The sequence below is a fragment of the Lagopus muta genome, chromosome 1 (genome assembly GCF_023343835.1).
Source record: "Lagopus muta isolate bLagMut1 chromosome 1, bLagMut1 primary, whole genome shotgun sequence".
Classification (NCBI taxonomy): Eukaryota; Metazoa; Chordata; class Aves; order Galliformes; family Phasianidae; genus Lagopus; species Lagopus muta.
Window position 1 is genome coordinate 132,761,819 of NC_064433.1, and position 128,851 is coordinate 132,890,669.

The following is a 128,851-nucleotide window of genomic DNA, read 5'->3' on the forward strand; positions in this document are numbered from 1 at the left end:
GTACAAATGCAGTGTCGGTCAACCAGTCCACTAAAGAGAAATAAAAGATGGATTTCACAAAAAAGATAACAGTCCCATCATGTTCCTTGCCAGAGGATGATGCAGCAGTAGAAAGTTTATATGAGTTCCTTGGGGGGCCAGAAGAGAAATCCAACAGAAGGTAAATAAAGAGAATAAAATTATTTGGCTCAGGAAATCTCTGGTGCAGAGAGCATCTGTGGGCTAGGAGAGTCCTGTGGAGGAGTTATGGTATATGCTGCCCCTTATCTTACTCTTCATTTTTCCTAATAGTCATCACTGCAGACAAATACTGAGCTGGATGGTATGAACCAGTGTAGCTGTTCTCGTACTTCTATGAATGAAGGTACATGACAGTGATGAAACTTGCTTGGACATTCCATCAGAATTTGTGGACACTACTGTTGATGAGCATTCTTTCATGTCTTTTGTAAAATGTTATTCATTAATTATTTAATTCCATGAATGATAGTTCTTGGAAAGAAGTGTTTTGTATGAATATTAGACTCTCCAAAATTTGTCCATTTCTTTCCATTCTGTCAACAAAGTTTGTTGTGATTGTCTATTACACTGCATCAACAGACTCCACAATTGCTTTAAATCCTCATAAGAATTTGTCCTTTTGCCTTTTTTTTTTTTTTGTCTCAAGTGATCAAAATAGAAAAATAAGAGACAATAACATTTGAATTCAAATGAGCACACTGACCTACAATGAGTTCAGTTATCTCTGATTTACATATGAAGAAAGGGGAGAAAAAAAAGAATGATTTGGGACCTTAGACTTTTCTGTTGGCATGTTGCAGGGAGATGCATGGGCTAGATATAAATGAAATTACAATATTGTATTTGGAATTAAACTTCTCTGAACAGTTATGACAAATTTAACCTTTTAACTTTAAATTCCACCTTTTTAGCTATGAAAGTAGGTGAAATTGACTGTAACAAAATACGCAGGTGTCATTTCATGGTAGGATTTCCATTCTAGGCTTTCTCTTCTCCAACTCAAGAAGTCCCCTTCCTTCTCCTTCTCACCCTCCCACCTCCACTGCAAAAAAAAAAACGAAAAAAAAAAAACCCGAAAAAGATAATGAGAATTAGTTGTTTCTATTTGCAGGCAAATGGAATTTCCAATGAGAAATTAAAGATGAAGTTAATGGAAAATAAGAGGAGAGGCAGAGATGGGCTGTGATTAACTGACTGATTGAAAGGAAACAGAACTGAAAGATATGGCCACCCTGAAGTACGCAGTCTCAAGTTCTTTTATGCATACTTTCATTCCTCTTCATGCTTGCTATGAAAGGATAAGAACATCTATTAAACAATAGTGCATTTCAGAAGCTTCTTCTGAAATCTGAAGATCAAAGATATTGCTCTGCTTTCCTTATGACTGTTTCTTGAAAGTGTACTTCAGGTCAAAGTTTAGGTATGATTAGTGAACGGAATATCTTCTATGCTGATTTGGTGTATTAACCTTCTGTTGTCACGATCTTCTTGTGTACTGTTTCTATTGCTAAGTGTATGTAGTTTCCATCTAGATTTAAAATATTTATAAAACAGGTTAATTTTCTTCTGATTTAGATTTTCACATCAGACTTATGTATAATGTGATTCTCATCGTCCTGTAATTTAGTATTTTCTGAAGCTTCATAAATACCTTCTCCAGAAAGACACTGCAAATGGGACAGAATATGTTTAATGAGAGTAACAGCTCAAGTACTTCAGTACCTCTGAGCTATTCTTTCAAAGAATATACAATATCATAATTGATTTTCAGATAGTTTTCCTTTGTAGAATAACAGAATTGAAGGTTTGGGTTGGAAGGAATCTCAAAACCCGCCCAGTCCCACCCCCTGCCGTGGGCAGGGCTGCCCCCCACCAGCTCAGGCTGCCCAGGGCCCCTGAGCCTTCCTTGAGCGTTTCCAGGTATGGGGCACCACAGCTTTTCTGGGCAGCTGTGCCAGGGCCTCACTGCCCTCTGATTAAATAATTTCTTGCTAATGTCTAATCTAAACCTACCCCTTTTAGTTTTAAATAATTCCCTCTTGTCCTGTTATAACAGTTTCTGATAAAGAATTGTCCCATCTTTCCTGTAGGTACATGTGCAGGACCTTGCTCTTTGCCACGCTGAATTCTATGATGTTTGCATGGCCTTCACTGATATATCATGCTCAGAATAGTTCTATTTATGACTATTTTAAAACTGTGTCTTTCCATCCTTTAGCATATGAATTAATAGGAAAAAAAACTACTTTGCTGGTGGAGAAGATAGATTAAACAAATCTTCTGGTTACAACTTGAATGATAAAATGCCATTTCTGCTGAACTATTAAAAGTTCATATTCTGTGGCTATCCAGAAGTAAGATCTGACACTGAGGTTTTGCTGGGGTACAAAACTAACCTGATAGAAACTTTATGCTGACTTTAGTGTGTAGATAAACTTTGTGATGGTAGTAGGAAGGAAGGCTGTGGAGAAAGCTCATCACAGAAGACAGTGGATTTTCTGAATTAATTAAGATAAATTAATTTGTGTGAATGGAGAACTACTTCTGTGATATGAGTTAGAAATGTGAATGCCTATGGCCAACATCTTTGCTGGAATTTATAGGCACAGACACCAAAGGGAATGGGATGGTTTAATATATGTATCTGGTCGGTAGCAGATGAAGACCCCTAAGACCTTCAGAGGGAACTCTCCTTCCTAAAAGGGGCACTGTTGGCTGAATAGGGAAATGTGTAGGATGCTCTGAAAGTAATACCTCCTATTTTTTTTTCCCATGGAAATTACAGCAGTTACAAAGAACACATAGCCACTGTTTAACAGAACAAATTCTCAGCTAAAAAACACTGTTTTTCAACAAAGTCGCTACTATTAGCTATGCATTTTCGCCAGTGTTGAACTAGAGACTGCATGCTGTGCCTGTAAAAATCTGCACTAGTGGAGGTGAACCACTGTCACTACTGCTGAAATGCACCACACACCGCCTCACTGTGCTCACATCCACTGTTTGGTTTCCATAAACATTCAACAAGTGTTGATGAATGTCAATGGGTGCCATATTTTCTGCATAGAGGAATTCAACACCTTTGGCTGATCTGCACTTCCATGTCAGATGTCATTGTCTTAGACTGCCCCTCTGCTGCCATCTGTGCACCTGCTTCCACCTCAGGTCATTTTGTCAGTTGACTATATATTTTCTGAGAACAGATGTTGACACTGCAGCCTTACTCAATTCCTCATTCTCATTCTAGAGCTGTGATTAGATTACTCAGATTACTCAGTAGATAAAAAAAAAAAAAAAAAAAAGACAAAAACTCTGTTGTCTTGAAGGAGAATGGGCTCTCTCAAAAGCTCTTGGGATGCTTTTTACTTCTCCTAAAGTAGCTGGACTATCCTCTACCTCGTAGTGTAGTTTTTCTTGTTGAAAGCAAATTGGGGGAGTTAGAAACTCTACAGAAGTTGAAAGCTTTGATCTAGTTTCTAGATAAGTATTTTGAATGAAAGTCTTGTCTGTGCGTTGATGATTGTTCTCAGTCTCAGAGCTGTAAATGATTTTATGTCGGAGAGAAATTGTTGTCCAATCCACAAGATGGGATTCTGAGAGTGTAGGGTGCCTCTCATAAGCACAAAAGAGATATTGAATGAGCTTAGGTGATGCTGAACATTAGATGTACATGATTTTTTCCCGAGGTGTAGGTCAGTCTTATTTTCCAAATGTGGGTTCAGGCACTAGAACATAGTATTTCACGTAGAAATATGTGACAGCTGGAATCTGAATAATAGACATGTTGTGACCGTGTCTATATTGTCAAGACTTGAAATCTGGGGTCGGCAGATTGACTCAATCCTTTACAATGCACCAGAAAGGTTCAATATTTGGAAACATTTCTTCTCACAAAGAGTGGTGAAGTGGTGGCACAGGCTGCTCAGGGAGGTGGTGCAGTCACCATCCCTGGAGGTGTTCCAGAACTGTGTGAATGTGGCACTGAGGGACGTGGGCAGTGGGCATGGTGGGGATGGGCTGCTGGTTAGACTAGACGATTTTAGTGGTCTCTTCCAACCTTAATTATTCTATGATTCTATAAAAAAATATTATTAATAATAATTAAAAAGTCCTTTTCATGGCTAATGGAAATGAATATCAGGAAAGAAATTTCTCCTTCTTGTTTGCAACTTATTTAAAATAAGGAAAAAATAAATCTTAATAATTAATAATCTTAATAAAAACCAGATAAATAATATCTGGTTGTGTGGTGTCTGACCCAGCTATCTCCATACATACTACCTGTCCTATATATCCATAGTGGTGCTGACACATCTGCACCAAGGCTTCTGAGGCCACGAGTCAGCTAGCGAGCACCCTCAGCTCAGTATCCTAATCTCTGATCAGTGTATTATGTACTGCCCGTGTATGTAATGTCACCTGAGGATATCAGACAAGTTGTCAGAACCACTCACAAGAGCCTTAGGATCACTGCTGAGCTAACCATTAATGCAGGGACAAGCTGTAGCCATCACCCATGAAGAAACCATGCAGGGTGGCTGATGGTTGTTAGGGAGGCCAGTATGTGTTATGCACTGACTCAGTGGAAGGGTACATGAGGGCTTTAAACACCGTGTTTTGTCATTCTTTGCAGGACAGATTTTTGCTGAGCAACCTATGAAAATTTTAAATCTTTTTAAAGATCATTTTTGTTCCCTATGACTCTGCATTAGGGATGTTCATATACCCCAACAAATGACACTGTGTATTCAATAGGAAATTTAAAAAGCATACTTGAATTTTCCCTATTTTAGGCCAACTTGTTTCAATTGCCCATCTGTATATTGTTTATGTTGTACACCAAGGGGTCATTTTCTCAAAGACAGAAAGGTCCAGAAGTACCCAAAGCAGCTGATTATGAATGAATCTTTTTTTCTGAAGTGCCCCACTTTAAAGCAAATGGAGTCTGCAGCTGACAAGCTGCATAATTTGTCTACTGTCCAGGTGTTTCCTCTGCAAAACAGCATTTTTTTCCACGTTTCAACAGCAGTTTGAACACAAGGCAGGTTTGATTTCCTATTACATACAATGCTGAGGGATCAGTTAAAAAAAAAAGAAAAATGGAATTATGGTCATGATGGTCAACAAGGCAATGCCTGTAATGGGCGAGCATGGCTCCAGAAGAGTAGTTGACCTGCTACTGAGTAGGACACCCACATGCCTGAGTACCTGTGGGTTGATGGTTGATGGGTTTGGCAGTTGCACTAGATGATCTTAGTAGTCCTTTCCAATCTTATTGATTCTATGGTTCTATACCCAGCACATGTGAGGCTTCAACATAAGTCAGTGCTGTGTTACTTACTGGGATAGCAGGAAACTCCAAAGAAGACTGTGCTGGAAATTCTGTTTCCTGAAAAGCCTTTGATGCTTCAGGGAAGCAGATTTGGAACAGAAAACCATCTATTGGCTTAAAAAAATAGGTTCTTTTCCTTAGAAAGACAAAAACTTGCTGCCTTGCATTTATTATCAATACTCAAAATAGATCTTTACTCAGGCAGGTTTTCTGTTTCAAGGCAAAAACAAAGAGGAAATAAATGAGCTTTTTCAAAAAGCACAGCTTGAGCTCTTACGAGAAAAGATCTCAAGGCTCTGTAGGACCTCCGGATCTCAGGGAAGGGAAATTGCTGGGGATTTAAATTGCCTCCATTTTGCTTTTCTTCTGTTTCCCTATTAATATAAAGAAATAAGAACTGTCATATGAGATCACACTGACAAAACATACCTAGGTCTCTTTCTTGCTGCTCTTCAAAACCACAGTCTGTCAAAAACAAGCTAAGAAGAGGATGGTATATCCTGGTGGTCCTTACCAGTGTCAGTCAGGTGGGATGGACATCCTCAGTTTAAAGTAATTTCTTCAACAGCGTCTTAAGTACTGATCAATGCATCTTTCTTTCCTAAGTACATGTCATACCCTCTGAATCCATTCCATCATCTTTTTAGATAATCTGGCAACTACCTTCATTTTCTATTTGTGTGAAAGAGTATTCACTGTTTTAATGATGTGCCTGATCTTTTCCCCATTTCCTTTATCATGTGATGTACTGGAAAATCATTCCCCGTGTAATTTTGCCTCATATTAAGTCTTCCCTTTTCATACCTAGAGAGTGCCAGTCAATTTGTTTTAGTTTTGCAGCAGAAGTGCTCTGTACCTATGATATCCTTACTGCTCTTTTAGGGAACTTATTTATTGTTATATCCTTTCAGTCACTGGTGACTAAAATTGCATTCACTGCATGAGATAAGGACATGTTGCATCAGTATAATAACATTTCCTGTTTTGTTCTCTATTCTTTTTCTAATAACTCATCACAATGTTTGCTCTCTTGGCAGCTGCTGAACATTACACTGTTCTCAGAATAAATACAAAACTACACCGTGATATCCTTCCCAGTTACTGAAAACTGATGAATTTCTGCATGTTTTTCCAAGAATAGTGCTTTATCTACATCAGTGGCCAACAACACCAAGCACTATAAAGCTAGGAACACCTATTTTAATAGTGAAAGAAATTTCCCAAATATCTTGCAAACCACATACACCACTTCTATGATAACGAGCCAAATCACTGATGTATTCTAAGCTAATTTCCATGTAAGTAGCTGTTGGGGGCCAGAGAATATTTTACCACATGGAACCCTTACTATGTTGACAGGTGGTCTAAGGAGTAGTGATGAATTTCTGAACTATAGCTGATGATGTTCACCCAACTGCTTCATTTAAAAAATAATAATAATAGTAATTGAATAATAATTGAAAAAAAGATTCTGGTTTTCTTTTTTAAATTCCAGAAGAAAAGGAGTTCTGTGACATTTCTTTTTCACAAGGAATATTCAGATTTTTTTTTTTAATTGATTTCTTTACAAAAATACTTAGAAATTTTAGAGACTGCAAACTCCAGGTTGCTGCCAGATCTGATGGTAAACTCAGTGAGCTAATTCTTATGAAAAATGTTCTTCTGAAAAAACATTTTGTTAAATAGGGATACTATAAATAACATAAATACTCATTAAGACTAAACCTCTGCTCCTACATGCTGTCAATATGTCATGACCCTCTTTTATCAGTGAGACATTCGCTTCCAGTAATTCATATACACTGAGGAACCAACAAGGCTGTTTAGTACAAAGTCACTATAAACTATATCCTCTGTCAGCAAATTATCTTGAATGGCTCTTCAGAGAATCTCATTTTGTCTTAGTCCAGTAAATTAGCAAGAATTGTGTCTTTCCCAACCAACATGATTTCAAGAATGTTAGGTATTTATAGAAGTTTATTCCTAAGAAATAGTAGAAAAACTTCTTGTTTTCAGTGAAGTAGTCAGACATAAACAACAATATATTAATAATGTTTGATTTCAGTAATGTGAAATAGAATGAGTGCTGCACAGGAGGTTAGCATTGCTGTTGTACCAAGCAACGACCTCTTGCATATAAAGATCGTTAACTTAAAATTGGAAACTGTGACTTGGGCATGTGTAGTCTTTGCTTTGGACATATTTTCTGTAATTATTTGGACACAGAATGGAGGATTTATTCCACTTTTCTTTTGTAGATAAGCTTTAGATAGGTTTCTTGCCCAAATGTTTGTCTGCTCAGTCTCACTTTTATCTCTGTCCTGTCTGGCATCCAAGGCAGCTTGACAAGATCGCCAGTGGGAATGGAAGATCCCAGGGGCTCAGTGAAGTGTTTTTATTTCCATACAAGCAACAGATGTACTGGAGCAGCACTCTGTCCAGTTTGTGGTCACACTACGGCAATCCTGCTGGTGGCCTGGTCGCATTCAGAACATCTGCTGCTACTTTCATTCTGACTTTGCTGTATTCAGCCTCCTTAGAATGGCAGCTCAGTGGCTTTCCTTTTAGGGCAAAGCGTGCAGCAGAGGAATTGAGTAATTTGCTGGAAAGGGAATCTGTTTTTAAGGTGCTGAGATTTTGGTGTTGGTGTTAAGATTTTTGTTTGAATAATGTCACCGTGGCCTGACAAATGTATCTTGACTACCATAGTCAAGATAGTCTAGAAACAATAGGTGATGAACGGACTTTCCAAGTAACTTATCATCGTGCAACCCAACAGCAAATGCATGTCAGCATTACAGAGGGTACATTTAACTATTGGACAATTGCCTCCTTCAAGATACTCTCACCTGCATTTTGTATCCTTTGAATTTTGATACACAAGCTAGGCCCCAGGAGAGAAGATCCCACAGTGGGGCAGAGGGGCTGAGGGAGCTGCTGCCCACACAGGCCCATGTGGAGCAGTGCTAGGGTTGGTCCCTCTGTATGGAGCCGTGGTGGGGCAGTTCTGGGAGAACTGTAGCCTGTGGGAAGTCCACAGAATTCAGTTCAGGAAAGACAGCATTGTGGGAGGGACCCACATGGAGCAAGGGCAGAGAGTGTCGATGGAGGAGCAGCAGAATGAAGCATCACAGTCTCATCGCAGATCCCATTCTCCTGTGCTGCTCAGGGGAAGGACAAAGGGCAGGATGGATGAGCAGAAGGTATTTTTACTTTGCTTTTAGTTTTTGTCTGCCCTAGTCTGTTAATAATAGGCAATAAATTACATTAATATCCCTATACTGAGTCTCTTTAGCCTGTGACACTAATTGATGAGCAATCTTCCTGTCCTTAACTCAACCCATGGTCCTTTTTCCATTTTATTTTCCCCCATCCTGTTCTTTTGCTAAGAGGGAGTGCGAAAGCAGTGTGGCAGAGTCCAACTGCCCAGCAGGGTGGAACAACCACATGCACATGCTAGCCCCAACACACACGCACAGGAAGGATGCTGCACCCTCTGTAAGGTGTATTCCCACCAGCTAAGTGACATTAGACACACTGTGGGCATGGTCAAACCTGTTTCCCTTGCTGTTTAGTCATTTATTGACTCCACTAGAGCTTCCTGGGTTGGCCCCAAGAACTGCGTGCAGTGTAACTTTCTCTGCCAGGGTCACCTCTATCCAGACTCTACAGTGTTCACTGACAGTCTGCTAGCAAGATGTAAAAAAAGACAAGCAGCAACAAGTGAACAGCTATTATTTCCTGGAGAATTAGGACAGGTATAAGACTAAGCTGCTTGTCTAAGCACTCCTTCTTGGCTCAAGGCAAATGTTGATGTTGCTGAGTTGCTGTTTACCCATCTCTGCTTTTTATCTCAGTATTTTATCTTTCTCATGTCAGCGTTTTTTTCCTTTTGACCTCTTGAGTGTATAACTGTTTCTACTCATCTCAAAAACGTAACTTCAACTGTATTTTCACTTTTCTTATCTAGAGTGGCATTTGCTTGCAAACTTTACACAGCTCAGGAGTAATTTTGATGCACAACTGAGTTAAACTGAGCACAAAACCAACCATTGGATCATGGACATCTGAGTATGTGGGCCATTGACTACTGGAGCTGGTAGAGACTTGTGGGCCATACACAACCAGACCCATGTTACAGTCCCAGATTTTTCTTTATGGAAGGTCTTCCCCTGGTGGCGTCTCCACTGGGTTCCCAGCAAGATACTCCAGAGCGTTGCTACTTTTCATGTTATTTTTTTTCCCCTGCTGTCTTGCCTAACTATATCCTGCTTCATATTAAGACCATTACTTCTTGATTTGTTTTCTTGGAACACTGATTACTCTCTTATTCATTGGACTGCTATGCATACAGGCTACTAAGGGAGTGCAATGCAGCTAACTCATCAAGAAAATTTCTTGCCATTATTCTGTAAGTGCACTTTTTTTTATATGCTTATCAAATTGGAATTTTTCAGAGGTTGTGTGTTGTAGTTTGACCTGGCAGGCATCTCAGCACCATGCAGCTTCTTGCTCACATCCCACTCACATCAGCAGGATGGGGGAGAGAATTGAAAAAAATAAAAAAATGTCAAAAATCGTGGTTTGAGACCATGGAATCATAGACTCATGAGGATTGAGTCCAACTCCTGGCTCCACACAGGACTACCCAAAATAGAATCATAGAACACTTTGAGTTGGAAAGAACCCATGTGGACCATTGAGATAGTTTAATAAGAAGGAAAGCAAAACAAAACAAGTGGTGCATAACACAGTTGCTTACCACAAACTGACTGATGTCCAGCCAGTCCTTGATCAGTAACTGCCAACTCCCGTGTGTCCAGCTGCTCTCTTTGCCCAGTTTGGCTGTAAGATCTGGAGCACAAGCCTTATGAGGATTGGTGGAAGGAACTGGGATTTCCAGTCTGGAGAAGCAGAGGCTCAGGAGAGACCTCATTCCTCTCTACAGTGACCTGAAAGGAGGTTGTGGTGAGGTTGGGGTCTGCTTCTTCTCTCAGGTAAAGCAACAGGACAGGAGGTAATGGCCTCATGTTATGCTAGGGAGGTTCAGGTTGGACATTCATGGTCAAGCTGGATGTGGTTCTGTGGAGTCTGGTTTAGTGGTTGGTGACCCTGCAAATAGCAGGGGGGTTGAAACTCGATGATCGTTGTGGTCCTTTTCAACCAGGCCACTTTATGATTCTAAGAGATTAGGAAACATATTTTCCAGGAAGAGCTGTGAGGCAATGGCACAGGCTGCCCAGGGAGGTGGTGGAATCACTGTCCCTGGAGGTGTTCAAGAACTGTGTGGATGTGGACTGAGGGACGTGGTCAGAGGGCATGGTGAGGATGGGCTGACTGTTGAGCTAGATGATCTTAGATGTCTTAATGGTTCTATGGTTCTGTGCTCCTTACTGGCAGGACAGCATGAAGAGCTGAAAAGTCCGTGAATCTTCAACTGAATGTAGATGGTGTACCCCACATTTCTTGCTTGTCTCTAGAGAATAGCTTCAGGAAATGAGGAAGGCCTTCATTCTGATGAAACTTCTTGAACCTTAGCAGGGAGTTGTCACCAGCTTTTCAAGCTGCCATTTGAGCTGAGTGGTTGACCAAAGCAATGTGATGTTTTATTGTGGCAGGGTGTTCATGTGACACTCTTCATTTTCTGTTTTATAGGGAAAGTACAACCCCCGAGACCACTTCAAAGGACGGGATGTACCGAGAGCTGGGGAGAATGTGGATATGACAGAGGCGAGATTTTTTCCTGGTGGCATGTAATTACCACATCTTCACATACTGCTGAGCGTTTGCTGTGTGCTGACTGCTGTGACTGCAGCTCATACCAAGTTCTCAGAAACACTGAAAGTAGCGAAGAGTGTCAGCAACTCTGTCAAGGAAGAATGAAGCACTGATTCTCAGAGTGTTTTTAGGAATAGTTCTATGATGTACGAAGCTGATTTGTCCTCAGGAGTTTTGCTTTTTCACAGAGCATTGGGGCACTGTCATCCCTGCAGAGACTTCTCCCACTCCTGCATCCTTTTCCAGAGCTTCTCCTGGATTTCAAGTCTCTGCTCTTTGAGCCTTCTTTTCCTCAGAGACCTAATCTATCAGTTGGTGCAGGCATCTGCTTTATCAGGCCCCTTCTTTTATCAGTTTAGCTTCAGTGAGACAGTGTCCATCACTAAAAACCATTCCCAGAGCCTCAACGATTTGTACAGCTGTACTGCAGGAGTGCTGCCCCAGCAAAGCTGCCACTTGTTTTCAGGCAAAACCGGTTCCAAAGCACCCTCTGCCGGCTGACGGCTACTTCTTTGTTCTCCCCAGGCATGTGAGATAGCCAGGAATTAGTCAGCAGGTTTATTGCAGTACAATCAAGATAAAGTGGCATAGTCTGTGATTAACAGAAAGCCGATGCCCTTGACAAAAGACATCTGATTGATAGGAACTAGGAGATCCCCTCTCTGATATGCACTGAAAACTATTACAGCCATTTGCAAGTTCTGTTCTGTTCAGTGGGAGGTGTCTCAAATGCTGCTATAAATTCTGCTCCTCCAGATATGCATTGCAGAAGCCAGTTAAAAAGCATTCCCAGTAATCTGGTACAAGCAAAGGACTCAGGCCAGAGCAAAGCTGTGTGAATTTCCAGAAGGTAGGTCAAATATTTTATCATTCAGCGAATAATAACTGGTGGTGCTGGAAACTCTGTCTAGACTTTTGTAAGAAACTTTATTTCAGTTCACTTATGCCCCTTTATCTCAAGAAAAAAATATTAGATTCAAATATAGGATATGCTGATGAGATAGACAAATAATTTTGGAAGAAACATTAACAACATATGGACTTATCCATAATGAAGTGTATTTAGAAATGTGTTTGTCTTCAGTTTTCTGGCAGACAATTTTGTTAGTTATTCAAAACCAGAAAATAGTTGCTATGCAATTTAGTGTATTTATGTACTTTCTTCCTTCAAAATATTTTCTAAAAATAAGTTATATATGAATTCAACCATTGCTGTATTTTAATACTGAATTTCCTAAGTTTTATGATTATAGCTTTAATTATTGTAGGTGTCAACTGTTGTGACTGTTCTGCAATCACATCAGAGTTACTGTTACTATTTTAGTGGCTCATTTTCAGTCAGAATGTGTTCTCTGATTTGATGAGAGATGAAATATCTTTCAAAGTATGAATGAGGGAAGTCTCTGTGAATGTATCATCCCACACAGTCATTATTTCATGGTATTTTTATGTTGTAAAGCATGTCAAACTTTCTAAATTAGGAATTGCAAAAGCATTTTCAATTTTTGTTGGTATGCAAGACATGGTACTTTTGTTATGTCCATAGACTTATATGATCAGCATTACAGTTTGTTGGCAAATCCACTTTTGGAAAAAATATCATGAAATGTTTCTAGAGCAGTTCCCTCTGGAGGAGCAAGGAACTAAGCCTGATAGACTGCTACCTCTAACACAACAAGGTGATTCTTCATTCTTCTTTAAAACTGGGCTATTTGGTTATACTTGAGATCAACAGAACTATTGGCAAAAATTTATTTGCTTAATAAATCCTGATCCTGGCTTATAACAATCAGGATACATGAAAATCAGCTTCCTGTTCCCATTTGCCAGTCTAGTTTGCTCCTTGGTAGAGAAATAAGTTCTCAAAACTTCTGCTCTAAATGCTTTACTGTGCTCTTGCTGTGGGCTTTCCTGTGTACTAATTTTCTCTGTATCCTGGGTCACACAAAGGCCCAGCTCACACTGAACCCTCTCCTGGGCCAACTCGTTAATTCCTTCCAGGACAAAGCTGCTGATGTTTGTTATGCTGAAAAGTAATTCTAAATATCTATGAAGCTGGTCTAAGATTTTCTTAAGATTAAATAAGTCAGTAGCCTGCACATTTTTGGATGCAGTGCTTTACTCCAGCTCCAATGGAAATGAGCAGATATTCACACAGATTGTTTCTTGGAGATCCGGGGTGGTCGTTCATTTCCCACATCAACAGCCTTACTGGGATGCTGGATTTTTCAGGTCTAAACTTCACATTTTCCATGAACCTTGCAAATACCTACACTGAAACACTCATGCTTTTTTCTTCCAACACTGAGTTTTATTAGAGGATGTTTATTAAACCTTCTAAAAGAAGAAGCTTTCCAGATCAGTACAAAGTGAATGATGTTTCAGAAAGCACAAATTTGAGTTTGTTCTGAATTTCAGACTTGGCACAGATGTAGACCTCTCAATGCTTGTTTAGTCTGGAAATCTTTGGCACCGAAATAAAATTCCTTGCAGTAAGTGTGACGGCAGTATTTATCCTGCCTGCACATTTTTTGCCTATTTTTCACAACTCCTCCTGTGCTTGCTATCTGCAGTACAGATAAGATAACAATTCACTTCTAATTTGCTTTTTCTTGACAACTTGTTTGCTGTCTGCAGCACTGTGGGATCACTCCTTCCTCCTCTGATAGCAACAGAGGAGCAAAGACAGCATTTAGGAGAAGGCTCTATTGATGGTAATGTGTTTAGGACTCCTTAATATATGTTTATTGCTTATCTACTGTCTCTTGACGTATTCACAGAGTACATCCAGACCAATGTCCATACAGTGGCTGTATGTATCTAGCACTCCCAGGTGCTAGATACAGCAGTGCATGTCAATTAGACACAAATGAAAACATCAGTGGGTCCTAGAATCTGTCCTACTACTGCTGTACAAGGGCAATGTACATTCCTTTACCTACCCTTCAGTCCATTTCTTCACTTTCCCCTTTGGGTTTGCACTGTTGATGATGCTCATCTGCTTCCATTCTTGCCACTAAGCACTTACCTGTGAGGAGCTGTCATTGAAGGTACCTCCATTTCCACTTTCCAAAAGAAAGAAGGTAGTATACACCCACACACTAGATTGGGTAAAAGCTTAATTCACAACCAAGGTATGTATTTTCAAATCAAAAATATGTCCTTTTCTAGATTAAGGTACAATTTTTCATTCTTGACAGTGAAGAGAATGTCACAATACCTTCCTGAAAAACAAAACAAACAGAAACAACCAAGAAAGAAGAGGCCTCTATCTGAGGCCCACCATGGAAGAGAAATTTCCCCGCCCTTAAATTGAATGAAGGCATAGCACTAGTTTTAATGTTGCATCAGTTATTGCATTGACTGTGGAACTAAGAGCATCATCTCAAAGCTGCAGAAGGGCTGCCACTCACCCACACATACATTCTGCACAGAGCAGCCCACGTGACTCAGCTTATCTCTGCATGATGATGTTGTCTGCTCATAGATGTACAACAGTAGTATATTCTGATAGTCTTTTTTTTGTTTGTTTGTTTGTTTTTTTCCACTTAGAAATATGATGGTGTTTGTACATTTGATCTTCCTATCTATCTTCCTCCCGGCTTCCGTGATATCAGAATCATGTAAGTCAGATTTAAAATATTCTTTCTGATAAATTTTATTCAGCAAACAAATCCTGATTTTTTTTTTTTTTTTTTTTTAACTGAAATTGGCTAGTTTATCTCAAGCCATATATCACAGCATGGAAGTTGGCTCTTCAGTGTTGCTGTTTCTCCTTGTATTAAAATGCACTGAGTGCCGTCCATTTTTTAGACATTAAATTCAGGCTCTATTTCTGCTCTAGGCATCTCTGCAGGCAGAAGAAAAAGCCTCTTTGAGATAATTTGGGAGTAGCTTCTATTCCTGGCTCCACCTGGGCAAAATCCCCAAGACCAAGCGTACTTAAATTGCATTGTGCGGGGTGGTTCACAAGTGCACTCTGTTGCAGCAGCTCTGCTGACCCTGCAATCATTTCCTACCAGTGACACGGCATTGTACAGCACTCATGTAGTACTAGTTTCCAGATGAGCTGCGTTGTCTGAGAAATGTAGAAAGATGTTATCTCCAAATATTTCCTTGTACTCCCAGTTTTACAGAATGAATGCTAATTTGATTTACTGAGAGGCTTAATTCTGCTGAAGAATTCACCAAGATAATTTTCACTGACATTGCTATGTTTAGATTAGGCCTCTCATCTTCTCTGTGTTCCTCCTCCTCTTCTATTTTTTCCTGAGGAGTACTGTATTTCCATTGCGTTGCTCCTTTGGGGCAATGCAGGACTCATGGGTGGGAATTCGGATAGAATGATGAGTTCATGCATACTTATACCTGATGTGAGCAATTTATATGGGTCTGTAAGGCTATATGTAATGTCAGTGGAGAAGGATCTCTTCACAAAGAACCAGGAGACAAGTGTTAACCATGCAGAGATACTCATCACCTGATCTGCATACCACATGCCTGAAGCCAGGTGGTGGCAATATGCCTCCAAAATGTCATTTTTGATGTTTCCATTGGCTATTTGGTTACCTGGTCTCATTTTCTTATTCCCTTACCTTTTGTAACTCCTGTGCTGTCCTATCCAGTTTTCATCCTCATCAGTTTTCTCTTTTTTAATCTTCTCCAAAATGGAATTTGACTTTCCGACTGAAGTTTTTATTTTCAGCAGCCAGTTTACTGCTCAGGTACCACAACACTTAAATCTCTGTCAAAATTGCCTGTTTCAAGTTTCTCCAGATCATTTCAGTATTACATTCACTTATATTTAAAAAAAAAAAAAAAAAAAAAGTTTTAATTCCTCTCTCTCAATTCCATCCCTTCTTTTCATTTTGCGTGTGTGATTTGATTTTCTAAGTCCCTGATTCCTCTCATTCCTTTCTGATGGCTTTTCAACTTTCCATCAGATCCTTTCTTTCAGTTTTTTATTTCGTTTTGCATTGAACACTGCAGACAAGATCTTCTGGATTTCCTTTATAACAATCTTATCTACACCCTTCCTCCTGCCAGTAGTTCTTTTCTTCCATTAAAAGTAAATAAAAATTCTCTATATCCCATTTCTCTGCATTGAAAACAGAGCAAAATCTCCCTGAAACAAACAAACAAACAAACAAAACAGAAAAACAACAAAACAAACTGAATATACCAGGATATACTTTATATACTTATATACTGAATATACCAGGATTTGCTTTACATTTTCTCTGAAAGGTTGAGGATGGAAGGCAGAGGCACATGACTGGCCTACTGATCTAGAAATGCCAAATTCTTGTCTTTCTTCAGTGAGTCTAAGGCTTAATTCACCTGAGATTTTTATCTTTTGGTCATTTGCAGATGATGCAATTGAAGGTGAGGCTTTAGTTGTAAGATGTCCTGAAAATGATTTATCTGCAAAAGTCACCTGGTATCACACAGACACAAGGAAAAGAATTCCTGAAGAGGAAGAGGGATCACGAGTATTTTCAAAAGAACTGCTTCTTTGGTTTCTGCCAACTTCTTTAGAGGATTCTGGAAACTACACTTGTCTTATAAATTAGTAAGTGCAATATAGGAAAGAGAAAAAAATTAGAGTTGGAAAAAAAATCATACGTGTTTTAAAAATGCATTTTAATTGTTATCTGTGGAAATGATGTCATTTGGTGTACACCAATTTATTTAACTTCCATTCTGCAACTTTTGTATGCAAAAGTTTTTTTTTATTTTTGTAGCAGAACTTTATAACAACATGTAACTGAAATACAGCAACCATCCAGTTGTTTTTAAAACAAGACTCACATTTGCTACAAGTATTCATTTTAGTCCCTATAATAATGCTGTCATTGAATGATCTTTATCCAATTTCTGAAGTCCAGATGGGAGCAAAAAAGGGCGCAAAATGAATGTTCAGGTGCATCCATACAAACAAGGAACGTGTTTCCCAAGCCGGATACTTTATGCAAATGAAACTAGAAAAGGAAAAATTTCTTGTCCTACATTTAAGAATTATGAGAACGCTACTATCATCCAGTGGTATAAGGTAAATAAAGCAATGACGGTGTCAGCTGTAGATCAGATCACTGTGGGAGCTATTTGCAATGAGCCAAAGAGAGCTTTATTTTCCAGGACTGCAGACCTCTACAGGGAGAAAGATATTTCATGCATGATCCTTATATTTTTATTGAAAACCTGAATAAGGAGGACGATGGTTATTATACTTGTCAGTTTATTTATACTCACAGAGGAAAGATGTTCAATGTATCAGCAACAAGGATCTTTATAAGTGAAGGTAAGTCTTGCTAAAATGACAAAGATTTATGTCCCCTTAAAGAAAAGGAAACTTTTGCGCATTGAAAAGAAAAATATTTTCTGTTAACTTACTGTATTTTGATGAAACTTTAGATCAACATTTTTTTAGGTGAATTTTGTGGGTGGGGATCCAAATAGAGCAAGATGGAACTACATTCAGACCCAACCACATTCAGGCTTTCAGTAATAGTCTCCAATGACCCTGGTTGCATATTGTGGTTGGTAGGGCTGACTGATAGCATGCATTGTTGATGTGAAGGGGCTGTTTCAAAGCGTGCTACAAAAATTCATTTTCTATTGCTTTGATGAGGGAAGGGCCTGTAGGATCTTCTGTTAATCACTGGATTGCTGATGTGCAGATGGCATACAACTCAACACCTGCTGGTCCATCTTGGTTAAAAAAGCTTTTGGATTTCTGTTGACTGAGACAAAATGAATGATTAACACAGATGATAAATGAATGGAGCCCACTAATCACTGTAATCTTTGTTCATGTGAAAGTGACCAGCATGGCTGAGATGTCTAGATTTTGGGCTGCTTCTGGGATTCAGCGTCCTTAGGGAGGCCTTGTCTTTTGGTGTTAGTCAGAGCAAGAGCATGCCTGTAATCATCAGTTCTGGATTGTATCAACTGACCAGACTTCAAGATGTTCTTCAGTTGTGCAATCAGGTCAACAGAAAAACAGATTTTTTATTTGCTTGTTTGCTTTCTTTGAAAAATAGATGTAGTTCATTCATGGTCTGACATCAGAACATTTTGCTGTGGGAAACTGTGCTGAGCTCTGTGGAACTTCAATTACAGTTTTTGTCCTGATCCTCACTAGAAAAGTACGTTCTTGCTATTCTGAGCTGGTTCAGAATTGAGATCTGAAGGGAGAACTAGTATATTAGCTTAGGAGATATCGTGCCTTTCCTCCCCCAATTCTGTCTGATAAATACCCTGTTGGTCAACATGACAATCTCTTCTTCACGTTGCATTTTTCTTTGAATATGCTTTCATCAAAACTTTTCTAACTAGTCCAAAATTTTTTCTCTCTGGTTTATAATGGAAATAACTCTTATTTACTTGGCACACAGCTATCCAAAATTACAGAATTCTTTCTTGCATCCAGGCAGATTACCTCATTTCAAAGCTAATTTGATTATTTTTCAATCGTTCCACAGAAAGAAAGGATTGCAACATAGCATGGAAATCTCAACTGGGTGAATTGAGTCAGCACCACTTTTTAGCACTCAGAATACCTAACAATAACTTCTTTGAGATTTCATTAGCCCTTAAAATAAATTTGCTGGATGAATAAACTGTTACACGTTGTCAATATTTTCTTATGTGTGCCCCTGCTGGTCTGCAAATCCACACCAATTTAGTGGACATTCTGCATCTGCATGCTGGCAGCTAAAATCATAGCAGTGTCAGATAGTTAGAAAATTACTGTCTTTCTCTGGCTTTTTTTTTTTCTTCAAGATCCAGCTTGAATGAAAATTAGACACAGGATAGATAAAAAGAGTGGATTTTATAGCAGCCTGGGAAACGGGAGTTAAATAAGTTCCTCAATATTTCATAGGGAAATGTGGTTACGAGATTCACAGAAGTGCCTTGATGGGAAGAATAGCAAGCAATGTTCTTCGACTGGGAAATGGGAGTTTGTCTGAATAGCAAGGAAAGATGCAACAAAATTTGACTGAAATCTTTCAGTCAAACCAAATGTTTCAGTGTAGCTTAGACCTGTCTGTATCAATAATTACCAGAGACGAAATACAGATATATTGAAGGAGATGTTCCTTCTGAACACTAACAACAAGGGATGTTCACTGTCATAGCAAACTGATATAATTCCATTACTTCATAAAATGCATTTTCACAATTTTCTAACACATCCTTCCCTTCTCTCCTTAATCTCTAAAGCAAAGCACTCATCTCTACCTGTTCAAATTTTATTTCCAAAAGATGAAGATGTAATAGAAGTGGAGCTTGGTAAGTAAAGATTCTCCATTGTTTTTAAACCAGCATTTTGTGGTGACCTAACGATCATCGGCAGCTTCAGGGAGAAGATTAATTACGTTTTTGCACTACAAATTTTACCAGATTTAATTCATTCCAGGCATAACAATATGAAGTTATATCTAAATGATAGGCTATTTAGAAATTAAGCAGCAATTTAAAAGTTTAAATAACCTATTCTACTTTGACAGGGATAAACTAGGATTACTCATATGGTCAGTTACCACATATCAACTGAAAGCGTGACAGCTTCCATTCACTTCAAAGAGGGCTGTAACTAAATCCTTTGAAACTTCCTGATAATACACTTAAGAGGGAAGAATGAACTATTCTTGCAACTAGAAATACTTCTTGCTCGTGATTTTGGTCCAGACCCAACAGCTGCATCTCTGTTGATGAATGAAGGAAAGCAAGGGACTGCTTGCTGCTTGCTGGTCCTGCCTGTGCTGGCAGGCACTGAGTGGACTGCTCTGGTTGGAAGATACTTGTTGGAATGAAAGGATAGGGAATGAAGCAACAGATAGAGGGCTGAACAGCCCTTGCTGTTCTGGAACATGCACCAGGGCTTCCTTTCGTTTAAGACTATGGATGTTCTCAGAGGTTCAGATTCATTCTCATAACTTGTACCACTAGACTCCGGGCCCAAACACTTCCACATAGGAACACATTCCTGTTCTTTTTTTATTTTCCTGCAGTTTCTCTATCACTCAGAATTAGTGTGCCAGGCACCTCTCTCCTTAATGAGATAGCTAGTCTTTAATGCCCTGCCTTTCTGGGAAAGTAATTAATCTCAGAATGCATGGTACAAATGTACTTTAAGTTTAGAAAACAGTGTATCACTTCTGTTGTCTTCTGTTTGCAGAATTGAAGGGATTTCTCCACACTCCCTAATACCAATTCAGGATGTAAATCATGAGATTTTTTAACCTTACCTGAGCCCTGTTTTGATGCGTATTAATGTGGAAACCTTTAAATTGTTTTAATTATATTTATTTCACTGCAACAGTGACTCTTATTTCTGGAATAAATATTTCCTGATAACAAATGCATAAGAAGAATTTCCTGTTTTAATTTTATCCTGTTTTTCTCTAGTTTTTCCAGCTTGAATAAAATCCAAGATAAGAATCTGCAAATAAAATTTATGATAAATACTGTATATAGAAAATTATATTACACTATTTCCATGTATACGTATATGCAAGACAGCATTTATTTCCTATATTCCTCAATAGCTGATTACATGGGTTAAGCATCACAAGTAATGTCTGTTTTCCCTTCAGAGCTTTATATATAAATAATTTACTTTGTAGTCTCTGTTAATGTATTAGATATTTTGTTCAAATATCCTTTTAGTATTTCTTTTCAAGACACTCCCGTGAATCATGATCTGCGCTTTAACTCAGGAAATGCCTAAATTGCTAAGGCAAAACTCAAAAGTGGTATGAAGATTTGCAGAAAAAGGCATTATGAGAGAAATAAATTTATTCTTATTATTCATCAATCTTGATTAGGTGCTGCTTTTTCTCTGAAATGTCAGGCCCGGTTGGGGATTAAGAAACAGCCTATAGCTGTTGTCACATGGGATGTGAATAAGATGCCAGCAGAATATGCAGATGAAGGAAAAATTCATCAAGAAATTATTTAGTAAGTGCATATAATATGTAATGACCTTTTCTTTCTATGCAAATTATTCTTAACAGCAACCAGTACCACCTCTTTTTCTCTCACTGTTAGTTTTGAAGGACAGCACCAAGAGTACTATGGAGAGGCAACTTTGACCATCAGTAATATAGAACATACAGATTTGCAGTCAAGTTTCTCATGTGTAGCGATGAATGAAATGGGAAACACAAGGAGCACAGTGACGTTACGACTCAAAGAAAAATGTAAGGATAAATTTTGTTTCATAATGTCTCTCGCATACTTCACTGTTAGAAAGTTGTTGGTGACTTTATTTTTTCCCGCTTATGTCATCCCATTTTTCTTTTATTTCTTTCATTTTATTTATTATTTTCCTGTAGTATGAAAGTTTCTTCCAGAAAGAAGGAAAAAACAATCTGCTTTCTCCCTACATATTGAAGTCAGAGGCAAAACTCTTGTGGCTTCATTCCCATGTGAAAGGCCTTGGGGTAAATGCAGCCTTGGGGATGGTATCTTGCTGGGGGAGGGCAACATTTCAACAAGAGAGTAAGTATGAATAGTAGGATGGTGCACTGTGACAAGCATGCCCTGATTCTAGGATATTCCTGTTCATTCCCCATGAACATCATTGTGCCTACTGTGTGCCACACAGTGTGTGAGTAATGCTTTGAAGGCTTCCTCTCAGCTTCATTTTTAAATTCATTGTTCCAGTCATTTCTGACAGAGAAAGAACATTTAAGTTCAGTAAATGGTGGGGTCTGAGATGGTCTTTATCTGTTATAGGACTCCTTAATGGGGATGGTCAGATCCCCAAAATGCACCACAGCATTTGAATCTTCTGGCAGAAATGGTGGTCAGTGGTTTCCTCTGTTATCCCTTTAAATGTGCTGAGCCACCAAAGGTCTTGAGAGTAAACCGCAAAGCCCTTAAAGAGGGATTCATTTTCTATGAGAGAATGGTGGTAAGAGTAAAATACAGTTTATTCCGATCACATCCAAAATCACAGGATTTGCATAGCTACATGTCTTGCAGTATTTTTCACTGTTCATAACTGCCTTCAAATAGAGACACATATCCTTGCAGCTGATATTAGAAAGGTTGTAGGTGGATTATAGCAGAGGAGGGGGCATCACTGAGGAGGACATCCCAGAAATCCCCCCAGGAGTGTGACAGGGAATGTTTTAGTTGTATGTTGCCAGGTGAGTGAGAGTTTAGCATCTCTCCGGAAGCTGAGAGCACATCAGCACTGTGATGAAGTATCTATGGGAATGTTTGTGGGAATATTCTTGCAAAGAAGGGGAAGGAAACTAAGTAACACTTCCTGTTAGCTGTAGGGCAAGCAATGGAAAACACTTACTGGCCCTGTATTGCAAACTAGATGAGGGAAAGGAATGAGTATTTTGAGTTCATGAAGTGATTCATTAAACCTAATTTCTGCTTCACACAAACCTTATTTTGTTTTCATCCATAGGTCCTCAGTAAATGTTCAGGAAAGCTCTTTGTTGCTGCCTGTGTTGTGTGGATGTCTATCCCCTTCTCCCTGTTGCTGCTACTGTCAAGATGCCTGCTTCTGCTGCTCGTCACTGTTGGTGTCAGCAAGGCTAAATCCAGAAATGGCAGTGCTCTGCTTTAGTTGTCTTCATTTGTTCCTCTCACAGCATTTTTGTGCTAAAACAATGATAGCTTGCCTCTGAGTAAAATAAAAATGCCTCAGGGATTCCTTGTGCCTCACATCTTGTAAACGTGAAATAAAAATGTGTACTCTTCTTTTTTGCTTCTTTTTGTTTTTAATGAAAAAAAAAAAAAAACCAACAGATTTTTATTTTTTAAAATATGTCTATGGTTGTTCCTTTGTTTTTCCTGCAGTGTAACTCACGTCTCCTAACTACTGTCCATCAGTGTGCTTTTCACACATTCCTGCTTTATGTTCTGATAATTTTTCCCCAGAGCATTTAGTTTGGATTGCACTGTTATTCTCTGTAGCACAAACCTGTGATAGGAAGTAAGAGATCTGTATATGTTGTTCCATTTACTACTAAAATTAATCACTTTTGGAGGCATTTTATGAACTAGCTAAATAGCAGCAGAGATGACAGGTTAAGGGAAAAAGCAAAGATGCTGTAGGCGACTGCACCAGAGTTACTCTATTTGAATTGCTTCAGTCTTACAGTCATCAAAAAAACGTGCTGAATGAATGGTTTGGCTCACAAGGCATTTTCTGAGGAAGCCAGGGATTAAATCTAACACTCTGAGTCATAATCAAGTACTGTGAGTGCTAGCTCATTGTTAGCAGTATCTTTATGGCTGGTTTTGTTAGACTGCTTTGATAACAATTGCCATCCACATAAGAATGAAGGATTGCCAGAGAGGAGTGAAAAGCTTCTATCACAGCCAAGGGCGGTGAGAGCTGTTTGCTTTTGTCTCTATGACAAACAAAAAACATTCCTTCACATTGCCAGGAAAGAATGTCACTGACAAAGCACAGGGAAAAATGTGTATGTTCTATTCAGGATGTGTGCTGTGCACTTATTTATATTTTCGTATATGTGTGTGAAGAGAAGTGCAGTACAACGAAGAAAGAGTATGTCCCAAGGTTGTTTTTGTTTTTATTGTTGTTGTTGTTTTTACTTGTGTTTTTAAATAGGAGATAAGTGCTGCTAAGAGAAGCTCTTGATGATCTTGGTGATTTTTTTCCAACCTCAATGCTTCTATGTTCATATGATTCTTTGGAAACGAGCAGCACGACCCAAGTACCTCAGTTTTCAGGAGTAACGCAGTGCTTGGTGTGATTTGGTGGTATTCAAACTACACACTGTTACACTGAGAGGCTGCTACTTCTCCTGCTGAGGAAAAGCTTTCTCTGTTTTTTCTCATCCTGCATAGACTTTGACCATCTCTGGTCAATATGAAACCCTTCCTTCAATATTATTTCCCATCCTTTCTCTCTTCTCTTTGCCCAAGACTGCTTGGTATCTTTTGTCTTCTTCACCAACACTTTAAAAAACAAAACAAAACAAAAAAACACCACACATTTTTTTATGTTTCATAATACTTCTGGAAGCAAACTTAAGGAATTAGCCTATGAAACACGCCGTTTTACTTCCTCCAGCTCATCTAGTTCTATGCTCCCATATTTAATTCCAGAGATGATGATCATCCCATATTTTACATTCCATCTTTGCCACAAGACACATCATCTCATGATCTCAGAGATCATCTGCGTAACTTCTTACATGGTGTCAGTCTCTGGTCAGCATAAGGAATTTGTGATGTCTTTCCATTATATTTTCTTCCTCTTTTCCTGGTGAGGATATAGCAAGTCTTTCTGAACACCAGGCAACAAAGACTCTGGTAGTGAGTCCATGGCAAGTGGAAAAACACTGGAAATGTCAACTCCTTCTACCAGCAGAAAGGAAAAGGAACCTGCCTTCAGCATTACCTTTATCTGCCCTCTCAGAGATACAGGGGCTGTCAGAATATCTCCCAAGTGCCACTTTTTTATTAATATCTAAACCACCACCAGCTTCCTCATCTTCACTCAGGGCTAGCTGATGATTGTGTTTCATAGGTCTGACTTACAAGCGTTGTCTTATTTCAGTTCTCATCTGCAAGAAAGTGAAAAGTGCCTGGAGGACCACAAACTCTTCCAGAGTGAACACTCTGTTCTTAGAATGACCCAAATTCCTCTCATTCTAACCCAGTTCAGCCCAGCACACCAGACCTCTTTTTCCTCAAAGTTATTTCTTGCTGACATTATAGATCATCTTCAGTAGACAGGTGTGGGCAGGAATTCCACACCCAGATCTATACTTTTACTGTCTGAAAGTGTGTTCCCTTTAGAAGCCAAAGAACTTACAAAAAGGTGCAGTTCTCCCTGCATCTGTCAGGAGAAGCTTTCAAATGTTCTTTTCTGGGTTGTTTTCCCTAGTGTCTCAAATATTGTTTCCTGAGAGCTGATGGTTCTGTGTTCTCACTGCACTTGAATTTAAATAAACAGTATTAAATGACAGTCAGCTTGTGAACTCTCTGCCACTAAACATTGCAGTGAAGTTAAATGGAACAGCAGGATCTGATCACCCTTGTTCAAGGCCTCCAAAAGTTGCTTCTGGCCATTGCCCCATATCTGATTTATTCCAGAGAAATGAGAGGCTGAGTCAGTCATACTGGGAACTGAACCTGCTCTTCCAGGAAGACTTCAGTGGAGGTTTTGATCTGAAGCAATACAAGTTTTACAAGCTCAGGAAGTTTATCACTTTTTTTTCAGAATTGGTCTAATCAGTGTAAAGCCAAAAATAAACAGCTCCTTTTAGGTTCAGTACTGCCGAAGTTGTTGTTGGAACCTGTTTCCTTTTATGTTTGCTTTCTAAATGCTTGACATATTAGAACAGTATCTGTAAGGTTGTGGCAAGCCCAGGGTCAACAACTGAAACAATAAAAAAAATGACCATCTCTGTCCCTTGGATAATCCTCAGTAGGTCATGGAAGAGGTTTTCCAAGTTTGTGGATCAAGCCAAACATTTAAACACGGACAAAGTTCCTTTGTAGGCATCATGTGATGCAATCACAAAACTACAAAATAGCCAACTTTGCTATGAAGGAAACTGGTTGGCTTTCTTGTCTACTTTGATCTTACTGGAATGTCTTTTTTTCCTGATCTCTTAATTCTGATGAGAGTATTCTTCATCAGATAGATGCCTCATGGTTGGATGTTTCTTTCTCCCATTAAATGGGAAAGAAAGAAATAGAAAGAGTCTAAAAACACTGTTGGAGTTGCCTCATTTCCTGCTAAGTGAAGTAGTAAATACACCTGGAAGCATTTTGTTTATCTAACTTTTCAGTATCATTTCCCAGAGTCTATTTCTTTAAGGTTATCTCCTCCACAGTGCACTTTCTTATTCATCATTGTCCCTGGAGATGATCAAGAAATGAGTAGACGTGGTACTTAGGGACATGCTTTAGTGGACAATATTTGTTGAAGGTGTTTGTAGAAAATGACCTTAGAGATCTTTTCCAACCTTGATGATTTTATGATCTCTTGCAAAACTCAGGAGTCTGTTAATTTTAATACAAGAGGCTTTTCACTGTCAAGCATTTTATCTTATTTCATTCAATCAGGGCGAGTCCAAGAGAAGCTCTAGAATTGCTTTTTGGTTGTAAAGGTCAGTGCCTTCCACTGGAACTTGCTGGCTGCACACAATCTGCCAGTAGTTCCAGTCCATCTTGCTGCCTTTTTTGTAGAGGAAACGGACTTGGCTCTTGGAGATGCTCTAACATGCAGCTCCTCAGCTGCCAGCGAATGGCCTGCTGCTGCTGCAGCCATGTGTACTTTGTGTGTCTTTCACAGACAGAGGGAGGCAAAGACCTGGAAATCTGATTCCAGATCTGAAGACATAAGGCTTGTCTGGGTTGAGCTGCTACCAGTACATGTAAGCATCCTCCATTAGCTGAGATGTTGTGAAGCGTGCCGAAAACTCCATAGTAATGCTGAAGGGATACATGGTTCTACTAATACTCAGAAGCAGGGTACCGCATCAGGCAATTGCTGTGTTTGCTACACTGAACTAAAACAAATACATAGGTGGCTCCTTTATGCAAATATGATGCAAACCTGTTCTTTCTCACATGCATTTCTATGGGATTAAACTCCATCACCCACTCTGACTCTTCTGAGGCCACATATTTTTTTAATCCAAGCTAATTCAGTGATCTGAATAATAGAAAAGTCTTGGAAAAGTCTCCAAATCATTTGTTACTGGAATTATAGGACGACGAATTATGACAATGGACTGGAATAAGTAGATAAATAAGGTGGGGCTACAAATGGAACTCTCTTAACTGGTTTATCAGTCAGAGAAAAACTGTACATGGAACTGCTCTGAATTTACATGTTAAAATCACAAGGAATCAAATTAGGTCTCTCTCATTTGCTTTGGGGTAGACTTCTTTTGTAAAGCAATTAACTTTAATCTTCCACCCAAAGGAATAATGCATCCTGTGTGTGTAACTGCTATTGCATTCTTTGATATATCAATTTCAAACTTGGTTATCTGGAATTCACAGTGTTTTCAGTACTGAGTCTGGGTGACTTCAATACATCCAGAACACAGGTAAAAAATTTCTTCAGCTCTGTGGCTGTAATAATCTGTGGATCATTACAGCTTTATGTTTTCTAGGCTGGAGAGGGTACAGAATGACCTTGCTTCTGCCTCCCATCATCTCTGACTGCAGCAGAACTAGATGACATCTAGAAGCTATGCGTATCTAGATTGACTTCTGCTATATATACCACAGAACAAGAAGACAAATGTGCAAATATAGGAACATAGCTCTATGGACTGCTACAGAAATGTAGCTTCCTCAAAGAGTGATAATCACAATCTTATCCTAAACTGTAAGCATATGATTGATCAGAGCTGATGATGGCTATCCCTGATAGTCTTCACCTCTGAGTCTGAAGTGATTAGATTCAAGAGCTCTTCCATAAGAGAAGCTGGAATCACAATGGGTTACTCCTTTCTTCCCAGTTTTCTTTATTTGTCATTGATACTTTATACTCCTTGTTCTGAAAGGAGCCTCCTCTGCTTCTGGTGTAATTTATCTTATTTTTATAGCCAGATTCACTCTGTCTTCCTGAGGTTTTTTTTTGCATACTCTGATCTTATCTTGCAGATTTTATTATTTGCACAAGTTTCTTTGCACCCTCTTTGTGCAACTACGCTCAAGCCTCTGCTTGCCCCTGTGTGGATGTTTCCTATTGTCAGGCTTGGGCTCAGCTGCCTTGCAAAATGCTTTAACATCATAGCTGGTCGTGTTACAAAATACAGACATCATTGCCAGCTGTGGTATTCAGTGCACTTAGGATCAACACACATGGATATTCAGTATGTGTTGTCTAGTATGCTTCTACATCAGAGGTGCAACAGGCCTCTGTGCTGGACATATCAGCTGGGGAAGGGAAAAGTTTTATCAGGGTAAACTCCTTAAAGCCACAGCAGAAGATAAGAGAAGCTAAGGCTGCAGCTAACACTTCATTTCTCTTTTTTTTGTGTGTGTGTTTGTTTTTTTGTTTTTGTTTTTGTTTTTGCAGCAGGTCCTAATGTCCTCATGATTGCTGGATTTCTAGTTCTGTTAATGTCAGTAGCAGTCTCTGTTGTACTGTATCAGTCCTTCCGAGTCGATATCACCCTGTTGTATCGGGACTTGTTTCAGGCCTATTCAGTCAAGGATGGTGAGTAAGCATTGCACAAGGAAGTTAAAATAAAAGGAAAAACAAATCATGGAAATGGATAAATCTGATAGCTATTTACTAACTTACATGCCAGCTGAGCCCAATCCTTCCTTTTTCATGACTTCTGCAATCATTATATAAGAAGGAACCAACAGCTCTGGTAGTGCTTTGTATTCACCTTTTGCCTTGGTTCTACAGTGAGGTGTTACATACACAATGAATTCAATATTGTTTTCACTTTTAAAACCAAATACACACAAAATTGTTTGCAAAGAAACACTGAATGACATTGAAAATCTGATTTAAGAGCCTTGTTATACTGCTGAAATAACAGTTGATGCTATTCATCTCCACTTCACCGAATCCTTACTCTATGTGATTGGAGATACATCTTTCACACTGTGATGGTCAGATTCTCCAAAGTGGTGAGTGCATAGGACATAAGAGTTGACCATGGAAATATGTGTACACTCTAATTTCCAAAAACACATTCAGTGATGTATCTCATTATGATTAGCAGCAAGATCTACTTAGATCTATTTCAATCTTCTTAGATCTATTTTGCAATAGACAGCTCTAATTCATGTTAACTTAATATACTTTCCTCTTGTTCTGCCTTGCAGATGGGAAGATATATGATGCCTATGTTATTTACCCCCAGAGCCACACCAGTGAAGCTACTTTTGTAGAATATTTTGTTTACCAAATTATGCCAGATATTCTGGAAAATAAATGTGGCTATAAATTATGTATTTATGGCAGAGATACATATCCTGGAGAAGGTAAGTTTCAAATTAGATAATCCACTGCATAATTTATTGCGTTGGAGCAAGCTGTGTTTCTAGACCCTTGAAGTGGTGGAGGAGGGAAGGAGGTCCCTTTGCTTTCCTGAGCGGGTTGCTCATCTCAGCAGCTGCTGTGTCTGATGTGTCAGGCAGGGTGACACAACAGCACTCTGTGCTCGTTGAAGTTCTAAGAAAAGCAAGCCATAGGGTGCAGCACGAATTGTTTATCACCTTCTTGGGTGATGCAGGAAATGTGACCCAGAGAGTGATTCTTTCAGATGTATACCTGCTCTTTGGACAGTGCAAGTGCGCATTGCCTCTATCTGGACAAAGCGTGCATGAGTTGGTCTACAAGACACTGAAGAGAAGAAGAACCACAAATCAAGCTGAGTAATTAACCTTGCTGTTATCACTCATGGTTTTTCAACCTGTGGCAATGGTGCTAAAATCACAGGAAGTTCAGCTTCTGTATAACAAGGTGACCTACTTTCACTTCATACAATTCCCAGCGCTAATTCAAGAGACATTCTGCGTTCTTTACATCCAGTTCCTTGTTTTCTGAAGTGGAATCTTGTTAATTAATCAGTGTTAATTTTCATGTGGACATCTCTATGCTATCTCTCTTATCAGCTGTAATCTAGGTGCTATCTACTTTCCACCAGAGCTGATCTGTGTGTCTTGTGCTCTGGTGCTCTATGGACCAGATGTTCTTTTTTTATCAGAAAAGAGGCATGAAGCCAAAGATATCTCATTTTGAGTTAAACATACCCAAAATCATCTGCATTGGGCCAGGTATGATTCATCTGCTCAGAGCTGAGCCAAGATCACTGATGTTCTTCTTTTCTGGAGAGTAAGAAAAGTTCTGCCTGGCCTTGAGGAAAGCCACTGCAATGAGAATGAGGACAGCTGCAAGAGTTGTTGAGGCAGACTATACCTCCCCACCTGATCCAGACCAATGAAACTCACAAATATGGCAATGGCAAAACAATACGCCATTGTTTGCTCAGGGCAGTATTCTCTTATGGGACACTATTCTCAAACCTTCCTGGAGAAAACAGAGCATAGCACGCAAATGAAGTACAAACTGTGTGACTAACAGGGGCTCTAGTATATTGGCTGAAAACCAAGACATTTTCAGTCTGCAAATACATTAGTAGATGCTTGTAACCCAAGCACAATGAAGACTCACTAAGCCTGTCTAAGACAATAAGTTTATATATATATATTTTTTTCCCATTTGATTTTATCAGATTTTTTTATAATTTTGAAATTAAAAATTTCTGAACAATTACAGAATTACAACTATCATAAAGTTGGTGTCAACTATATCAACAAAACTAATTTTGACAACAATGAAAAGGTTGAATTATTTATTTATTTTTTACAGTATTAAGCACAAATGCATAGATATCCCAGCATGAGCCCGAGGGACATTGCTGTCTGGCACCACAGAGATCTCCCTTCCCTCTCTTCAGTCCTAGGTACTAGCAGATAGGGGACCTGGTTCCTCCTCCAACACGTGAACTCTGGGCCAAGGCACCTCTTGCCCTTCTTAACTTGATAAGGGAGGGTATTGCTGGTGTCAACTGCCAGACCAAGTTCACTCACAGCCATCAAAGCATCAGACATCCCTCCCTTTCTGGCACTGACCATTGTCCTTTTCCTTTCCATGCTTGCATTCCCTGCCTTCTGCAGTTGCCTTTCTTGTCCACTTTCATGCCTCAAAATGTTTCCAGTTCTGTGGAAAAGCTGTTCAGAATCAGTCTGTCGTGGAGAGTGCTTAAAAATTGTCTGATTTCAGACATATTTACTTTACTAAACTTCCCACTCTTGATTACCTTCTGATCTTGAGCCATTTGTTACCAGATTTCCAAATCCCAAACCTTATAATTAAAATATGCCAACCACAGAGTAAATCACGAGTATTTACAGCAAATGCCACTTGGAGGTATTGTGATCCTTCCTGAAAATGTAAATTACCATTTGGTGAATCATATTTTTCCCAGTAAAACTATGTGTATTTCCAAAAAAAAAAAAAAAAAAATGCAGTGAGGATGTAAAATGGAATTATTGTTTCAAGAACTGTTTATGACTCTTGGTTTCAGAGAGCTTTAATTTTGTGCTGTTCTAATAATGAAAACCAATACAAGGAATTCAAGTGATAAACAGTGCTGTATAGCTGTTGGACTCCCACTGGTTTTCCTTAAGTTACATTTTTTTGTTTTCTAGCTTTACAGAGTTAGGGAATTTTTTACAACTTAACAGATGCCCAGGAAAGTACAAAAACAAGTTTGCAAACAAACAAACAAACAAAACAAAACAAAACAAAAAAAAACAAAACCGAGATGTTTCACCAACTTTACCTTCTGTTCCACTCTTTTCACAGTCTCATTGTCTTGTCAGCCACTTTCCTTGACACAGAATCTGACTAAGTGATGCCAGAGCTGCTGTATCAGTAATAGACAGAAACATGAGAAAATAGCATAACAATGATCATACTTCACTGGATGAATGTTTTATGCAACCAAGTGTCTTACCATCAGCAGTGACCATTGGCAAATGACTGGAAAAGAGCTTAAGAACAGGGCAGGTTTATATGATACTTCACCTAGTGCACTTTCCCAGTAATCTGTGGACTTCAGATGCTGGAATTCTCTTTGTAACAGCTGATGTTTTTCTTCCTTTTTTTTTTTTATTTTTTTTTTAGTTTTAATTCCAAACTGCTTTCTGCCACTTTCTAAAATCATATAACTTCTGATATCCACAAAATACGTTATAATGATTTCTACTGTTGAAGTATTTGCAGTCCTATCACAGAATCACAGAATCACAGAATCACAGAATCACCTGGGTTGGAAGGGACCTCAAGGATCATGTAGTTCCAACCCCCCTGCCTAGCAGGGCCACCAAACATACACATTCAGATCAGGTTGCCTAGGACCCCGTCCAACCTGGCCTTAAACACGTCCAAGGACGGGGCATCCACAACCTCCCTGGGCAGCCCGTTCCAGGGCCTAACCACTCTCCTAGTAAAGAACTTCCCCCTAACATCCAACCTAAATCTTCCCTCCTTCAACTTAAAACCATTTCCCCTAGTCCTGCTGTTGTCAGCCCTTTTGAAGAGTTTACTCCCCTCCTGGGTGTAGGTTCCCTTCAGGTATTGATAGGCTGCAATGAGGTCACCCCACAGCCTTCTCTTCTCCAGGCTGAGAAGATCCTCAACACTGCCATAAGTGTGGCATCAGAAATCCAAATGCAGAACTACATACCTCCCCAAGTTGCACCATCTTTCAGTCTTGAGCTCAGTGGACTGCACTTCAAACCCGTTAAATACATATTTTTAAACCCTTACAGTTATGGAAACTAAATATACACAAATAGCTGCTGATCTTAGTTTTTCTCATCTTCCAAATGAGCTATTCTAATACCGTGGAAATCTAATGAAAAAAAGAAGAAAATGACAGGAATTAGAAACAGTGAACCTCAAAGAAAGGTGAACTGTCAGCAGAGAATGCTCTCATCATCAATAAATAGGTCAGAGGAATCATTCATGGGGTTATCTTCCTTACCCTTCCTTATCTAGAACTTTCTCCCACAGTGTGCCAGTTCTTGAGGTTTCTAAGTACAACACCCAACACCACAGATCTAATTGTGACTGATCAGCTGCCTCTAACATTGGAGAGGGAAAGCAAAACACCTTTAGTCATGCTAATGTATGAATGTTGAGCGGATGCCAGCCCACTGCACAGGCTTGCATATAAATCAGCATTCTATAGCTCAGGGATATTAGTACACCCTCTAAGGAAAACAAGCTTCTTAGAAGTAAGCCACTGAAATCACAGAATCATAGAATCACAGAATGGCCTGGGTTGAAAAGGACCACAATGATCATCTGGTTTCAACCCCCCTGCTATGTGCAGGGTCGCCAGCCACCAGACCAGGCTGCCCAGAGCCACATCCAGCCTGGCCTTGAATGCCTCCAGGCATGGGGCATCCACAACCTCCTTGGGCAACCTGTTCCAGTGCGTCACCACCCTCTGTGTGAAAAACTTCCTCCTAATATCTAACCTAAACCTCCCCTGTCTCAGTTTAAAACCATTCCCCCTTATCCTATCACTATCTACCCTTGTAAACAGCCATTCCCCCTCCTGTTTATATGCTTCCTTAAATTACTGGAAGGTCACAATGAGGTCTCCAAAAGACTAATTTTCATGTGTAAGTACTCCAGGATCAATCCATAAAGCCCAAAACTTAAGAATATACTTTCTTAGACGGAAATTACTGTTCAAGCACAAATACGGTGCAAGAGCTACTGAACTTGACCAGTTGAATTAGAAGTTCCTCACAGCTCTTAAGAGCAGTGCAAACATTAAGATTTCATCTAAAGAAAACACCTGAAAGAAAACTTTGATTACTGTGAGATTTTTAAGCCTTTTTTTTTCCCTAACGTATAAACTGTACCTGACAGAAGTGATACAAAGGTTATTTCTAATTACAGAATAAAGAAATGAAGCATCTACACATATATGGTGACTATGAAGGAAATTTCATAGTCTTACTGTTTTTTTGTGTGCATTACTAGATAAAGCGAATGCAATTGAGAAGAGGATACAGAAGAGCAGACGGTTGATCATCCTTCTCACACAGCAGCTGATTAACTGTCAAGAACTTAACTATGATCAACATATTGCTTTATATAATGCCCTCATTCAAAATGATACAAAGGTGATCCTACTGGAAATGGAGAAGATGGGGAGTTACGAGAATCTTCAGGAATCTCTTAGGTACATCATCAAGCGTCAAGGTACTGTCAAATGGAAAGAGCAGCACACTGTGCACCCACAGTCATCCAATTCAAAGTTCTGGAAACACGTGAGGTACCACATGCCAGTGACATTCAGATCCTCAGACCCAGCTAATGCTGGGTGAGCAGTCTACCCAAGAAAATGGTACTTCATCAAGTTGAACCATCAGTGTATGATTTTCTTTTTGCTATCAGTAGGTACATTATTTTGCAGCCTGGACATATGTCTGCATTTTTCCCCCACATCTTTCAGCCACCCAGTTGAGTAACGATAAGGGAAATGAATGGAGCAGGTCTAGGAGCTGAGGGAATTTTGTTGAGGTTTGAGAACTCTGTAAGTGAATCATTCCAGGCAGACAACAGAATTTTGCACGTCACAGGAAACAGAATCTACCCATGCCCTTCCTATATATACTTGTATATATTGCTGAATTTTTGGTTCTGAAAATTCTGTAGATTTACTTTATCTTTCTAATACAGGCGATCAAACATAAACGCCTTCTGTCCTATTTGATTGGAAATTATCATGTTGTGTTCTTCACTTTATCCACCATGTGTTCCTTTTTGATTCAGTAGTATTACTCATACCATGAAATTTAATCTTTCCTTAGCAGGGATGTTTCAAGAGAGGCTCTTTAGAGACTAATGTGAATACAGCATTTATTAGAAATGCAGTCTAAAGGAAAATGTACACATACTGATCGACCAATATATATTAAATATATTCACACATAAAAGTGAAACTCACAAAAGGAGAAATTATTTTATAGAGACATCAAAAGTGATTTTGTTTTGAAAGCTGCTACATACTTAAATTCTTATAAGTAGCAGTATTTTAGACCTATCAAGTATGATAGTCCATGCTACTATTTTGTACGTTGATAGCATTCATTTAAGCTACTGATAGAGACTCACTGCAATTTTACAATTGCCAGTATTCCTCTTCTTCCCCCTTCTTTGATCTTATTCCTGGTTATACTTTGTTCTGACAGAGAATATCCTGAGATGCAAAGATCAGAATGAAATCTCTTCTGAGTGCAGGAATGTATGAACAAAGCATGTTTTAGTGCATATATCCTTGGGAAATTTAATCTTTTTAGCTTCTTAAATACAGATTATTATTTTTAGTCAGAGAAGACCTGGTTTTGACCTTCAGTTAACTATAGAGATGGACTCAAAAAGTGAAAATTAGAATGTCTTACGCTACCACATCCTTTTATTGTACAGTGTAGATTTTTATTGAGTATGGAATTTCAGATTTATGGATGGCTGTTGGAGTAGGAAGACTTTATGTGAAATATATGTGTTGATATTTTTTCAACATGACATTAAAAAGACAATGGAAGCAAACCAGTTTTTCTCTGATTTATTGTATTTTCAAGTGCTCATGTATTGATTATTCACTTCACCACAACTGTAAAGCATTTAATGCTGCATTTTATCACTCCCTCATTAGATCATATTCAGTACTAGGACTCGTTCCTAAAGATCTCTCTAGATACACATCACCATCTCTTGGGAAGCTCCACAGAATGGATTTGTGCCCACCAAAGAGATTTAGTTTATTACAGACTTAGTCAGGGTTTAAATGTTTGCCACAGTACAATTTCTTCCCATGGAAAGAATACTAGTACTAAGGCATGTATACAGGCAGGGTGCCCAGCTGCTTTTCACTATGAAAATCTTTTACAGCAACTTCCAATGAGGACAAAATATTCTCTTTCAAGACAAAGACAAAATCAGTTTTTAACAGAATGTGTGTTCTGAGCACTTACAAGGAAGGAAGAAAGGATGGTAAGTGGGAAGGAAGGAATGATTATAACTGAATTTTGGAGCTGAGAAGGAGAAGTGGAAGAGAAGGTACAATGGGGAAATGCAGGGTGACAACAAAGAACTGGGCTGTCTAAAATCAGGGGATATCTTACTGACTTCTGTACACCAGCTGTGTGAGCGGAATGGTGAAAAATAAATCCAGTAATCAGCTCTTGTGGTGGCAATTCTTTTGCATCAAACTTCATGGCTAACAAAAAGAAAGTACAAGGAAATAATACCAGAAGTGCTCAAGAACTCTAAATGTTGTTTACCTGCCCTTAAAGAAAGAAAAGGGGTAAACTCTGAGAGTAGCAAAAACCTTTTACTGAGCCTAGAGATGAGTATGTGACTGCAGTAATGGCAGAGAAATCCAGTTGCTGTCACTTCTTTTTATATTCCTTGGTGGTTAGTGGAAAAATCAGATACTCAGTATCTTTCTACAAATATTATCACAGCTGTAGAATTGTGGTACTCTTTTATAACACACACAAGTTAGTGAGTACCTAAATTGGCTTTTTTGTATTTCATATTTTCTTGGATACATAGAAACTACACCATGCAATCTGGAATAATGAAAAGGAAGTGTGTGCTGTGTAAAAATCTCTTATGTCTCTATAAAAAGCTCACAAATCTTCAGATGCTCAAAACTTAAACTAAACAGCGAAAAACAAATTTGCTGTAGAATTAGAACTTTCACCTAGAGATTTAATGCCCTTTAACTTCTGCCCTATGCTTCCCTATTCTTGATACCACTGAAAAAGTGAATCAGGAAACCAATTTGCTTTCATTAATTGAGAAGAGTCAGTATGACATCTAGTGGATGAACAGCTACCAAAAGATTGTGGACAACTAGAAATCAAATAAAGAATACTGTTAGAAATAGACACAGAAATTTTTAGGGTGTGCATACACAATCTCCTGGTACCCATACCTCAGCTCAGAATCTGACACTGAGAATTCACCTTCTCATGTTTTAAAGGAACAGAAGAATCTTCTTGGCATGTGACATGTAAGAGACAGGAATGAGCTTTGACTTTGTTCACTTCTTGATGTCAATAGTGAAGATGTTGGTACCTTCCATGGTATGATACCTAGCTCCTGTCAATATAAACTATGATAACTGTGTGGTGACTGAGCACCGATATGGGGTGCCCTGAGAGGCTGTTGAAATTCCCTTTTTGGAGATAATTCAGTTTGGACATGGTCAATTTATGCTGGATCAAGAGATTGTGATCAGCACACAAACTTTGGCTCACATTAAATTACTAGTGACATCCTTTGGGACCTAATTTTGGTACCAATACTCCTGATTATTCTTATAAATGACCTTGGAAATGTGACAGATCATCATAGAAGCAGATTTTCAGACACAAAATGAATCCAAGAAGAGATTATTGACCCATTGGAGTAGCAGGGCTGCTATTTTGCATTACAACAGAACAGTGATATCAACAAGGTTCAACCCAAGACACACACAAAATGCTGTGTCTATGTTGGAAAATTCTCACTCAACAATACAGCCTAGGGATCAACACAGTACAAAGCAGCTTTGCTGTAAAGACAGTAGGTCCCGGTGGACACTGAGGTGAGTTTGAGTCAGTAGTGTGCTTTGTGGCAAAGAAGGACAACAGCTGACATACTGGAGCGAGTGCTGGAAAACACCTCCAAGAGCACAGGATGTTGAGGGAGAGAACAAGATCTCCTATTTCTGTTTACAGGAATCTGTATGAAAGGTAAAGAACCTTTCATACAGATCTTAGCCAGATCTTATCAAAGGACCATAGGACTGGGATAAAAAAAAAGCAAGTGATAACTTAGAACGTGGGAAATTTCTATTAGAAATTAGGAGAAAGTTTTCACTGACAGATGGTCAAATGCTGTCCATAGAAGCTGTGGAAGTTTGAAAAACATGCAGCCTGCATATTCTAAAACTTTTGAAAAACTTCTGAGGCTCCTGCAGACATATTATCAGTTGGGAACCTGCTTTTTGACATCAGGGATAGGTAATGATAAAAAAAAATTGGAATATAACTTAATGCTCAGCTAAGAATTAGTGTAGCTCATGTGCAGAGATGGCAGAAGTAAACTTAAAAGTACAACCAGTTAGAAGAAAGAACAATCTTAGTCTGTGGTTACAAGAGCTGGATGTGTTGCTCTTTATCAAAGGATCGGTTTCACAGTTTCAGTTATCACCTCCGTAATGTGTGGTGGATGGAAAAGGGTAATCAGCTAGGGCTGACTCGTTGGTGGAGCTTCACAGAAACATCTATTTTCAATATCAGCGTGAACTTCCATTTTCATCATGGCATTTTCACCATGCCACACTGAGCTGTAGTTATTTTCACAGCTGAGTTACTTTGCTATTACAAACCTATTACTTCTCCATTAAAAATTGTATTGAAAAACTGTAGACTTGATTCTGCATACATTCACAAGGCACAAAAAGCTAGCTACGACATTATCTGAAATGCACAGCTTTCCACAATGCAGCTGAAAGTTCAGAAACTTCAGAGTATTTCAAAAGCAAGTGAATATGAGAACAACTAATGGAAAATATTGTTGTAAAAAGTGAATAAAACAGAAGTATCTGAACTGTCACTATCAAGTCTTATCCTGTCAAAGTAAATAGCTGATGACATTTAACTTTACCAGTTCCTTGTCTGCTAAACTGCTTTCAGACTCGTGTAAAATCATTGTCAGTATATGGTGTAAAATGTAAAATTGTTACAGTATATGTATGCTTTCTTTTAAGTTTTAAAATCAGGTACTCAGCCTTAAGAACAATAAACACTGTGAAATATTCTAAGTAATTACAATAATTAATGTAATGTAAATAAATGTAATTAAAAGTAGTTACAGTGAGTCAGATTCTCAGCTGACTTACCTAAAGTTCTGATTTACATTGTCTAACAGTCTGATTGTGTTTGTATATAGATTGTCTTAATCTCTGATGAGAAAAACTAATGAGGTGAGACAGAAGAACTCTCCAGAGTTTCTCAGCTTCACCTCAGCAGCAAAATCTGCAAAATGCCAGCTCTGTGGAATCCCTCCCTGTTTAGAGTAACTTGTCCTTTCCACTTTCACAGACATCTCCTGTCATTACTGGGAAATTCTGCAAAAAGTAATAAAAACAGAAGTAGGGTGACTATTACCAGACAGTTTTCTGAAGACGAGCAGTGTAATACGAAAAACAAAGGAAATCCCGATGGGATTAATTTGTTTCTGCTGTTATCAAAATGAATTCATTTAGAAGCAGATCTCAAGTCATCACTCAGTACCTATCACACAAACTATTGATGTGAAATAAACAGTGGCAGACACTCGTGCAGGAACAGCACTTAAACATGAAACACAACTCTCAGAAATCCTCGATGAAACCATAGTTTCAGCAGATGAGCATTTGGCCTAGAACCAGTCAGCTGTCGGCATGAGGCTTACTTAGGGGTGAATGGTCCTTTCAGAAGAATGGAATTATGATGTTTTGTGTCTCAAAACCTTGTGTCAATCCACCCCCAAAAGGGACATCGGGACAGAAAGAACAGCTCTGAAATCAGGAGAATCTTGTTTGGGAGCACATTTTGTTTTTTTCCTGCAGATTGTAATTTGTCAGGCTTTGTGGTTTTTTTTATATCTTTTTGCAGCATATCTGCTTTATTGTTTATCTCTTAGCACACTCTCATCCTCAAAGGGCACTGAGGAGGGACGGAAGTTGTAGCTGAGATAGAAGCTGCTGTTTTTAGCCTGATATGCACACTCCTGAAGCTCCATCCTACTTTCATCACACTTCTCAGAACACAGTCCCGCCACAAGCCTTCAGCAGAAGAGCAGAGGAAGAGGTGTTTCCATCCAAAAGTACCGAAGCCATCACCGTGCACCCTCTCATCCTGTAAAGGTCTCTCTTCTGACACAGCCCATCTTGCCCCAATTGCAGGCACGGCACACCGCCACGTTTCACCCTGCAGCAGCTGGTAGCCGGGAGCACTCTCCAAGCCAGGTAATTCCAAGCCACGTAATCCCAACCCACAACCCACATTCCCTGCCCGGGCTGCTGCCTTCCAATCCAACCGGGAGGCACCCGCCCCCTGCCGGGCTCCGCTGCCCCACGCAGGAAGGGGCGGTGCGGCGCGGGCTCCTGGCGTGTAGGGTGCCTCTCTCAAATGCTTCCTTTAGAAGAGTTCACGTTCAGAAATTGCTGTTACTTTTCCGAGCCATACAAGTAAAAGTGAAAATCTCACTTCTGCCTTTTCCATTCTCCTCCCTGTGCTCAACAGTTAAAAAAAAAAAAAAAAAGTGATAATTCCACTCTTGCTTTTTCGGAAGGTTTCTCAGTCTGGGCTGTTTTCGTATTGACTCACTTCGAGATCGCTGTGTTTCAGTGCTGAATTCAGAAGGTTTGTGAGTGCAGCCTGTAACTGCCTGCCGTTTGGAAGGTTACCTCTCTGCATCCACTATCAACCTGCGTCGTGAGTAAACACTTCCTTGTTTGGAAATTTAGGTGGATTTTTATTTTAACCAATATCTTGTTTTCCTGACAGGATGGTGTTTAGACGTACGAAGGTTCTGATAACTGCCTTCTAGATCCTTTCTCTTCATTAATCCTATGTGAATTGTGGTGCTATATAGTCATGCGTGAAAGAGACTGACATTCCCCAAAAAGCCTTCCTGAAAGAGGTGAGGTTAGTGGCTTCCTCACTGACCCTCCAGACATTTGTTCAAACAGTCCGAGTTTCAGAAGGATCTATTGTTGTTTGTTTTGCTTTGTTGTAAAGAATGCCACAATCCTTTGGGATACAAATTCCAGTTTCCAGAAGTGTTTATCAAAATGAGTTACACGACCAAAACATCTCGGTGTATCAGCCTATGCACTTCATAACATAGAGTTAATGCAGTTTGCACGATGTGGAATGCTCAAGTTTGCTTTAAGATTTTAATGCGTTAGAGATGACACAATGATTCTAAGAACTGTTTTCATAATTGGAAGTCCAGCTGTAACTTTAAGCATGTGGGAAATTTGAAAAACATGCTTGAAGCTGCTGCTCCTTTAGACACCTTACAGACAACTTTGTGTCATTTTTGTTTTTAACTTTTGTCTTTGAATCTCTCATCCTCTGCTATTTTGCCCTGTGAATATTTTTGTACTTCTTCTGAGAATCATTGTCCTTATATTATCACCCCATTCCTTTCGGAAAGTTAAAGACCTTATTCTGTTCCTTGAAGAATACTGATTGCAGTTGAATTTTACCTAAATTATATATATATATATATTTTGTCCTCCCTGGTGTTCCACTGAAGAGTACTGCCAACTATATGGCTCAAATAAAAATACTTCTAGCCTGGACAAACTCATCAGGTCCAATAGCAGCATAAGATGAAGACTAAGGTGGTGTATTTTACTTGGTATTTGTAGTCAGGTATCGCAAACCTGGTTATTACTAAGTAGTTTGGATCAGATTTTGTTCTTTAATTCCTATTCCAAGAACCAAGGGCTATACTGTGCTTTCATCGAAACATCAATTTTGTGCTGATGTGATGTGCCAATAAAAAATGGGATTTAGAATTAAAATCTGACGATATATAATTTTACGTTAATATAGTGGATCATGGTTTCATTGTCTGTGACAATTGTATTTGTTGTAGATGTGAAAGGATGAAAATGAAAAGAAAATTCAAGACAGAGAGACCTTTATTTTTTTTCCCCATAAAATATAATAGTTTGATTCTCCATGTACAGAAGAGAACCAAAACCAGGTCTGAGTGCATGGCCACTTGGAGTTGCTTGTTGCAGTATTCAGCACCCAACTTTCTGCTGCTTTCTAAATTGGGATCTGTCTACCAGTCAGTCTGAAAAAAAGGGATGTGAAATAGTTCTTTCATTTTCTTACAGTTATTTATGGGAAGATGGCACACTTGTAATGAGTTGAGGGGAGAGCAGCTACATATCTTGATGTCATTCTGGAGTATTACTTGAAATGCAATAGTCTACTTCATCCTGCTTGTTTATATCACAGCAAGTTTTTGGCTGTAAATTTCAGACAGGTGTCTTACAAAAGTAAGTATGTATCTTCTCAAATTGCAAAAGTTTTAGGTTGAAAAGACAAATGGGATGCTCAAAGAGATAGCTGTGTGTGAAAAATCTCTCTTGAGTACGTCATATTGTACATGCATGTTCAGGTTGATGATTAGGTTGATGACTAAGGGCATTTGTATTGGCTGAAATCAGCATCTATGCTTTCTGCCGTGTTAGCAGAACTGAAGCGTGGTCATAGGATTGGCTCTGCCCTTGTTTGCCCCCAGATGAAAACATGAGCATTCCCAGCTGGTACGTATTTGCTCAACAGATTAAAATGTAAGACAAAATTATAGACTTTGCTGTTTTCCAGCGGTTTAAAAAGACACCTGAATGTCTGATCTACCAATGTTGCGCTATTCTTCCGGAAAATAAGGGAATTTATTAGCTGTGTTTCTGTAAGGTCTTGTCTTGCAAATACCATACTCTTTGTAGGAAAAAAAAACAAACCCACAGAACACTGTATTGGATTGGAATCCAAGTGTAGATGTTCCTCAAAGACTGTCAGTTTAATCAGGAATACAAAGGACATTAAGCAATCTTGAAAATGAAGGAAGGAAACCCGTCATTGTTTTCTGAATTTGAAATAAAACCTGCCAAGGAAAACCTAGGTACATGACTTGATACATCAAAATACCTATTATGGTAAAAATGAGTAACTTTCCATTTGAAAGGCCCCCTTCAATAATGGGCATTAATTGTGCTTCTCACAGCGCTCAAAGAGGTCTGTATCATTGCACTTGTGATGAACTGTGAGTATATTTTCTTTAGGCTTTCAGTGTGACCAAGAAGAACTCAGTTTCATTTTTTCTGGAGAAAAAGTGAGAAGTAACTCAAGGAAATGAATCTCATGTTTTTTTTGTTAATTTTTATAACTGAAACAGCCACAGGTAAGTATAAATCCTCTTTTCAACAGTAGAACCTTCAAAATATTTGCCAAAATAAGGACATCTTGATAGTTTTTCAGACTGAGATTTTTGTACTTTGCATTTAAGAACAACATCTTAATTTTCTTCAGTTTCAGCCTAGCTCCAGACTTTGGAAATGTCATTTATAGTAACAAAATTATGAATTAAATACACTAGAGATGAAGACGGATAGAGACCCCCAATTCTATTGAACAGGTGCATGGCTGTATGGAGAGCTGCAGCAAAGAGGAGAATGATCCTGACTCCGTGGCATTCAGAAGTGTAGTCTCGATAACAGCTAGAGAAAGACAATCTCTAGGACAAATAGGATTGAAAGCTTATTTATTCTTGACTATTTGTGCTAGACCGGGGTTCCTTTTCTGTATTTCATATGACTTTCACATGGGAAAGTACATTTGGAAAATTTGATTAGAAAAGCAGACTTTGAGACTAGATTTTTCACACAGAACCTTGTTTGGAGATAAATTTTCTAAAGATACGACGCTTTAAAGAAATCTTAGCTTGTAATTATTGGGCATTAATTAAGAAGGAAATGTACACCTCAACTCATAGACTCTGCTTTTATGGCAGTTGACCAGTTACGAGGATTAGCCATCTTTGTCGAGTCCAACCACATGAAGAAATTTTCTGTTTGTGGCAGCTGCTTTATTATAAAGTGAGGCCAAATTCTGCCATCTATGCCCATTTTGGACCCACATGAAAGAATTTTAGGGAAATGACCATTTTTTTATCCTTGTATGTCTTCTAGTTTTGGTTCAGTAAAATAGACTGAAATAGATTTTGTTGGAACAAATAAATTATGTCAGTCTACTCTGCTAAAAAAAAAAAAGTTGTTTTATAAAAGACTTGCTACGCAGCAGATCACTTTAAAGTCAAGCTGATATTATTTTCTGAAAGAGTATTAAGCCTTTTTCCCTCTTTCTCTGAAGAGAAGCTGTGTCCTCTTCGTGCCTCCATTGATGTACTAGAAGGGGAGTATTTTTACCTTTGTTTTCCTGAGTCAAAACTACAACATTCTTGGAAAGAAGAATACACAATAAACTGGTACAAAGAAATTGCTGGAAGGCAGAAGCGAATAAATGAAACACACAGAATTGTATCCCAAATGAATTTTTTGGAGTTTTGGCCAGCTGAACTTGGTGACTCTGGGAATTACTTTGTCACTCAAAGGTGGGTACACAGCCAGTGGATGAGCATCCTCCTTTGCCCTCATCTATGAATGTGGTAATTTCTTTGTCTTGCTTTGTATTGTTTGTGGTATCCACACAAAGGAAGTGTGGAGAACTACATTAATTGTGGTGTCACAGTTTCTCAGTCACCACCCAAAGGGATTTGCAATACATGCAAATAGCTGTAGGCAGATACTGCCTTTCAAAGATTGGATACAACAAGTAGCATTTTTTGATGTTTTATGGCTAATTCTCTAAGCATAAGGAGAGACAGACACTCCTGTCAACTGCCAAGTAAAAGGAAACATTTTAGGAAATAATTCTCCATTATGAGGGTAGTGAGGCAATGGAACAGATTGCTCAGAGAAGTGGTGGTTGTCCTATCTTTGAAAGTGGTATAAGCCAGGTCAGATGGGGCTTTGAGCAACCTGATCTAGTGAATGGCAACCCTGCCCACAGCAGGGTGATTGGAAATCTATCATCTTTATGGTCACTTCCAACCCAGACCATTCTTTAATTCTATAATTTGCTTGTCCTCTACACCAAACCTGTTCTTACTGGTGTTACACTCCTGTGTTGAGTGGAGCTCGTGCTGTGATGTCTACTGATTAAATGTGGAATGAAGTAACAGCAGCATAGATGAACTCTGGTTTCTGTGCTAAGCCTTGCATACCTGGAGCTGTTCATGGAGCAAATAAAATAATTGGATTTAATTTCTTACCACCATAGAACATCACAAGTCAAAAGGGGAAGTAAAGTTGGGCCTCAAGTGATTGTGGTATTCCTTATCAGACCATGAGGAGGTGATGGGAAAAGATCCTTAATAAAATTATTAGGATAGAGTTTGTTAACATGATTATTTGTTCAATAACACAGAAGTGATCCTCTGTGAAATACTGTGATTATCTGATGTACCTAAGAAGGAAACTCAGAAGAAAGTTTTTGATTTTATCGAAGTATTCATTTGCAATTGAGTTTTGATTTTGTTACGGAATCCTTTTTTCATTTTCTAACATGCTGTATTATGATACTACCTTTGAAAAATGTGTTATAGAAGAAAGCATTTTTATTTATGAGAAAAAAGTTTCTGAATTAAAAGAAAATATTTTGGCACCCTGAAACAATTTTTAATTAATTTATTTAGAATTTCTCCATGTTAGACCCATACAGATATTAGGTGTTTTTTGTTTGTTTGTTTTTAAGGTTAGAATGAAGGGTATTGGAACAGTAATTTTAAGTTTGTTTTGTTTTTTTTTTTTTATATGGGATTTTCATTGTATCTTGAGATTAGTTTTTCTGATGGCTCTCAGTACAGGAAAGCATACTAAGAGCACTTGAAGACTATTTGCAGAATCAGTGTTCTGTGGTGAAGGAGGACTTTCAGGAGTTTACGGTGGAAGGAAGGGATGCCATTCAGAGGGACCTCGACAGGCTGGAGGGCTGGGCTCGGGTGAACCTGATGAGGTTCAACACGGCAAAGTGCAAGGTTTTGCATTTGGGCCGGAAGAACCCCAGGCACCTGTACAGGCTGGGAGGAGTGGTCCTTGAGAGCAGCTCGGCAGAGAAGGACCTGGGGGTCCTGATGGACGAGAGACTGAATATGAGCCAGCAGTGCGCTCTGGCAGCTTGAAAGGCAAATGGGATCCTGGGCTCCATCAGGAGAGGGGTGGCCAGCAGGGACAGGGAGGTGATTGTCCCTCTCTACTCGGCTCTTGTGAGGCCCCACCTGGAGTACTGTGTCCAGGTGTGGAGCCCTCAGTACAAGAAAGACATTGAGATTTTGGAAAGGGTCCAGAGGAGGGCGACTAAGATGATCAGGGGGCTGGAGCACCTCCCCTATGAGGACAGGCTGAGGGAGTTGGGCTTGTTCATCCTGGAGAAGAGAAGGCTGCGGGGTGACCTCATTGCAGCCTATCAATACCTGAAGGGAACCTACACCCAGGAGGGGAGTAAACTCTTCAAAAGGGCTGACAACAGCAGGACTAGGGGAAATGGTTTTAAGTTGAAGGAGGGAAGATTTAGGTTGGATGTTAGGGGGAAGTTCTTTACTAGGAGAGTGGTTAGGCCCTGGAACGGGCTGCCCAGGGAGGTTGTGGATGCCCCGTCCTTGGACGTGTTTAAGGCCAGGTTGGACGGGGTCCTGGGCAACCTGATCTGAATATGTATGTTGGTGGCCCTGCTAGGCAGGGGGGTTGGAACTACATGATCCTTGGGGTCCCTTCCAACCCGGGTGATTCTGTGATTCTGTGATTCTGTGAGTTAATTGACATTGAAGAACTGTGGATTATTGTGGGCTACTGAATTGATTTAAGATTTAATAAGATTGACAGAATGAAGTTTGTTTCATAACATTTATATTAGGCTAAAATTTTGGTTTAAAAGTAAACAAGCTATGCGTATTTTCACTTATCTGTTTGATAATTAATAATTAGTAACAAATAATTAATTTAGATATGAGAATTTGTAAGGTATATGGGAAATGATTTTTTAGCTGCATAGGTAAACAGTTTTAATTGACCAAAGTGTCAATCAAATTCACTGCAGGATTTCAGGAACTATATGACAACACAGGATACATATTTTGCAAGCTAATTAATTATTTCCTGCTCTGTTGCAACTGACAATGTGCAAGGAGAGAGAGGTGAAAATGTTGTAACAGTGTATGTATATTGTGTTATCCACTTATTTTTTACTTAAAGAGTAATCAGAAGTTTTCTAGTTCAACAGAATTGTTCTGCTGAGACATAGCATATATAGCCAAAGATGTATATGTTGATGTGTTTGCACATTTATTAATGCAGTAGACTGAGGACATAATTTTAGGAATTAGTGGACATCACCTGAAAGTCTGAGCGTGTCCACCTTCAGCAACATCTCTTGAACATAAAGGATTTCAAAGGCACTGGATGTGGGAGAGGTAAACAGAAATCTGTGTCACACATTTTTGGCAGGATCTCGAATTTGTGTGGTTTTTGTACCTATTTCCTGTGGTTGGCAGAGAAAAAAATAACAACAACAAAGAAACCAACAAGAAAGCAGGTCATCTTGTGGCTCTGTACTAATGACCTTGAAATAAAGAGTTCCTGAAAAAAATCAGTGTGTGGAGATTCATGACAGACACCTGATATATAATAAGTTCTTAACACTGCTTATTTTTTAAGGTGCTTAGAGCTGTTGAAAGCAGTGGGAATGCACACACGTAGAGATAATACTGTATAGAAGGCTGAGTGTCAGTTTTGTTTTGTAGATTGAAATATTGATGTAACACTGGATTGTTGCACTGAAACAGCTTAGAACTGTGTATGTATGCAGTCTTTATGGTAAACTTGGATTATATGCCCTAAGGGCTTTCACTTCCCTGTATGCTTTCCTGAATCAAGCTGGTTTTTGTTCCTTTTTTGTGGGTTTGGTGGGTGAGGTGGAAAGTTTGCTAAGCCAGAAGTTGTTGTGTATGCCCAAAAACTATCACAAAAGAATCACAAGTGATAGAAATATAACAGCTCAGAAAGGAATATTACAGCTATAACCTTTAGAGAAAAAATGCAAGTAGAATATAGTAGATATCTGGATGATCATGGTCAGCTTCTAGAGATCTAGAAGAGGCATTTTTACAGCATATTTGCATTTCCTTTTGTAGATATGAGACGTAATGAAATTGCTTTAGAAGAGAGAGTTGCTGGCTCTTCTATCCACCTGTGGTGGCCAGCAAACTGTAGAGCTCTGTTCAGTGGAGACTAAAACGAGATTAATTCTTTCAAAAATGCTTTCTTTTGAAGACATGCTTAAATTCGTAAGTGATTCAGTAATTCATGAGACTTGCAGAGTTTAGAAATATTTCCAAAATTTTGGTGATTATCTCCACAGTATTAAACAATGAAAAAACAGGACTTTGTGAACAAAACCAGAATCGCCTATTTTATTTTTAATATTTTTATAATAAATAGATTTCTCAGTTACTACTTTATACCTTATCAAAGCATGGGAAATTAAACCTGCAAGATCAGTAGCTGATTCAAGCTACTTAAACTCTTTTATTTCCATGTTTAACTGTGTATGATGCCAGATATTTGATTTCTTGTTCTGGTAGATATATCTTGTACTACATCTACCAGAACAAGAACAGTGTTGTCACATTTCAAAGACATAATTTTATTGTCAAATGCGTTATGATAGGTAATTGAGTTTACATTACCTCTTTTACTGTGGGAAATAACACATTTGAGATGGAAGAGTAATAAAGGGAATGTAAATAATCAGTTCACAGTACATGTATTTTTTACCTATTAGAGCTTGAAGATCTTACTTTTATTTTGTTATGTAGCTTGCTAAGCTGAATTCCTTTAAAAAGCTCTTAAAACTGGTTTTCAAAATCTTTTTTCACAGCAGTGGAAAACAAAATTTCACAATTCAAAAGTGGACCTTGAATGTACTTGAAAGAAATAGAAGCAGCTGTTTCAATCAAAATCATTTAACAACTGAAATTCAAAATGCTGGAACTGGTCATTCATTGAAATGCAATGATCTGTCTGTCAATGAAAATGACAGCATAACATGGTATAAGGTAATCAAAAAATCAAAGCATTGTCTATTGATAGAACGTCTATTGATAGAACATCTAATTGCAGGAAAAGTGAATTACAGAGATTTTTAGAACCATCAAAAACCCAATAATGCTTTAGTTTTCCAAATTGTTGTGGAAATAAGTCTTCAGAGAGATACGCAGAATAAAGTTTCTCTCTGTTATCAAGTTTGTTAGAAATAATACCTGTAATCAGAAATTACTGGTAGTTTAGAATGGAAGAAGATCTGATGTGCATGTCTGTTAGCCTGTTTATCTGTTTTGCCAATATAGGTGTCATCCTGACACTAAATGAATTGCCAAGGTATTTGTTTAACTGTAGACATGTGCTTGTAAAGTTATTGAGAAGCTTTGAAATTTTACTGTTTCTGAACATGTTTTACAGAATGTGTATCAGACCTAGTTCAGGTCACTTTAGGCAAATCTGATCTTTGGATCAGTTTTGCTGATGCACAGACAACAGATGAAGCACCTGTAACTGTGGAGTGTTGGTGTATCAGCCGTTAGATTTAGGAAGGCCCCTGCTCGCCACTTTGAGCATTCATAATGTAAGGTAATTCAGGCAGTGCTCTCAACTTTTAGTGGGTTGGATGTTCAAGTGTTGCCTTTAAATGACAGTAATTGGAAATTGGGGTCTCACCTCCTTTGGGTCAGGTAAATGCTGTTGAGATAGTAAAAGAGTGATTCTTCATTCTGAAGATTGTTTTTGTCTTTTTTAAGGTGTTGAATATATATTTCATATAGTATAATATTTTCTTGCTTTATTGATGCAGGACTGTAAGAACTATGAAAATGAAAGGGGACGGGAACTGGATTTTAAAACCTTATCAGTTCAGCACTCTGGTATATATACCTGCAAAATTTCCATCAGTCATGAAGGAAAGCTATACCACAGCACCAATACAATTAGGCTGGTAGTAGAAGAAGGTAAGAAAACTTGAAAGTGAAGCATGTTTTCTGTTTTCTTCACTGTGGAAAATGTTCCCTACTAAATCTGTTTGTGATTGGATGTCATTCATCATCTCTTACTTACAGTTCTTACCTGATAAGTATTTTGATGTAATTAGATCTGGCAATCTGATATATATCTTGCAGTAATTCAAAAATAAAAAGCAGAAATTCATGTACTACCAAGTTTGGAAAATTTAGTACGTTTTCCCTGCAGTTTTAGGTGGCTTTTTTTTTTTTTTTTTTTTTTTTAATGCTGTAAGTCATACAAACTTAGAAATTCTGGGTAAAGAGCCCTTCCAACCATTGTAAACTATCTATCTGCTCTGTACATATTGAAATGCAGAAAATTCATCAGGAAATACTGCTTTTTAACTGCTCGGTAAGTATGGGTCGAAATATTTCTCTTTGAAATAGGAATCTATGTGATTAGTTCCAGAAATGTGTCATTTTTACTGTTGTAGAATGTAAGAAAGCTTCAATAGCAAAACTTCCTTATTTATATATTTTTTTAGATGCACCAGAGACTGTAACTTTGGAGATAGTTGGACGCAATGAAGAAATTCAAACAGAAATAGGTATCAAATTGATATGAGTATTTTTATACATGTTCATATACATGCTTTAGTCCTGAGCTCTTTATGGCTGATGGTCTGCTAAGTTTAACTAAAATAGTTGTCTGTATACCTTGCTGGATCTAATACGTCTTCACAAATGGTTATTTTTTTACTAGTGGGTTCCATGATCTATCTACAAGTACACTAAATTCACCCTTGCAGAGGCAGAAGAGGAGGTTGTTGCTATGACCATCAAGAAAAAGTGGCGGTAATGATAAACCAGCCCTCCATGGCTTTATTTTTAGACAGCAAGCAACACAGAACAATGTGTGAAATGCGTCTGGTTGTTTTTTTCAGTGAGCAACAATAATAAGTAATCCCTTTCATATCTGTTACAGTCAAAGATGTTGCTCTGCAGTGCAGTGTGAAATTTGAGGGATGACAATCCTGTCAGTAAAAGCATTCAGATCTCTTACTGCTGCAAAGAATCCTTGTCTGTGCTCCTAGCTGGGGGTTAGATAACATGGTCTGTAGGATTCACACAGTATTGGAAACCATCTGAAATTTTCCTTTTGAGACTATATGATTCCCAAGAACATAAATTTGTCTGTCTGTTTCCTGTCCTGTGTCTGAGGGCTTCTCCCATTCCATTATCCAGTGTCCCCTTGCATCATTTTGCAAATTCTTATTCAGCACCTCTGTTGCTCATATGTGAATCTCATTTGCTCAGCCAAGGCACCAGATGTTGGTTTACCTTCAGCATGATGGCGTGGTGGAGAATGAAAGGAATTTTGGATGAACTTGGTCTGTGGACTTTCAAAACTTGTGTTGTTTAGACAGTGTTCTATAAAATTTTCCTGAAAATAGCAGTTGTGCACAGTAAGGCTCGAGTTGCAAAGTAGTTGATAATAAATGTTTAGGTCTATGTTTCAAACTGTGCAACTGTGATTTGGATTTAGATGATCTAAATTTAAAGCTGGCATACTTTCAGATAGACTTGCTTTAGAGATTCTTGAACTGTTCCACTGGAAGAGAAGACAGCTTTTTCTGTCAGAGGTCATCACAGGCCATAGCAGGTTTGGTTATTTCTTTGTGCTGTTGTATACAGTTTAGTTAGCCCCATCAGTTGGTTTAATTGCCCTTACCTGGCCCTGAGGCACTGATGAGTTGTCCTTTTATCTTCCAGCAGCATCCAGTTAGTCCATTAAAGTCTTTCACCTATTTAAACTTTTCTGCCTGTTACAGAGTTAATTTGACAGAAGATCCTTACTCTGCAATGGAGTGCAACAGTGCAGATGGAACATGTATAAAACTTTGTGTTAGGGCTACTAAGTCCAGAAAGGAGGATAGCATCTTGGATATCTGACCTGTAAAGCTCATATTTTGCTGCACTGTAAATGTGAATGCTGCTTTTGATTAGATCTTCTTATGTTATGCTTTGTTTAGGTAAAGAAGAGACACTCAACTGCACAGGTTTCTTGGGTTATTATATACAAGAAGATGCCAACCTCTACTGGTGGTTTAATGATACATTTCCCAAAAAATGTTCAGGTATTCCCGAGGCTGATCCACCAATATGTGAAGAAGATTTAAAAAAATCACAGTAGGTTTCCAGAAAATACTGATCTTCTGTCATATGCTGTGGACTGCAAATTAATTAAAATACCTGAAGCTCTTCTACAACCTTTCCCTCAAAATCTGCTTCTCAACTTATTGTAGATTTCTATGCAGGTAGTGTTGCTAATTTCATTCCTTATTGCAGTTTGGGAAACAAGTTTTATATCACAAGGCTTCTACGGATTAAAAAAGTAAGAGAGGAGGACTTGAATCACAATTTCACCTGCACACTGCAAGCCGATGAAATAATGCACATAAAAGTAGTGAAACTGAAAAAAGGTACGGTATAATCTATGAATCATGCTTCTCATTTTTAATTATTATTTGTGCCAGCCCCCTTCGCAAGGGTGGCACAGCACTGATTTGAGAATATCAGTCCAGACACACATGCTTGTGAAGGCTTTGGCCCCTCTGATGCTGGGCTTAACATATCTCCAGATGATTCCTTCTGCACCGAGCTGGGGCAGTGGGAATTGTAGCAGCTGTCTGAAGCTCCTTGGGTAAACCACTGCTGCCATGGGTACATCTTGGGAAGGCATAGCTGAGCTCTGGCTGACAAATCCCTCTGTAGTAGTTTGTTAGAAAGGGCAGTCTTTGATATTCCCACTAATGCCTCAGGCATTCTGGTCGAAGATTTCTCTCTTGTCAGAGAAATTCTATCTCTCTAGCACTGGAAAACTGACCTCTACCTTACAGTAATACTATGTATTTATTGTTTAGACAGCTTGGAGATTCCTGAAAAGTGGACATTCCCTTCTTTTTTTTCTGTCTCAGACCTTTCCGATCTTTATTTGGAGGAAATATGTAATGTTAAGTGTGCAGATAGACTAGTTGATGTTAAAATGTGCAGCAGATAATAGAGCAAATGAAGTACAGACTACAGTGAGCATGACATGACAGTGCTCTCACAAAGGACTTCACAAATATTTAATCCATATTTGGAATTTAAATACATATTTGGAATTTAAAATAAGAGGATAACAATAAATAAACAAAAAAAGCTTGAGAGAGTAAAGACAGAACAACAACAAAAAAGATTAAAAAGGACATTAAGTGGTGTTATTGATGAGCTGAGAAAGGAGCAGCAAATAAGAGGAAACAATAAAGATTCTGAGGAGAACTCAGGTCAACACAGAATTCTGTGTGATTCTGTGTGTGATAAAAGCAGTTGACCTAGTATAGCTCTCCAGTTTGGGATGTTGTACATTTTTGAGGGGTTTTATCTCAGTATTGATCCCATATGAAAGTCATTTATGTGTATCTAGGGTGTGTGTGCACAAAAGATTAATTTTGTTGTTTTTAGAGTAATCTGTTCTTCAGTTCTTTTCCATCTCAGGATTAATGGTGTACGTGTGTGCCTGAAATATTAGCAGGAAAAGATTCACATCAACATTTCAGTTTGGGTGATTTTAAGATGTCATGAGTATTTACTATCATACTCTCTGTTAAGGCTATAATTGCCTGGGTTTCTCTTTTACAGGAAATACCCGAGATCTGCCTATGCACATATTTACAACTGGAATGATCCTTGCTGTACTGTTTCCATGTGTTGTGCTTGCTGTGGTAGTTGTCTGTGTGATTTTCAGAGTAGACTTAGTTCTATTCTACAGGAACATAAGCCAAAGAGATGACACTGCTGGAGGTATGACTTGGCTAATGCTGACATTGAAATAGAGCATTGATTAAAAGAATAGCTTCTGATAAGTTCTATAAAATGGCCATCTTTGAGGAAGTGGCAAAATAAATGCAGGAGTTCTATCAGTAGAAAGAGCAAAGAGTACATAAAAGATATCAATAGGTGCTAAAATGATGTTATCCTCTTGGAGTAGTAAAGCAGATAAGCACAGAGAAGCTGCCTCTGGAGCAGGCAGTAGGAGGGATGTAATTGGATGCTGTTCAAATATGCTTTATTTTGTAGTAATCTGCATCACAAAAGTTGGAGAGTTGTTGGCATAGGTGGAGAAATGTACAAGTATCTATCCACAATGAGCATTCTGCAGTTGTCAGAGTGATAGATCGACAGAAATTTGTTTTCACCTCAGTGGTGCCCTTCTGCTTGCTATTAAAATGCTTCTTTGTCTGTAGCAGTCTGGACTCTAAATCAGCTTGACTATAGTTTGAATAAACCGCAGTAGTTGGAGATTTCTCAGTAATGGGTGAATGTTGTTGTTTTCTTGTTTCCAAAGAGTTATTTATCTCTTTGTTAACGCTAAGGAAGAAGTATAGTTGATGCAAAGCTATGTGTTTTGTATCAATCCAGATAGCTCTTTGTGGCAAGGTTCAATTAGGGATTGATCAGTGTGGTAAATCTAGTTTTGGAATTGGTCTTATTTGGGTTCTATGCTTATAGATTGTTTCCTGGTACATGACCAAATGTGGTATATTCTTGTAATTCTTAACTCGTTAAAATAATAAACTGGCTTATTTTATTGTTCTACAGACCTACATGATAGCACTAGACAAAGAGTAAAATAAGTGTGACTTATTTAATATTCTTATCAAGTCATAAACATGTTTTTTCTATTAGTTTCTAGTAAGGTCCTTCTTTTTTCTGATCATCGTAACTATCATATTGACTGGTTAAATTAATCTGATTTAAAAATATAATGGAGAGAGGATGTATTATTTTCAAATACTTGAAAAAATGCAAACAAAATCAAATACAAATTTTTGAAGTATCTATTGTCAAGAAAAAAAGAGCAGAAGCTTCTAGATGCTTTGCAACTGAAACAGTAATTTTGTAAACCAGAATGGTGGATCAGATAGTTTATTTCTAATCATTGCCAACAAGACAAAAATGGGTGATTTCTTTCCAGATGGAAAAGAATATGATGCTTTTGTATCTTACCTGAAAGACTGTGTTTCTACTAGTAAAGAAGAGAGAGAATTTGCTTTGAGGATATTACCAATGATATTAGAAGAAAACTTTGGGTACAAGTTATGTATATTTGAGAGAGATGTATCTCCTGGAGGAGGTAAGCATATTGAATATTCTTGTCAATAAATGAACACATCCTTTTCATGCAAAGTTAAATAAAGAATTCTATCAAAAGTTCTTTACATTGAAGTGGTACCTTTTCATTTTATATAGGCTATGTTTGCTCACAGAGGCAGCACAAAGACATTTTATTGATTTTTATGTAATTTTATGAATTCTTAGACACATGCATATATATCTTTAATTATGCAGTCAAGACAAATAGGTGGAAAAGCTGCCATGGAGAAAGGGTGAGAACACAGATTATAAGGTGCTTCATGATGGTAGAGCTCTTTCTCTGCTTTTGCTGAGGGCAGGTGTCTGTGAATGAACTTACATTTATTGCACAGAGAAATTGATGGTTCTGGTATTAAGCATTTTCAGGTAGCTCATATGTTTCTATCCTTGTTTTGGCAGTTGATAGCTTTTTTTTTTTTTTTTTTTATATCCAATAGAAGACAAATGGTAGGAAAATATACATGAGAACATGACATTTTGTTTCTTTAAATGACCTATGAGCAGAAAGCCTTTTTACAGATGATCGCAAAAAATATAATTTCATTAATTTGAGGGTCTGTTTGGTTCATAAAATTCATGTTAAACTCTCGAAGCAGTAAGCTCTCTCACCCTCCTTTTCAAGGCGGGATCTTCTGCCCATGCATCCTTTCCTGACATATTTTTCAAACCTGTGAGAAATACCACAAATTTCCCAATAAGTTCTGAGTATTATAAAAAAGGCTTTCCTATGTGCTCAACTTGATTCTTCCCTTCAATTGTTGCAGTTTATTTCATTTTCTCTGGTATTATCTATTGTGGATATAGAAAACAGATTGTTTCCATCTATTTACAGGAGCTTTCTATTTGCAGTACCCTTGCCAGTCTCCTTCTCCTTTCAGTTTTCTCTTCTTTTGGTTACTTCTGCAGTTTGCTTTCTCTTTCCCTGTGAGGCATATTTTCTAGATTTGTAGTTTCTGTAGACCTTGTTGTCTCATGGTTGTGGAGATAATGCTGGAACTCATTCTATCATCTCATGCTAGCCTTCTCAGCCTTGAATTATCAGCAGTAGATTTGGGATTTCAGTGGAAGAAAAGGAATGAGCTGGTGTTTATTGAACAATCAGGGAGAGGTGACTGTTGGTGACTTTGTGTGGAATCACTCTAATGGCATCAGTGGATGAAAAATAAATTTAACTGTCACCTTCTGTACGTATGATTACAGATAGATAGCTGGAGATTGTATGTAGATTTTTATCTGCTGCAGAGATTAAGTTTTGACCATGGGAGAGCTTATTTTCACAAATCCATTATCCGTAATGAATATTAATCTATTCTTAAGGACAGAATGATTCTTCACAAGAAGAATATTTTTGGTACATGTGGAGTTGTTAAAGGAGAAGTCAGTTCAGTGCCTGCCCTTTCAATTTAGTTTAATAACACATTTATTTTTTAATTTGCAGCTGTTGTTGATGATATCCATTCATTCATTGACAAAAGCCGAAGATTAATCATTATACTGAGCCAGAACTACATTTCTGACAGAGTCATATATGAACTTGAGAGTGGACTGCACAAAGCTCTAGTAGAAAGGAAAACGAAGATTATATTAATTGAATATATGCCTATAAGTGACTACAATTTCTTGCCAGAATCACTGTCTCTTTTGCCATCAAAGAGGATAGTGAAATGGAAAAAAGATAAATCTCTCCCTGTGAATTCCAGATTTTGGAAGAACCTTCGGTACTTAATGCCAGCAAAACCTACCAAGTCAAACACCAAAGGACACTGTCTGAATCTAGATCGAGGTTCAGAAGGGACTCAACCATGGGGTGGAGGCTGTGACTTTAATACAGTCATATAGGAATTCTGGAGATGGAATTTGCTGCAGAAAGCTACCAGCTTTAATAAATTCAAATAGTAAACACACACTGCAATTACTTTTGAGAGACAGTATTCATAGCAGTCTGAGATTTGAGAAGAATGTAAGAATCATCACATTGGCTAGAATCATGTTAACTCCAATACTAAATTATATCCCAAAGGATGTTTCCTCAGCAGTCTGCATAAGGAGCTTAACTCTTATTCCACAACAACTGCATTGTGTAAACTTCTGGTATTATGTTTTCCTACTTGTAGAATGACGTTGGTTAAACTTGCATATTTCTGATATTTAGGTGCTTTTGGTTTTGGTATTTTCTAAGGGTCCTGCTTGGAAGTAAAAACAAATGGCTCCTACTCTGGAAAGTCTGGCAGATAGGCCTTGGGCAGCGCTGAGCAGAGAAGTGAATCAGGCTGTCTGTATTCACTGCTGAGCAATGTGCCATGGTAAAAGGAGACAAAGGAAAATAGGACTATGCATACATAAACTAACATCAGTTCTTATTGCTCTTAGGTCCCAAATTGCTGATTTTAATCAAGGGTTAGAAATGCCTAATTTCTGTTTGCCACGCTAGAGAAATGAGGCTACTAGTAAAGCTTTTATAGACTGTGGTTCTTTTGGTCTTCCTGATGATGTTTGTGTCAATATATATATGAATTGACATGATTGTTGTTTTGAGATCATTTCAGTGATTCCTTTAACATTTTTGTACCATTTTTTGCACTTAATAAAAATTTATTTCCCCCTCTGTACAACAGTGGCCTTTGTTTTTGCTGCAGTTACTCAACAGTAAGTGGCAAAAATCAAACTTTGAGTAAGGAAAAAAATATGCAAGAATAAGCAGGAGTGTTGTTAGATCTACTCTACACAAGCAATAAGTGTCTCCTTTGTACTGTAAAATAGGTAAATAGACTAAGCTGAATCAGAACAAGCTTCTGGAATAAATAATTTTCCAGAGGAGAATGCAGATGGGATCAGTTAGAAGACAGCTGTTGTAAGATAGCAGTCTTCAAGATTCTTGTCTCATCAGTACTGACTGTGAAACCATAGTCTGCGTATTTTACCATTCCTTCCTATACCTGACTACTGCCATTCACAATTTAGGGAAGAAAAAAAAAAGGGTGCCAAAGAAGTCTTCTTGTCTAATGAACATAATTGTTGGGAAGAGTTGGTACTGTCCTATATCGTATCACTATTACAGTATGTAAGGGCTTGGAAATGTAGAAGGTTGAGTGTTTGTTGTCCATGAATTCTACCCTGTATGGTTATCATCAGTGTCTGCACCAAATCTGCAGAAATTTGAGTCTGCAGAGAAAAGAAATCCTTCTAAATGAACGCCACATTTAATACCGTATCCATAAATATATTTTCCTGTAAACATTTCTGTTCTTCCATTGCCTTCTACATTCTTTACAGAGACAGATGGAGAGGTAGAACTTGCAAAGCAGGGATGAATGAGGAGATATGTGAGCCTGTATCCAAGCTTCAGGACAAATACTGTCTCTTCCACTAGTCTCAGATCAAAGAACTGGAGGACAGAAGGAAGATTTGCAGGTTATGTTGCAGATAAACTGAAGATGTGTGCAGACGCAAGCTGTCAGTAGCACGTTTACAAAACAAGAAGTTAAATTGAAATTTTGAAGTCAGCCCAAAATTGAGATCTCCAACGCTTGGGCACATGCTTATTGTGTGTGCAGAACAAGGTTACTTTATACTGGTCTTGTCAAACCTAGAAGCAGTTTGCAGCTTGTTTGAGCATTATGGTCCAGTATTCTAAGTCACATCCAGAAAACAGTAGATTCATGCCTCTTGTCGTTAAAGACCATGAATACTGGAAGAAAGTAAAGACTGACAGGTATGAAGATAAATCATAGAATCATTCAGGTTGGAGAAGACCTCTAAGAACAGCTAGTCCAACCATCAACCCATCACCACCATGCCCGCTAATCCATGTCCCTCAAGTAATGTGTGAGAAGGTTACTCTAGATCCAATAGATGTTTAAATTACTGTTTTCTATCATGTTCTCTCAGAGAATTTGAAAAAAGAAGACTTCTTAAAATGAGTTTGTTCCACCTTGCATGGAAGGGGCAAACTTTACCTCATTAAATCTTTTGTATGTTTAATAAAATGTTTCAAGTGTTGCCCTCCTAGTGAGATGCTTGTGGTATACCTGAAGAGCATTCAGTGTTTTGAAAGAGAAAATGTGATTGGGAATTTTTTTGAAATGGTTTTCTGATTTAGTAGCTATATTTAGATAAAATGCCTGTGTGAAACAGTATTTACCAAGCTTTCTGCAGCAGCCACAAGCTACATTGGGTACAATATTGAAAGACACTCCACAAGAATCTGTTCCAGCTTTGACCAACTCGTGACAATTTTCTGTGGTTTAATACACCAAATTTTCTGAACTTCAGAGAAAACAGGTGCAGACAGAGCTCATCAGTCTCATTTTTGAGTTTTGCTAGATATACAATCAACTCATCAGGGGGATTTGTCTCTTATATTGCATTGTTTCATCTTCCTTTTGGCCTCTCTTACTGGGTTATAGTATGTACAAGTGAGATACACTGCAGTTCAATGTAATATATTTATTGTGTATTATTCATCAAATTCAGAAGTGAAAGTACAGTACTTTGGCCTTATTTATGATACAGATTTACATTTCATAGCTCTGATTATTTTGACAACTACCATAGTTAAGTCAGTTCCAGTCATGTGCAGGAGACATTTAAGATGTGTCTACAAAATGTTGATATACAGTGCAGGAAAAAATGTAGATATTTGAAGTTTTCTGACTGTGGTAAAGGAATGCTATTCTACAAAGTATCTAAAACCATTTGTGAAGCTGTAAAAATCTGACTTAAAAAAAAAAAAGGCAAATTTACAAGTGACTGGTGCTGTTCACGAAGAGCTATCATTATACACTAGGAGCAGTCTGAATCTCCTTTGCAAAGATAGCTCTTGTAGGATATTGTATTCTGGGGTACTCCTCATTTCTGTAGCCAGGTATAGCCTAAATATCCAGCTCAACTGTGAAAGCAATGTCTCTGTGTGTTGTGACTTATAATGTAGTATATCAAGAATAATTGCATTTATAGTACTTAAGGAAGATACTGCTCTTGGGAATAACAACAAAAATCAGCTACAAGGAAGAAAGTCATACTTTGGAAATGAAAACTTGGGAGAAGAACTTCAACGCATTTGCTGATTGTTGCCAGCTGCCAGTATGATGAAAGGAAGTCAAATGGTACAGTGCAAATCCTGATGAAATGCTGTCACCAAAGTGAGACTTTGAGAGATGCAAGGCAGAGAATCACTGGGTGAAGCATGTGAAAGGGCTGAAGAAGGATTTAAATTGTTCAAGCTGATTGCATGAATGGGAAAAGGAATAGGAACATTGTAAAGAAAACTATCCAGGAAGAGAAAAAAAAAACCAAAACACTAAAAAAAAAAATTGGTGTTGAATGTTAAAGCAATCATAATAGTAAAATCTCCTGTAGGAGTAATGGAGAAATTATGCTGACCTATTTCAGTGCTAGAGCATGAAAACTCTTAATGTAGTCATGGACATTTGTACTTCTGCGCTTCCAAAGAGTGGGATACACTATCAAGAAAGGTTTGCTGTCAAATTTGAGGTTACTAGTCAATCCTTTCTGATTAACAATGTGAAAGGTTGTGAGAAAAAAGATTTTAAAGGCCTGGTTCATAAATATATGCTTTGCATTTTTATTTGCCTGCAGGTGATCTGTTCAGTTATTATTTCATCAGTGTGACACTAGTCTTACTGCACTCTAATGACTAAGGAAAACTGCTGTAGTGCAACAGATTTAGGTAGATAACAAGACTTTCCCTTATTTCACAGGGGAGTAATAGGTGAGTTACGCCACTGCTCCGTAACCCACTTGACTTATGCCATTCCACTGGCCATATAATCCAGTACAAGGTGAACAGAAGTTCATGTTCAGATATTGTTCAGACATCTGTGACAGCAGAACCAACACCACTGACACAGTGTAGAAAATAGACAGAGTGGAAAATATCTTAGTCAGTCAGTGTTAACCATAGCTCAGAAGGCGTGGATGTGGTGCGTGAATGTGTCAAGCCAGAATAGTACAAGAATGATAAAGAGACTTAATTCTTCCTACTAGTGTAAGATTACATGCTGAGATGGTGAGATGATGAGAGAAGTACATTTTCCCCTCTGCTTCTTGGCTGACAGAAGGCTTGAGCAGATGTGAGATGAACAAGGTAGGATATGGACTCTTGCCTTGACTTTCCAGGGGGATGGAAAGGTACTACTGAGTGTGGAGCCTGCAGTTTCTTATGGCCATAGCCTAAAATATGCTGAGTGAGGGAGTGGAGAGGAGGCAGTGAGGGAATTCTGGATCCGTTCCTTTGTAAACACGCTCTAGCAGCAAGGGGCAAGGAGGAGCCTGATAAGTACAGTGTGTGAGACTGATTTTTAGAATATATATTGCTTTTACAGAAGAGGATGGGTGAGTCTTGGCAGAAGCTGAGCCACATGATTGGTACAATTTGACAAGATTTTCATCCATCTGTCCTCATTCAAAACTCTGGGTGACTGGTGTTTTATTAAGTGATTGGACTACTTCATTTTTTATTATTATTTATTTTAATGAACCTGTTAGTACTTGAAAAGGTTGACATATATTTTATGTTTGGAAGATTTGTATTTGGAAAACAGCCCTCTTCCTGGTTGTCTGAGCAATGGCTCTAGGTTAGTGAGCATGGTGGTGATGGGTCTACGGTTGGACTAGAAGACCTTAGATATCTTTTGCAATGTTAATGATTCTATGATTTTGTGATTCTATGAAGGTAGCATGGGCTTTGCTTTGTCTGTGTTGCACTCCATTATTCATTAAAGGGAAAAGTGAACTGCTTTTTTTTCTCCCCCCAGTCAAAAAGGGCACCTACAAAAGTCTCATCTCTTTATATTGAAACCTATAAAGAATCACTGCAGCCTCTTGTAATTTAGAAATCAAACATATATTTTGTGCTGGGGCAAAACACTGAAAATATTGGAGGAAACAACCACTAAGCTTAATCACCAGCTGTGGAATCTGAGAATACCCATCTTATATTTCCACATGCTCAGGACCCAACATAAACAAACATTAGTACTGGCTATTGCCTAAAAGAATGTGTCTATTTTTAGGCTGGATGGGGCTCTGAGCAACCTGATTGAGCTGCGTATGTTTATTGCAGGGGAGTTGGACTTGATGACCTTTAACGTTTCCTTCCAACTGAAATGATTCTATGATTCTCTGAGCAGAGGCAGTATTACATTTATTTGCTGTACAGCAAAAAGCCTTTCTTACCTTCTTCTCATGGAACCTGAATGAAATAGAATAATTGCCCCAAGCTGCAGTAAAGAGAGTAAGTCTCACACAGGGGAAGGGTTTAAAAGTTCTACTGCTCTTAAAATGTCTGGCATAAGCAGAGAGACCTGTATATCCGAACGACATCTATTGAAATGCTCTTATGCTTTTATGTAGTCAGAGTCAATATGCAGCCTGTCTTGTAAGGATTTCACATCTTTAGAGGAACCTTGGAAGAGGAGCTGGACCATGTGGGATTGGATATTGGATATGCTGAAGTGCTCTGCCTGCCTAGCAGGTCCAGTGGGGATGTCACAGACAGCTCGTATTCATCAGGCCTACGTTTTTCACTATCTGCAAAGCCCCACTAGGGTTGCCAACAAGATTGAAGTGTGAGGGCACAGAAAGATAGTAATAGTGTGTCACAGCCCTCATACAGTGCCTCTTCGCATCATGCAGAAAGTGACTAAGGACTTGATGATCTTGAAGGTCTTTTCCAACCAGAGCAATTCTGTGATTCTATGATTCTAAGGATAGTAAGAACTTGCCGGGTATAGTGAATATTATTCTGTACTGAGAAGATGTATGGCTGGCTTACAGATTTTGGAAATGATGTACTCTTTTCACCCATCCAGTAGCAGCACTTAGGAAAAAAAAAAAAAAAAAAAGAGAAAAGAATATTCTACCATTCCTCCTCTTAAATGAAGCAAACTAAAAAGTCCAATGCATTTCTGAATGCAGTGCAAGTAAAGGATTTAAAGCTCAGAAAGCTTTGATTTTTTAGTAGAGGCAACCCTTTTTCCCCCTATCTTTTTACAAGAAAATTACCCGGAAACTTTGAACCTAAAGCAATTAAACAGAAAAAGGAAGGGATGATGACACTCAAGTAGAGGAAATTCCTGTAAAGGAAACAGAGTCTCAACAGTGTTCAGCTAAACCTTACCACAATTCGTACCACGTAGTGTAAAATGTGCAGGTAAGATTTTCAGATAATCTCTCCTTTTTTAATTCTAGATTTTAGTCTCTTCACCAGTTATACCACTTACACCACTTACAGGTGAGTTAGTTTTACTGTCTTTTAATATGTGTTTTAAAGTAAAGTGTTCTTAATTACTTGAGCAAAAGAAAAAAAAAAGCCTTAGTAAGTAGCTTCACTAGACTGTATTTCACTTCATAGACTTGGTGAAGTTTTTTCTTCTCTTGTGTGACTATTTGTAATCTTACATTTAGAATCAGATTATCAGATTAATCAGCCTTTGTGATGTAAATCTGTGACAACTGATAGAAATTGATAACTCTGAGGCTAAAGTGACTTTCATCAATTTTACTTTTTTCTGAGTGTCTTACAGGAGTTAAAACATAGGCAAAAGGGAACAGCTCTTATTCTTCTCTTTTGCATTGTTTTACCATAGGAAATTACTTTAAAACCACATTAGCCTCCTTTGCATATATGTTGATTTCCAGTGAAACAGCATCCTAAATTGCTGAACTAAGGATATGACAGTAGGGATGCACATATGGTTGGAGAAGACAGAGAGGTAGATAATGTTACCTAGGGAAAGATTGTCTTGATTTTCCTGGCAAATACTGGCAAGTCACTGAATATTTTAAGTCACTGAATCACCTTGAGTCCACCCACAGTGTAAACAAATATAGATGGTCATTTAAGATTATCCTTTTTCAAGAACCCCCTTCTTTTGGTAACTGTTGTTTGCTTTAGCTGTGAATTTCCCTCTCCCTATCTAGCACATTTACAAGATCACACTTCTTAACCTCACATGCTGTCATGATGGCACTTCTGTAATAAGTGTTAACTCGTGTTTGGTAGTGATGTACCTTATCACAGCTAGCAGAATACAACAGAGAGTTATGCAAATTGCTGACCAAAGCTATTAACTTCATTAGTTAACCCTCCTTTTCCCACTTCTTCCCATTCACAGTGACCCTTTGAATGCAACCTGAGGGGTTGTTAGCATGGAATTAAACTGGAGAGCATAGACATTATGTGTCATTTGTATTACTAACTGCCTTGTGTTGCTTCATATGGTTTTGCTACATATAGTCTGCTTGTCCCTGTTTACAGACAAAGGAATAGCTGGAAAATCAGCAGTCCCAGAGCTTAACTTCTAATGGCTTAGCAAATTGAACTGAGGCATGAAAGAGAACTGCAGCTGTCACCATAAAGGGGCTGGACCATTTGTTTAGGGTGAAGAGAGATGAGTGTGGTAGGACAGAGTGACAGATGAGACCACCTCTCTTTGGCAACAATGACCCATTGCATCAACTTTCCTGCTCAGGGGGGTTCAGCACTGAATCACAAACAAGGCTCTTGGGTTCTGCTAGCAACTGACACCAGTATGCTTTTGCAACATGGACTGTTGGGTGACATAACTCAAAACATGATCTTTGCTTTATACAGAGTTGCAACACTAATGGATGCTTTGAGAGAGATTTTCATGACTGCCTTAAAACTGCCAAGAGAGTCAGGATCCATTCATCCTTATGCAGTGGATAAAAGTCTTTCTAAAGTTTAGGAGGGCTTTCACCCAGTGAAACTCTGTCTCTTTATTCAGATTGACTTACTGGCTTGGAATTTCAGTATGTTTTTAAGATGTATACGGGATAATGACATTTTGACGGTTGATTTGATGGTCTATAAGAAAGCACCAGGATGGGTTAAGGCAAACAAATGAGCCTACCCTTTATGACCTCTGAGTGTAAAAATAGATTGTTCCACTCACTTGTAGGGAATAGAGACATCTTGAACAGAACAGTGACTAAAGTGCTCCTCTCTATGTGGGTTAGGTTCCTGAAAAAATGTAGTGTGAGTTCTCCATATCTAGGCAGCCAACTCATGGTGCCCTGGATGATCTCTTGATGCCTGCCTGTTTGAGTTGTGTCTAATTTGCGTGAGATGCTCACAGACTAGGGACTAGCCCTTGCCTGACCTTTTTTTCCCTCAGGCTGACTCAGTGTTTTTCTAGCCACTGCGTAAATGCAGAGTCACTTAACAGCCCAAAGAGTGAAGAAAAATTCTTGAGGTCTGAATTGCACAATGTGAGCACCAGCAAAGGGTGTGTCTTTACTCGCTGAGATCTTGAATGAGAAACATCAGTGTTGGAGATGTTCTAACTAAATATCCAAATTCATCTGGGGCTGTTGAAGACAAATGCTGGACAACTTGCCTTCTCTTTAGCCCCACATCTGGAAAAGCTGTGGGACACAGCTCAAGCCTCTGTGTAGTAGAGGCAGAATAATTCATGCAACAGGGTTCAGGGTTTCACTTTGGTGAGGAGGCTGCAATGTAAGACTCTTGAGTGCTTTGTGGACCTGCTCCCAGACCTTCTGGATGTTAGAAGCTCCCCACTTTATGCTCACAAATGTCACAGCACAGAGCTGACACCTAACGATGGTGTGGACATTGCCCTGTTCTGCAATTCTCTAAGGTCATTCAGGCAGCACAGCACTGTGATACAGAAGATATGTGTATATGTAATGCTTACCTGTACTGCATATAAGATGTATGATAAATATATCACTGCAAGATATTTTAAAGAGATTTTCTGTATTCTTGTATACTGTTTATCTTGCATTTGTGTGAAATGATATGAGCAGGAAGAGCACTGCGAACCTCATTTTTAAAACACACTATCTACAAAATACTGTCTGCTATTGTTCATAGAGCTACACAATGAGTTACATATTTAACCACCTGTCTTAGCATTTTATTATTTGCAAAAAAAAGTCTGTTTTTCTCTTTTACAGAAAGCAGGATGGTTCTTAAAGAAAATATCTCAGAATACCAACCAAAATTAATAAAGAAGATGATGCTTACTTTTTCCTGGATTCTAGCATTGTATGGAACAGAAGTTAGAGGGATTAATTTGCCAGGTAAGAAATCCGCTTTGGTGGGTTTTGGTGGTCGTAATACTTGCTGAAAACTTAGAGAAGCAGATCTACTTCTAGCCACGACTTCATGAGATGTAAAGGAGAATTTCTGGTAACCTAATGGAAAATATTAGTGGTTTTTATGACTCTTTGAAGTCTCCAGCAGCTGGTCCAACCATGGGGGAGGTGGAAAACAAGGCTGGGTGAGATCAATATATCAGAGCTTTCCATTCATCTGTCTATCTGAAAGAACTTAGTTAATTCCAGTTGCAGAGAAACCAAAACTGCAAAGGACATCCCCACTGGGGCATGTGAGAAACCAAACAGTTCATGTGTTCCCTTCTACTGATATAAAATCCTGCCACCCTTCTTTCAGGGGTTACTACATCCATTCTACCAGGAGGTTGGTCAGCCTTTTGAGAATTTGGGGTTGAGATGTGTGACCACAGCAATCAGAATCTGAAAATTCATTTCATTTAGACATAGCAACTGAAATGTACGAGGGCAAAGATTTGAAAGCAATGAGATGATAATGAAATGTTTGTCAGTCTTACTTTAATTAGGGAGTGAGGCAGGCAGGCTCTACTTCTTCAGGTTTATCTCACTCCCTTCTCCATTAATATGAGGGAAGCTAGAAGAGCTACACTTTTTTTTCTACAGAGCGGAGGAGGTTTAACAGATTAGCATCCACATGAAAATCTTTGGTTCACTAAAAATCTTCAACTATTTTCATAGTAAGCATTTTGAAAAAAATGTTTTGAAAAAAACATTTGGCAACAATTTTTGAACAAGTCTTCGAGAACTTTGATCAATTCCATGTTTAAGAAAATTATTTGGTCAAATTTGTCATTAGTCCGAAAGTCACACGAAAAAAAAATTATTAGCATGAAGAAAGGGAAAACTGTATTTTTTTCAGTATTCTTTTTTTTTTTTTTTTTTTAGACATGACTGCTGTGTGTGCTTTTCAGGTGGTACTGATATTATATTTTCCTACTTTTCAGGATGTTCCTATGTAAAACCTCAAGTACGGTATCGTGCAATTAGTGATGAAGACTTTGTTTTACAATGTGCTTTGCCACATAAAGATACTACCAACATTTATAACAACTCAGCTCTAAAGCAACATGAGGTGAAATGGTTCTGGTGTCAGAAAGACAAAGGACATCTTAAAGCTGTTGAGGAAAGCTCTGACGTTACTCTGCAAGGGGATGCACTTTGGTTTAAACCAGTAAGGGAGAATGCTTCTGGAATCTACATCTGTATGATACAGTATGTAATGGGGAAAAGGGCTTATATTTCTAGGTAAGAATTGATGTATTTATTTTGCTTTTATATTAAAAGTTTAACTTTTTTTTCTGTATCACTCAGTGAAAAAATCCCGTGTCTCAAAATTGTTCTGGAGGTTCAGACAAAGGCAGAGGCAAAATGTGCAGGCTATGGTACAAACACACTGCATCTTCTTGCTGGCAATGGGAATTCAATAGCTTGTCCTGGGACAAAATGCTACAGCCATATAGATAAAGTGGATGTAAGATGGTACAAGGTAAGAGTCAGCCCTTTAAGTATTCAGAAGTGCAGTGGAAGTACGGAATTCCGCATAGTTTCTTTTCAAATAATTGTAGTAACTGAGAATAAAAATTGGTTATTTACAAAATTGACACTGCTTTAATTTAATAAAATTTAATAATAATAATAATAATAATAATAATAATAATAAATATAATAAATAATAAAATAATTTAATAAAATTTAAAATTTTAAAGTTCTGTTTTGATTTTAAATTCTGAAAATATCAAATGTATGAAAGAAAAAATTGGCTATGTTAGAAACAAATTTATTTTAATATTAATATTTCAAATTATTCTTTCCAAGAATCTGTTTCTAATGAGGCACCATCCCACAGAGAAATTACTGATTTAGTCTTTTTCAAATGACTGCTAAATTACCTTCAAGTTAAAATTTATCCCTACTTTGTCTGTAATAATTGTAATATGCTATAGAATCATAGGGTCACATTATCACCAAGGTTGGAAAAGACCTACAAGATCATCCAGTCCAACTATCCACCTATCACCAATAGTTCTCATTAAGGTGAAATAATACTACAGTCACTAGTAGTTACTATACTTACTAATAGTTCCATCTAAGCTTATACTATATAAGCAAACAAAAATAACTGAAAATTCAACTGTTCATTTTACTACCTGGTACTATTTACAGTATTTATTCATCAAGCAAAATGATCATCCAGTCAAAGTTACTCTTCATTTACTTCCAAGCTTTATATGAGGTATGTCTTTACCTCATTTTGCATTTGTCTTAAGGAAAATTCCTGGTATCCCTAGAGATTTTACCTAAATAAAACTGAAAACTAGGGGCACTTTTCAAAAAGCAGCATTCTTCCTTTTGAAAATAGTGACAATGCTATCAATCTATACAACCCAAAACCTATTTTTTCCTATAAAATGTTGTGGAACTGGTTTTAAATATCATTTACTTATGAAAATAAAAATACCTGGTCCATAAACGTACAAAGCAGTGATCCTTTTCTTTGACCTTTAGTAATGTGAATTAAATTTATACTTCATTTCATTATTTTACATATCTCTCAGCAGCCACAAAGGTTAAATTGTTGGTGTTGTTTTTTAACATGTACTGATATTCACATATTATAGCCCACAATTTTTATAAATCTAAATAGCAAAAAGTTTTTGTTTTCAGTGAAAAGATTTTGGCTTAATCCTACGGTTACTGTCATGGCAATTCCATCCAAATATCTTATAATATAGTTTAACAGTAGCAGTAAGAACTACAATAAAGATACATTTAATTTATTTGATACTATTTTATTGTTGTTAGGATGGCCGTCAGATAGAATACAGGAAAACCAGGAAAAGCCTAAAGTTTGTGGATAATGAAATCTACTTGAAAACAACTTATGTTCAAGACGCTGGAATATACATATGTGATTACACCATGTTTGACAACACTACTCAGTGGACAATGAGAACAGCAGTTACAGTAGAAGTCGTTGGTGAATAATATTTTAACTGTTATAAAATACTTCAAAAATATGTTTTCCCTGTTCTTTAGTACTCTATTAATATATTTTGTTCAGGATTTTGTTCTGAAAAATTATTAACTAGACTAGCTACACTTTCATTAAAATTCACTTCCAAGTATTCTGAGGACATCTCTGGGCAGTGTCTAGGACCTTCGGTGTTTAGTAATAAATTTAGTAATACCGTAGATGTCAAGATCTTATTCTGCCTTGATTCCTAACAACGGGAATCAAATCTACACAAAGTTTTAAATCACTTAATCTGAGAGTAGAATTCATGAAACCACTGCTGGTGCCAATGTTCTCCATGCACTGCATGTGCAGTGTTAGAAAGATATTTGAATACCAAGAGGGAAGAATGCTAATCTTGCTTGGCAGATGTGGAGTATAATGCTGTATCTCATTCCTACACGTGTCCTGAAGTGGTGGCTTGAGTTAAAGTATGAGTTAAAGAATTCCCTTCTACAGTTGGATGACATGGTATTTTCTTCTGTAATGCATGAGATCTTCATTTTTTCACTTAAAAATGGTGATGTGACGTTTTGTATCAGAGGAAATACGGGACCTGAGCGCAATCTAACAACAAAGACAACAAAGCTCTTTGTTTTTGCATGCTATCTGGGGACAGCATCACTGCCTGTATGACCTGTTCTTTCAGGCCTTGTCTTCTAGGCTGGAACACCAGCAATGTGACACAGCTGCATCTATTTTGTATTCAGAAGTAGAGGGGTTGCAGCTTTTTCTGCTTCACCATAGTTCAAACTTAAAAAAAAAGTAAAATAGTGTTTGTGCAGCAACATTGCAACATTTCCTGTAGTATGGGATTTCCCAAGAATATCAGAGCCGTGCATTTTAGGCCCTTCATGCCACGTTCTCACAGCCTGGGTACCTGTTTATCACACTGCACAAACTAGGTGTCATTATCCTTGCTATTTGTCAACTCCTGCTTAGAAAAAATTCTAACAATGTGGTATTTTAACGCACATACTTGTGTTGTGTATTTAAAGTGTGAATAAGGAGTTAGTGCATGCTTAGTGGATGTGGAATGGAGCTTGGCAGGGAACTTGTATGGGGATTGGATACCACAGGGGATTTTGCAAAGGGGATCCTTGTTTCTGAATCCTAAATTACCTCAGGTGCAGTGCTGATGCTGAGCTCCCCAGTTCAACTACTGACATAGCAGTTTAAGTAGCTATGTAAGTTTTGTAGAGAAAGCTTTCATACTGTGAATTCTCAGACAGCTTAACAACCATAAATCATCCTCTTGGACTGTAATGTCAAAATTCCACCTAACATCAAGAGAAATATATACCTTTGAAATATTTTCTCTGGTCTTTGGCATTGACAATAGCACTTATTAATAGCAGTCCTGTTAATTGCAGCAAAAAACACTATCCATCCACCAAACATTTTGCATCCCAGTGGTGTGGCAATTCTTGAAGCAGAACTTGGTAAGTTTATTCTTTCTCTGATAGTGAAAGAAAATGTTCAAATGAGCTAATTGTAGATGATGATAAACCTTGATAAAATAAAACAGCTTTGCTCTCTTGGAGCTTTGCTCTCCAGAGAATTTTCTATAATTTTTTTTCTTAATTAATGTATTAGTGAATATTAAAATAAACATTATATATTACATGTATCGCAGTCTACTAAAGGGAAAAACAGTCCAGTGACCTTCATTCATGCTCTTCCTGTATTAATTTGTTTTAGGAAAACCCCTTGAACTGGAATGCCGTGTACAGTTTGGGTTTGAAAGAGGTACTCAGAAAAGAGTAATATGGAAAAGAGACAATGAAAATATAAATGAGAAATTGAACCAGGAAACAAGGTAAGAAAGCAATACAATAGTAGTGTTACTATGCTATTGGCAACTGTAAAAATCCTTCCACAAGAACTTTACTTAATATGTAATTTTACTGAAGGGAGCTCAGAACCATCTGTCCTTCAACATGTTATTGTGTCTGTCCATGAGTACATTTACATACAGAAGCACATGTTCAAAATATGATATGGCCATAAATTCAAGAATTCAGTATTTTCTGTGTAGTCTTAACTCTTTTTTCCCAAAGCTTTATCACACAGGGAGTTTCAGCATGGATGGTGCTTGGCCCCTTGTGCCTGCGTCAGCTGTGTGCCTGTGTGCTCTGTTGTGCCTTGCTGACAATTCACTCCATCTCTATGAAAATTGTCTCTAAGTGGGGAATAAACTGGATCCAGTGAAACAGTACTGTATACCAGTTCTCTGTGACATAGAATTGTGTGCCTCAAAAATTGGGCTTTTTTTATTGAGTTATGTGCATTAGGTCAGACTGGGGGCACGCAGAATTGAATTTCAGGACCCTGCAAGTCTTCCCTGGCAAGAATTAACTGGACTCCACAGAGAAGTGACATACAGAGGAAAGGTTTCCTGTGACCTTGAAGAATGGAATAGAATAGAACAGAACAGAATAGTTAATTAGAAGGGACTTTCAAAGACCAATGAATCCAACTGCCTGACCGCATCAGGATTATCAAAAAATGAAAATATGTTATTGAGGGCATTATCCAAATGCCTCTTGAACACTAGCAGGCATGAGGCATGAGCCACCTCTCTAAGAAGCGTGTTCCAGTGTTTGAACTCTCACAGTAAAGAAATTGTTCCTAATGCCCAGCCTGATACCCCCCTGGTGCAGCTCTGTGCCGTTTCCCTTCTGCCGTCAGTTGTCAGGAGAAGAGCCCCATGCCTCCCTCTGCTTCCCCTCCTCACGGTGCTGCAGGGAGCAATGAGGTCAACTCTTGGCCTTCTCCTCTCCAAAATACACAGCCCAGTGCCCTCAGCCTCTCCTCACAGGACATGCCCTCATTTAAAGCTAAGCAAGAGATTAATTATTTTGCTGAGTTGATGAAATAAGAATAAACTTTTCAGTCTGCAAACCTTTGCTGTCATTATCTTCTTATGATGCAAATAAAACACAAATGGAGGCTCCAAACTAGAGTTATGCATCTCTGTTAAAACTTCAATTTAAATGTTCAGAATTTGCTAAGATCTTCTTTCTCTGTATTTGAGATGTTTGGGGATTGTATGAATGAGCTGCAAAAGTGTCACGCAAATATATACTTTTTCTTTTTGGTGTTTGTCCAAGATGTTTAAAGGGACATGTGCTTCGTCATGTTGCTAAACTGAAAGAAGTTACTGAGAAGGACCTAAGAAGCAACTTCATCTGCTTTGCTCAAAATTCTGTGGGGAATGCTACTGCTGTGATCCAACTGAAAAAAAAACAGAGAGGTAAGAACAGAAGGAGGACTGCTTGCCCTTAAAGATTTGCATGGGATGTTTCTGTTTTCCCAATCCTTAGCATGTATGTTTATGCTGTACCTGATATGAATATGGCAGCCTTTCAAGCAAAGGCCAAAAAGAGAATCAGTGTGGAAATTAAACAATTCTCTCATTTGAACCATAGCTCACAGTGGACATTCATCACTAGGATGGCACAGGAAGTCTCTAGGAGGGTTCTGTGTGCAGCTATGTATATATTTTCCATTTTAAGCAGTTTTTGTTTTCAGTCCCACTGAGTGTACGATAGACCATTTTCTCTATACCTTTCATCTCAAATTGGCTTTTCGTACTAAGAGGGAGATACAGTTCAAGCACTATCCCTCATAGTAGACTGAAACACTGTGCCGAAATTTGCAGATAAATGAATTCCTGTCTTCTCTAAACTTTGCTAGAAGGGAAGGAATGAAGATTGTGAGCTTCTTTTGTGAATGGAGCTTTTTATCTAAGTTGGAAAGTCTGACTTACGATAAACCCTTTTCTTTCTACAGTGTTTTTCTTGTACATACTGTGCAGTGCCATTTCTATTCTCTTTGCATTTCTTTTGTGCACTGCCTTTATTTATCAGCACTGGATTGAAATAGTGCTGATGTACCGAAACTATGTGGCCCACAGTGAAACTACAGAAGGTAAGAAATATGGTATAAAATTACTGTTCTTCACTTTTATCCTATTGTCTTTTGTTCTCTGAGTTAATATGGTGTGGGCTAACCCATTAATTCAATTCTCTTAATAACCCTGTTCTGCAGCTCCGAAAAGGACCTGAGGGTCCTGATGGACACCAGGTTGAACATGAGTCAACTATGTGCCCTAGCTGCTAAGAATGCTTAGTATTCTTGGCTGCATTCAGCAAAGTATTGCCAGCTGATCTTTCTGCTGGCAAGAGGTGATCTTTCTGCTTCAGACAGCTTTGGTGAAGCCTCACTTGGAGCACTGTGTGCAGTTCTGGCCTTCCCAGTATGAGGGACATGGATGTACTGGAGAGAGTCCAACGGAGGGTCACAAAGATGATCAAGAGAGTAGGTTTTCCTCTGAGGAGGGACTGAGAGATCTGGACCTGTTCAGCCTGGAGAAGAGGCAATTCAGGGCAATCTAGTCAATGTGTACAAATACTTGAGAGTAAGGTGTACAAAAGTTGAAGCTAGGCTCTTTTCAGTGGAGTCCAGTGCCAGGACAAGAGGCCATGGGCACAAACTGAAGCACAGGGGGTTCTCTCTGAACACAGGGCAACACTTCTGTACTGTGCAGGTAACAGAGCACTGGCACAGGCTGCCCAGAGTCTGTGGGGTCTCCTCCTTGGAGATGGAGCCAACAGCTGCCTGGCCACAAACCTGGGCACCCTGTTCTGGGTGGCCCTGCTGAGCAGGGCCAGAGGGACACAGAGGGCCCTGCCAGCATCAGCCATCCTGTGGTTATGTGAAATAAGATAATGAGGAACACAAGCTTAGTGCACTTTGAGGCAGTTTTTGCTTTCTGGAAGTTACGTTGACTGTCACGATTTTACATCAGTGATCAACTTTTTCAAATTTCAAGTCTCTGTAGCAGCATTGCCACATCATCTCAGCTAAAATGGGCCTCCGACATATTAGGTAGCAAAAAATGTATCAGAAATCACAGTGCCTACTTCAGTGAATTTAGCATTTAATTTTCTCTAGTGGATTTAAATAAATCTGATAGAAATTACCCAAGGAAATTTTTATAAAAATCCTCGAGTCTTGATGCATCTTGAGACATATAATATATGAGTTTACTTTCGTGTTTCCATAGGTGTATTTCAATTATGTGTGAATACAAAATACATTTATCTATGTATCTATTAATACATAAATGGTGAAACAATTGACTGCCTTTTTGGAAAGTATTGTTGTAAACTCTAGGACATCTGTCAAAAGTTATTTGGGAAATCACTTAAAATTTCCCCTCTGCTTGGTAGCAGATTGCTTTAAGAACCTCTGGAAAGTCCCCTTCGACCTTACAATATTTGTCAGCAGGACAGAGACAGGCCTGGCAAGATTTGTACATTGAAGTTTAAGACCCTTTTGTATCTCTTGTGTCTTCTGTCCTACTCCTTGACTCCAGTGTACTGCATGTGCACAACCCGATTTATGGCATGGGGGGCATGAAGTGTGCAGACTAGATATGCCTATTCAGCAGGTTTTATGCCTGAAGATGACTCACCACAAAGATGTTCTCACCTCATATGGATGTGTATCAATTTACTTGAGATTTGAAATGGCTTGCTCATAAAGCAAAAAAGCAAAAATTTGATGTCATTTTGCCATTTCTTCCTTTCCATCATTCCTTCTCTCCCACTCCTATTAGCACAGCATTAGAAAATTGAAGAACCACAGAAGCTGGTAGGGACCGTGGAAGTCGTTTAATTCAAGTTACTGCTGAAAGCAGAGCCAGCCTAGATTAGATGGCTTTGGACCTTGTTCATCCAAGTTTTGCATGCCTCAAGAGATAGACAATTCACAACATCTCAGAACAACCTGTTCCAGTGCTTGACCATTTTTGCAGTGATAAGTTTTTTTACTAACTTCTAATGGGGATTTTAATTATTGCTGCTTGTATTTGTAGCCTTCTCTGCTATCACTCTGGGCCTCAGAGAAATCTCTCTCCATCATCTCTGTACCCGTTCAATAGTTAGCTAAAAACAGCAGTAAGCTCATTCTTTATCTCACACTTTTCTAACCCTTGATCTTCCTCCATAGCTAATTAAGATATACTTCTTAAAAATCTTGCCTCTCCCACAGGGAGAAAGAAACAGTGAAGAAGCTGAGGAATTAACATTTATAGACAAATTTTACAGTAACTTTGCTTAACTAACATCATTTCCAACATTTTGAGCATCTGAAACATATGTCCTGAAAGTTTCTCAGGCTGTACTGAGAAACTCTCCTGTACTGTTCTGGAAAAAATATCCTAATTGTGCTAACTATGTATGCATTTTTTAAGTTGTTTTTGCAGTAGTGATGCTAAAAAGAAAAGCAACAACAACAACAACAAAAACCATTATGTATTTATCAATGGTGGTTGTCTAATAAGATTGCAGTGACCTCTATGGGTGAAATGAGGAAAATATCTGGCTTGTTTTGCGAAGAACTTATTGTCATTTAAAAGTGGCGTTCAAAGAATCTTTAGATCAGGGTGTAGCTGGACATTTCAGCTAAACCAATCTAGTGATCCACTGCCCCACCTCCAAGCCATGTGTGTTTGCTGTTGCTGATTCACTCTTTTGGGCCTACATTGGCTCAAGTTAGCAGTAAAATAGCCCAGCAGAAAGTAATAGATAACTAGAGAGCTAGTTCTGTGGTACGAACTGTTACCACAAGAATTTCAACACTCTTACAAGGAAATGGCAGAAGTGTATGGCCAGGAGCACTGGGGATAGTCTCAGCCTCTAAGCTGAATTTTCCAATTTTCACGCCCATGTTTTCTTTTGATAATATACTTTCTGTTATCTGCTAGTTATGAATGTAGTTGTTCAACCCCAACTCATGTGGGTCATTAATTTTCCACATGCATTTCCTTTGCTCCCAGGGTTCCATATGATTTCTTCTGATCCTTATGATCCTAATCTAACATCTAGGGTTAGAAATCACAATGTTAGCATGGAGAGATAAGATTCAATGCTATTACCTATGTGACTGTGCAGGGATTAGATGTCTCAGTTCCCGTTCTGTGAAATGAGATCAACATGGTGAAATCTAGAGAGCTTTTCAGCTCATTCTGCAGAAACAGCCCATGCTGAACAGCTGAATTACTTTATGGTTCCTCTTGACTATACTGACATGGAATATGAATCAGCTGATGAAATAAAGATATCTGCTGTCATTTGACTTGCCTGAGAATATCCTACTATTCCAAAATATTTGGGTCTCCAATAGCGCCTATGTAAAATTTGGCAATCTCGTCAACCAGCCTCAGGGCATCTCAAATGGCATTAGGAGCATTCATATTCATATTGTACTGAGATCAATGTGCCTTTTGCATCATGAGCAATTTCTTATGTTCTCTTTCATCTTCCCTCAAGTGCAGCTCAAATTTCATTTAGCAAATAGGTTTCTTTTGTTTTGTTGATAGGAATGGGTAAAATCTGGGGCATTAGTACCAGAATGTTTCAGAGCTGAGAGTTCTTTATGTATTCAGCAGTAGCACTTTGCAAACATTCTTTAAATGCGACTGGAGCAAAGTTCAGGAGCTGGATAGTACTCTGTTTCTGAGCTCATATTTGAATCAGATTTAATCTTTGCCACTTCCGCCCTTCTCTCTGATTAGAAATAGCAGTGTATGAAAAGAGCATATCTTTCACAACAGCTAACATCCAGGGACGTTGTTCCTCCCAGCTTTTTAAAGTAAAATTCACTGTATTTATAAAGCAGATTGTGCATTTGTGACTATCTTTGGACTCAGCATTCAGGTGAATGACAGAAAAGGTTGGGAATCATTTCCTAGAGCATAGAATTTTCCTGGGAGGTGCCAGATCTCCCACTGGTTAAAATTGGCACATAGATGTAAAAATACAAAAAAAAAAAAAAAAAGTGCCTAATTTAAACTTTCTTGCATTGGTCATCTGCAATGTCCTCATTTACTTTGGTAGCATATGTCTACAGAGAAGAAAATGGAGAGACAAGCTTGGCTTTGTGTAACTGAACTGCTGTTCTTCATGACTGCTTTATAAGTTTCAGTTTGTGTTGGGTCTGCTTAAATAGGTAGCAAATGTATAGAACATAAATGGAAATATTGCATTAAGTAAGAAGCTGAATACTTCAGACACCTGTTAATGTATGCTGTGTTACTTATATATATATATTTATTTCTTTTAGATGGCAAAGAATTTGATGCCTTTGTATCCTATGCAAAAACAGACTCTTCTGAAAGTAACTCTGCTTTTATTAGCGAGGAAAAATTTGCCCTGGAGATCCTTCCAGACATGCTTGAAAACAAATACGGATACAAGTTATGCATTCTTGAAAGAGATATTCTTCCAGGAGGAGGTAAGGTTCCTGTGGTTGCTAGAAAGTCTTCAGTTCCTTGTAACATTATTTTCTTTCTTAAAAACCTTATGCACTAGTTCAACAAATGGTATGTTTTGGCACAGGAGTTTCTGCTCATATCTTGCCATGTTTGGTCTTTTTACCTGGTCTCTGCAACCAAGGAATCTGTATATTTGAGTGTGGTTGTTGAGGAGGCTCTGTGCAGCCTGATCTAGTAGTTGGCAACCCTGCACATAGCAGGGGATTTGAAACTAGATAGTCATTATGATCCTTTTCAACCCATTCCATTCCTTTCCTTTCCATTCTATAAGGAACTTGGCTGAGACAAAGCTTCTCATCCAAGAATTTATTCACAGGCAGACTCCATTCTGAAAAATGAATACCCTGAATTTTTCATTAGTTACTTTCTGACTCACCTTGGTCAGTGCCACTAGCAATAACTGGAAGTCCTGAGTACCTCTCCCTGGGAGAGACAGACAAATCCAAGTGTCCTTTGATAACTTGCTTGAATGTGCTGTGGTTGTTATCTCAGCTGTGCCCTCCACCTTTTGAGCATCCAGTTATGTTCTCAAAGTTGCATAAAAATGGCAGAGGTACCCTCTGATCATGAACAGTTTTAAGGTTAATGTGGTTGCTCAGCACTTCTATTTCTGTATTTCTGGTGATTATCCATTCTTAAATGAACTGATTTGGATAAAAAGTCCAATACACTTTGCAGTAACAATTGTAATTTCTTCTCCAGCATACACGGATGAAGTTGTTACAGCTATTAAACAAAGTAGAAGAACAATCATTATTCTGAGCCCAGCCTATGTCAGCGGACCAAACATCTTTGAACTGCAGGCAGCAGTGAACTGTGCACTGGAAGACAAAAAGATCAAATTGGTTTTAATAAAGTTCCAAGCTTTCCAGGAGCCAGAGACCTTGCCTCCAGTAGTTAAGAAGGCTCTTCGAATTTTACCAGTCATTACCTGGAAGCCTTCTATTTCTACTGCTCCAAACAAAAAGTTCTGGAAATACATGCACTACCACATGCCCATGAATACCACTAAGGTGTTGCGAAATTGCAGCCTAAAGGGCTTTTTCCAAAGGTTATTCAGCCTGGTACATCGATAGCATAAATTTCACAGAGGAATGACTGCTATCTCAGGAGTTAATGGATTTAAACTTTTTTTTTTTTTTTACATCAGCAGACTACTCTGGACTGTCACTTGAGCCAGCAATATCTCACTCTAGAACTCTGAGAAGGGCTGCAGTGCAAACATGCACACAGCAAAACTATGTGGCACTTCTCATACATGTATATGTAAGCTATCTTTAGTAAGTTATTATTAGGATATTTATTATGTTGTTTTGCAATGATGTTGAGACATGCAAATGTTCTTCTCTTTCCATTGTTTTTCTGTTGAAGCATTTTTATACTTTTTTTTTTTTTCCTAGAAAAAAGATTAAAAAAAGAACTCCTGAGAAATCTTGTAGTTTAATTTTCTGCGCAGTTCTGTAGGACAAATCCAAGCTCTATATGTGAGTTACCTCTTCCTTGGAGAATACCAAGGATGAAAGCTCTAGGATGCTCCCACATCTAGGTATGCTGAAGGGTTTGAGACAAGGAAGAATGCTGTGTCAGGGCTGATCCCAGGAACTACTATCCTTCATGAAGTGAGATAAGGCATTTCTACCAGCTCTGAAACATTTTGCACTCAGAAACAATTTGCATTCTGCTGATCCTATGCGGCAAGGGTCACTCATGCGTCCTACCAAAACTGCTGAACATCATGGCACTAAATCCCATGATTTTCACAGCTAGTGGGCTTCCAAGGGCTCTGAAACATCTGTTTTTTTCTTGAAGACCTCTGCCAAGGTTCATACCACTTACCCTCAAAGCAACTTGCAATCTGTGTGTATGGCTATACCTAAGCAAAATGCAGTAGTTCCTGTTCAGAAGAAAATCTTCTTCTGTTGTCTTCTTTTGGACTCCAAGTGGTCAAATCAGATCAGCTGAGATAACCATCCTTTTTTTTTTTTAAAATAACATTTGTTATTGTGTGCCAAGTGAAATACATGCCTTTAAAAGAGGTAACAAGTTTCTAAAGGAGAATGTAATTTGCGTGGCCCTCCACCAGATGTCCCAACTGCAAACCCTGCCGATCACGTTTATTTGCACACCGAGTGGTTTTGTTACAAGGTGAGACAGAAGCAGGGAGCAGTGCCAAGAGTGGTACCTGCAGTGCAGCTGCTCTAGGGAGGCAGACAGGGACTGAAGGAAGCAGAAGAAGGCATGGAGCCTGTCCTGCCCATCTGATACTGTTTTCCTATGCTACCCTTACTGCCTGAATAGTGCACATCAGTGATTTTTGTAGTTATTAGTGGGAAAAATATCAGAGAGGCTGGAAAAATTATGTGTCCAGAATGCTTGTTACTTTTCAGCAGAGTGATGCTGTGTCTGGGGTTTATCTGGGTCTGAGGAACCTGCAGAACTGGTATCTTCATATAAACTTCAGGTTCATCTGTAATACGAGGAGCAGTGCAGGTACGTTAGGGCTTTTAAAAGGGCCTCTAATAAGAAACTGAAGGAGTAGTGAGGAGGAAATGACTGTGGCTATGAGCAGTGGGAATTAACAGGTGTGAGTGTTGTATACTTTCTTGCACCCCACTATATGCTCTATAACAGATAGCCACAGCCCTCAACATGGGCTCTCCTGCCTTTGAACGTATGAAGATGCTGAGTTACTTGCTGTCACTGTTGACTCTGGCATGCCCTTCTGCTGCTGCTTATTTGGATGAGCCTAGCCTGGGTAGTAGTTTGTTGCCTCACTATGAACATGATCGTGCTGATGCTGTTGACTCTTCACAAAATAAGAGGTTGCAGGTTTTCACAGTGGACTACAACAATGTGCAGATTCCATATGAAGTCACTCTTTGGATACTTCTTGCCTCTCTTGCAAAAATAGGTAAGTGGAAATGGTATCTTGGATCCTCCTTTATTGGTAAGAATTTAAAAACATACCGTGTAACCAAGTTTCTTGCATATGCTTTTGTGCTAGGGACTGTTTTTCTGTCCTATCCTGGAAAGAATAGGTCATTATTATGACAATGACAAACTTTCACCTCTTAATGCTTTCAAATTATTGAAATAAGTATATGATTTCTAACTCTCATTTCTCTCGGGCTGTCTATGCTAATGTGTAGCAATGGATGTCCTCCTCACAGTGCTGTCCAATCCTTTGTTCTAACATTTAAATATCTTGCGATGAATATTAAATATCACAAGACTATACAATCTGACACAGCTGTAGAAATCAGGAAAACAGCTGACTGAAACCTCAGCTGTGCTTACTTTGGGAAGGAGGAAAGTAAGAACCCTTCTGTCATGTGAATAATAGGAAGCAATTTCCTATAAACTTTTGTTTTAAATGTTTGTTGTTTAATGTTGCTCAGAAAGCAACATCAGAGGAGGGTGGTGAAGCCTGAATGGATACTGGTCATAGGAAAAGCAGCATAAATGCCTATAGAATATACTTCAATACATCTAGCTTCTCCTGGGGCTCAGTGTACATATCTGAAAGAAGAGAGACAACTCTTGGAGAAATAGGGACTGTAATTAATAAAGAAAAAAATGCTCACCCTGTGTCTTATGCATCTATATGACTGGACTTAAGTTGATTTTGGCTTTTTGGAACTAAAGCAGCAATATGAAATAAATGAAGATGATTGCAGTAATGAAGAGCTACACATAAGTGATTTCCCTGCCCTTTTGAAGTTCAGTGGGATTTTCAGGCACTCCTATAGAATGGGCAGAAGAATGGGAAGAAGAATCCCTTTATTTGATAAAACTGATAGAAGTCTTGAACACGATTTAAAAATGAAATTAAAATTAATTAAATTTATTTTTAATCAAAATAATTAAAATGCGATAGTAGTGTTATGATCATAACATACTTTACAGTAAAAATAAGTATATTTCCCAAATAAATAATACTAAATTTCAGAAAAACGTGTTTTTGTTTCTTTTACTTTTGAAGATGAATAATTCACGCATCACAAAAATGCAAACTTGTCATTGGCTGCTAAAGTTATGAGATGAAATTTTGTCTTGCTTTAAGTATGAAAACAGGCCCATTGGATTGCACACAAAAGCACAGAATGCCTGAAGTTGGAGGGTACCTCAGGAGGCCATCTGGTCCAACCACCATTCAACAGAGACACCTAGAGCTAGATGACCATTTATGACTGTCTTTGTCTCATTCTCATTCATGTAAACTCTGAACAATTCCTTACGTTTTGAGATAAGGCATCTCTTATTCACAATATGACTAATTATACAATCCCTAATACAGCAACTGGATGAGGCATTATTAGATGCTATCTCAGTGTTGGTACCAATACTCATGTCAAATGTGCAGAATTACATAAACCCACAGTAGCAGGGCATCAAGGTAGGTTGGAAGAGATCCATACCCATAACATTTATAAGTTAAATGTAGCTCTTTCTCTCTAAAATGTCCTGGCTGCATCTATATTTTAAAGGGAAGGCACACTGTGGCAGCAAGCTGTGTCCAACTATCCATGCTGCGTCAGTGCAGACAAGCTCTTTCTGAACTTCTGCCCATGTCCGACAGCCTTCTCCCAGGAAGTGTCCAGGCAACCTATGGGTCAGGGTCTGTTCTTGCAGGCAGATCAGATATGTCTGTTTGTTTTCTGGGGCAGAGAAGAAAGAGCATCTGGCTGTCTGGATGTAAGCTGAACCTTCCTGACGGGAAATCTCTTTGGACTGCTTCATTTGGTAGTGTAGACTGAACCTTTATTTTTAGCAAGGAGAAAACCTTCCCAGGATCCATTGTTTTCTATTATTCGATGTCAATAACTCTTTCAACTCAGCTGAAACCACTGTTGTTGTTTTGGTTTTTTTTTTCTTTTTTTTTTTTTTTTCCACGAAACTAGCTCATAAAGTTCTTTACAGAGCACTGTTTACCTTATGTAGAAACTAGAACTCCCAGAAAAGCAAGGTTAGTCAGCTTGTACAAAGCATTATGTGGCCATGCCTTGATTCCTGGTGATAACGAAGCTGCTTTGTATTTTGTGGTGTTCATGAGTACTCACTTGCTCAGCCTGTGGGTCATCTGGTGTCTGGGAAATTATTCGAGGTGTTTCTGGAAGTGGAAGGAGATGGGCAGACCTTAGCATCTGTGCTGCTTGCTCCCTGCTCCCTTGGGCTTATCCAGGTTCCTGGTCAGCCCAAACCAGGATTGTTTCATTTTGAAGGGAATGGTGCTACTTGTGCATTTACTTTTGTAATATTAAAACTAGAACCTGACAATATGAAGACTAAGTGTTTGAAGGCAGGCAAAACACATCTGACTTCAGGCTAACTTAAATGTTTTATTAAAGGTTTCCGTCTCTATCACCGATTACCAAGACTCATGCCTGAAAGCTGCATCCTGATTGCCATTGGAGCACTAGTTGGAGCGATCATCTTTGGTACTGACCACAAATCCCCACCGGTGATGAACACAAGTATTTACTTCTTGTATCTCCTTCCACCCATTGTGCTGGAAGAGGGTTATTTCATGCCAACTCGTCCATTCTTTGAAAACCTTGGGTCCATCTTGTGGTGGTCCGTGCTAGGATCTCTGCTGAACTCATTTGGGATTGGCCTCTCCCTCTATGGCATTTGCCAGATTGAAGTCTTTGGTCTGACTGACCTGAACCTGCTGCAGAACCTGCTCTTTGGCAGCATGATCTCAGCTGTGGATCCTGTGGCAGCTCTGGAAGTTTTTGAAGAAGCTTCTGTTAATGAGCAGCTTCACATGATGATTTTTGGAGAATCATTGCTGAATGATGGCATAACTGTGGTGAGTTTCTTTCCAGTCTTCATCTGCTTCTCTTAGGACTCTTTTTGCTTGTAGGGTTATTGGATGCAGGGCATGGGCAACTTTGTGAAGATCTTTGATGCAGTATAATATGCATATTCTACTGGCAACTCACAATTAATTTTGATGTATGTAAAAACTACATCTTATATTAATTCTTTCATAGACATTTCATTTTCAAGCCACTGAAAGAGATATTGTTTCTAGTTAGACATTAAGACAGCACACCCTAATCTTGCATTCACTAAATTTAAAGGATAAGTGAAAGCAGATTTTGCTGATAGGAACACACTCGGTGTTGTACAAGCAAATAAATAGAAAACTGTACTCCTTTAGGACTGAGAGCAGCAGGGATAGCAATGCAAGAGATCCTCCTTTGTCTTATGCCTTAGAGAGCACTCAGCAAAAAAATGGACAGCCTCTGGTAGCCTTGATCCCTTCCAGGAAATTCTCCAGAGACCTTAGACAGGAATTTCAGAAACCATGAATGATTTTGCTAAACTGTTTCTATTGATAAAATAATTGTCATCAAATAAGTATTTGCCTTTCTTGAAAACCTTGTTCCAAGTACTCAAAACAATGCTTTGCTTTTCATTTTTTAAAAAGAGGGTTTTTTGTGATTTGTTTGTTTTTGACAGAGCTCCTTTTCTACTACTTTCCCCATTTTCCCTATGCTTTTACTGAAGTATGGAGCAACTTGAAATTCTAGCTGTGGATTAGTAGAACCCACATGTTTTTCAAACAAGCAGGAAATTCATTAGGCGGGGATCAACAGGAGTGTTTATGTGCTGAAAGTTAAGTACAGGTTAAGGAGTTTTGCTCGATATGATCTTTACAGAATTTAAATCACAGGAATCTAAAACACATAAAAAGTATCAAGATACTGTTATACATTGGGTACAGCAGAACCTGGACTTGTAAAAGCTGTACGGAGTTCACTGCTCAAAGACTTCATGGGAGAAATACAGCTCATGAGTAATGTTTAGTGGAAAAAGAATGAAATAATTTATTGCAGCCATAGCCCAGTGATCATAAATCCTTCACCTTGGTGAATCAGAGATATAAGGCAAAAGTAGAATTAAGGGACAAATGTTACTTAACCTTGCATACATACTGCTTATGTGTTATAGCTGTAACTAACAAAGCACAGTGCATCTATCACTGCCACCTGTCTTTTGGTTCCTTCCAGTGTAGACTTCAGAAAGTAGTATCTGTTCTTCATTCTGGAATAACTTGTTCGGTCTGTTGTCTGCCTGGCTTTCTACCCTGTCTTTCCTTTGTCCCCATCTGTGTTTATGATGTGGGTCCTGAGAACCCATGATGTGAGAATTTATGTGAGCTTTCAGTCAGGATCCTGTTACAGTGTAAATCTATAGTGTCAGAAAGTCTTAAAAAACAGAGGTGTTTAGGTATTCTTATACAGCACAAGGTGTGTTAGCAAAGGAAACAAAAGGGAGGTCTCTCTACATGACTGTGAGGTCCCTTTGCCCCATGCACCTCCTCCTTAAATCTCTTAAAGCAGCTACATGGCAATCCATTTGTTGAACTTCTCTGTTACATTTCTGTATCAGTCACCTCTCAAGACATTTTCTGGGCATTCAGATTTGCAAAATCTCTATCAAGCCAAATGCAGAGAAGTCTAGACTATTTATCATGCGGATGGAGCCCAAATAGATTGCTTTTTCCTCTTTCACACTTCACTTACTATTTTGAAATCTTTTAAACTGTTCTTACATTACCATTTCCTCCTTGTTTCTTTCTTACCAGCTTTATTTGACTTAACGTGTCTAAAAGGCAGTACCACCTAGATACAATAAATATTTTTTTCTATTATTTAAATACAAATATCCCTTGGTTCTGTCTAGCCTCTTATCAGCTATTCTCTCAGTGGCAGGATAAGCAGGTATGATTTTTGCTGTACTATTATACCCAAGGCAACAATAGCTCTCCCTGTCTCATACTGAGTTTAATACCTTAGTGCACAAAATTCCTAAACTGCGGAGTTAGAACAGTGACTGAAGACTGGAACTAAATAATAATTGTATCCTTAGATGCATATAACTGTGATAATTGTACCCTTTGAACCCATTTGTATCCTTTCCCATTCTCTTCACTAAAGTTGTATGTCAATGGAACAAGAAGACACTAGGTCCTGCTAGTTTCTTTTCCCAGTATTTTCTCAGCAGACTTTTAGCAACAGAATAGTGTAAGCAGCAACAGGATTGGTCCCACTGCGAGAGTTTCAAAGCCCTGAATGAAACAGTGATGTTGGTAAATACAGCTCAAATGTCATTCAAGCTTGAACAAGTGAAGGACCCTAATTTTGTTGCAAAGGGTTTCAAGTTTCTGCCACTCAACTCCTGCATGTGCCCAGTCCATTTCATCTTGACAGGAGCTGAGCACATGTGCATCAGAAAACTTGATATTTCACCTGTCCACTTCATTTCTGATCTCAGAAACCCTGAGAACACCTGTGTACCATGTCATACTTGAAAATGAAGCTGCAGAGACCATTTTCTCTAATGGTGTCCTCTCTTTGTGTGCAGTCACAGAGCTGTTAAAAAAATCTCAAGCATGATGGAGATCCAGTAAAAATAATTTCTGTTTGAATGAATTTGAGTTTACCTCTCTGATGTCTCTAGGAAAGCTTTGACCATTAGATTTGTTAGGGAGGAGAATGGAGATACTCCACCTGTCATTGAAGTTGACACATTGTGTTTAAAATAAATTAAAATTCATGTGATCTAAAAGAGGAAATAAAGCGTTTTCAAGGCTGCCTATGTTAGTAGTTAAGGCAGTCATCTGAAAATCTTTGCTTCCAGAGCTCCTGATATGAGCACTGTGTGCAATGTTCGAGTCATGTCAACTGCTGAAGCAGCAGCTGGAGCAGAGAGCCCAGCACCAGGAGACATGCATGAAAATGTAATGTTTGCTCTTCTTCACCCTGGCTCTATCAGTCATTTAGTGGTACACTGCTACATGGTAGTGTCTCCTCCAAAAAACTCGAAGCATGACATTCACAAAGTTAAGTGAGGGCAACTATCAGTCCATGCCTTCTTTGTGAGCAATCCAAGGCATCCTGAGCTGTTCCAAGCTTTTCTGCCATATAAAGAAATATGGTATTTCTTCTGCTAGTAGAAACACCCCAAGTTAACTTTGTCGAACAACTTTTATATGGAGGCTTACTTCTGTGATGCCCAAAGTAAATTGTTGTAAAGAACAGTTTATTCTCACAAAACACACTGCCAGGAGGAAGAAAAAAAAAATTAAAAAAAAAAAAAAAAAGAAGGAAATAATGTCACATTTCAATGATTTTCACTTTTATGCTGATTCACTTATACAGATCCATTAGGAGGCAGAAAAGGAGGGACAAACTTACAAAGTCATTTGCTGATGATAATTCATATTATTTAAAAGACTACACAGGTCAGTACCTTGATATCACTTATAAAGAATTTCAAGTCTTAAGAAGAGGTTGAAATCAACAGGAAAGGGGGAACAGAAAGAGAATAGACTTTGTAATCAGACACTGCACAATAAGTACATGATATTTTGTTTGCTGTGGGACACAGCTTCTTTTTTTTACATATCACTTTCATGCATAGTCATAAGGAAAAGTGAGGCTCAGTACTTTGTTTGGGATGCTCTCATGAAATATTTTTTGTGTTTTTGTCTGTCCCCCAGAAATATTATCAATGAGACTCCTGGAGAACAGCCAGTTTGACAGCTCAAGGTCATACACTCCCAGCAGCAATTTAAGATGGGATAGTAGCTGGGGAATAATTATTATCCTAATGAGCTTGATTCTTCTATCTGAAAATATCTACTTTAATCTTCTTAATAGTCTCCTGAAATTAACTGTATGAAGAAGAAAGAACAAAGAAGAACAGATAAGATCAATGACTTCCCTCTGTTTTGATGGAACTAATGCTTTGGTACAACAGCTACAGTGGACCGGAGTATTTAGTTGTTCCCAAAATTCTCTTGAAAACTGAAAGATGACTCCCATATACTAGACATTCCCTGTAAATAGATCTGACAGGACTTAATGGTAGCCAACTGTCAGCAGCTTCTAAGAACTTTTTACTACTATCCTATTCTTTCAATTAGTTTTTAAAAGATGGATGAAATTACAACAGAATTGAGATTTTTCAACGTGAACTTCTGCAGAAGAGAACTATTAATAATATGAGCATTTTAAATTTATCTGATCTAGACTACATAAATGGAATCATCTTTTATTTCCTACTTAAGGTTGTGAAGAAGGTTAAGTGGCATTAAATATAAAACATGTGAGAGTACAGAGACTGTGAACTTCCCCTCCCAAACTTCCCCCTACAAAACATGTAGGGATCAGTGTGGGTAGGGCAACTGAGTGTAGCTCTGAAAGAGAGTATTAAAAGTAAAGAGGTTTAGAGTCAGACTGATGCTTACTTCAGTCAGGCTGGGAAAGTGTCTTTTGGGTATTTCTTTGTGTAAATGCAGTTGTGACAGCCATTTACTCTGGATTATTCAGTGTCAATCAGCATAGACCATAATTATTGTATTAACAAGACAATTCATTAAAACTTTGATTAACTAAGTATTCTACTTTAACACAAATGACAGAACTGTAATAACTGTACTTATCTAGCTAGAAGAAATCTGAATCTGAGGTTGCCATTTATTTCCCTTCCCTTCCCTTCCCTTCCCTTCCCTTCCCTTCCCTTCCCTTCCCTTCCCTTCCCTTCCCTTCCCTTCCCTTCCCTTCCCTTCCCTTCCCTTCCCTTCCCTTCCCTTCCCTTCCCTTCCCTTCCCTTCCCTTCCCTTCCCTTCCCTTCCCTTCCCTTCCCTTCCCTTCCCTTCCCTTCCCTTCCCTTCCCTTCCCTTCCCTTCCCTTCCCTTCCCTTCCCTTCCCTTCCCTTCCCTTCCCTTCCCTTCCCTTCCCTTCCTTTCCCTTCCTCCTGCTTCCTTTCCCATTGGAGATGTGATGTTAAGCAATTTTTATGCATCAAGCACTACTGAAGGACATTTGATATTTCAGAGTCCACCCAATGAAGTGTGTTCAATTTACAGATCATACAGACAAGGTAAACAGGATTTATGTAAGAAGTACATTTTGCAGTTTCTGCCCTGCCCCATCATGAGTCAGAAAGAGAATGTGAGAGTGCATGTGGGCATGGTAAGGTACTCAGCTGAGCTTTGAACATCTGATACAAAAACCAAAAAAGCAAGAGTATTTTTCAGGTACATTAATTACATTTGATCCCTGAGAGTTTTACTCTTTTTACATAACCATCAACCTACTCTCCATTTTTTTGCCATTTTCAGACTACTTGGAAAGCACCTAGTTTGGGATGTGTTATGAGCCATCTGAGATTTCAATACTGCTTTGCTGATTTGCCTAAAGCAATATCTGGCACACATGCGTGCATAGATATATGTATCAAATGAGTAAGTCTGCAAGCTTCTGAAAGATGCCTGGCAGCTATCATCTCCTCATTTTGCACACAGGTGTTGTACAACATCTTCATCGCCTTCACCCAGATGCACAAGTACGAAGAGATTGAATCCATTGATATCCTTGCTGGCTTTGCTCGCTTCTTCGTTGTGGGTCTGGGTGGCATGCTGTTTGGTGTTGTCTTCGGGTTTGTTTCAGCCCTCATGACTCGATTCACCCACAACGTCTCCGCTATCGAACCCCTGCTGGTCTTCATGTTCAGCTACCTGTCATACTTGTGTGCTGAAATCCTTTACGTCTCAGGTATCTTGGCGTGAGTATTCCTTGTGCCTTTTCAGATGCTCTCTTGGGGAAAGGGGCAATGTTTCATGGAGATGGTTTACTTGAGATTGATGTTGTACTAATATCAACATTTTCAGCCTCAGGCCTACAGTAAACAGCTACTAAGTAGTCTGTAAGTGCAGTGATAATTAGGAGAAGCAAGCCTACACTCAGTGTAGGCAGAGATGTACTACTGAGGAATAGATATCTGTGCTGACAATTTTTTTTTTATTTTTGCCCCCTGGAAAAAAAAGTCTTACGAACTGTGAGTATGATGTCTGCTGTTGCCACCAATTGACAGTTTTCTGTTCCACAGAGCATGAGGGAACAGTCTACCTCTGGTAGAACCAGTTCAGTGAGAGAATGGATTCATAATAAACTTGTGTATGTGCCTTTATGCTAAGCATTCAACACTGGATAAGAATAGAGATGAAAAGTAATGAATGGAAATTTAAAAACTTAGGAATGTTAGGGTTATTGCTCTTGTGTATAGTTTTGAAAATCATTTATGACATGATTTATTGGAATTACACTAGGTTTGAGTAGCATTACTGGAAGAAGAGAAAGGAATGGGGGGTAAAAGTGAGAGACATTAGGGTAAGACTGCTTGTAAGGAGATTCGAAGGATTCTGCACCTAACAACTCTTCAGAAGAAGGAAATGTAAAGAACAGGCCACTTGGCAAGGTAGCTAAAGCTGTAGCTAATGCTGTGAGATGCTATGGGGATCAGTGATCGGCTAGTGGGTGACTTTGAGCTCATGTGCCAGTGGAGTCTTTGTGGATTTTGGTCTCTTGGAGGACAGGAATCTCCAGAAAGATGCTTCCTGTTGGGGGCAATTCAGTTGACAAAGGTAATAAATAAAAGTATGTAACTGTTGAGGTATTTACATCTGCTCATTTCTACCTGTCAAACTCAGGTTTGGTTAGCTTCATAGAATGACTGGCTTTGTACTAACTCTGGAAAGCCAGATTAGAATATTATCCATATTAAACAACTATTTGATAAGAAATGAGTTTCTCTGAGCTATGAGACAAAGGAATTGAGTCTTGGGCTTTGTTTTTTGTCTCCAACATCTTTGCTCTTAGGTATCTGAGATACTTAACCCTAACCCTAAAGTTAGGGGGATGAGCAGGATGAGACCTACTACATAGTGAGCACTAATACCACATGGGCTCTTTCCTACCAGCACTGCCCAGAATACTGCTTCCTTGCCTACCCATTACACTATACTACATACCTCTATATTCTCTAACTTGTGATTTTCATTAGGGCACTGAAGTTGTTAGTAATAAAAAATGTTAGTATAATTGGGATTTATTGTTCTTACTGCTTCATTAAGAAAATTATTGCTTGTTTTGGGGATGGGAACTTATTGTCACCCTTCTAAATTACTGAGGAATTCATTCATTTTTCACTTATATCATGAAAGTTGATTATGCATGTATCTCTGAAAGTCAACAGTATTAAAATTTAATGCCTAATGACATTGCCTTAGAATGTCCTTGGACCTGCTCAGTTCTACCCAGAATACCCTTGAGATTTCTTCAACAGAAATTAAAAGAACAGAAACTAGATAAAGGCTTATTTAGTGAGCCGTCAATGTTCTCCAAATTTACAAGTTTGGAAAAATATCATCACAAGAAGCCCCCAAAGACTAAATAACATCAACAGGAATTAGATAGATGATGGAATATATTATTAGCCTTGCACTAAATCTATCTAATCATCTACAGCTGTGGAAAATGAAGGAGATAAGAGTAAACTGTTCAGTAGTCCTGCTTGAAGACTACTGCTCAACATGAATATGACAAGTATCTGTGTTGGGTCATGGCTGATACCTCTGAAACTGGCTCTAGCTTGAGTAACAAAGACTAAAGAGTGGAAAAAAATTCCTTTCCTTCCTTAGGAGCACTTTCCACACTCTGGTTAACTAAAAGGAATGAAGGACGTATCTGTAGGGTAATTAAATTTTCCCCTGCTGTGCAGCAGTGGACTTCTATGGGAGGAGAATTTCTGAAGCTTGTCCTGGTCCTGCTGATCTGCCAACCAGCTGGCAAGGACTCACTGGAGTCTTTGATCCCTGCATAGAACTACAGCCATGTTCTCTTTGCCTTGCACCTCAAGGCAAAGATCACTCAGAGGCAGGTTATGTCCCTCTAATTAATACAGCCACAGCCTGGTACAAAATTGACTGCCCTTTGTTTGATACTCAAATATTTGACGCTTGGTGGTTGTGCGTTATGCATTCAGAATAAAAAGGACTTTGAACAGGAATGTGATATCCTCATTTCCCCTCAAGGGAAGCTGACTGATTTGCTTCCTTTTTCCTGTATACAAAATGGATTCATAAAGCTGTATGAGTTCTTTTACTTAACTGAAATAGCTAGCATTATTGAAGAAATAAAATGCTACATTATACTAGGCAGGTTAAGATTTGATAGTGAAGGCTATGAATGCAGTCTCAAGTTGCTATTAAATCAAGAACAAACAAACAACAACAAAAGCAGTTTGTGGTTGCTCTCTGATGTTTTACCTCCTACAGGATGACAGCATGTGCAGTGACTATGAAAAAATATGTGGAGGAGAATGTTTCCCAGAATTCCTACACAACAATAAAATACTTCATGAAGATGTTGAGCAGCGTCAGCGAGACCCTGATCTTTGTTTTCATGGGAGTGTCTACAGTGGGGAAAAATCATGAGTGGAACTGGGCTTTTATTTGCTTCACTCTGCTTTTCTGCCTCATTTGGAGGACACTAAGTAAGTCAGTTTTTGCAGACAACCTGGTCTGCATCTCTGAAAGAAATCTTTTAGAGCAAAGGTATGTTAGAAAAACTGGTGCAGACTGGTATAACCAGTTTAATAATGAATTTACTAGGCATGCATTACAGACAGCTTCATTTCATATATCCACACATACAGAAAAAGAAGGAAAAACATCAAACAAATCTTAATGCCAGTTTTCAATCACAGACTACATGATTAAGTAAGAATAGAACATATTAAGCAAAATTGAAACATTGTCATGATTATGCCTATACAGAAGCAGACGTCTTAGTTAACTATACGCCTGTGGATAAGTGGGCTTCACAGTATTTTCATCACATTGTGTAACCGTTTAGCCAGCTGCCGACCAGCACCCCACGTCCTTTTCTTCTAGGCAGATTTCCAGCTGCATTTCCTCAAGTCGATAGCACTGCACAAGGTTGCAATCCATGCTATACTAATGATCTTCACAAGTCAGTTTGGACACTGAGGTTTTAAACCACTAGAAAGTAGTGCCTATGAAATTATTCAATTTCTGCATGCAGTATTTTCCTGTTCTTACAAAGGTCTCCTACTTCCTCATCTATGAGGCTATGATTCCTTGAGCATGGGCAGAGGATTTCCTAGAGGATGTCACAATAGCTGTGGGACACCATTTCTCATCTTCTCCTGATGACAAGAATGGGCCAGCAGTAACTTTGAAAAGTTGAGAAAGACAGAATGGGAAGACAAGGAAGATGAACTGTGCTCTTTATAAAAGTACAGATTGAATGTATGCAGCTTTCCCTTGGAAAAGGTGACGAGCCAACAGAAAGTATGTGCACAATAATCAGAGGACCAGTGGTTCAGAGAGACCAGTACATCTGATGTTTTAATAGCTGTCTACTGCAGAACTTCTGATCTAGAAAAGGAGACAGACAAAGCATTGCTTATGCACTGGAGAAAGTATTACAGGCCCTTATACTCATGGGAGATTTTAACTATGCTAGTATTTGTTAGAAGGGCAATATGGCTATCCAGGAGTTTTCTGAAAAATGTTGAACAAAATTTCTTGATGCATTTGTCAATGAGGCAACCATGAATTATGCTTTGTCTTTTCTTCTACTCGCATAGAAGGAAGGAACATCTGAAGATGTGAAGATCAAGGGCAGCTCTGACTGCAATGACCATGAGACTGTGAAAAATAAGATCCTGAGAGGTGCAAGCTAGTAGACAAACATCAGGATTACAGCCAACCGTATCCTGGGTTGCATCAAGATATGTGTGACCAGCAGGTTAAGGGAGGTGATTCTGCCCCTCTACCCTGCTCTCATGAGCTCCCACTTAGAGTACTATGTCCAGTTCTGGTCCTTCAACACAAGAAGGACATGAAGCTGTTGGAGAGGGTCCGGAGGAGGGCCACGAAGATGATCAGAAGGCTGGAGCACCTTCCCTACAGCAACAGGCTGAAAGAGTTGGTGGTCTCCAGATTGGAGAAGAGAAGGCTCCGGAAGGACTTTGTAGTGGCCTTGTAGTACCTGAAGGGGGTCTCCAGGAAAGCTGGGGAGGGACTTTTCATAGGGAAATGTGGCAACAGGACAACAGAGAATGGTTTTAAACTGGAAGAGAATAGATTTAGACTAGATATTAGGAAGGAATTCTTTTCCGTGAGAGTGGTGAGACTCTGGAACCTTTTGCCCAAGGAGGCTGTGAATGTGTTCAAGGCTAGACTGGATGGGGCTTTGAGTAACCTGGTCTAGTGGGAGGTGTCCCTGTCTGTAGCATGGGGCTGGAACTAGATGATCTTAAGGGTTCCTTCCAACTAAGACTGTTCTGTGATTCTATTATTCTGTGATTCTAGTGACATCCCTCAGGGCTCAGTGGAGGGATCAGCATAGCTTTCATTAATGACCTGGAGGGTGGAATGGAGTGTACACTCAGCGAGTTTGCAGCTGACATCAAGCTGAAGGGAGTAGTCAATATAATGGATGGCAAGGCTAGTATTCTATGAGAACTGAAGAGACTGGAAAAAAAGTTCTGAAGGAGAGCTCCCAAAGCTCAGAAAAAGCAATGTAGAATCCCTACATCTTGGTTGCAATTTTGGTTGCATCTTGGTTGCAATCACTCTATGTACTAACACAGGCTGGAATTAGCTTTGTAGAGAAGGACCTCACTAGGTAGACAACAGGCTGAACAAAAGTTGAAGTGTGCCTTTTTGGTAAAGAGGAACAACTGCATCCTGCACTTCACTAGCAAGTGTGTAGCCAGTAGGTCCAAGGAAGAATTTCTTCCTCTCCATTCAGCAACAGTAAGAGTATTTGCTGTGTCTGGAGTGCTGTGTTCAGTTTGGACTTCCTGGTAAAGAGGTCATGGATTAAGTGCAGCAGAGGCTTCCAAAGTGGCGAGCGCTGGACATGCAAGAAGAGTCTGAGAGCTGGCTCTGCTCAGCCTGAAAAAGAGGTAGCTTGAAGTAGCCCTATTGATATCTACAAGTAGTCGGTCAGAGGATAGAGAGATGATGAAGCCAGAATTCACAGAGGTGCAGTAGGATAAGAGATAGCAGATACAAGCTGGAACACTAAAATTTTTAAATAGAGAGTAGGAAATAATTTCTTAATGTAAGAGTGCTCCGCTGTTATAAATGCAGCACAGCTCTCAGTCCTTGAGTGCATTCAAGACTAGATTGGAACTCTGAACAGCCTGATCTGATTAGATGCTTTGAGCAGGAGTTTGAACTAGATGACCTTCAAAGTTCGTTTCCAACCTACAGTACTCTGAGTCTGGGACAAACTAAGTGTTGGCACTGAGGAACTGACATTCAGATGACATTTTGTAGCATTCTGAAGTGGTTCATTCCAAACTCGAATAGAAAAACAAAGCAGGAAGAAATAGTGGTTTGACTCTCAAAGTTGATAGAAGCTTTAGTATCTTTGAAATTCAAGACCTGGAGGAAGGCATTTAACTAGAGGAAAAAGAGGAAGATCTATGGAGATTCAAAAATATGCATGAGAACAGCCCTGTTATATGGTGTTGACATAAGTACTCAACCACAGAGGTGATACGACTCTTGCAGGCTGACAGCAAGAAGGCAGTAATTATTAAATATTTTCTTTCTAATTTTGGACAAAGCATAGTCTGTAAGTTTTTAAAAGCTTAATTTTGGAGTCCATATAGAAATATCTTTCAGACAAAGACAGCAAAATTGCTTTTGTAATACAAAGGTCACTTTTCTGCCACGTTCGTTTATCTCTCGGACGTCTAGGTGAGTGCTAGAGTTTTCTTGAGGAGGGCCAAAATATTTGTCTTGAACTTGCTTGCCAAAATGATTGCATCATTTTCTCTGTAGCTTGAATAAAGTAAGAAGAATTGGCCCAGAGGTGACACCTCACATAACACAGTTTCAATGTGAATAGTTGATGTCTAGCATAGTGTATTAGGCTTGTATGTGAGTAGTTGATGTCTAGCATAGTGTATTAGGTTTGTCTGCCCAATATTCAGCACTTATTTCTGCAGCGTAACAGTTTACACAAAATCATAAGACACATGTCTTATGATAAAGAAGATTAAGAGAAACTCAAGCAGTTCACTAAATGTACTCTATAAAGCAAAAACTGCAGCCCTTGCACAGCCACAGACTGTCTGATTAACTTTTTATTAACAGGGAAATGAAAGCAAAGAAATAAACAGAATTACAGAGACAATAAACTGGGGGATTCAAAATTAAAATGCTATTACTTTCTGCCTTTCAGTAAACCTGTCCACAGGACATGTTAATAAATAACTGTTCAAACATTTTGGGCAGATCATGTGCAGAAAGCAGGAAACATTGCAAGGGAAAGCACACGAAAAAATGTTTTCTAGTGGTTTACCTTTTTTTTCACAACATTTCAAAGAACTGTTCAATATAAGTATAGGAAGTAAATCTTTTCCCCTAATCTCACTTCAAAACCCATATGTACATTTAAAACTTGAAGCAGTTAGTAAATATACTATTTTACTAAGATATTTTTTCACATAAGGCAGATACAGCAGTTGATCAAAGAGAACTTACCAAAAAAAAAAAAACAAAAATCAAAAGAAATGTCTGTCAACAGCTTCCTAGGACAAGATGTTGTTTTGTTTTAAATAGTCTTTTCCTGCTTGCCTAATACTAATGCTTTTTGTTTATTTGTTTGTTTTTGTTGTTGTTTGTTTTTTGGCCTTTCTAGGTGTATTTGCCCTCTTCTACATTAGTAACAAGTTCCGAACGTATCCTTTCACCTTCAAAGACCAACTCATTATTTCCTACAGTGGTCTTCGAGGAGCCAGCAGCTTTTCTCTTGCGTTCTTGCTTCCAGTGAAACTCTTCCCAAGAAAAAAATTGTTCATAACTGCTACACTTGTAGTTATATATTTCACCGTGTTCATCCAGGTAACTGTATTTCTTAATGAGTTGCTTTCACGTACCTGAGGTGATTAGTTTATTCCACTTGGCTTACAGTGCCCTGCAAGGAGGAACTGGATCTTCTGGATGTCCCATGCTCTTTATTTCCCCATACAAAGATTTCATATACTTTAGAGTGCCCATGAAACTCTACACACTTGTGGTTAGGCACTTAGATCCCATCAGAATGTTTCAACATGTTTTGTTTCTGTATCCTCTTTTTAAATGCCAGATTCTCTAGTTGTGCAATAGGGAATTGGGAGCAGCTGAAAATGGTTTCAACATCACAAAAAAATAATAATTTTGAAAATACTGAAGTGTCAGGATTGTAGGGACCTCGAAAAGACAATGTTTTCATTCAAGTGAAGTTTTTTTTTGTGTGAAATTTGACAAAGAGTCACTTACCTTACATAGTTAAAATGCCTTGATAAATATGATACTGATTTTAAAAATATCCATATATATATATTGAGTTTTTGAGTTTTAATCCTCTTCCAGTTTAACCCCTAATTACTCTAAGAGAAAAATTTTCTGACAGATTAAAATGAAATCCATTTACTTGCTTTCTCTCTCTTTTTCTTTTCTTTTCTTTTTTTTTTTTTTTTTTTTTTTTTTTTTTTTTTTTTTTTTGGAATGTTTATTAACATTTTAACATCTTAACTCATTTTTTCCAAATGCAGGGAATCACAATTGGACCATTGGTCAGATATCTGGATGTTAAAAAGACCAACAAAAAGGAGTCCATCAATGAAGAAATTCACATGCGAGTAAGTTTTTGATATCAGTAGCTGGTACTCTAAAAAGAAGAGAAGAAAGGGTGTTTTAGCTCTGGATGCAGTTTAGAAAATTTGGAGGAAATCCTAGGCATAATATTTAAAACATGATTTTTCATTTGAACCCATAGTAACTGCCATATTTGTACCATAATAGTCACAGCATAGCAGATCTCTTACATCTGGATGCTTGTAACTGTGGTAGGAAAGACACATAGAAGTAGAATTTATTAAATGCACTTATCCTTTCCAGCTAGATTTGTCAGATACCTTTGTTGTTATCTTTTGATTGCTTATAAACACTGACACCTTAAAGTTTTAAAGTTTTACTGAACTGAAATGTGTTGAACCATTGGTCTGCAAATCTCACTCCAAATTATTCTGAATAATGGTATTTTTCCCTTTCAAACATTTGCTTTAGCTCTCAAGTTACCGATATACAAAATAACAAAAAACTGCTCAAACCGACAGTGGCACTAAACAAAATATAAGTACATGCTTTCCTTTTCACAGTAGCAATGTATCCAAAATTAACTAAAAGTTGTGCCTTAAACACATTCAAGGACACTGGCAAAATCAGAAAATCTCAACTGATTTCAACTTGAGGTGAACTTAATTCTTGCTATTTCAGCTTTTACACTTAGCTTTCAATAAACTAAGTTTTGTTTAAAATCAAAATGTATGAAGAATTGGTCATTTTCTATCTATTTATTTCTGTAATGCTGGAAACACACAAAATAAAGATGATTGAAGATTCTGATTGTAGTGATGCCGTTCTCATGATAATATGCAAAATCATCAGAGGATTTGCAGTCTCAGGGTAAAAGTTATAGTGTAGAGTACCTGCTGTCATGCATGTGGAAGGATGTCAGGTATGCTAAGAGGAGACTTGCGTGACAAACCCAATAATTTAGGTTTTGGTCATGGTAGACAAAGAAGAGAATGCTGCTTGGATGCTCAGTACTGTTTTCTACTGGGAACAGTCCTTTACATGGGTCTGTGTTTTGCTAAGTGGTGGTAAGATTATGGTATATTGACAGAATTACCACTTCAATCAACATATTGACACAGCAGCCATGCACAGGACCCGTGACAGTGCATAATGGGATATTGGCCCTGATTTTTAGATGTTTTCAGAATTAACTCACCCTCCCCATTTAATAATCTCAAGATCTTGTCAACAGTTGCATATTTGTGGTGACACCATTTTCTCATAATGACCGCTTTTTTTTTCTCCAGTTGATGGATCATTTGAAGGCTGGTGTTGAAGATATATGTGGACATTGGAGTCATTACCAGCTGAGAGATAAGTAAGCATATCTTACTCAAACTGTTACAATAAAATAGCCTATCATCTGTGATGTAAAATAAAAAAAGTAAATAAAATAAGAAATCCATCTTATGCCACACGAGGCAAAAATAGCATGAAAATATTTGAGACATTCAATGTCTCTTTTTAAAGGTAAACTCCTGAGTAATCACTCTCTTGGGAGTGCAGTGCCTATATGCTGTCTGCTAAAATGCTTCTGCACAAACAGGGAGAAAATGAACCCTTCTTAAAGAAAAACACGGTAGATAAACTCATGTTGCCTGCCTCAGCTTTGGATGCTGTGTGTATGCTTTGGCATAAATCTTTGATCTGTGGCAGTGCTTCCTTAGGATTTAGATTGGATTTGGAGGAGGGAGTGGTGTTTCACCGCCTCTCTCTTTAAGCCTCTTTGGCAAATATTATCCTTTGTAGGTGAAAACGAATTCAGTGATAGTTACCCATTTGTTCTTACAGGTCTTTGTACTCAGTCAGCTTTAAATACATAGCATGTAACATATATAACACTGCAGCAATTAGTGGAATATAAGTATCTATTAGCCAAGTTGATAGCTTCAAGCTAGTCTTTACTCAGAAACCACAGAACCTGTGATAGGTCTTCTACGAGCAAGATAAGGTGATTTTTTTGAAGTTTTGTGGATCCAGGCATTGCTCAGAAGAGACCAACCCAACATTCTGAGCTGCCTTCTTCCCCAGGTGATTGCAGTGGTCATGCTGGCCAGCACCTCAGCATGTGAATGGAGGTGTAGAGACATACCTTCCTTTTTCTCAGAAGCCATGGGCTAAATGTTGTCCTTTAGGCTGTGCTTAGACTTCTGTGCCTGAGTCCTTTGGCTTACCTTTCAGTACTGGAATCCAGTAATCCAGATTGGTGTCTGCTGGGACATGTTGCAGCAGCCATTACAACTGGGTTTTCCCTATGGGAGTGCAAAGAAGAAGGCTAGTTTACATACAGTTCTTGTCCCATCAGGGTATGAAGATGCAGATAGGGCACATAACTGGACCTGGATGCCGAAATGTCTTTCTGGTTCTCAAAGTAGAGATAGCTTTAGGCTACCCTCTGAAGCTACATCAATGCCTGTGCGGCCAATAGGCTGAACAAATCACTCCTGAAGCAGTAATTCCATTCAAATAACTGCATTTCCACATTCCAGTCAGGAAAAAGTATTATTTCTTCTAGAATTTACATCTCGGCAACTATGATAATTTTGTCAATTTTTTTTGTGAATGTAATGTTTCAGTTCAGAAGCAGAATCAAATAGCACATTGTATGTGAAAACATTTAATGTAAGATAATTGTATTCACTAGATTTTTCTCTGTAGCTTTAAAGATGCCTAGCATATGTGTATCAGAATTAATTTGATAACTAGATTCAGATAACTAGAATTAATTAGATAAATAGATTAAAAAGAGATAGCACTCCAAATAGCTGCCTGGTACACAGAAAAACATAAAGAGCTCCATTTTCGGTGGAAACTTTTATATACCTGTCTTTTCTATTAAAGTATAAAGACCAGATTTTAAGAAAGGAAAATGTGCAAACTCTATTGCTTTTTCTTAGCATTGTGGAATGCATTACCTTGCTGTGAGAATATGTTCCTTTGATGGAAAGCTGTAAGAGAATTTGCTGCTATGCTGACAAACATCTGCCTGAAAGGACATACCTGTTCCAAACCACACACATACATTCACACTTAAATTATGCCATACATTAGAGATATTTTTCAATCTGCAGCATGCGTGTACATAGCACTTTGAGGTCCATTCAACTCCTCTGACATTCAGAATACAAAGAAATATATTTTCTCCGCTCTAATTGTCGGGATTCAAAATTATCAGCAGCATAATGGGCCCAAAATACTTCAGGGGCATTTGGAGCATTATTGGTGGCTGGCTGAATAGGCCAGGATTACTGTAAGAGCAGCTGCTGCTGTTATGCTCTATTAGAATACAATGTTTGTACGAAAGCATGGAAACTGGCCACGTTCTTTTCTTACGAATGTGGTAGGGTTATATGCAAACACATTCCCAGCCCTTTTTTTTTGTTTGTTTTGATTGCAGTTTTATTCTTTCTGTCATCCAGTGGGTTTCACAATCTCTATGGACCAGCAAACCACACCAAATGTGCCCCTAAAAGTCTCTGTTCACTTGTACTTCAGGGATCCACTGGATCCTCCAATTTAGATTCAGTTTCTACTGCTAATTTATGTGTGCAAATTTGAATGAACATCAGCTTATTTCCATAGAAATAATAATAAAAAAAAAAAAAAAAAAAATCCCTACCCTTTATTTTGGCATCTCTTTTACAGATTTAAGAAGTTTGACAACAAGTATTTGAAGAAAATCTTAATTCGGGAACATCAACCCAAATCCAGCATTGTGTCACTGTATAAAAAGATGGAAATAAAACTGGCCATTGAGATGGCTGAGAATGCCATGAAAATTTCAGAATCTTCCACAGCTTCTTTACAGTGAGTATGGGATTCTTTATCCTTTGCAGAGTAAGGACAAGATGGAAGGAGAGAACAAAGAAGAACCACCCAAGAAATTTTATGACTTTAACAGAGAGGAGAGACTTTTATGACTTTAACAGGAGGATGACTTTAACATAGTGAGGAGAGAAGGTGTTTTGGGCCAGCACTTTGGCACTCATCATATTTGCACATTGATTCTTTGTTCATAGAGTGAAAATTAAGAATAACCACCTTTTTTTTCCTTTTTTTCTTTTTTTTTTCTTCTTTTTTTTTTCCTTTCTATATTTTTCTTCAGTGATGGGCAGTTTGGAAGAGACGTCATGAGTCAGGTGTGGAAGGGTTTTGCTCATCACTGCCAGCTGCTGAGAGAAGTGAAGGAGAGGATAGAGGAAAGGTCTTGATTCCAGTATCTCAAGCAGAAGAGAACAAATTTCCTTTTAGCATTTGCAGGTTTTTTTACTTCAGATTTCAGTCCCTCAAATTTTCTTATATTTTGGTACTTCTGTACCCAGCACTAGCAGAACATGGTTGCAGAGAAGATAAGAAAATGGAAAAAGAGACAGGAGGGGACACAGAGAACACTTTCTGAAACTTACTCTGGATTTTCAGCAGGGAAAATAAGAAATTTATATCAGTAAGGTTTCCTAGTTTTCTCAGTACACTAAATGAATGCTAGTTCTCCCAAGGCATATGCCCTTTCATTTTGCAGCATCCTTTGGCATGGGCCAGCATATCTTCTTTAGTGAATGCCCTTCTCACATCTCCCTAAAAAGTTCAAGTAACAACAGGAATTTAAACTAAAATCTCTCTTGAAACTGACATAATCGTGTCAAGATTCATCTACTTTCTTGAAACTGAAGTCAGTTTGCTGTGTAAGACCTAGCCCTTCTCTTTCTAAGTCATTCTTTGCCAAATGGATCATATTAAAAGAGATTGTGTGTCTGCAGGCTCCTTTCTGTCTGCTGTATTCCCTTAACTGCTCTGAGTCTAGAGTAAATGTGCAAGGTTGGTAGACTGTCTATGGTAAACAAACAATTTTCCTTTCTTTTTTCGACAGAAAGAGAAAATAAGACAAATTGCTTCAGATTAGTTCAGAAATTCTCTCCTGAGATAATTATTTAGATCAAAAAATATTCTACAATAAACAGCTGAGATGATAGACTAAGATTTGCCAGCTCTACTTTAGCTGCAACTGAATTTTACTGTGCATCAATCTGTGATGTACAGTTTTTCCTACTGAGATAGCCTTTTTAAAAATAAAATGTCACCTTTAAAAAAGGTGTAGCTTTCCTGTAGCTTGGAAACTTTCTGGTCCATGGGGGCTACAAGAGTGTTTCAGGAAAATACAAGCTTTCTCAACTCTGTTCTTGAAAAGGTCTCTGGTGCTGAGCCCTGGAGGAGGCAGAATAGTGAGCTAATTGGATCTGTGGTCTGAGCCAATGCAGCAGTTCTTATACCTCTGTTCTTTTGAGTAATTAACTAAACTTGCCTAAGACTAACATGTTTCTGAATGAGAGCATAGATCGATTAAATATTGTCTGTCCTTAGATGGGATACAAAAATCTGGCCATGAGCCCGTAGCAATTTGAAGCCAATTTCCACCTTATACCATATAAAGCAGTATTTGCAGTGCCATGGTAGTGAGAAAAATGATCAGCAATTCTGGCCACTTCAGTCGTGTTAGAGACACATGGGGAAATACTCTATAACAATCAAGGCAGCTGTCCAATGCTGTGGATTAGCTCTGTGCTCAGGTATTGAATTCACGTGGGTGGGAGTCCTGTAGGTGAAGTTAGTATTCAATATGCAGTAAGCATTTTCAGTGTGAACTGGAGAAATGGAAATAGAACATTATGTTATGATGGCTTGGAGAATATCAGTCTTAGAAGTAAGGATTTTAATGGCAAAAACATAGCCAAGCAAATACAATTAAAACTGTGTTTTTATGGTTGCATTTTGGGGAAATACTCCCTATAAATACCTATTAGAGAGATGTTTCACTTCTGACATTTTATTTATTTAACTCACTTCAAGAGATAGGCTATAAGCCTTCAAATGACTTAGGACTGGTCACTTTTTCTGTACTGACATGTGGACAAGTATGCAACTAGAAATGTAAATAGGTAATCTGATGTCATCTGCTCATTATTTCCTCCTGTTTGCTCCCATCTTCAAGTTGCAAAGGCCTAATGGAGACATCGGGTGAAATGAGGATCAGAAAGATTATTCCCTGTGACATCAACGTCGTTTGTATCAGCTATGGTTATTCAATTTGCTGCACAAAAACAATCCAACGCTGTGTTTTAGAGAGCAGTACAAGTTAACAGGCTGATTGCCATTAGCTTATGTTTGCTTTCACAGTTGTGCCCTAGCTTCTCAGTCCCTGTCTTATCCAAAGAGAACTTCAAATAGGGGCTGCTGAGAGACTAGTTTCCTTGATCTGGAAAGTAGCATACATGGGCTGTCCTACAGCCTGGGATATGCCAGACTCAATAAGGGAGAAAGGTGCACTGAAAATACTCACATAAGCCTGGGAATTTGAAAGCATAACTGGATCCTCTCGGTGTTATCCTTGAGAGCTGGAAGCAAGTAAAACCTATCCAAGCAACCAACTAACCAACCAATCAAACAAAAAATCTAGCTGGATTGAAATTAGATGTTTCTGTTGGTCTGTTTTCCCTGCTGGTAAATATCTAGGTTTGTTGTTGCTGGTACTGGGAATTGATCAGTGTCAATCATACCTTAGCTGGGATAGATTTCTTGAAGCTGAGATAAGATTTATGGTGAAATTCAGAAAAAGAGCACATTTCTTTCCCTCTGTCTTCTTTTATTATAGTACAAAATGTGGTAATCTTGTTAAACTAGCTGTGATTGCAAAATTCAAGCATTCAAGCAACATTCAGATGATTACAGCATATTCTTAATTAAATTTCAATCTACCTTCCTTTGCTGTTAAAATTTATTACAGAGGGAGTAAAAATTGGGGACACAAAACTCTGGCAGTACTGTACATTGATAATAATCTGTTCTTTAATTGCACAGTTTGCAAGCAGAACTTTAAGGACATCATTTAGTTGAGAATAAAGACATGATAAAAGTTTAAATAAGAGAAAAGAAGGAAAATGGAGAAAGGAAAAAAACAGAAACAAAAAGATGAACTCGACTGATTCATCCTGGATAATGACTTTCTTCTTTTCCTTTCTTTTCTTGGGAACCAAACACTATCTCTCACACAGACTGATTTAGTAAACCCAGTTAATGTTTCACAGCAGCCTTCATCTTTGTTTTGCTAGTGAAAAGGCCAGGCAGTTACAAATGACTATGCACTTCTTGTCCCAGTTTGCTAAAAAATGCAAAGATTACCATCTTTTAGGTAGTTCTTTCATTTTAAATGGAGAAATGGGCACAACACCAAAGAAACCCTGCATGTTCTCCAAGCCACAGAGTAGATCTCTCAGACTTTTCAGTTAAGATGTGCTATATTTCTTAAGGATGTGCTGAAGAGGAGTTAAAGCCAGGAGGACAGCAAAGCCCAGACCCTAATGAAGAAAAGATTCAAACAGAGGAAGAAACTGGAATGCCTGCCTGTTGGCTGCTCAGTCCAACATATGGGGAGTTTCTGATCACCCTTGTGTATTGATAAAGCCCAGGAAGGAGTCAAGTCTGCTGTAATTCATTCAGCTTTGAATGATTTTGTGGCAACACTGCTCACTGAAAGGCTCTTCGCAGTCTTAATGCTGAAATCAGTTCATGCTCTGTTTGATGACAAGAGCATTTAATCAGCTTAATATTGTATTTAAACTTTTTTATTTACAGGCACTGTAGAAACCGGCGTGATACCAAGCTCTCCCCTGCAGAGGTGGAGTCCATGAGGGACGTCCTGGCCCATAACCTGTACCAAGTGCGACAAAGGGTGCGTGAGCAACCTGCTGTCATGCAGTATTTGCTGATTGAAGGCTTTTGTTTACCCTCCCCACCTCATGGCAAGGGTGATGGTAGTGGTGGGACCAGCAGCAGCTATGCAGAGAAGGCAAGGAGTTCTGCCTAAGTGGAAAAATGGAAAGCAGGGTTTTCCACCAGCTCTGACAGCAGTGGGAAAAGCCAAGAATATCCAGGAGTGAGCTGTAGAGGTCAGGCTTCCCTCACTGAACCTGCAACTTAGAAACAGCTTTTGAGGCTGACCTTCCAACCTTGTCCTTACAGGCACCCATGACCTGTAGCCTGCTCCTGCTGACGTCCACCCATCCCTATAGCCACGTGTGCCACCTGCCTCACCCTAGTTCAGCCTGTACTTCAGCCTGTGTATTTGAAGCAGCAGGCACAGGCATGTTTTATGTGTCACACCAAAAAGGCATAGCACAGCCTCTCGGGGACCCAGCATTCTGCCCAGGTATGGGAAATTGGGCAGGTGCCTTGCTTGTCAGGACAGTAGATGGTGGCAGATGGCACTGGCAGCTGCTGAGGAACCCTGGGGTAGCAAGGCTTTTTTGGGGGACAACAGGATGGCAGGTCGCCAGCAGCCATGAAACTGCAGTGCGGAGTGGTAAACATCATGTAACTGAAAGTCAGTTGGGAGGCAGGCTGCTGCATCCTCCCTCTGCATGGGAGTTGCAGCTTCCCCTCGCCAAAGGAAGAAAAAAGAAAAATTCCACATTCTCTGCAGCTTTGTCTGACAGGCTTTTGCTGCTCCCTTCAAAAATAATACCTTACTGGGGATTTGTTTTACCGAAATTTGTACAGATGCCGATGCAACCTAAGACATCCTATCTACTTAATTCAGTCTTGAACCCAGAATATGCAACTGTACAACTGAGTGATCTCATGCAGCAATGAGTTGGAGAGGATATATTACAGTAACCTTGAAATTATGCAGATAAACTAAGCTAACTTGCATAACACACATTAGCTAGAAAACACTATGCCCTGCTCATTTAAATATGTCACTATTAATATGATATTCATTCTCAATTTTGTTTGATTTGCCATGGCCAATTATCCTTATAATATTAATTTCTTATCTTTCCAGTAACAATTTGCATATATGGCTGCCTTCATTTAGATAGCTGAAATGAACTCTCTCTTTTCAAAATCAATTACAATAATGACCATTAGTGCCAGTCACTTCCTATGTGGCATTGAAAACTGTGTGCTTTGGAAATGAAAGATTGGAAGTAAAGTAATATTGCTTCTAATACTTCACTTTAAACTTTGAAGGCATGGGGATACTTTGCCCTGCCAGACCAATTTCAGAAGGAACCAATTCAGGTGAGATTTAGGCTAGATTCTGCACTTAAGTTTCTCTTGTCTTAAAATCCTCTGTTAAACATTTATTTTTATTTATTTTTTAAGTCAGAGAATTATTCTCTTCTCCTCTGTTTCACAAGATATTAGCAATAAATTAAGAAGCTTATCCTAAAAAAAAAAGTTCAGTGCTAGGGTAATATTGAGGTATAATATTAAGGGATTAAGTTCCAAATATGGAAAGCAAACTGAGCTGTGCATTGCTTTCAGGAGATACTCTCTAAGCATTACCTTTACATCTCAACATATCTGCAACTTGCTCTGGCTCAGTAATATTAATACCAAAGTTCAGAGATGGGTTAACAAGCTATCCTGAGACCTACCTGAGATCTGTTACTCCCAATTCCATGACCAGAAGAGGGCTGAGAAAGGGAGGCCAAGCTCAGAGGTGCTGACAGGCTTGTGCAGGTGGATATGTTTTATGGTGCACTTTGAGCTGACATGAGTCTACCAAAAAGGACATTGAAATCATAGTATCAAGGTTGAAAAAAACACTAAGATCACCTCATTCAACCACCAATCTACCGCCACCATGGCCACTGGACTATGTTCCACAGTGCCACATCCACATGTTTTTTGAAGACTTCCAGGAACAGTGACTCCACCAGCTCCCTGGGCAGCCTGTGCCACTGCCTCACCACTTTTTTTGAGAAGGAATTTTTCCCTGATATCCAACCTGAAATGCACCCTTGCTGAGCAGGAGCAAGGTTAGTGAGGCTGCCTTTTTGCTCAAGATACAGAAGAGACTCCTATCAAGTTGGTAGTGTGCCCTTGGCTGTGCTATCTTTGGTCTGCACAGCTTCTCCTTATTAACATCACATGTGCAAAGGGAACTAACAGGGTGTGCTTTCTGTTACAGGCATCATCATACAACCGCCACAACCTGCCTTCCAGTGCCAGCGAGAAACAGGCCCAGGAAATCCTCATCCGTCGGCAGCACAGCCTGAGGCAGAGTTCTAGGAAGGGGAATAGCTTACCTTGTGGTAGACCGGTACCTGTTATGCAAACTGCTATTCCTGTAATCAAAACACTAAAAAGTGCCTCTGCTTCTCTGTAAACAGGGCAAGAGGCACCCATCTGTATATGCTTTTTGCAACAATTAAAGTGGATGTTCTCTTCAACATGGTCATACAGCATCTTAGCAGAAAAAGTCCTTCACTTAGCATGTGGACAGCAGCATTTCTTATGCCTTCCTCTTTATAACATGGTCAGAAATCACCTACTGTGGCTGTAAGAAGTAATGTAACTTGCATTGCGGTCTCGTGCAAAATAAGAGTAAGATTTTTCTGATCAAATGTTGACATTAGATAGCATAGACATTTACAGCTGAGATAATCACAGTTCAAGAAGAAAAGCAAGTTCTTGCTGGACAAAGTTCCATTTAATTCTTAGTTGTTACCTGAAATAGGATAGGTGAATCCTAGAAGAGCATATTCCTATTCTTCGACTAAACACTAATTTTCACCAGGGGTGAAGTTGTGTTAAACTCATTTTTTTTCTGTACACAGGTTAATGCCACAAGCGTGCGCTACCTCTCCTTGCCGCAGGGCTGCAGTGGCCAGCCCAGCAGGCAGAAAGCCAGGCATGTTACTTTTACAGGTAATGGAAATGTTTTGTGCTGTATTCTGCCCTAGCAGTGAGATAATTGGCCAGTTGTTTGATGGATTTAACAGTACTCAATGAATACTCGCAAGGAAGTCGCTGGTCTCTTTAAATGAGCTACACCCTTCTCTCCTATCTTTTTATCTCCACTGTTTATACGGTTATGACTGTTGCAGTTTCTGTCTTGTTCCAGCACCGCCTACTTTTCTGTAATTTCCTCTTGCACAAATACCCCTGTGATCCCTGCAATTTAACACGTGCATGATGACTTCCGTGTAAGCCCAAGAAAGGAAACTGTTTCCTTCAGCCCCATGGACAAAACTGTAAGCGCATTTGTTAGGAGATTCTTATGTCACTAGCCTGATAAGTCTGAGGATGACACACTTCCGTGCCCACATCTCTATTTCCCAGGACAGTGAGGCTGAGAAGGAGTTTGCATACAAACCAGTCTCACTGGTACCTTGTCTGGGCTATGGCCCTACCAGTAGTGACCCTACCAGTCGCCAGTCACAGACCTCGTGCTCTAATCACTGATCTGGACCTCCTGGTCCACCCAATAGCTAACCCACAGACCTCATCTCTTCAGCATCTGCTATGGTTGCTCCAACATTTACTTCCTAAGCCTCTTATCCTACTGCCTGTGATAGCTAGCAATTTTGCATTGATGTGCATCTACACATTATGTATGAACCTCAGTCTTTCTGTCTGCTGTACTCAGACCTTCATACACACATATGCACACTATAGAGGGAGCTGCTCTCTCAGGAAAACAGAAGTAGAGTTTAGCAACAATATGGACCAGACAGTCTCGATATGGCATATGGCATGGCTGCACACACATACTGATTAGACTATATTTACATGCAACCATCTCCTTTGTATCCCATTCTTCCACTATTTTTTTCTGCTCTTGTTCCTCCCCAAACCATCCTGATCCTTTACATTACCCACTTACGATTCCTACCTTAAACATCCTACTGTAAGTAGTGTATGATCCCAAAATACTGTCCCATGGTATCCCAGCAATTACCTCATATATTCTTTCTTTTTCTCAGCTTGCTTTCTGTGAACATTTCTGTAGTAATTATTGGACAAACCAACCATCTAGTCATTACTTTTGGAGGTGGTCAGGGGTGGAACAACATGGAATTGCCCAATGAAACACACAACAGTAGTGTCAGAGAAAGCATGGAATTTAGGACTTGAATAGTCATCAGTATCTCCTTCTGTAATGTCTCTGACTCCTTTCTGAGCTTTCATTGTGATTCTGAAATATAATCAACTATCTCTGAAAATCACTCTTCATTTCTGGCCAAATTAACTGGAAGAGATTAAAACCATGTTTTTAATCATCATCTTTACATCAAACATTGGATGACAAAGATATTACATGCAGGTGCAAAATTTTTTCTTCCTTTTCTTTCTGTTTTGCTCTGAAATAAATTAAATCAGAAGAGATTTCTGTAGATAAATCATCCCCCTGGTGCTAGGCACCTACACATGTGGTGGAGGCAGAGCAGAAACCCATCTATTTAGAAGTGAAGATCAAAATTATTCTAGCTGGGGTTTTTAATTTTAATTTATTTATTCTTTTTTCTTGAAGAACAAATTCTTTCAAGTTTGGTTGTCCGGACATCATGGCAGGGAATATGCGTTTTTTTGTGTTTTTCTAAAAAACTGAAATTTTTCTACACATCAGCCTCAAACCTAGAAGCCTTTCAGACACTTTCAAAGGCTCAAGTCTTGCTAGCACAGATAGATACATTATTTTAGTGGAGTGATGAGTAAATCCTGAAGCGTTTAACATAGATGTGTTTTTACTAGTAGCTAGGCCTGCATTTGAGACCTGTCTTGTGATGTATTTGAATAATTAGGCTTCTTGGTATTGTTTCTGACTTCATTAAACTCCACAAAATATTCTCTAATGCTCTTATGAAAATCAATTATATATGAAATTCAAGGCTGAATGCACTGTGCTATAGTCTCTGTCCAACAAATAATTCAAAATGAACTCATCTAAATATAGTCTTATTACTTCTCTTTTCTACTAGAGCGTAAAGGTTTTCCTGCAGTTATAGGGGTCTTTTTAAAAGTTATCAGATGGAAGGGAAAGCTGGGTGGGGAGTCATAAAGGTATAGAAATCAAATACTTCAAATAATTTAGAATTGAATTTACTCTGAAATGAACATTCAGTTAACATTTTCTGATTCTATGATCTGTTGTAAAATGGTTTGGGTTGGAAGTGACCTTAGCATTCACACCACTTGAAATGTCTACAGCAGAAGGGAGACCTAGAGGTCTTTCTGGAGTAAGCACTCTCCAGCAAGCTTGTTTTAACTTATACATAGCACAAGCAAAAATTTTAGCAAATGAGAGGACAGAAGTGACTGTGAATATATAGATCCTTAAACTAACAGCTCTTCCTGTCATTCATTAAATAAGTCATTTCTTTGGCAGAATGTATCAGTCATAGCTTGTGGCACTGTTGTCCTTGACGAACTAAGTAGAAACCCTTTAAATTGGAAAATATCTATCCTGTCTTATTGCTCATGGGTGATTGTGGTATGTCCACATGGCCTAACAGAAGAAGGTTCTGATGGTAAAAATCTGTGCTCCTACTCAGTGGAATTAAGTGGAAGTGCATGTCCTCTTGTTTTGTGCCAGTGATCTAGTCAACATTAAATGTAGATAACTTAATAGTTATTAAGTTGTAATAATTTTGTATGTTTTGACTGTGTGACTATACCTAATGCCTGCATCTGGTATAATTTTATTCTTCATGTAGCTTTATCTCCCAAAACTTCCTAGATTTTTATGAGTTGTTTCTTAAATTAATTAATTTGCTAGTGAGTAGTCAGATTACATTTGGCCTTAAAAAGAGTAAAACATTTTGTGAACTCATCAGGATGAAAGAGACAGTTAGGGACTACTGCAGTCACATTTTTATTGTGTACTTGTAGCGCTGCAAGCTGGTAGGAGTAGGTCTGACACACCCAAAGTAATCAAAGCTCCATAAAGTCAAACTTGAAACTGGTTTCAAGTGAAACTGTTTTCTTCCCAGTTGTTAATAACAGGTGACTGGTTATCTTGATTTTCAGTGGTTCTAGGGTCTTTGTAGTCACTTTTTGATTTCTGCTGTGAGCTTTACAATGTTTTTCAAACATTGCACTAGATATATTCATGAAATCAGTAGAAAGTTGAAAGATACATGAAAGAACACTCTTGTCTGAGGAGGAATGAGTTGCTTCGTTAGATAAAGAAAGATACCTGAGTGTGTTTTCTTATTAGAGTTTCAGAGTAGAGGCAAGATCAATAAGATCTTTTAAACATTAGCATTGGGATGAACGTAAAGGTTTATGGTTATTTTTAGATCTTGTCTGTTCTCTTATTCTATAACAATTACTTAAAATCTTTCCATTTCAAGATTTAAAACCATTATGTTGTATAATACTGAATACCCTTTAACCGCCCTTGTCAACACCATGGTGTTTCTCTTTTTTTTTTCCTGCATCATAAAAATTCTGTATTTTCTTTCAGATCACCCTAGAAGTATCTCTGAGGCTGGGATCCCAGTAAAGTTCAAACCCCAGCCCCGACTACGGCCACTCGTAGCAAAGCACAGCCAGGAGGAGCTGGTTCCAATGACACACTTGGAGAGATGCGACCATTCGTCCCATTTGTCAGGTCGAAGAGGAAATACGATCAATCGTCATCATTTCACCAGAGCAGGCAATCGAGCTGCAATATCAAAGCCTCGAGGCATTGTGAGAAAACGACAGGGGTATGAGTCAGAAGAAGAGACAGAAATGATGGCACCAGCCAGGCCATTAGATATATGAGGAGCAGAGAAGAGCAATGTTTGATTCTCAAGGGCCCTTTGTGCACTGTTCCAGAGAAAATAACAAAGCTCTTGTATGAACCAAACCACAATTTTCCTTTTGGGACCAGTGCAGTCATTCTCAGATCACTTTTAAGTACTGTATCAAGGTACTTAGCGGCTCGAGGAAGATTCAAATTCTTATATGTTTATATTAAACTGGCTTTTTGGCAAAACAATGCAGGAAAGAGAGAAACATGATCTTCATAGGGATTTGGGTATGGATTTAGATAACAACAGTTGGACATTTGCAGTGTTCTAGTTGAGAGCTGATATTGCCTTCTTCTGTTCTAAACCATGAAACTATAAACTATCCAGGGGAAAGAATCACAGGGATGTGGTTAAGACATGGGTTCTCAGATTGGTAACTTCAGAGCTCTAGGCAAGTTGAACCTCAGAGTAGCTGAGATGTTCCAGGTAAGAATGAGGAAAAAGGCATTTTGATGGCTCCTAAATACCACTGAAGATGCCTGGAAGGGTACATAAATGAAAATAATTCCTTAGTGGTCATTTTAAGCTCTTGGATATCCACCAGCATTTCAGGTTTTGGCTTTGGAAAAATGCCTGAAGTGAGTTATAGGATGGTCTGGGATTCCTGCAACTTCAGCGTGGAGGCATCACCCACCTACAATGTTTTTAGATGAAGAAAGGAGATATTCTAGTACTAACAAATCCAGAGAGAACACTTCTGGGAGGGGTGCTGTTTGGAGACTAACACAAAGCTCATATTTTTCAAATATGAGACAGCAAAGGTGTACAAAATAGACATGTGCTTACAGCTCTGGTTTAGTGAGGCAGAGGTTTTTGTCATGGAGAAGCTAACCTCCATCTCTCACTTCCACCTTGCTGAGGGTGCCCAAATTACTAGGCTACTCTTTGCACTGAAGCTAGATCTGCACCTTCAGTGGGAACCAAGAGTTGGACAAAAAGGAAAGGAGAATCTAGTCTGACTTTGTATCCTGCTGACTAGCAGGAAATGAAGGCTCTGTGTTGTGCTGCCAGGTTTTTAGGATTGTAGAAGCATAGAATCCTCAGATCTGAAAGGGACCTTTTAAGGTCATCTAGTTTGACTCTCCTGCAATGGACAGGGATATCCACAAGTAGTTAACACTGCCTGGAACCTGGTCTGTCCTGGCCTTGAATGTCTCCAGGGAAGGGGCATCCACCACCTCTCTGGGCAATCTGTTCCTTACCACCCCCACTGTAAGAGACTTTTTCCTTATATCCAACCTAAATCTCTCCTCTTTAAGTTTGAAACAATTTCCCTTTTCCCTGTCACTACAGACCCTGCTGATGACTCTGTCCTCTTCTTTCCTGTAGCTCCCCTTTAGGAAAGAATAGAAATCGTTTCTAATTCTCAATAGAAAGGATGTTTGCCTGTATGTTGCACAGAGGAGCGATTGCTAAAAAGGCAGAAATGACAAGGGACACCTTCACTTGAGCCCCTGGCCTCCTAGCTCTTCTGCTGAGCATCCTTTTCAGTAAACTCCATGCAATCATTTGCTAATTTCAACAGCAGATCTCCCTAATGGTAAGGACAGAGGAAGCAAGAAGCTGTGGGCCTGGGATATATTAGTTGAAGTCTAAACTGCCAATTAAAAACACTGGTCAACTAGCATCTCTGTCTGAGCTTCTTTCTGCAAAATGAAAGTGGTGTCACCAGTGTTGTAAAGCTGTAGGTGAGCAGATTTTAAACAAAAGAATAATTTGAGTCCAGAAGTGCATAAACTCACCCTTACAGCTGCACTAAAGTCTGCATCTGAAAAGTGCACTGTTTAGTCATTTTCTTCAAGTTTTGTTCTTCTACTCTAAGCTTGCTTAGCTATCCAGCATGAGATCTGTAAATGTACTGCAGGAAGCAGAAAGATAAGAGGTAGTGATGACAGTGACGCCTTTCTGGTTCTGGGGGAAGATCTTACTGTTAAGCACTCGTCCAAAACATCTTTGAAGTGTAAGTTATGACTTCATCACATTTCATACAATGGATCTCTGATTCAGCGGAGGTAGTGTCTAAACTAACAAATTTGGAAGGCATTACTGGAAAAATTAAAAATAAAAGCTTTCTTTTTTCCCATATTTGAAGGGTTTTTTTTATATTTAGCAGATAATAATGAATCATCTGTACTGAAATTGTACTCAGCTTTCTGAATCTTAAATTCTGTTTGCATTTCTTCATTGTGCCAGACAAATTATCCAACTTCCTTTTATGAAAGGATAAGCTTCATCTTTTGTACTGTCGATGAGCAAACAAACACAATTCTGTATCGGAAAATCAGCAAACAAACCCTACTCACCGAATATGTGTTTCTTAATGTCTTTAAATAAAATCCTTATGCCAGATGTCAATCCTACAGCAAATTATACCGACATATAATGAATCTCAATGAAAACATTATTTTAAGGAAGAAAAAGAGTTATCATAGTGCAATTGATTTTCTGTGGAACACCCAGTTGCAATATGAAATTTAACTGAGGGCAAAATCAGGTGAGCGGTTGCACAGCTGATGTAGGTGCATGGAAGGGGGAATGGAGAGATGGGATCTGCTTCTGCATCACGGGGTCAGGAGGAGGTGGGATCTCCAAAACCAGCAGTGAGTGATGTGGATTGGAGGCAAACACTGAGGATAGTGATGGATAGAAAGTGGTACTCTGAGAGAAGAGTGAAGAGAAGATACTATCCTGTCTTCAAAGGGAGGCTCAGGAGAGAGACCTAAACAGGAATTACTATGTGCTGCAAATTCATCATTTCCTCTTAAGAAGATTTAATCAACAGTTTGTCTGGGGAAACTGGAGAGTTACAAACTCTGTGTGAGATGAGGAAGGTGAATAGGACTGTAGAGTGGAACAGAACTAGACATGGATCATGAGAAAATATGTACGTTTTGGACAGGGTATTTTTGGAAGACATGCTTAAAACTGACTCCCAGATTTTTTATTGAGTGTAATAAAAGTTGTAGAGCATTTTTATAGTTACCCATTGTAAGCAGGGAGCAAAGCATTCAATTTCCAGTGACCATTTATATCAGAACTGGATAAAAATAATCAAGTCTTTCTAAAATATAAATCAAACTAGTACATAGCAGGAGGCATATCTCCCACTTTTGGTTCATTTCCTAATCTTTCTTCTCAGGAAATCAGTGAGCCAGATCTTCAGAGAGTGTAAAGCCTTAGAGCTTACAGAAGTTAATAGAGCTCTCCCAGCTTTTGCTGTCTGGTCCCCAGACATGTAAAGTTTATTTTTAATTTGCTTTCCTAGCAATGTGAAAGTAGTTCTGGAAGAAAATTTCTTTCTGCGCCATTAGTTGCAGATAATGGGCCTGCTGGCCATTAGCCAAGAAACCACACTGCATATACCTATACAAAATATGTTCCAATGTATAATGTTGCACTGTTTGTTCGTTTTCATGGTTATTTCATACTTGTGGGAATGAAATTCTCCTTGAACAATCATACCACTTATGTTTTAAATGGCAATAACTGCGGTAATGTTTCATTACAGGTAAATAATACCGTGTCTGTAGACTCGCAGACCTTGTCTGTAGAGAAAACTGAAGTGTTTTAGGGCAGGAGTTTAGATCCTCTGCTGGTCTGTAAGTCCTCATGTGTGGGGGCATTCCTAAACACCAGCTTCAGCCACATCCTGGAAATGTGTAAGTCTCTTCAAGGTCTCCTTTTCAGACTGGTCCAGAGCTACTGTTTACCCAGGAATTTAAATTGCACTGTGATTTAAAGTGAATTGGCACAGAAACTCAGAAAAAAAACAGGCAGAAAAGCGCTGTGCGTATCAACCCAGCAAGAGGCAAACTGAAAGACAAACTAAGTTTGGATGTACTTAGAGAAATTAAGGAAGGTTTGATGGTTTTCAGAAAAGTTGGCCAGGGTTTCAGGCTGGATACTTGTAGAGAAGAAGTAACTGTGATCATTTTCAGCATGCAAATGATAGCTTAATCTGTGTTTACGGGTGAGGTAGTTAGAGTTTAGAGGACAAGTGATATCTAATGTTAAATCAAGTCACTGTTGATAAATTTATTGACTTTTAAAAAAGAGATGATGAAAATAATTGTGATTATTATTTTATTGCTCATATGTGGGTTTTGAATGTCAACATTTTCAGGGGTTTTCCTGTAGCCTTTAGAACCTTTTAATTATCATATTTGAATAGAAAGTGCTATTTAAATGCCTGTGTGAGACTCTGGAAAGTCTGTTAAATGTCTCTAAGCTTCCTTTCTTTATAGCCTCCTTTCCTAATTTTCTGTCTACGTACATGAATCAAACTCAAACATTAAGAGTGGAAAAACAGATTACCGTATCTTTATATTTTATTTGCTTTTTAGGTAGGACAATTACGTTTATTGTTTTATCAAACTCACCTTAAAATTTAGGGTGTCACGGTAACATGACTAATACTCTGAATCAGTTGGGACTGGAAATATACTGGACTAAGTTAGCTAATTTATTTCCTTTTGATAATCTCTCTTAATGTTACCACAAGTGAAAATCTTTTTTTTCTTTTCTGCTTTGGTTTCAAGAGTGAACTTTCATGGTTAACAATAGTTCTTGTTTATTCCTAGCCCATCCTTCCTCTTGAAACAATGGGATTTTTTGTTACCTTTCAGTCATAAGAAATGAGACATAGTCTGAATGCAACAGTGCCAAGCTCAGATTTTGAGGCTACCTTTTCTTTGGCAAATGGTAATCATGCCATTAGAGGGCAGCTGGTCAGTAGTAGATATTCAAACTGAACATCAGCCATGACTTCTTTCACACTGTCCTTGTAGCAGCAAGAGACACCTTGCAAGAAGTGAGCCACATTGAGCTGAGGGCACTAAGTGTCAGTCATCCATGTCTGCAAGCACGGTTGAGTCACTAGACATCTGCACAATGCCTTCCCATCAGAAACTTATTCTGCTAACTACAAAATTGTCAAGAACTGTAGAATTACAGAATGATTTGGGTTGGAAGGTATCTCACAGCCCACTCAGCTCCCATCCTTGCTGTGGGCAGGGCTGCCCCCCACCAGCTCAGGCTGCCCAGGGCCCCATCCAACCTGGTCTTGAGCTCCTCCAGGGATGGGGCACCACAGCTTCTCTGGGCAGCTGTGCCAGCGCCTCAAGAAGCCTGAAATCAAACTGTTTTTGCTAGCATGTACCTCAAGTACTATTTTCGACTTGCTAGTAGATACTGGGTTGAACACCATTTGTTCCTGACTTTACTGTATTATCAGCAGTGAGAAGGAGTGAAAATCATAGGGTGTATGCAAATATCAAAATAAAAGCGCCCTTTTTCTTTGCATGTTTGTTTTTTGGTTTTTGTTTTCTTAGAATCTTGAAGTAAAACTTCTAGCCTTCTAGCTAACCTTATTCATGCCTTTCTTAAGAATACTTTTTCCATTACGGAAGCTTGCACTGCGTGAGGAAAAAAAGTGCAAACAGAAACCAGCGGCCCAAAAATATTCAGCCTCAATTTTATACGATGAATACTGAGAATATTTGCACAGTGTCTTCCAGGTCTGCTTGCACACAAACCACAGATAGCTTAGAGGGGCGGCATCTTGAGAATTATGTCAGCGTTAAAAGCCCGTGCAAAAGGTGGAGAAACTTGAACAAAACAAATGAGCCGTGGGCGTATCTCACACAGGAATAGTGCCAGGAACCAAACATGAGATTCTGGTCCCTTGACCCTATGTCTGCCTTTACTTCCCTTAGGCTTCAGGTGACTGAAACCAACAGAAAGGAACAAAGGAACAAGCTGGAACTGTTCCTTCAGCTCTTTCCATACACACACACACAAAAGAGAAACAATCTGCACAGAAGTGACATTGTGCACCACCTGAAGACGGGCATCAAGATCTACTGCTTAAAAACATTTAGTGTAAGAAAACACCAAAAATTTTGTCTTATTTAAAATGTATGTAATGTAAAGAAAATAAAATTCTTCACTTATTTTTCCCATGATTGTTCTTTTCCAAGAACAAAGTCTGCTCTGCATGTTTTCCAGAGCAACAAAAAACACTGAAGGGACTTGTGAGGGATAAATACATTATGGGAAATATACTTCTTTCCTTTGAAGCTGAATCAGAAACTCTTGGAATTTATTTCTCCTTCTTTACTTTTGTTGAGTAAGGAACAGAGATTGCAGGTATTTGGTTTGTGTTAGAACTAGGACAAATCTCTTCAGCTTTCTACGTGTAAGTTTTCTCACATGTAAAGTAAAGTCACTCAGGGCTATGTCATACAGACGTGACCCAAACTATGAGAGGTGCTAGATTTGGCATGGAAACTCTGGGAACCTTCTGCTCATTGGATCAGCAGATGGAGTGCAGAGATGGACTTGAGGCAGCCTTATGGCAGCTGGACTGCACTCCTGGGGCTGGAGTCCATGGGCATCAGTTCAAGGCAGCCAGTGGCTCACGTCTTTGAACAAACATGGATGGCTGCTTTGCAATGTTCTGGCAAGCGATTTAGACTCCATCAGCTCCAACTGGAGCTCAGACACCTACCCTACTAGTAGGCATCTTCATGGTGAACATCTAAACACATCTGTCCAAAGTGGAAATCCACTGTCCTGATCCTTTAAGCAGTTTTGACAACTATGAATGAATATCACCTTTTCAAAAGTAGACATTATGACTGCTTTGGTTCTGAGATGAGTTTTATTTTCCTGATAAATAAACTGAGGTATTTCTGCTTGTACACATAAAAAGGCAGTTTATATTTTTAACAGTGTCTCACTGTGTACAACCCCTATATTCTCTTTAGTTCTGAAGGAGCTTTGTCTGCATTTTTGGAATGGATTTGTCTGCATTTTTGTAATGGATTTTGCAATAGAAAACTGCAAGGCTCACATTACTGCTAGCTCAAATGGACCTTTTGGCTTGAATTCCTCTTAATGATAGATATTGCCAAATTTTTCTTCATCATTTTCTTAATTATGCAAACGTGGATTTAGATGAAGGTAATGACTGCTGACAAATTTGTTAACCAAGCCTTAGCAATCTGAAAGTGCTCTTTCAGAAATTTTTCTCTTATTCTTCCCTGGTGCAAAAATTTTTATCCTGAATTACCAAGAGCTGCAGAGCAGATATGACTGCTGGTGCCAAGACCAGATTTGCTGGATTTCCTTGCTTGTAGGAAATGAAAAGGAAGGGAAATATAGCGACAAAACTTAAAATATCACTGTAATAAAAACTGCATAAATTACATTAAGTTCCAAGGATCAAAAGAGATTTTTTTTCAATTTTTTCCTATCAATTATTATTACTGTTGCTTTTATTTTCAACCTCACAATATTATGCATGAATTTTCTCAAACCAGTCTCTAAAGAGTAAACCAAAACTCTGCTAAAAGAGAGCATTAGTTGTTCTGTTTTATCTCTGGAAAAGGCGTGCTTTCACCAAGGAGCAAAAGAGCGGCAGTGACCTCTGTTGATGGAATTAAGCAACATATTTAAAGAGTCAAAAAGGGTAGGCGACACATTTAAATCCTCTGCTAGGACTGAAGAAGGCAAAAAGTAAACAGTACAAAGGGAAGCTTTCAGGTCACACATGAAAAAGAGTATTTCCCAACACTCTCTGAAGTCAGATTCTTCATGAGGATGGCTGCTTTTTTTTTTAGATAATTAGTTCACTTTTAGTGTGGAATTCTCACTATTGGCATGAAGATTAATATAGACACTAGCAGAGTTGTTTTTTTTTTCAAATGTTGTATTACATTCCAGTAGTTGTCATTGCCAAAAGGAAAACATCATGCTTGTATGTATTCCGTGATTTGAATTTAGTGGCCGGCTCTTTGTGCCAGCCTGACACACTGGATTCTTGAAGTTTTGAGGCAAATAAGCCTTCCACTTGGCAGGCTGCCTGTTTCAGAGACAAGTGTCTAGGAACTGTCATGCCCTTATGGCCAAGAATTTGGAACATGTCTTTATCTGCTAGTTCTGATGTGGGAAAATAATTAAACACGTAAATGCCCGCGAGGATCTGAACCTTAATGCTTAACTTCAAGGTTGGGAATAGTCTCAGTAAAGAAAAGCACATAAAGATTAATCTATACAGCTCAAGTTATTGAAATCAATAAGAAAACTTCCATCAAAGGCCAAGCAGATAATGGAAATCAGGTTATTACATCCTTGGCTTTTTTTAGACTTGTGCTTTTTCTAAGGACAGTGCAAAACAGCAGCATAAATTAGGAGGATCAGAGCTCCAAACTGTTAAATTTATTTTGTGGTTTCATGCTTTCCAGTAAATACCTGATACCCACATTTTTGGCTTTTCCAGGAGCCACAGCAATACAGATTGTTGTATTTTTCCTTCTATATCTAGTATTATGGATGGAAGGTCCAACCATGATCACAAAGCTGGGAGTTTCCTAAACTCAGGTATTTTAGTTTCTTAATGCCTTCACCTGGGCATCAGAAGCTTTAATTTTAGTCTGCTTTTCAGAACTAGTTCTATCCCCCGATCCTAAAATGTCCTTCTTGTGAAAAACAAATGCATATTGATAATGGCACATTATTATTAAGATGATTCATTATCGTATCTTCATTAAGGTTTCATAAAGAATTACTTCTACAAATGTAAGGAGAAATGAAAATCTCAGTTTATTTTGTTTTTAATATAGATAAAATCAATCAGAAACTGAAATAATAAACCAGTGCACGATGATACCATTAACTGGATCTTAGAGTTGTACTTGCGGTGCCAGTGTAAGAAAATTGATCCTGGTTTGCATACATTGTAGATAATGAAAAGTTTATGGCACATTATAAAAAATACACAGTAAGACCATTGTATTGTATTATAGCTACTTATTTAAGGATTTTGTGCTGTCATCAAGGCATCAAGACATCAAGGAAACGTTGATGTATCTTCCATACATAACTAACCATACTGAAAAACACCTCTGGGGACTTGTGGGGAATTATGTCTGTGTTTTTTGCTCTGCATAAATCCGACAAATTTTTGTGATGAGTAGTCAGGATGGCAAACACAGCTGGATGAACCTTGGATCAATGATTTCTTTCACTCAGTACACTGAGCATCTTACAAAGACCTCTACATGATAAGGTGTCCAGTTACTCTGTCACTTCTCTCATGATGCCCCAGGATTCTATTCCTGGGACAACTTATATACAAGTAAACCAATTCTTTATTAGTAAATAAGTAAATTAGTTCTTCATTCAGAACCATTCTATATAATTACTTTCTTCCAAATTTGCCTTGCAATGGAATAATTAATATATGTTTTTAAGTTGATTGATGCAATTCCAAGAAACATTTGTGATATTGAATTTAGTCACAGTTTTTTACACTGGAAGTTGAAATAACCCATGCTCTGATACCTGTGTGGCGCCCCAGTTCCACATGTACTATCTTTACTGTCTCAGGTCTGGTTTAGGCAGAAGGTTGAGAATCAAAAAGAATTTAAATATCTCATTGCCATTTTTCTGTTGTTCATTCTTATTACTCGCCATTCAGGCTTAATAATGTAAGCTTTTTTTCCACTTTACTTTTCTTGTCCATTTATGAACAAGTTCCTGAGTGATTATCTATATACTGCTCTTCAGAGGTCAGCACTCATGGCTTATCTTGTAGAAAAAAAAAAAAGAAAAAAAAAAAAGTCAGCAGTCATCTTTTTCTTTCATCTGGCAAAGTATCTTTTTTCATACAATTATAACTCAAACTGTTTGACAGGAATTTGTCCAAAGTTAAAGAATATCTTTGGATGGAGATTAAAATGGAAAATTACATCTTCAGAGATGTACTTTTCTTTAAATTACTAGTATGTGAAAACTGTTTTGGAACTTTAATTGCTGCTACAGACTTACTACAAAATAAACTTTGTTATAAACCCTGGCTGATCCTTATCTACAACCAAAAATCTCCACAATGGTGAGAGTATAATACAGGGTGAAATCATGCTTGAAATTTGGATTTTTTTGCCACCAAATTTAATGAGACAAAATTTCCTCTTTCCAAAAAACTTTCCTTAAACTTCTCCTATTGCATGCATGTGGAGATTATCCAGATCCTGTAATAATTGCTTGATTTTTTACAGTGAGAAGACTTACATACTTTCTGGTTTTGGCACCACACAGAAACATTTGGGCATGATTTCTCAGAGAAAACTGGACAGTCCAAACCCAGAGTTTGAGTGACCTCCTGAGTTGGAAGCCAGCTCCTCTGCTCAGTGCCAGCTCTGAACCCTAACAATTATGCCTGTTTCCATAAACTGCAGCTGAATCTGCCTTTTCTTTTCTTTTTTTTTTTTTGACCATTGGGATTTTGGCAACTTTCATCTCTCTGGTTGTGCTGTTTCAACATGTTCCAGGTGGGACAAACCTTGAGAAGGCTTCCTCAAAAGCTACGAGAGTAGCAACCACAGCTAAGTGGATAGATAAAATCTCTTCTAATCACAGAAATGTGGGATGGTTGAGGTTGGAATGGACCTCTGGAGGTCATCTAGTTCAGCTCCTAAATGATGTCTCTTTTCTCCTTCTTGTGAGTTGTCACTTGGAGAGGACCTGGGCAACATAAACAGCCACATCTCTTCTTAGCAACAGTCAAAACTCAAATTTCTTCCCAGCACTATATGAAAATTTTCTGAATGGTTATAAAGTGGTACATGCAGTGAATGATGAGGGAAGAGGCACCATATTCATCTGGGCCTGTGATTGTAATAACAGCAGTAGGAGAAAATAAGGGTTTAAAATCCACCACATCTGGCTTCAGGCATGTCAGCCCTGACCTCCTTTCATGATCAGCAGTAAGAGTCAGTACTGGGGGCAGAGACTGATGGCCCTATAGTGTAATGATTTCCAGGAGTCCTAAATAGAGCCCAGGATAACAAGCTGGGCTATAGGGGCACATGAACAACGTGGAAAATAAAATAATATCTACCTTTTACTGATGCACTGTAGGTGTTTTAATAGATTTTTGTGTCTCCACAAGCAGCATCATCTGTACAAATGTTCTATGATTCCAAGACTGAACCTGTAAGGAGTTGTTAAAAGCATATTGATAGTTGGTTTCATAGATTTCCATTAGCTGTAGAAAATCCAGAGCAGCCTTATCAACATCTATATCATGGATTCTGTACCTATAAAATAGCCCAGTTATTTTACTCAAATAACATATCTGTTCCTATGTGAATTGTCCTGAGCTTTTCTGAGAATCCCTCTGCCAGGGCTGAAGGACATGGAGGATCAAAGATATTAGCCTTCTGCTATTGGAATTCAAGCAACTTCAACTTTTAAGTTTTAACTTCTGCAATAAAAAACACGGATCAGGCTGCTTTCTTTTTCCTCCCTGAGGTTTTTCAGAAAACTAGCTGCCCTGGTTTATTTCTAAACAGTGTGGGATGGGCTTTGCTGCCATTACAGGACCAGCACCACTACACTCATCTAGCTGAGAAACACATCACTTACGTGACACATTTCTGTCCTCACAAAGCAACCCAAAGGTGATTGCATAGGACAGATTGTAGCCTCTGCTCCTCTCCTTGGAACTGTTATTGCTATTTTCCTGGCATTTCACCTGAAAATGAAGAAGCTGGTTTATTTATCTCCTTGTATCAACAGATGATATAATTCATTGGCCAATCTTATCACTAGGAATTTTGCTTTTTTTTTTTTTTTTTTTTTTTCCTGTACAGATCTTTGTCAGGAGACACAGATGGAACATCACTCAGGAAAAGTTAAAAAAAAATAGAATGCCAATTAAGAATCTAGTCAGTGATCATGAACATCATTGCTCCACATTTTTTGGAAGATGTTCCAAGAAAGACTGTTGCACAAGACAGCAGAGAACCAGGGTCAAATACAAGGAAATGGAAACGAGCATATCAATAAGCAACACTGTCTTGACATTGAGTACATTCATTTGTTTTAAACATTGGGATGCATTCTACCATTCCTTTGAACTCTCCTATTTTACTTTCTGTAACAATGACTAGGACTGAGATCTCTAGGAAAACACAAGAGATTCCACCACACCCTTGCCATTACCTTTAGGACAGCCAAAAAAACCTGCAAGAAATCAATATTTTTCTTTACCTAATCACATATACAAACATATTTTAAGACCTATATATAAAACAAATAATTATTCCAAAGTACAATCATTCATGTTGAAGTCTAATATTATCAAGTACGTAGGTGGCAAAGTGCTTCTCCTTTTTTGGTCAAGTACAACCTATCAGAATGGGGCCACTCTTGCCTGTGGTTAGAATTTTTTTTCTTTTGCTGTACAGCTTTTTCTCCGATTAAAAGGTATACTTACATTTTGATCTCCATATGTCATTGTGGGATCAAATTCTGCCTTTTTTATTTTTTATTTTTTTAATATAACTCGCAAATGCTTGAGATTAAGTCAGTCAGGAACTTTGACATTTAAGTTTCTACGCTGAACTAAATGATTTAAAAATACAGGAGCAGGTTCCAATTGCTATATCAGCATTCATGAAGAAAGGGAAGAATCCTTTAAATTGTAGCTGTGTCAATCAAAGATAATTACATGGAGAGTATATAAGATATAAATAAAATTTTACACGCACATGTGCATGGAAATTTATAGCATTTGTATAAAACACCTATACATAGAAAGAAAAGAGGCTGAGTGTTAGACCATGCAGAAACAGTGAACTTGCTCTCCACCCAACTACAGCCAGCATGCCACTATAGTCAAATTCAGAGTGTAGGTAGGTACAGCGGTTATGAGGCCAAATGATACTGATGATGAACGAAGGACCTTGACCTCTGAAGGCACAATTAAAACTTGTTCTATGAAAAGGCTGATCTATCTTTCCAGTGATATGCTACAAATCTTGCATTTCACAGGCTTATCAAGTGTCATTGAGATTAACTGAAGTCATTTCACTTGTACAGAGAAAATTTGCCATCTTCCTCATGGTGCTAGTGTACACTGCTCATTTCTACAATAGCCAGCAACCATTAGTTAACTAAATTTTCACTCATCTGAAAGGTTTCCAATCAAGTTCTCATCTTTCATATTCTTCTTGGTTTCCATGTGCCTCTTCCCCTTCAAAACATCACCATATTTATTTGAAAACTTTCTTAATATTGCTAAATTGTACTATTACTATTGATTTTTTATTTGGAAAACTCTGATAATGGCAACATTTTACATTTTCTCTCAGCTCTTTTGAAAAGGTACAAGGCATTGTGTCCAGCCTTGTCATCTCTGAGTTCAAGCAAAAGGTTTTTCTACTAAGAAACAGAATAAAACAAGTATTTTGCTGCTTGACAGCCACTGCAATTGAGTATTTCAGATAGAGGCTCTGTTTAACATCATTTAACATGCTTGTGGTACCTCATAAACTCAAACCTCCTGTTCTTTGGGTGATCATCAACATAAAGCCAACATTCTAATGGAAAATAAAATAAAATTTTAATAAAATTAAAAAAAAATTAAAAATTAAAATTAATTTAAAAGAAAAGCATTTTTCATTAATTTCTGACCTGATTGTTCTGTTCTAACTTCCCAAGGACCACATTGTGTGAGGAGGTGAAGAAGGTTTTAGTTTTACACATGACCTGGGAACAACAAAACTGCACTGATTTCTTTCAAAAACAAGGCGTCTATGACATTCTGTGTAAAATTTAAAGCCAGACTTCCACCAAGCCATGTGGAAAACCTATGTGCTAACAACAGCTGTCTGCTGCTCGTAAAACCAATCAGCTGAGATAGACAGTGAAATATTCTGCGAGGATTTTTTTAACCCTCTGCAATGGAAACAGTGACATAAAAGTTGCCAGCAGTGACCAATGAACTTCAGTGACCAAAACAGAACAAACAACAACAAAACAGAAAATCAAGGGGATAAGCAGGGCATAAACTTAAATCACAGAAAACAAGTAAGTTTCATCAACTCTTGAAATGCGTATTTCTGAACCTGGGAAATTATAGATAATATAAGTAAAATATCACCTACTGTGTCTTTCTCCTTGTCCTGGATAACATGCATTCACCTCTGACCTCTGCAAATACAGTATTGTTTACAGACGTTTAATTTTTGGGGGGCTGTGGAGGATTTAAGCAATTTCTTTTGTGTGTGTTCTTGCTAAAAGATGTTTCCCCCCAGTTCTCAGTGATGATTAATGCTGTTCAGCCCTGAACCAACACAGAGTTGGTGTATCCATGTTTCACATGTAGGCTCTTGGCAAAAAGGGGTGAGACAAGAGGGTGGGAGAAACAAGGGGCTGGTGAGAAATGAGCTTGGTTATAGAGTAGTCTGCAACTCTGACTATAGGGTGATGTTCTTGTAGTTTCTAAACTCTTCCTGAAAATCTCAGTCTTTTAATAAAATCACTTACCAATGGCCTACATCTAACCCACCATGCCTATACAGAAGAGCTCATGGCAGTGGAGGTAGAGGCTGACCTCAGGTTGTGCTGATGAGCTGGGTGCAAGCACACAGAAGAAAGCTCCTGGGCCAGAGGAACTGGTCATTATGGGCCAGACTGGGGATAAGGCAGCAGTTAGTTTCATTCAAGACAGACCATGCCTTGGACATAATTTTACTTGCTTCATAACTGCTTAATAAACAAGACAACATTCATAATTATTTTTTCTTTAGGTGAAAAAAAACCCCAACATCTAAAACCCACTGCATTTTGAAAGGAAGTTTTTGTTATACATGCCTGTGCAATCTGTCTGCTAACAAAAAGCAAGCTTGAAATGGAGCTTAGCAGAAAGCCTCCTCACACTCCAGAACATGGGCAGCCTTTGCCTTGCCAAGTCACCAAATCCAATGCTTGAATTCACAGGGATGCATTTAAAATTACACTTCCCAAGAAGTTAAACATTTAAATGGGTATTTCTGTATTCATGACAGTGACAATTCCAGGCTAGAGAGCAATGACTATTTCTGACACCTCATGTGGGGACACAGTCTCAGAAATCATTCAACAACCAAGTGTTCTGGTGCAGAATGAGCTAAAGAGGGAATTTACCGTTTAAACATTAAACCTGTCGCTTAGCTATTAAACAATGAGATTGTTCTAATCCCTAAGGGATGGAGAACAGTCTGTCATCTTTGGTTTTGGGTTTCCAGCAAATGTGCATAACAATGTAGTTTTTCCAGTGATATCAAGGTCACTTAAAGCACAAGTAATGAAAGAAAGGAGAAACTGCACAAAAATCCCCTCACTTCTGCCTGTGTTGTCATAAGCAGATTGAGTACACTTTTCTTATGAGGAACAAGCAAAAAGCTAACTTCACAGATTATTACCCTTTGTGGGTTATAACATCCCTCTAGAAATACCAGTGATCTCTCCTGCAGTAGTTGATGGAGGGTGCAGTGCAGTGTGTGTTCTTCCAGATGAGGTTTAATTCTGATTCCCTGTAGCACCACAAAACCCTCTCCATTATTTGTCACAAAGCAAGAAATGCCATCCCAGGGCTGAACCTGCCAGAGGTGCTTACTCACGGGGACCAGAAACCATGAGCATAAAGATCCTGGCTGGGGAAGGCCTGGGGAGAACTCTTTAGGAGAGCACCCACATGCAACGCAATTGCCCTGACACCAGCTTAGCTCTGCCCTGAACCCACAAACGGAACAGCTCTGCAGGCTGCTCCTGCCTTCACTCCCCAGCCTCTGGCAAATGAGGTACCCATGCCCTTTCTCAATCTCTTCCAATGTAAATTCAAGGTTGTAGAGAAACTACCGCTAACATCGTAAAGGCATTAAATCAGCTTACCAAAGTTCAGGCCCACACACCTAAATTGCTGCCATTAAAGTGACTATCTCTGGAAGGCACAGCACCTTGGTAGAACCAATTTATGGGGACAGTTGCCAAGCAGCCCTGGAAAGAGCTGTGGAAAAAAAGCACATCCTCAATAGGCTATTGATTTCACAAAATAAATCACTTAATAGCCGAGATACACTTCTGCTAATTAATGGATTTAGAGACAGTTACATGGTCAAGGCCATGATGGCACAGCCCTAGGAAAAAGAACTTCGGCTCTAGTGGAAGAGAGATTTCAAGAAATGTTTGCTAAGATAATTCTGAGAGTGCGTTGCTGGTGCCCCTCCCCGAATAAAACGACGGTCAGTCAAGCATGTTTGTGTTTTATAATCCTCAGATTTCCCTTGAAGCTATTTCTGTATAAGTAAAAAAGTCTCTCTCACCTCTTTGGTGTTTGTTTTCTCTTAACTTGGAGCATTTTGGTTACATGTGTCACAGATATATCTCTTCCATGCAGTACTGACCTTCCCATGCAGCTGCGGATGTTGAAAAGATCTCCCTTTACCTGAGGTAACATGAAAATCCCCTTCTTTGTTCACATAGAAATACTTTAATTGTTAACAACTTTATTTTAGTAATGCACTAATGCATTTTAGCAAAATGTCCTGTGTTTAAGTCTCTTGTATTACACTTCAGGAGAAAATAGAGAAAATCTTTCTGTCTGTTTTAAAGAAGTGGCTAAAAAAGAAAAGTTTATTCCTCTCTTCTAAGCCAGGAAAACAGACACTCAAGCTCAGGCTGGATGGGGCTCTGAGCACCTGATGTAACTGTAGGTATCCCTGTTCATTGCAGAAGAGTTGGACTAGATGGCCTTTAAGAGTCCCTTCCAACTCAAATAATTCTATGATTCTATGAAAGCTACAATACTGTACTGTGGACAGTCAGAGAAATCTTAGTAGTAAGCAATCTCAAAGATCCTCTGAACAGAACTCATTGTAGTATTTCTGTAGAGTACCACCAGAATGTCTTTTTCTTTCTTTCTATTTCTTTTTTCAATCTGCTGAAAATGTCTGTATAAAACAACAATTAAAATGATGGGCAAGCATTTATTAATAAATTTATGATTTCACTGCAGTCTTTTTTTTTTTTTTCTTTTTTTAATCGTGTTTACTAGAAATCACCAAAGATATTGCTCCCAGGAGATCCACTTTTGAAATAGTCAGAGTAGCTTTTTCTAGAAATGTTTTCCTGATCCCAAAGGTCAGAAAATAAGAACAAAGAGCTGAGGGAGCTGGGGCTGTTCAGCCTGGAGCAGAGAAGGCTCCAGGGAGACCTGTGAGTATCAGGTCCTATCAATATCTAAAGGGGGGGCTGTAAAATGGGAGGGGACAGACTCTAGCAGAGTCTGCTGTGACAGGACATGAGGAAATGGTTTTCAATTAAAAGAGATTTAGGTTGGACACAAGGAATAAGTTTTTTACAATAAGGGTGGTGAAGCACTGGCACAGATTGCCCAGAGAGGTGATGGATGGTGTCCCTGGAGACATCCAAGGTCAGGCTGGATGGGGCTCTGAGCAACCTGATCAACCTGCAGGTATCCCTGTTTGTTGCAGGAGAGTTGGACTAGCTGGTCTCTAAGCGTTCCTTCCAACTCAAACTATTCTGTGATTCAGACTTCAGACTTCATCCCTAAAAATAGAGTTAATTTCTGATACAGTGATAATTCTCATTTTGTAAAATCAACCTGTTTTTATTTCATTATGAAAGCAGTTTTGACAGTCACAATACAGACAGAGTTTTTTCCTACCACATAGCTAAAGCAGGATTAATATTAACTGCTGATGTAAAACCGTATGACTCAAAGTGAGAAAGCCCCAGCAAAAGGAAAATCCAGTTGCCATGACTCTCAATGGTTCAAAGCACACCCAACTACTGCAAACCCGTGTGGTA

The 128,851-nt window shown here is 38.6% G+C and overlaps 4 protein-coding genes across 32 annotated transcripts; all 4 read left to right on the top strand.

Moving 5' to 3' along the window:
- Nucleotides 1–11,627: 11,627 nt before the first annotated feature.
- Nucleotides 11,628–35,281, top strand: IL1RL1 (interleukin 1 receptor like 1). Of its 6 annotated transcripts, none has more exons than XM_048934265.1 (12): nt 11,631–11,981; nt 12,678–12,810; nt 14,684–14,754; nt 16,502–16,703; nt 17,015–17,183; nt 17,270–17,432; nt 19,358–19,426; nt 20,965–21,097; nt 21,188–21,339; nt 28,182–28,322; nt 28,946–29,104; nt 33,690–35,279. In XM_048934265.1, exons 3-12 carry the CDS (start codon nt 14,688–14,690, stop codon nt 34,034–34,036), a joined length of 1,602 nt encoding a protein of 533 aa, XP_048790222.1. In that variant the 5' UTR covers nt 11,631–11,981; nt 12,678–12,810; nt 14,684–14,687; the 3' UTR covers nt 34,037–35,279. The 6 variants fall into 6 exon arrangements, with proteins under 6 accessions (XP_048790227.1, XP_048790226.1, XP_048790222.1 ...); XM_048934267.1 differs by having other exon boundaries at nt 12,748–12,810; XM_048934268.1 differs by lacking the exon at nt 12,678–12,810 and having other exon boundaries at nt 11,632–11,981; nt 28,185–28,322.
- A 4,147-nt stretch (nt 35,282–39,428) lies between these two features.
- IL18R1 (interleukin 18 receptor 1) lies at nt 39,429–57,179 on the top strand. Of its 22 annotated transcripts, none has more exons than XM_048934254.1 (12): nt 39,431–41,772; nt 41,971–42,042; nt 42,562–42,680; nt 43,649–43,889; nt 48,272–48,449; nt 49,241–49,394; nt 49,931–49,993; nt 51,419–51,575; nt 51,735–51,868; nt 53,070–53,231; nt 54,406–54,564; nt 56,023–57,179. In XM_048934254.1, exons 3-12 carry the CDS (start codon nt 42,632–42,634, stop codon nt 56,421–56,423), a joined length of 1,698 nt encoding a protein of 565 aa, XP_048790211.1. In that variant the 5' UTR covers nt 39,431–41,772; nt 41,971–42,042; nt 42,562–42,631; the 3' UTR covers nt 56,424–57,179. The 22 variants fall into 22 exon arrangements, with proteins under 22 accessions (XP_048790219.1, XP_048790211.1, XP_048790215.1 ...); XM_048934258.1 differs by having other exon boundaries at nt 39,431–40,394; XM_048934252.1 differs by having other exon boundaries at nt 39,431–39,939; nt 40,044–40,114; nt 40,259–42,680.
- Nucleotides 57,180–60,574: 3,395 nt separating this feature from the next.
- LOC125688317 (interleukin 18 receptor accessory protein) lies at nt 60,575–78,795 on the top strand. 3 transcript variants are annotated; one of them, XM_048934227.1, is made up of 12 exons: nt 60,575–60,690; nt 62,796–62,838; nt 65,547–65,672; nt 66,671–66,938; nt 67,038–67,212; nt 68,529–68,703; nt 70,113–70,181; nt 70,441–70,558; nt 71,853–71,995; nt 72,535–72,672; nt 76,873–77,043; nt 77,786–78,795. In XM_048934227.1, the coding sequence occupies exons 1-12, from the start codon at nt 60,682–60,684 to the stop codon at nt 78,157–78,159; spliced, it is 1,809 nt and encodes a 602-aa protein (XP_048790184.1). In that variant the 5' UTR covers nt 60,575–60,681; the 3' UTR covers nt 78,160–78,795. The 3 variants fall into 3 exon arrangements, with proteins under 3 accessions (XP_048790184.1, XP_048790185.1, XP_048790186.1); XM_048934228.1 differs by lacking the exon at nt 62,796–62,838; XM_048934229.1 differs by lacking the exons at nt 60,575–60,690; nt 62,796–62,838 and adding an exon at nt 62,731–62,757.
- A 301-nt stretch (nt 78,796–79,096) lies between these two features.
- On the top strand, nt 79,097–111,161 carry SLC9A4 (solute carrier family 9 member A4). The gene is made up of 12 exons (XM_048934226.1): nt 79,097–79,994; nt 82,432–82,895; nt 88,407–88,666; nt 91,218–91,435; nt 95,629–95,831; nt 96,524–96,610; nt 97,856–97,926; nt 100,254–100,415; nt 104,235–104,331; nt 106,579–106,710; nt 107,228–107,318; nt 110,860–111,161. Exons 1-12 carry the CDS (start codon nt 79,733–79,735, stop codon nt 111,159–111,161), a joined length of 2,349 nt encoding a protein of 782 aa, XP_048790183.1. The 5' UTR covers nt 79,097–79,732.
- Nucleotides 111,162–128,851: the final 17,690 nt, after the last annotated feature.

Coding starts and splice junctions, on each gene's coding strand:
- IL1RL1 (XM_048934265.1), top strand. CDS start 14,688: ATGATGGTGTTTGTACATTTGATCTTCCTATCTATCTTCCTCCCGGCT. Junction 16,704..17,014: donor TACACTTGTCTTATAAATTA/GTAAGTGCAATA, acceptor CAATTTCTGAAG/TCCAGATGGGAGCAAAAAAG. Junction 29,105..33,689: donor AGATACATATCCTGGAGAAG/GTAAGTTTCAAA, acceptor GTGCATTACTAG/ATAAAGCGAATGCAATTGAG.
- IL18R1 (XM_048934243.1), top strand. CDS start 42,632: ATGAATCTCATGTTTTTTTTGTTAATTTTTATAACTGAAACAGCCACA. Junction 51,576..51,734: donor GAAGATTTAAAAAAATCACA/GTAGGTTTCCAG, acceptor TCCTTATTGCAG/TTTGGGAAACAAGTTTTATA. Junction 54,565..56,022: donor AGATGTATCTCCTGGAGGAG/GTAAGCATATTG, acceptor TTTAATTTGCAG/CTGTTGTTGATGATATCCAT.
- LOC125688317 (XM_048934227.1), top strand. Junction 67,213..68,528: donor TGGATGTAAGATGGTACAAG/GTAAGAGTCAGC, acceptor TATTGTTGTTAG/GATGGCCGTCAGATAGAATA. Junction 70,182..70,440: donor AATTCTTGAAGCAGAACTTG/GTAAGTTTATTC, acceptor AATTTGTTTTAG/GAAAACCCCTTGAACTGGAA.
- SLC9A4 (XM_048934226.1), top strand. CDS start 79,733: ATGGGCTCTCCTGCCTTTGAACGTATGAAGATGCTGAGTTACTTGCTG. Junction 100,416..104,234: donor TCTTCCACAGCTTCTTTACA/GTGAGTATGGGA, acceptor TTTTATTTACAG/GCACTGTAGAAACCGGCGTG. Junction 106,711..107,227: donor GCTTACCTTGTGGTAGACCG/GTACCTGTTATG, acceptor TTCTGTACACAG/GTTAATGCCACAAGCGTGCG.